Below are 121,896 nucleotides of genomic sequence, written 5' to 3' on the forward strand. Positions count from 1 at the left end.
TAAATTAAACTTATTTATAAGTATTTAAATATAAAATATATATTATAACTTTTAATGCTTAATTAAAGAAGAAATAACATTAACGCTTAAAACCTTAAGTATAAATTAAATACCTATTTAAATATTTCTTTTTAAATATTTATTAAATATAAATCCCTTTTATTAAAAAGATTATTAATATAAGAAATATAATTTTTAATAAGAATAAAGTATTTAATAATAAATAAAAAGACTTTAAAGATAAGTTTTTATATTATAAATATTAAACATTTTATAAAGTAAATAAGAAAGCATGCCCTTTTAGAAAATAATGAAATATTAAACCTAAAAAAAGAAGATTTATTTAAAGATAACTTCCCAAAAGAAATTATAAAAAATGGTTGGTTTGCAGTGAATTATAAAAGTAAGATTAATAAAAAAGAAAAGCTTTTAAAGAGAAATATAAAAAACGCTTAAAAAAGGCAATTTATAATAAATTAATAAATTAATGCCTATATAAACATAATGTTTAAATTACTCCTTATATCTTTGCAAACTCTCTTATTAATGCTTTTAATTTATGCTATTTAAATAAAGTTAAATAAAAAGATTTTATTAAATAATAAATTTATTATAAGCATATTATAGCAAGCTATATTTATAGCTAGTATTAAAGCTATCCTTATAGCAATAGCTAATGGAAAAATATTAAATAAGGTATAAATTAAGAAATACTTATATTAAGAAATAAAATTATATAAAAGTAATCTTTTTAACTTATTAAGATAGCATAAAGATCTTAAGAATTATTTATTTAAATATTTATTTAAATAAATAAAAGCTAATTATTTATAAAGTTATATTAAGATAAGATTATAAACTAAGATTTATAAAAAAGATCTTTAAGTAATAAGAAAGTAAATCTTAAATTATATATAAATATATATATATAAATTTAATAAATATAAAGTTTTTTAATAATATAAAGCTTATTTTATAATTTAAGGAAATTAATAAATAAAAAGGTAAATATAAAAAACTTATATTATTACTTTAATAAGCTAATCTTTTTATATATTAATTATAATTATAATAAAGTTTAACTTAAAACTTATTTAATATAATATTATTAATGCCTTTATATATGCTTTAATTAATTAAAATATCTTTATATAAATATTATAAGGATATTAATAAAAAAATATTATTTTATTGCTTAATAAAGTACTTTATAATTTTTAAATTTTATTATTACTTTAATAATAAAAATTTATTAAAATCTTTGCTTAATATAAATATAGTTAAGTATTACATAAATTATGTTATTATATTAAGAATAATATTTTAATTTTCTTTTATATAAATAATATTATTATTATATATTAAAAGAATTATTAAGAATAAATAAATAAGTTTATATTATAATTTTAAGAAAAGTATAAAATTATAAGTAAAAATCCTATTTAATAATTCCTTAGCATAAAGATTATATAAAATTATATTAATTATTAAATTTAGCTAACTTAAATTATATATATTAAGAAAATTGCTAAACTAGCTAATAAAATAAATATTTCTTATAAGGTTCTTATAATTCTTAAAGAATTATTTTTAAGCATTATTATTATTATAAAAGTTAAAGTTTAATTTTATTAAAAGAAAATTAAATTATTTTTATTTATCGCAGTATTTATTTAATTAAATATTGCCTTTATTACTTTAAGGCTTGCTTAATTTATAATTAATTTAAATTAAAAATATTATAATGCTATTAATAAAGTATTATTATACCTTCTTTATATTAAGTATCTTATTTTATGCTTTTAAAATTTAAAAGGATTTATTATTGCTAGTGATGCTTTATTTATAAATAACTCTTTAAATAAAAAGAGTTTATAAGTATTTATTATAAAGTTATTTAATAAACTTATTAAATAAAAAGCTAATAAGCAAGATATAATTATAATATTTATTATAAAAGTAAAACTTTTAGCTTTTGCTTAAGTAGCGAAAGAAACCCTTTTTATAAGCCATCTTTTTACTAAGCTATTTATAAAATTAAATAATAAGATTATTAAAATTAAGTATAATAATATTTAAATAATTAATTTAATAATATTTAAAATTATTATGCTTAAGATAAAACTTTAATATATAAATATTTATAATTATTAATTAAAATAAAAAGTTTAAAATAATATAATTATAATAAAATATATATTATTAATATAAATAATTATAAATAAATTAATAAAGGCATTGCTAAAAGGAAAATAAAATGGATTTTTTTATTAACTTAAAATTTAAAATCTTAAAAACAATTTATATAAGGAAACTTTAATAAAAAATTTAATAATTTAATGGTAATTAACAATGAAAGATAATTAAAGGTTTAAACTCTTAATATTTACTTGCTTAAGGGGGTATGTTAAATTTAATTAACGATAAATATATTATTATTAAACGGTTTTATAATAAATTTATTATAAATTTACTAAGAAATAGTAATTTACTGGCATTTTATTGTAAATTTATAATAAATGCTTAAGATATTAAGATTTATAAGTTAAAATTAGCCCCTTGCTTTAAGTTAAAATCCCAAAATAAAAAAAAGATATTATTATATTAACTATTAAAGTTAATTATAAGTAAATATACAATATAAGGGTTTTACTATATAATATATAAAGAATTTAATATAATTATTAAAGGGCCCTTTGCAAAGATTTAAAGATTATTAAGAATTAGTTTAGGCTTCTTTATAATATAATGGCTAAGTATTAAATTATTAATAATAACCTTTATAACTTTAATAAGATTAGCTTTATAATAAGCATAATTGCCTTATTAATAATTATTATATGCATTAATAAGCATGAAAAGGCTAAATTAATTTAATTTAATAATTAAGAATGTAATGGGCTTGGGTTATTGCCTAAGCCGTAATGCATGCCCATATTAGGCTTATATTGCACTTAATCCTTTTATATAATAAGGTATATACTTAAAAGATAAATTTAAAGTTAAGCCCTTTTAAAGCCTAACTTACTTTTTAAATATTATAATTTATAATTCTTTTTAAATACCTTTTAATAAATATTTAAAGCTAATTTATAATATTAAATTATAATTTTTAAACTATATTAAAAAGAATATTTATATTATAAAGATAAATAACCTTATATTTAAAATATTAACTTTTTTATAAAATATATAATTAAAGATTCCCTAACTTACTTTAATATTAAGCTATAAAAATACTTAAAAAGCACCTTAGCTTTCTTAGTTATTTATAGCAATACTTATTAATGCTAATAATAATGCTATTATATTTCTTTTTATAGCAATACTTTATTAATTTATAAAGCTTAAAGCATATATAAATTCTTTTAATTTATTCTTAATTTAATATAAGCTGTTTTTAATTAAGCCTTTATTTAATAATAATTAAAATAGTTTTTTAGCTTAAAAGATTATAATATAATATAAGCTATAAATTAATATAAACTTTATTAAAAGTTTTTAAGAATATTAAATTTTTTTATAAAGTTAATTATTTATTAAGGTATATTATATATATAATATTTTATAAGCAAGGTAAGCTTTAAAATAATTTTAATATAAATAAATTCTTTAAATATTTAAAGCATTATTATAAAAACTTATATTAATAAATAGCTACTTTAGCTAAGCTTAAAATATTTTAAATATAAGATTATAATAATTTTGCTTAATTTTATATTTAATTTAAATAATTAATAATATAAATTAAAGGCCTTAAATAATTAAGCAAAGTAAAGCTAAATTACTTTTATAATTAGCTTTTTTTATAGCTTTATAATAAAGCTATTAAAGTATTAATTTTATATATAAATTATAATAAGATAATAAATATATATTATTAAATTACTTATAAGTTAAAAATATAAAACTTTAAATATTAATAATATATAAGCTTAACCTTATATTTCTTAAAGCTCTTAATTTAAAAATAATAAATAATAAGTTAAAATATAATAATAATAAATATAGCTATAATAAGTATAATAAAGAGCTAAGGCATTAAGAATAAAGGATTATAAAGGCATTAAAGCATTTCTTCCTTTTAATTAACTAGCAGCTAAGCTAAAATACTTTAAATCTTTAAATTTAAAAAAAAGGCTTAATAAAGGCATAAAGCATGCTTATATTATAATTAATAAGAATATTTTATAATAAATTATAAATTCCTTTTTATAATTATATTAACTTAAGTTTAAGTTATAAAGCTAATTATATTTTATAAAAAGGATTTTATTAGCCTTAAATAAAAAAATTAATTTTTAAATAAAGTTTTACTTAAAAACATAAGCTTTTTTTATAAGCTTAATTTATATAAAAATAATATTAATAAATATAAAATAAATTAAATAAGCTTTTTTTTTAATTTTTATTATTATAAATTATAAATATATTATTATTACTTAAGTAAATAATAAGTATAGCTATTATATTATTATAAGTAAGTAATAAGTATAAAAAGTAAAATTAAAGTTAATAACTTTACTTATTTTAAAAGATTTAGGGATAATTATTAACTTATTGCAAAATTAATATATTATATATATAATATAGCTTTTTTTAAATATTAATATATAATAAGCTTTTATTTTAGCTTATATAATTTTAAATATAGCTTATCCCTTTTTATTAAGTTTACTTTAATTATATTATTATAATATTTTATTAAACTTAACTTATAGCTATATAATAATTAATATAACTTAAGGGATAATTATAAAGAAAAAGAGTTAATAAAATATAAGTAATTTAATTTAATTAATTTTTAAAGTAATTATAAAAATATAAATAAATTACTTATTTTATAATAAAATAATAAATATTACCTTAATAAAAATAAGCTTAAGTAAGGTTATATAAATTCTTTAAGTTATAACTTCTTAAAAAAAAAATAATAATAATATAAAATAATATAAGGCTAAGTTTTTACTAAAGAAAATATAAAACTTTATTAGCTTTTTTAATAAGAAATAAGCTTTTATCTTTTTATTATATTAAGATTAATTTAATTATTATATTTATTTATTATTAATAAAAGATAAGTTTATATTAATATTATTATAAAGCTTATTATATAATATGCTTTAAAATTAGCTATTTAAATTATAAAAATAAGTTATAAAACTTTATAATAAAAGCTAAATAAGGATTAGCTCTTTATTTATAATAATTTTAATTTTCTTAATATATAAGGTAAATAAAGAATAATGATTTTATATAAATTATTATGCTTTTAATAAGATAACTTAGCAAGATTATTACTTTTTCCCTCTTATTAAAGAAATATTATATTCTTTTTTTAATATTTAATAATTTATAAAGTTAAATATTTATATAGCTTTTTATTAAATATAAATAATAAAGAAATAAAAATACTTAATAGTATTTTAAATTTAATTTAAGTTATTTAAATAGCTAATTTACCCTTTTAATTTATTTAATATATTTACTATATTTTAATAATATATTAACTTAATCTTAGCTAATATCTTAAAATATTATATAATAATATACTTAAATAATATATTAATATTTTTCTTAAATTTAAAGAGAAATTATATAAAGAAAGTATAAAAGGTTTTATATTATTTATAAAATGCTAAATTAAACTTAAATTAAAATAAATATAAGTTTATAATAAAAAAGATAAAGTATTTAAGCTTTATTATTATAGCTAAAATAAATATTTAAATAAATTTAAAAAAGGTTAAGGTAATTTAAAAATAAAAGGTATTATAAATAATTTATAATATTTAAAGCTTTATAAGGTTTATAAACTTTTATTATAACTTTATTAAAAACTTTTTTAAAATTATTAACTTTCTTCTTTATTTTATTATTAAGGGGATTTTTTTTTAATAAAAAAGTAAAGAAAATAAGGCCTTTTATTACTTTAAAATAATATTTATAAAGATATTAATCTTAATTAAATAAAACCTAAACTTAAGTATAATAATAAAGGTAAATTACTTAAAAACAGCCCTTAATATATATTTATTTAATTAAAAAGAAAGAGCTTTTTATTTAATTATTTATTATTTTATAAAGCTTTTTTTAATATAATGAAATTATATTATTTATAATAAAAAGCTATTAATAATAATTAAGGCTTTAAAATATAATTATTTATACTTTAAAATATATTTTATTTATTTATAATATTTATAAATTATAAAAGCTTTAAGTATTTTATTAGCTTTTAATTTTTTTTAAAAAAGATAAGCTTAATAAGCTAAAACTTTATCTTTTTTTTATTATAATCTTTAATATTACTTAAGAATATAAGTATAATATTTTAATGCGTTATTATAATAAAAATAAGATAAAATAATTTTAAAAAAGGATTATATAATTAAAATACTTTAATTAATTTTAATAATAATTTTTAATATTTATATTATTATATTTATAAAATTATAATTATTTAATAAATTAATATTAATTATACTTTAAAATAAAGAAGTTTAATAAAATTTATAATATAAAATTTATTATAAGGTAATTATATTTAATTAATAATAATTTCTTAAAAAGGCTAAAATAATAGTTTAAATTATTAATTATACTTTTAATATATATAATATGCTTTAATTTTAAGATTAATTATAGCTTTTAAATTAAGAATTACTTATTATATTAATATTATAATAAGCTTATAACTTTCTTATAATAAGATATTTAAAATAAAAAGAAACCTTTTAAGTCCTTTTATATAATTTTTATTAAAATAATATATTATAAGTAATTTAGCATTTTATTTAAAATTATAATATATATTACTAAATTTAACTTAATTAATAATTATAGCAAGGCTTGCTTTATTTTATTTTTCTTTTAAATTATTATTAATTTTAAATATTTATTAACTTTATAATAAATTTATTAACTTATAAAAATAACTTGCATTACTTAATAATTATTATAAATTACTTTTTAAAATAAATTTTTTTAAAGATAATATACTTTATAATTATAAAAAATTATATATAATGCTTTATTACTTTATAATAATATTATTATAAGTTTTTTATATTTATTATTAGCAATTAAGGCTTTAATTAAATAAGAGCGTTTTAAGCTTTTTTATATATTTAAATAAATATAAAATGCTTTTTATTTATAATATATTACCTTAAAATAAATAATAACATAAAGTAAATAAATTAAGAAATATAAAAGTATTTATATAATATTATTACTTTCTTATAAAATAATTAAGTTAATTATTTTTTAACTTATTAAATAATATTAAATAATAAAGATTTAATAATAATTAATTAAAACTTAAGTTAATTAATAAATAAGTTTAATATATAAGTAATTTTAAGCCTCTTAAATATAATAATATTTATAATTAATTTTAAGAGTTAAATAATTATATTTTTAAATTATTTTTAAATTAAAATAAATATTACTTAAATTATTATTATTTTTATTTAATAATAATAAAAGTAAATAATTAATAAATATTATTAAATAATAAAAAGGTTTTATATTAATAATTAAGTATAATTATTTTTAAGATACTTTTAAATTACTTAATTAATAAAGAAGCTTAATTAATTATATTAAAAATATATTATAATAAATATTTTTATATTTTAAATAATTATTTTAAATATATTAAGCTAAGTTTATTTTACTTTTAATATTAATTAAATTAAATATATTATAAAGAATTTATTATTTATTTAAATATTTATAAATATTTAGCTAAGTATTATATTAATTTTAAATAAAGTAAATAAAAGTTAAAATAAAGAGTACTTTATAAAGAAAATTTTAATAATTAAGAATGCATTAAGGTATTTATAAAATAATTTCCTTAAGAAATAAGTTTATATTAAATAAAAAAATTAAAATATATTAATATAAAAACTTTTTAAGAATTTATAAGGATTAATAGCTCTTAATTTATTTAAGGTATAATAAGGGAATGCTATTATTTATAAAGAATTGCTTATTTAAGGTAATTATAAGGTAAGCTTGCATTAAGCTTAATAAGCTTATTTAAAAGTATAATATAAAGTAATAAAAATTATAAATAAGGATAAAATAAAAATAAATAAAATCTTATTATATTATTATAAGCTATTTAAATAAAGTTGTAAAGTAAGCTTTAAATATTTATTATATTTAAATAAGGCATAATAATAATAAAATTTAAACTTATAATCTTATTTATATATAAATGCTTTTAATTAATTAAAATTTATTATATATTTACTTAATAAATAAATTAAATCTTTCTTTTATAAAAATTAAGTAATATATTAAGCTAAAAAAAAACTAAGCTATATAATTAATTTCTTATAAAGTAAGATTATATTAAGCATATTACCTTTTTAAAATTCCTTTATTATTATTTATTTAAATAAGTATATTAAAAATGTTTAATTATAAAATTAAAAATTATAAGAATTAATAATAAAGTTATAATAATTTAATAATAATGAAAATTAAATTTATAAACTCTTTATTTAAAAATAAAGCTTTTAATTACTTAAATTTATTATAATTATAATAATAAGCTAAGCTAATTAATATTTATAATAAAGGGCATTATAATTAAAAAAAAGTAAATTCTTAAAATTTTTCTTTTTATCTTTTTACTCTTTTTTTTTAAACTTATTATAAGTATAATAATAATTTAAATTATAATTATATTACTTAATATTAAAAACTTAATTAATAAAGATATTTAAAGCATTAATTATTATATTAAACTTCTTATAATAATAATCCTTAAATATATTAAAGTATATTTAAGGCTAAGTTAATATAAATATAAGAAAAAAATAAAAAAAATATTTATATTAAAAGTATATATATTATTAATATAATAATTAGCTTTAACTTTTTAATTATTATTAAGAATTATAAAGATATTTATTATTTTTTAAATAAAGTAAATTAATTAATAATTATTAATATTAATATTATTAATATAATATATAATTATATTAATATTAATAAGAAATAAAAATATATTAATAAGTTATAATAAGGTTAAGGATATATTTTTAATAAGGTTAGCAAGGGTATTAATTAAGGCTATATTATAAAAATAAGCATAGCTGCTTAAATAAATAATAAGATTAGCAAGGAGTAGCTTTATTAATATAATACTTATAGTTTTATAAAAATTAATAATAATGTAATTAAAGGTTAAAGTAAATATAATTATATTATTATAAATAAAAATAGCAAACTTAACTTACTTAAGGATAAAAATATAGCTATTATTAATAATAATTACTTTCTTTAAATAATACTATATATTTTATATAATAATAATAAATTAATAATATATATATATATATTAAATATACTTATGCTTATAATAATAATATTAATATAAAATATATTATAATCTTTAAGGATATAAATAAATAGCTTATTAATTTTATAAAAAGTTATAATGCATAATTTATAAAAAAAGAGTAATTACTTAATAAGCTATTAATCCTTATTATTAAAATTATTAAATACTTAATATAATTTTATAATATAATATCTTTATACTTAATTAATAATTATAATAAACTTATATTAAAGGAAAAATAAGGTAACTTTAAGAGTTATATTATTAAGGTAATAAGGCAGCTTATTATTATTATTATTATTATTAATAATAATTGCATTAAAGCTGTTATGCTAATTATTAAAACTTGCAATAAAAGCCATTTTTTATTCTTTTTTTTACGTGGTAAGAGGGAAGCGGGTATTAAAGAGGACGTTAAGGGATTATATAGGTGTTAACTATGCTAGGAAAGGCTTTTTAGCTAAGGGTAAGATAAAGCTAAAGGGTAATTAATATAAATAAAGAAATAATTATAAGAGTAATAAAAAGATTATATAAAGATAATAAAATAATGTATATAATAAGTATATTATAATAATAATATAATATTAAAAAGAAGGAATTATAAAAAAAAATATAATTATAAGGAAGTTATCTTAAGTAATAATAATAAATATAATATAAAGATAATAGCTATAATAAGTAATATTAATATATTAATAAGGATATATTATAACTTAAGGTTAATAATATATATAGCTTATATATAATTATAATATATTAATAAAGAATTATATATATAATAATAATATTATTATATTATAATAGCTTATAATATATATAATATACACTTTATATTATATTATATTAAGTATAATATATAAATATAATTAATATAAGAATGAAATAAATAATTATTACTTTTAAGGTAAATAAATATAATTTTAAAATAAGTATATAATAAAGTAAATATATAATTAATATAATATTATAAAAGCTTTAAGTTTAATTTTTATTATATATAATATAAAAGTAAAAAGGGGGCTATATAATAAGTTTAAGTTATTATTTAAGTTATAATATATATTTATGCTAAGCTTATATTATACTTAACCCTTTTATATAATAAAGTATATACTTAAAAGATAAATTTAAAGTTAAGCCTTTTTAAGGCTTAATTTATTTTTTAAATATTGCAATTTATAACTTCTTTTAAGTACCTTTTAGCAAATGCTTAAGGCTAACTTATAATAAAGAATAAGTAATTATTATTAAATGTATTAATGTAAGTAAGTTATAAATTTTATTATTTATAATTATTTAAGGCGCTTATTACTTTATTAATTAAGTAATAAAGTTAGGTTTTTTAAATAATTAAGTTATTAAGCTTACTTTTAATAAATAAATAAATAATAAAATTAATTTAAAATAAATTTAACACTTTAATAAGCATATTAAGCTAAAGAAAAATGCTAATTATTAAATATTAATTATAAATAACCATAAAAGTTATATATTAATTAAGTTTAATTAATATTATTATTATAAGCTAGCCTTAAGTTATTTGCCGTAAGGTATTTAAATAGGGTTTATATTTAAAGTGCAAAGGAAAAGGTTTACTCCTTATTTGCATTTATGCCAAAGCCTATTTTTATAAAACCAAAGCCCATTAATTAATCATAATAAGCAAAGCCTAAATTATAATATATCTTTCTTCTTTAAATCTTCATGGCAAGCCCTAAAGGGTAGCTATATAATAAAAAATAAAGAATACCTTAATTTAATTATAAACTAAATATTACTCTTTGCCTAGCCATTTAATTATACCCTAGCGCCTCTTAACTGCATTAAAGGCCTAGCTTATTATTCATAATTAGCATGCCTTAGCCCTTATAATCCAATATGCTAATTAAAACAAGCTAATAAAAGATAATTATTTAAATACAAGCTAATAATTAAACTAATAACATTTTTATAATCCTTTAATACAAGCCTTTTATATAAGCTTCCTTACTTAAAACCTTAAAATTATAAATTTATTATATAATTTATAATTAATTAATACTTAATTATAAGCAATTTACTTTATTAATAAGGATTTCTTAAATTTTAAGCGTTTTTATAATATTAAATTAGCTAATATATAATTAATTTGCTTTAAGCTTAGGTTAGCGCTAAATTAACATTGCTTTTAAGCCTTATTTTATAAAAAAAATTTTATACCCCCTTAAATAAACTTTTTCTCCTTACTAGCCTTAATTAATAAAAGTTATACTTTTATTTTCTTATAATAATTAAAATAATTATGCTTATAATAATTAAGTTAGCTATATATAAAATACTTAATTTTATTTATTAAAATTATTATAATATTAATATTTATTATTTTATTATTTTAAGATTAAGTATTATCTTTTTTTATTATAACGCTAAAAATATACTTATATTATTATAAAGTAAAGTAAAAAGCCTTAAATATATTTAGCTATTTTTTATAATTAAGCTAAGTTTTTATTATAAAGATTAAGCTATTAATTATTAATAATATTTTATATTTATTTAATTAACTTTAAGCCTTTATTATATAAATTAATTAATTAAATTAAATAAGAAATTTTATTATTTTCTTTTTATAACATTATTATAATATAATTAAGTTAAGCTTAATATACTTTTATTTAAAAGGATTCTTAAGCATAAGGTAAATCTTTTTTAAAAAGCTTTTTAGCTATTTTTTAAATATCTTTATAAAATTAATATAAAATAAAAATTAATTATAAAAAGTTTTTAATTAATTAAATATATAAAAAAATTAAGCCCCTTTAGCATTAATTACTTCCTTATTTATTGCAAACTTAACCTTTATTTTTATTAATTAAGTTATTAAATATTCTTAAAATAAGAGTTCCTTAAGATAAGAAAGGGCTTAATAAGCTATTATTATTCTTTTTAAGTTTTATTATATTAAATTTTATATAATTGCATTATAAATTTATAATATAAGAAGACTTTAAATATATATTATAGGCTAGCCTTAGGTTATTTACTATAAGGTATTTAAATAAGGTTTATATTTAAAGTATAAAGGAAAAGGTTTACTCCTTATTTATATTCGCGCCAAAGCCTATTCTTATAAGGCCAAAGCCTATTAACTAATCATAATGGGCAAAGCTTAAACCGTAATAATTACAAGGATAATAAAATTATTACTATTAATATGCCGCTATATTTATTTTATTTATTTTAGCCATTAAATATTGCGTTATATTTACCTTTAAAGTATATATATAGCAATAAGATTAACTTTTTTATTTAAGCCTTTATTAATTATATTATTAAATTTAAATTCTTTCTTATATTTAAGGTAGCTTATAATAAGAGTTTTATAATAAAAAATATTAAGTTTATATTTAAAAAAGCTAGAATCTTTCTTTAAAACCTTAATTTTATAATTTCTAAGCTTAATATTTACTTATAAACTTTAATATAATCTCTCCTTATTTTTCTTTAAAAATAAGAGTTTTAAATATTATTAAATGCTTAATAAATTATTTAATAATTAAGTTTTATTAAAAGTAAGACTTTTGCTTATTAAAGAAGCTTCCTTATATTAATTATAAAGGTTATTAATTAATTAACAAAGGGTGCATAAATAATAATATACTTATTAATTATAATAAGTAAATTGTGGGAATAATGGGTGTTGTTTATATAGAGGACTATTTAGGACTAGGCAGCTTTAGCCCATTAAGATGCTTAGTAAATAGCAGCCCTGGCGCTGCATATAAAATAGCTAGCATAATTAGGCCTTTTTCCTTCTTTCCTTCTATAGTTAATAATAATTAACTACTATATTAATTAAATATTATATTGCAATATATAACTTAATTAATATTAATTAATAATTGCAAGGGTAATTATAAATTAACAAGGCTTAAAGAAATAATTTTTTAATTATATTAATTAGCATTATTAATATTATAAATTTATATAGCGTAATTTATAATAATGATAATATTTAATGTATAAAAAAGTAGTTATTATGGCAAGAAATTATAGTAAACTCCCCTATCCTTAATATATATATATTTATTATATTTTAAGCAATATTAATAATAACTTTTAAATTTAATAGTTATAATTAAAAGAATTGAATTAATGTTTATTTTTATTAATAATATATTTATTTATATCTCATTATATAAATAAATATAAAGAAAGGAATTAATTTACCTCTTAATAGCTAAGTTATAAAAGTAACCCTTAACTTCTTTATTTTTCTCTTAATACTACTTATTTCCCCTTCTTACTACTTTCTTTTTTAAATTAAATACACCCTTATTATTACTTTATTAAAATAATAAAATAGTAAATACAATAAGCAATATTGCTGGTTAAAATAATTTATTAATATTAACTATAATAAACCGTACTTTTATATTTAAAAGCATTATTAAAATACTTAATCTCTTAATATAAATAAATTCCTTGGGATTTCTTAGTAATAAATAATACTTAAATACCTATGTTTAAGGCTAAATTTAAGCTATAGCATATATATTAAGTAATAAGGTATATAAGGCGTTTATTAAGGACTTTTATAGCTAAATTAAGCTAATATTTATGCAAATTAATAAAGATTTATTATGCATTATTAAGAAAACTTTTTAAGTTAAGAGCATTTATATTTAAGGAGTAAATACTTTAAAGGAACTTATATATATTTTTAAAGCATTAAATTATTTTAAATAGCTAATAAATTAAAAGCAAGAATATTGCATTATATTTAAGATTAATTAAATTTAAGATTATAATTTAAGTATTTATATTATTCTTAACTTTAATTATGTTTTAATAAAAGATAAGAAATTACTTGCTAATAATAATTCTCTTAATTTTAAACTACTTAAATTGCTTAGCCTACTTAATAATAGTGACGAAAGCGGTAATAACTTTTTAAAACTTTTTAATTCATTAAGAGAAAGCAGCAACCTTCCTTTAGCTAATAACTTTTATATAGTATATAATTATTATATCCTTTTGCTTTTAATAAAAATAAAGAACTTTCTACTTAATTTAAATATAATAGCTAACTTAAGTAAATATTATTATAAAGATAAGATATTTATTAAAAAACTATATAATATTCTTAATAATAAGATTCTTTTTTTTTATAAGGCTTATAGCAATTTATAAATTTAGCCTTAATAATTTAGGGTAATTCTTTTATATATGCTTAAGGGATTAGCAAAGATATATTATATTTAAGTTATTAATTAAAAGAACTTATTTACTTAAATATATAAGAAATTTAAGAATTACTTTAATATAAATAATAATTATTATAATTATTTTATAAATTAAAATACTTTAACTTTTTTTACTTTTTAATAAAGAAACTTAAATAAAAGTTATATAAATATTCTTTAAATGCTTATTAATAAGATATAGCTTTATTATAAAGTATTTAAGTATATTATTTATAAGGATGGCCCTTTATAAGATATAATTTTATAAGTAATATAAGGTATTTTTAAATTTTATTATATTATTTTAATAATATTAATAAATATTAAGCAACTTTACTTTATTTTATAATAATATATTAAAGTATTAAAAGCTTAAAACCTTATATTATAATATATAGTTATAAGAAATAATTAATAAGCTTATAAATAAGGCTATATTAATAATTATAATAATTAAAATAATAATAATTTAGCTATTATAAATATTAAAGAGTAATATTATTTTAATAAGCAGTATAATAATAATAATTAATGCTTAAGGTATTCTTAACTTCCTTTTAGGGGTAATGGCTTTTAATTTAATTTCTGCCTAAGCTAGCTTTATTAATTTAAAGGCAATGGCTATAATAAAAAACTTTATAAAGGTAGCTATAATAGTGAATATTAGCTTAATAAAGGCAATAATAATAATATATAATATAAAAAGAAGAAGTATTTTATATATTATAAAGAGGAATATTAATTAATAAATTATTTACTTAAAGATTAATAATATGCTAAAGCTATATATATTTATATATATAAGGATATTAAATAATAAGTTAATAATAATAAGTTTAATATATTCCTTATTAACTTTAAAGATCTTAATTTTAAAGTTATTAATATTATAATAACTTTAGCTATTAATAATGATAAGAAAGGGTATATTTATTATATTTTTTTAATAAATTAAGCTTTCCTTTATAACTTCTTTAATAATATAAGCAGCTTTAATATTTATATTAACTTTAAAAACTACTTAATAGTAAAAATATTTATTATTTAAGATTAATACTTTTATTAATAATATTAAGATATTATATTAAATATAAATATAGCAATATTTTTAATAATTAAATATAAGCAATTTTAAGCTTTATAATGTTAAGTATCTTTTATATACTTAAACATTATATAAGTTAGTAAAATATAAGTATAATTTAACTTAAGCTTATTTATTAAATTACTTAATATAATATAAGTTAATACTTTAGCAAAACTATTAATATTTTATATTATAAATAAGCTTATTCTTTTCCTTTTTTATATTTAAAATATAAATAAAAACTTTCTTTTCTTTTAAAATATTATTAATAAGATAATTTAATAAAAAGATAATTACTTAGAAAAAACTTTCTTAATTACTTAAAAGTAAGGATATTTATGGATTTTCCTTAATATAAAAAGCAATAATATATTAGCAATATTTTTAATAAAAATAAAGCTTTAATAACTTTATTATAGGTTTAAATACCCTTTAATTAACTATTTTTCGCACCTCTTTATTAATATTAATTATAGTAATATTAATCCTTTTATCTTAAAAGTAATTTTTAAGTTTTATTATTATTATTAACTTTATTTTATAATATTATAATATTTTAAGTTTAACCTTTAGAATAATATTAACTTTAATTATAAGATTATTATAAATATTATATATTTGCTTAATTTACTTATTTTATAAGTTATTAATTTAGCAACCTTTTTTTAAGCCAGGCAATTTCTTATCTTTCTTTTTATAAAGAATACATAAAAGGTTATTTAATAATGCTAAATAAATACTTATTTAAAACCTCTTAATTATATTATTTATAATGCTAAAACTAACTTTATTTTAGCAAAAGTTTAAAGCATTATATAAATTATAGGCATTACTTATAAATAAGTGCTAATAAAGGCATATTAATTTATTAATAAGGTTAAGAGGTATTATGCTTTGCTTTAAAAAGCTTTTAATATCCTTTATGCTAAACTTTTAAGAACTTATATTAAGGAAGCTATTTTATAAATAGCTATTAAGATAAATAATATAGTTAGCCTTAATAGCATTATTTTAATATTCCTTATCTTTAGCATATATTTAAGACTTATAAAAGACTTTATATTAACTCCCTTAATTTTTAAAAAAGCAGCGATTATTTAAAAAGCTATAAGAAAGCTATATAAGGCTTATACTAAATAATAAGTTAATATAGCTTTAAATACTTGCAATAACCTAAATATTTATAAAAGTATTAAGTCTTTTATTATAAAGTAATATATAAGTATAGCAAGAAAAGCATAATTAGCAAGAATTATATAAGTTGCTTAGCATTAATAAATACAACCTTATATTAAATCTTTTAAACAGCCTAATAATCTTTTAATTAATATTAATTTAGCTATATTATTAGGATAAAAACGGTAAAAATAATATTTAGTTGGTTTTTAACCTAAATAATACTCTTAATAAGCCCATTTAATTTAAACTAAATTTAGTCCTAATAATACTAAAATTACCATAACCTTAATAATATAAATGGCCTAAGGAATTAAAGAATAAGCCAAAAAAGATATATTTTACTTAGCAAAAAGTTAAGAATTATAATTTCTTTTTAAAACTTTAATATAATAATATAATTAATACCCTAAATAACCTATTTAAGGAGTTTAATTATAAGGAAATTATAAAGTTAATTAATAACGGCGTTTTTTACTTTAAATGCTTTAATCTCAAAATATATAAAGGTATTTAGCTCTTTAAATTATATATTATTTATAAAATTAAGAATAAAATTAAGAAGCTATATAAAAAATTATAGCTTATTATTGCTAAATATAATAATAAGGATAAGTATAATATCCTTATATAATTTTTAATTATTTAAAGAGCTAGCTAAAGGCTTTTAATTATTTTAGCTTTATTTCTTTTAATATAAGGCTTTTAATTAAAGCTTTAAGATATTATTTAAGCATATCCTTAATTAAAGTTTAAGTTTAAGCAACCTATTTTATATTACTTACTCCTTAAAATTTAAAATAAATACCCTTTTAAAATTATTATATAAATTATTAAATTACTTTATAACATTGCTAAATTTAATATATATTAATAAGCAATTTATTATAAGTTTTATTATAATAATTTAAATATAATTATCTTAGCATATAATTTATACCTCTTAATTATAAATTAAAAAAAGGATATTTTTATTATTATTACTATGTAAATTAATAATACTTTATTCCTTAATATTTTAGCATTTTTAAAGCTAAAGAAATAAAAAATTAAAAAGGCAAATATTTAATATAAGTTAAAAGAAATATTTACCCTTAATAAGTTACTTATTTTTAATAATATAACTATAAGCATCTTTAATAAAGGTATTTTATATCTTTATTAAAAAGGCTAAAGTAAAAAGATTATATTTATTAATAATAAGGTTAATAATTATATTTAATAATATATAAAGTAATATATATAAAGAGTATATTTTGCTTTTATTTATTAACTTAAGGTAATATTTAATTTATTAATAATAGCTTAAATTTAAGAGCCTTTTTATAAGAATTATAATAAGCTAAATCATTAGCTATAATAGTAAGCTAATAACTTAAAGCATAAACTTTAATATATGCCCTTAAATCTATCTTAAGCTAAATTAATAATCTTTATTAATAGCTTATTTATTAATAATAAGAACCTTAGCTTATAAATTAGCTTTATTATTATATTTATAAATAAGATATAAACTTAATAAGCTTTTAAGTAAAATATTAAAGGTAATATTATTTATTAATTTTTAATAAAGTGTTAAAAAGTAACTTAAAGCATTTTAGCTTTAAAGATTTATAATATAATTAATGAGTTTAATATAGCTATAATGCTAATAGCTACTTTACGCTAAATTACTATATATTTAAATATTATAATAATTCCTTTTATAGTATATATTAACTTATATTCTTTATATAAGTGCTTAATTAAGCTTAATATAATAAAAAAAAGCGCTTTATAATTAACATTATAGCTCTTTAGTAATTATATAAAAAGCATAAAATCTTTAAAATTTATTAAATTGCTAGGAATTATAACTTAGCTAATGCTTTTATAAAGAGTGCCCTTAATAGCACTCTTTAGCGCTTTATAAGTATAAATAATATTATAATTAAGGTATAGGGCTATATAAATTATAGCTAAGAAAATAAGGTAATTATTTAAATATAATAAAAAGTTAAGAAAACTATAATGCATTAAGACTTAAACTTAAATTATTAAAGTATAGTTTAATAACTTATTAGCAAATTACGCTAATATAACCCTAAATATTACTATTATATTATATATTATAAGGTTATTATATTAATATTAATATAATTAACTTAAGTATATATATTATATAATTATAAAAATAAAAAATTGCTAAAGGTTTTTAATAAGGGATAATAAAATAATTTTTTTAATTAAAGGCAATGCATAGCAAAAATGTAAAAATTTAGTTTATATTTATTAATTACCTGCAAATTACCTTATAATGCAATATAATTAGCTAACTTTAAATTATATCCCTTTTAAAGGCAAACCTTATATTTAAGATTTTTATAATAATGCTTATATATTAAGAATTTAAGTAATAAAGGTTATTATTATTTTATAAGTACTTAAGTTATTAGCTTATATTTAATAAGCATCCTTAGTTAGATTTCGTGATTTAATACCTATATATTAAAATTAAGAGTATTGCTATTTACTAACTTAATTAATATTCTTTATCCTATACCTTACTTTTCCTTTATTTAAATACTTTATTTATTAATCCTTATAACTTATTAACCTTTATTCCAACTTATTCTTTAATTATACTTCTTAATTTCTTTATTTAATAAGCGGCATTAAGTATAGCAAAGCTTAAGCTAAGCTAAAATAAGAAATTTTAATTATTTAAAGATTAAATAATTACATTAATAATTTAAAAATTTAATTTAATCCTTATTTAATTTAAGCGTTATAAGTAATAAAAGCATAAGTTTATAAAATGCATTATAAATAAAATATTTATATAATAATTATAATTTTTTAAGCTTTTTAACTTTATATAATTAAAACGTTTTAATATATATATATATTTAATTAACCTCTTTTTATTAATTATATACTTTAATAAATTAATTAACCTTTAACCCCTTAATAACAACTTAAGCCTTTTTATATGCTTGCCTTTTATAATAATATAATGCAATAAAATAATAGCATACTTATAATTTAACTTATATATATAATTAATTAATTACCTTTTAACCTTAAGTTTAATTTAACTTAATACCTTCCTTTCTTTTATACTTTTTAAAAGTAATATATATTTATAAAATAGAGATTATTAATGTGGGAATAATAAATATTGTTTATATGGAGAACTGTTTAAAACTAGGCAGCTTTAGCCTATTAAAATGCCTAGCAAGCAGCAGCCCTAACGCTGCATATAAAATAGCTAGCATAGTTAGGCCTTCTTCCTTCCTTCCTTTTATAATTAACAATAATCAACCACTACACCAACCAAACATTGTATTGCAATACATGACCCAGCCAACATAAATAAATTTATATGCTTTAAAATGCTAATATAATACTTACTAAATGTTAAAGGGCTAAAAAAACTTAAATATAGCTTAAAGAAGCATTTATTATTAAGAAATCTTAAGCTTTTATTTAAGAGAAATAAAAGGGGAAGCGGCTAGTTAGTAAAATAAGTAGTAGTGCTAAGAAGGCGGTTTGCAATAAATTAATTAAATAATAATATAGTAATTATGATAAGATTAAGTATAATGCAAAAACTTATGAAAAAGATAAAGAAGGGTTTAATTAATTAAATTTTAATTATATTATAATAAATTTAGCTTAATTAGCATTAATTAATATAAATATAGCTATTTTATTAATTTATAATAAACTGCATTTTTAATAATATAATTAGCATTAATTAATGCTAAATATATATTTCTTATTAAAAATTAATTTATTTAAATTAGCATTGCATTTATATTAATGCTTTTAAATTAATAAAATTAATTAAAAATAAGGAATTAAATATAATTAACATTAATTAATACTAACTTTTTATTAATTTATTTACTTTAATATAATATTATAATTAATAAAAGTTAAGTAAAGTTAGAAAAATCCGCTACTTTATAATATCCGTTACTTAATAGTAAACTATGTTATATTAATTTTATAAAAATATTTAAGAAATAGTTAAAAAGCTTTTTAAAAAAGGTTTACCTTATGCTTAAAAACCCTTTTAAATAAAGGTATATTAAGCTTAGCTTAATTATATTATAATAATGTTATAAAAAAGAGATAATAAAATTTCTTATTTCATTTAATTAATTAACTTATATAATAAAGACTTAAAATTAATTAAATAAATATAAAATATTATTAATAATTAATAATTTAATTTTTATAATAAAAGCTTACCTTAATTATAAAAGTAGCTAAATATATTTAAGGCCTTTTACTTTATCTTATAATAATATAAGGGTATTTTTAATATTATAATAAGGAAAAATAATATTTAACTTTAAAATAATAAAGCAATATATGGGAATAATGGGTGTTGTTTATATGGAAGATTGTTTAGGACTAGGTAGCTTTAACTTATTAAGATGTTTGGTAGGCAACAGCCTTAGCGTTATTTATAAAATAGCTAGCATAATTAAGCCTTTTACCTTCCTCCCTTTTATAATTAGCAATAATTAATTATTATATTAATTAAACATTATATTATAATACATAACTTAGCTAATATTAATTAATAATTATAAGGGTAATTATAAATTAACAAGGCTTAAAAAGATAACCTTTTAATTTTATTAATTAATATTATTAATATTACAAACTTATATAACATAGTTTATAATAATAATAATACTTAATATATAAAAAAGTAATTATTATAATAAGAAACTATAATAAACTTCTTTATTTTTAATATATATATATTTATTATGGCTTAAATAACTTTAATAATAATTTTTAAATTTAATAGCTATAATTAAAAAAATTAAATTAATATTTATTTTTATTAATAATATATTTATTTATATCTTATTATATAAATAAATATAAAGAAAGGAATTAATTTATTTCTTAATGGCTAAGTTATAAAAATAACCCTTAATTTCTTTATTTTCCTTTAATACTATTCATTTCCCCTTTTTATTACTTTCTTTTTTAAATTAAACATATCTTTATTATTACTTTATTAAAATAATAAGAAATAATAATAATATAATAAATATAATAAGCAATATTGCTAATTAAAATAGTTTATTAATATTAATTATAATAAATTATATTCTTATATTTAAAAGTATTATTAAAATACTTAATCCTTTAATATAAATAAATTCCTTAAGATCCCTTAATAGTAAATAATACTTAAATACTTATATTTAAGGCTAAATTTAAGCTATAATATATATATTAAATAATAAGGCATATAAAGTATTTATTAAGAACTTTTATAGCTAAATTAAGTTAATATTTATATAAATTAATAAAAACTTGCTGCACATTATTAAGAAAACCCTTTAAATTAAAGGTATTTATACTTAAAAAGCAAATACTTTAAAAGAATTAATATATATTCTTAAAGTATTAAATTGTTTTAAATAATTAATAAATTAAAAGTAAGAATATTACATTATATTTAAGATTAATTAAATTTAAAGCTATAATTTAAATACTTATATTATCCTTAACTTTAAGTATTATAATGGGCTTAAGCTATTACTAAAGCCGTAATGCATACCTATGCCGGGCCTACATTATACCCAACCCTCTTATATAATGGGGTATATATTTAAAAGATAAATTTAAAGTTAAGCCCTTTTAAAGCCTAATTTATTTCTTAAATATTATAATTTATAACTCCTTTTAAATATCTTTTAATAAATACTTAAAGCTAATTTATAATATTAAATTGCAATCTTTAAATTATATTAAGAAAAATACTTATATTATAAAGATAAATAATTTTATACTTAAGATATTAACCTTTTTATAAAATATATAATTAAAAATCCCTTAACTTATTTTAATATTAAATTATAAAAATACTTAAAAAGTACCTTAACTCCCTTAGCTATTTATAATAATGCTTATTAATATTAATAATAATACTATTATATTTCTCCTTATAATAATACTTTATTAATTTATAAAGCTTAAAATATATATAAATCCTTTTAATTTACCCTTAATTTAATATAAATTACTTTTAATTAAGCCTTTATTTAATAATAATTATAATAACTTTTTAATTTAAAAGATTATAATATAATATAAGCTATAAATTAATATAAACTTTATTAAAAATTTTTAAAAATATTAAATCTTTTTATAAAATTAATTATTTATTAAAGTATAATTATGCATTATAATATTTTATAAGCAAAATAAGCCTTAAAATAGCTTTAATATAAATAAATTCTTTAAATATTTAAAGCATTATTATAAAAACTTATATTAATAAATAACTACTTTAATTAAGCTTAAGATATTTTAAATATAAAATTATAATAACTTTGCTTAATTTTATATTTAATTTAAATAGCTAATAATATAAATTAAAAGCCTTAAATAATTAAGTAAAGTAAAGCTAAATTACTTTTATAATTAACTTTCTTTATAGTTTTATAATAAAGTTATTAAAGCATTAATTTTATATATAAATTATAATAAAGTAATAAATATATATTATTAAATTACTTATAAGTTAAAAATATAAAATCTTAAGCATTAATAATATATAAGCTTAATCTTATACTCTTTAAAGCTTTTAATTTAAGAATAATAAGTAATAAATTAAGATATAATAATAATAAATATAGCTATAATAAGTATAATAAGGGGTTGAAGTATTAAAAATAAGGGGTTATAAGGGTATTAAAATACCTTTTTTTTTAATTAATTAATAATTAAGCTAAGGCACTTTAAATTTTTAAATTTAAAAAAAAAGCTTAATAAAAATATAAAATATATTTATATTATAGTTAATAAGAATACTTTATAATAAATTATAAATTCCTTTTTATAATTATATTAATTTAAGTTTAAGTTATAAAGCTAATTATACTTTATAAAAAGGATTTTATTAATTTAAGAAAAAAGATTAGCTTTTAAGCAAAGTTTTATTTAAAAGCATAAGCCTTTTTTATAAGCTTAATTTATATAAAAATAATATTAATAAATATAAAATAAATTAAATAAGCTTTTTTTTTTTAATTCTTATTATTATAAATTATAAGTATATTATTATTACTTAAGTAAATAATAAATATAGTTATTATATTATTATAAATAAGCAATAAGTATAAAAAATAAAATTAAAGTTAATAACTTTATTTATTTTAAGAAACTTAAGAATAATTATTAACTTATTATAAAATTAATATATTATATATATAATATAGCTTTCCTTAAATATTAATATATAATAAGCCTTTATCTTAACTTATATAATTTTAAGCATAACTTATCCCTTTTTATTAAGCTTGCCTTAATTATATTATTATAACGTCTTATTAAACCCAGCTTATAGCTATATAATAATTAATATAGCTTAAAAGATAATTATAAAAAAGAAAAGCTAATAAGATATAAGTAATTTAACTTAATTAATTTCTAAAGCAATTATAAAGATATAAATAAACTGCTTATCTTATAATAAAATAATAAATATTATTTTAATAAAAATAAGCTTAAGTAAGGTTATATAAATTCTTTAAGCTATAGCTCCTTAAAAAAGAAATAATAATAATATAAAATAATATAAAATTAAGCCTTTATTAAAGAAAATATAAAACTTTATTAGCTTTTTTAATAAAAAATAAGCTTTTACCTTTTTATTATATTAAGATTAATTTAATTACTATATTTATTTATTATTAATAAAGAATAAATTTATATTAGCATTATTATAAGGCTTATTATATAATATATCTTAAGATTAACTACTTAAGTTATAAAAATAAGTTATAAAATTTTATAATAAAAGCTAAATAAGGGCTAGCTTTTTATTTATAATAACCTTAATTTTCTTAATATATAAGGTAAATAAAGAATAATAGTTTTATATAAATTATTATATTCTTAATAAAATAACTTAATAAAACTATTACTTTCTTTTTCTTATTAAGAAAATATTATGCTTTCTTTTTAATGCTTAATAATTTATAAAGTTAAATATTTATATAGCCTTTTATTAAATATAAATAATAAAAAAATAAGAGTACTTAATAGTATTTTAAATTTAATTTAAATTATTTAAATAATTAATTTATTTCTTTAATTTATTTAATGCACCCACTATATTTTAATAATATATTAATTTAATCTTAGCTAATATTTTAAAAAACTATATAATAATATATTTAAATAATATATTAATATTTTCTTTAAGCTTAAAAAGAAATTATATAAAGAAAGTATAAAAAGTTTTATATTATTTATAAAATATTAAATTAAATTTAAATTAAGATAAATATAAGTTTATAATAAAGAAAATAAAGTATTTAAGCTTTATTATTATAATTAAAATAAGTATTTAAGTAAACTTAAAAAAAGTTAAGGTAATTTAAAAATAAAAAACGCTATAAATAATTTATAATATTTAAAGCTTTATAAAGTTTATAAACTTTTATTATAACTTTATTAAAAACTTTTTTAAAATTATTAATTCCTTTCTTTATTTTATTATTAAAAGAACTTTTTTTAATAAGAAAGTAAAGAAAATAAAGCTTTTTATTACCTTAAAGCAGCATTTATAAAAGCATTAATTTTAATTAAATAAAATTTAAACTTAAATATAATAATAAAGGTAAATTGCTTAAAAATAGCTTTTAATATATGCTTATTAATTTAAAAAAAGAGGGCTTTTTATTTAATTACTTATTACTTTATAAAGCTTTTTTTAATATAATAAAATTATATTATTTATAATAAAAAGCTATTAATAATAATTAAGGCCTTAAAGGTATAATTATTTATACTTTAAAGTATATTTTGCTTATTTATAATATTTATAAATTATAATGGCTTTAAGTACTTTATTAACTCTTAACTCTTTTTAAAAAGGTAAGCTTAATAAATTAAAACTTTATTTTTTTTTATTATAATCTTTAATACTGCCTAAAAATATAAATATAGCATTTTAATATATTATTATAATAAGAATAAAATAAAATAACCTTAAAGAAAGATTATATAATTAAAATATTTTAATTAATCTTAATAATAATTTTTAATACTTATATTATTATATTTATAAGGCTATAATTATTTAATAAATTAATATTAATTATACTTTAAAATAAAAAAATTTATTATAAAGTAATTATATTTAGCTAATAATAGTTTTTTAAGAAAGTTAAAATAGCAACTTAAATTATTAATTATACCCTTAATATATATAATATGCTTTAATTTTAAGGCTAATTATAACTTTTAAATTAAAAACTACTTATTATATTAATATTATAATAAGCTTATAACTTTCTTATAATAAAGTATTTAAAATAAAAAGGGATTTTTTAAGTCCTTTTATATAACTTTTATTAAAATAATATATTATAAGTAATTTAGCATTTTATTTAAAATTATAATATATATTACTAAATTCAGCTTAATTAATAATTATAATAAAGCTTGCTTTACTTTATTTTTTTTTAAATTATTATTAATCTTAAATATTTATTAACTTTATAATAAATTTATTAACTTATAAAGGCAACTTATATTACTTAATAATTATTATAAATTACCTTTTAAAATAAGTTTTTTTAAAGATAATATACTTTATAATTATAAAAAACTATATATAATATTTTATTACTTTATAATAGCATTATTATAAGTTTCTTATATTTATTATTAATAATTAAGGCTTTAATTAAATAAAGGTATTTTAAGCTTTTTTATATGCTTAAATAAGTATAAAATGCCTTTTATTTATAATATACTACTTTAAAATAAATAATAGCATAAAGTAAATAAATTAAAAAGTATAAAAATACTTATATAATATTATTATTTTTTTATAAAATAATTAAGCTAATTACCTTTTAGCTTATTAAATAATATTAAATAATAAAAATTTAATAATAATTAATTAAAATTTAAATTAGCTAATAAATAAGTTTAATATATAAGTAATTTTAAGCCCCTTAAATATAATAGCATTTATAGCTAATCTTAAAAACTAAGCAGCTATATTCCTAAACTATCTTTAAATTAAAATAAATATTGCTTAAGCCGTTATTATTTTTACTTAGCAATAATAAAAATAAATAATTAATAAATGTTATTAAATAATAAAAAGGTTTTATATTAATAACTAAGTATAGCTATGTTTAAGGTACTTTTAAATTACTTAATTAATAAAAAAGCTTAATTAGCTATATTAAAAATATATTATAATAAATATTTTTATACCTTAAATAATTATTTTAAATATATTAAGCTAAATTTATTTTACTTTTAATATTAATTAAATTAAGTATATTATAAAGGATTTATTATTTATTTAAATATTTATAAATATTTAATTAAGTATTATATTAATTTTAAATAAAGTAAATAAAAGCTAAAATAAAAAGTATTTTATAAAGAAAATCTTAATAATTAAAAATATATTAAGATATTTATAAAATAATTTCCTTAAGAAATAAGTTTATATTAAATAAAAAAGCTAAAATATATTAATATAAAAACCTTTTAAAAACTTATAAAAATTAATAGCTCTTAACTTATTTAAAATATAATAAGGGAATGTTATTATTTATAAAGAATTGCTTATTTAAGATAATTATAAAATAAGCTTATATTAAGCTTAATAAGCTTATTTAAAAATATAATATAAGATAATAAAAATTATAAATAAAAATAAAATAAAAATAAATAAAATCTTATTATATTATTATAAGCTATTTAAATAAGGTTATAAGGCAAGCCTTAAATATTTATTATACTTAAGTAAGATATAATAATAATAAAATTTAAACTTATAACCTTATTTATATATAAATACTTTTAATTAATTAAAACTTATTATATATTTGCTTAATAAATAAATTAAATTCCCCTTTTATAAAAAATTAAATAGCATATTAAGCTAAAAGAAAATTAAGCTATATAGCTAATTTTCCATAAGGTGGAATTATATTAAGCATATTATCTTTTTAAAATTCCTTTATTATTATTTATTTAAATAAGTATATTAAAAATATTTAATTATAAAACTAAAAACTATAAGAATTAATAATAAGGTTATAATAATTTAATAATAATAAAAGTTAAATTTATAAACTTTTTATTTAAAAATAAAGCTTTTAATTATTTAAACTTATTATAATTATAATAATAAGCTAAGTTAATTAATGCTTATAATAAAGAGCATTATAATTAAAGGAGAATAAGTTCTTAAAGTTTTCTTTCTTATTTCTTTACTTCTTTTCCTTAAATTTATTATAAATATAATAATAACTTAAATTATAATTATATTATTTAGCGCTAAAAACTTAGCTAATAAAAATATTTAAAGTATTAATTATTATATTAAATTCCTTATAATAATAATCCTTAAATGCATTAAAGTATATTTAAGGCTAAATTAATATAAATATAAAAAAAAAATAAAAAGAGTATTTATATTAAGGGCATGTATATTATTAATATAATAATTAATCTTAGTTTTTTAATTATTATTAAGGGTTATAAAAATATTTATTATTTTTTAAATAAAGTAAGTTAATTAATAATTATTAGCATTAATATTATTAATATAATATATAATTATATTAATATTAATAGGAAATAAAAATATATTAATAAGTTATAATAAGGTTAAAAATATATTTTTAATAGGGTTAATAAGAGTATTAATTAAGATTATATTATAAAAATAAATATAATTACTTAAATAAATAATAAGAATAACAAGAAGTAATTTTATTAATATAATGCTTATAGCTTTATAAAAATTAATAATAATATAATTAAAAGCTAAAATAAATATAGCTATATTATTATAAGTAAGAATAATAAACTTAATTTACTTAAAAATAAGAATATAGCTATTATTAATAATAATTACTTTTTTTAAATAATGCTATGCATTTTATAATAATAGCAAATTAATAAATATATATATATATTAAATGCACTTATATTTATAATAATAATAATTAATATAAAATGTATTATAACTTTTAGGGATATAAATAAGTAGCTTGCTAATCTTATAAAAAGTTATAATATATAATTTATAAAAAAAGAATAGCTGCTTAATAAGCTATTAATTCTTATTATTAAAATTACTAAGCACTTAATATAATTTTATAATATAATATTCTTATATTTAATTAATTATTATAATAAATTTATATTAAGAAAAAGATAAAGTAATCTTAAAGGTTATATTATTAAGATAATAAAGTAGCTTATTATTATTATTATTATTAATAATAATTATATTAAAGCTGCTGTATTAATTATTAAAACTTATAATAAAAGCCATTTCTTATTCTTCTTTTTATATAGTAAGAAAAAAGTAAGTATTAAAAAGGATATTAAGGAATTAAAAGGGTATTAATAAGCTAAGGGAAAGGTGCTTAATAAATAAAATATAAATAAAAAAGAGTATATTAAAGAATTATTAAGGGATTAAAAGGGTATTAATGCATTAAGGTAATAGCTTCTTAATAAAAAAGGGTAATTATGGGGAGAGCATAATAAGCATAAGGAAGAATGGCTGAAGGATTAAATTATAAGGAAGCTAAGGAATTATATAAGTATTAATTATATTAAAAAAGGCTTTTTAATTAAGGATAAGATAAAGCTAAGGGGTAATTAATATAAATAGAAAGATAATTATAAGAGTAATAAAAAGATTATATAAAGGTAATAAAATAATGTATATAATAAATATGCTATAATAATAATATAATATTAAGAAAAAGAAATTATAAAAAGAAATATAATTATAAAGAAGTTATTTTAAGCAATAATAATAAATATAATGCAAAGATAATAATTATAATAAATAATATTAATATATTAATAAAAATATATTATAATTTAAGGTTAATAATATATATAGCTTATATATAATTATAATATATTAATAAAGAATTATATATATAATAATAATATTATTATATTATAATAACTTATAATATATATAATATATACTTTATATTATATTATATTAAGCATAATATATAAATATAGTTAATATAAAAATAAAATGGATAATTATTACTTTTAAAGTAAATAAATATAGCCTTAAAATAAGTATATAATAAAGTAAATATATAATTAATATAAAACTATAAAAGCCTTAGGTTTAATTCTTATTATGCATAATATAAAAGTAAAAAGGGAGCTATATAATAAGCTTAGGTTATTGCTTAAGTTATAATATATATTTATGCTAAGCTTATATTATACTTAACTTTCTTATATAATAAGGTATATACTTAAAAGATAGATTTAGAATTAGGCCCTTTTAAGGCTTAACTTACTTCTTAAATATTGCAATTCATAATTCTTTTTAAGTACCTTTTAGCAGACGCTCAAGGCCAACCCATAATAAGTATGCTTTAATAAAAGTTATGGAATTACTTAATAATAATAATTATTTTAATTATAAATTACTTAAACCACTTAACTTACTTAATAATAATAGTAAAAATAATGATAACCCTTTAAAACCTTTTAATTTATTAAGAAAAAGCAATAATCTTCCTTTAATTAATAACTTTTATATAATATATAATTATTATACCTTTTTACTTTTAATAAAAATAAAAAACTTTTTATTTAATTTAAATATAATAATTAACTTAAGTAAATATTATTATAAAAATAAAATATTTATTAAAGAATTATATAATATTTTTAATAATAAGATCCTCTTTTTTTATAAAGCTTATAATAACTTATAAATTTAACCTTAATAATTTAAGGTAGCTCTTTTATATATATTTAAGAAATTAATAAAAGTATATTATATTTAAGTTATTAATTAAAAAGACTTATTTACTTAAGCATATAAGAAACTTAAGAATTAATTTAATATAAATAATAATTATTATAATTATTTTATAAATTAAAATATTTTAACTTTCTTTATTCTTTAATAAAAAAACTTAAATAAAAGCTATATAAATATTCTTTAAATGCTTATTAATAAAATATAGCTTTATTATAAAGCACTTAAGTATATTATTTATAAAGATAGCCTTTTATAAGATATAATTTTATAAATAATATAAGGCATTCTTAAATTTTATTATATTATCTTAATAACGTTAATAAATATTAAGTAATTTTACTTTACTTTATAATAATATATTAAGGTATTAAAGGCTTAAAACTTTATATTATAATATATAATTATGGAAAATAATTAATAAGCTTATAAATAAAGTTATATTAATAATTATAATAATTAAAATAATAATAATTTAATTATTATAAATATTAAAGAGTGTTATGAGCTAGCCTTGAATTATTTGCTGTAAAGTATTTAAATAAGGTTTATATTTAAAGTGCAAAGAAAAAGATTTACTTTCCATTTATATTTATATTAAAGCTTATTTTTATAAGGCTAAAGCCTATTAATTAATTATAATAAGCAAAGCTTAAACTATAATATATCCTCCTTTTTTAAGTTTTTATAATAAACCTTAAAGGGCAACTATATAATAAAAAATAAAGGATATTATAATTTAATTATAAATTAAATATTACTCTTTACTTAATTATTTAATTATACCTTAGCGCCTTTTAATTATATTAAAGGCCTAGCTTATTATTTATAATTAATATACTTTAGCCCTTATAATTTAATATATTAATTAAAGTAAGCTAATAAAAAATAATTATTTAAGCATAAGCTAATAATTAAATTAATAGCATTTTTATAATTTTTTAATAAAAGCCTTTTATATAAGCTCCCTTACTTAAAACCTTAAAACTATAAATTTATTATATAATTTATAATTAATTAACGCTTAATTATAAGTAATTTATTTTATTAATAAGGATTTTTTAAATTTTAAGTATTTTTATAATGCTAAATTAATTAGCATATAGCTAATTTACTTTAAGCTTAAGTTAGCGCTAAGCTAGCATTACTTTTAAGCTTTATCTTATAAAAAGATTTTTATACCCCTTTAAATAAATTCTTTCTCCTTATTAATCTTAATTAATAAAAATTGCATCCTTATTTTCTTATAGCAATTAAAATAGTTATATTTATAATAATTAAATTAATTATATACAAAATACTTAACTTTGCTTATTAAGATCGCTATAATATTAATATTTATTGCTTTGCTATTTTAAGGTTAAATATTATTTTCCCTTATTGCAGCGATAAAAACGCTCTTATATTATCATAAGGTAAAGCAAAAAATCTTAAATATATTTAATTACTCCTTATAATTAAGCTAAGCTTTTATTATAAAGGTTAAGTTATTAGCTATTAATAATATTTTATATTTATTTAATTAATTTTAAGTCTTTGCTATATAAGCTAATTAATTAAATTAAGCAAGAAATTCTGCTATTTTCTTTTTATAGCATTATTATAATATAATTAAGTTAAGCTTAGCATATCTTTATTTAAAAAGGTTTTTAAGCGCAAAGCAAATCTTTTTTAAGAAGCTCTTTAATTACTTTTTAAATATCTTTATAAAATTAATATAAAGTAAAAATTAATTATAAAAAGTTTTTAGCTAATTAAATATATAAAAAAATTAAGCCTTTTTAATATTAATTATTTCTTTATTTATTATAAACTTAGCCCTTATTTTTATTAATTAAATTATTAAGTATTCCTAAGATAAAAGTTTTTTTAAATAAGAAAGAGCTTAATAGGCTATTATTATTTTTTTTAAGTTTTATTATATTGGGTTTTATATAATTATATTATAAGTTTATAATATAAAAGGACTTTAAATATATATCATAAGCTAGCCTTAGGTTATTTACCATAAGGTATTTAAATAGGGTTTATATTTAAAGTGCAAAGGAAAAGGTTTGCTTTTTGTTTATATTTATGCTAAAGCCTATTTTTATAGGGCTAAAGCTTATTAATTAATTATAATAAGCAAAGCTTAAACTATAATAAAGAGTAATATTATCTTAATAAATAGTATAATAATAATAATTAATGCTTAAGATACTTTTAACCTTTTTTTAAAAGTAATAGCTTTTAATTAAACTTTTATTTAAGCTAATCTTATTAGTTTAAAGGCAGTAATTATAATAAAGGACCTTATAAAAATAGCTATAATAATAAATACTAGCTTAATAAAGGTAATAATAGCAATATATAATATAAAAAAAAGAAATATTTTATATATTATAAAGAAGGATATTAATTAATAAATTATTTACTTAAAGATTAATAATATACTAAAGTTATATATATTTATATATATAAGAATATTAAATAATAAGTTAATAATAATAAATTTAATATATTTTTTATTAGCTTTAAAGATTTTAACTTTAAAGTTATTAACATTATAATAACTTTAATTATTAATAATAATAATAAAAATATATTTATTATACCTTTCTTATAAATTAAGCTTTCCTTTATAACTTTTTTAATAATATAAATAGCTTTAATATTTACTTTAATTTTAAAGATTATTTAATAATAAAAATATTTATTATTTAAGATTAATATTTTTATTAATAATATTAAAGCATTATGTTAAATATAATTATAGCAATATTTTTAATAATTAAATATAAGTAATTTTAAGCTTTATAATATTAAATATCTTTTATATATTTAAATATTATATAAGCTAATAAAATATAAATATAATTTAACTTAAGCTTATTTATTAAGTTATTTAATATAGCATAAGTTAATACTTTAATAAGGCTATTAATATTTTATATTATAAATAAGCTTATTTCTTTCTTTCTTTATATTTAAAATATAAATAAAAACTTTTTCTTTCTTTAAAATATTATTAATAAGGTAATTTAATAAAAAGATAAATATTTAAAGAAAACCTTTTTAATTACCTAAAAGTAGGAATACTTATATATTTTCCTTAATATAAGAAGTAATAATATATTAAAAATAATTTTTAAATTTTATTATTAACATTAAGCATTAATAAACAATGCATATTAGCAAGCAATGCATTTTTTAGCATCAAAAGCATAACAACTTAAATTGCAACACCATAATTAAAAAGAATTAATTAAATTCAATCAAAATCGAAATCTATAAACTATTTTATATTTTTCTTATAGGTTTGCACATTATACTTAATTTCGCCATAATTATTATATTATCTTTTTATTAATTTACTACGGATTAACTCTTTAGCGTTACCATTTATTTCATTAGCTAACCGCTTTCCCTTTTCCTTTTTATTAATTAACTTTCTAGCCTTTTATATAATAAGTGCTCCTTTATCCTGCATATATATTTTTTTAGCCCTTTAATACTTAAAAAGTATTGCATTTATAGCTTAAAAATTATTAATTTCTTAAATTAAAAATATAACTATATAAGCTAATAACTATATATTCTTTGCCAATCTATTAATAGCAGCCAAAATTAATATTAAGGAGCTTTCTTAGTAATAAGAAATTTAATTTTTAATTAAAGTTAATTAAAAAACTACTTATATTAAGTTATATAATATTTAAGAAACCTAAGGTATAAGTAATGCTAAAGAGCTTAATATAGCTATTAATATTTAAATCTTAATATTTAGCTTAAAAAGCATAGCTTCTTAATTAAATAAGATAAGGCTTACTTCTTTAAAACCTTTCTTAATGATTTTTAACTTAAAAACCCTCTTATATACAGCATAAAAGGCAAGAAAGAACTTCGTTTTATTAATATAAATAATTTAAGCCTTGCTAAATTAGCTGATTTCTATATTATATGCCTTTTTTAATAAATTAAAACACTTAATATTTAATAGCTAAAATAAATAAAATAAATAAAAAGGCATATAAAAAGTAATAATATTCTTAAATTTATAATATTATTTAAAATTTATAAAATGGTAGCTTTTATGTTTATTAAGGATTAATAGCTAATAAATACCCTTTATATATAATATAATATATTTTTTAAAGTATTAAATTTATTTTATAGCAATTTTATTACTTATTTATTTATTTAAGCTTATTTTAATTACTTAATTATTTAAAAGGCCGCCTTTAATATATTAACTTACAAAGTATATCTTAGCCTTAATAATTAAGAATAGCGATTTATATTATTCATCCCTATTAATTAATTTAATAATTATTGCTTATTATTAATTCTTAAGCTATATTTATTTTATTCATTCTTATTAATTAAAATATATAATCATTATTTTAAGTAATTTAACGCTTATTATAAAGCCTAACTTATTAAAATTATAAGTATTATAATTAAAAATATTATATTTATTATATATATTAAATATAAGGTTAAATCATGTATTTATTACATTAAGATCTTTATATAAAGCCCTTTAATAATTATATATATAATTAATATATATTTTAAGACATAATTTTAATAAAATAAGTCTTTCTACTTAATTAATCTTAATAACATTGCTGCCATAATCGCAAAGCAAAGAATTCATTATATCTTTAATATTCTTAAAAATAAGCAAATATTTTCACAAATCCCAGTTAAATACATATTAAATAAACACTTTTTCTTTTATTTTTATTAATCTCTTATTATTAAGATAGGTATTGCATTATACAGTTTAGCTAGCTATTTTATAGCAAAGGGTAAACTTAAAAACTTAATAAATATTAGCTGCATATTATTTACTTAATTTTAAATTATTTTAAAAAGCTTAAATAATAAGTTTAATCTTATCTTCTTTTATTTTATTTATTTTAAAATATAACGCGAGAAAACGCAATTATAAAATGCATTATAATAATTTCAAGAAAAGTGCATTGCTTGCTAATATATGTTATTCGTTAGTGCTTAACGTTATTATTAACTTTATTTTATAATATTATAATATTTTAAGTTTAATCTTTAAAATAATATTAATTTTAATTATAAGATTTTTATAATTATTATATATTTACTTGCTTTATTTATTTTATAAATTATTAATTTAATAACCTTTTTTTAAGGTAAATGTTTTTTTATCTTTTTTTATAAAGAATATATAAAAGGCTATTTAATAATGCTAAATAAATACTTATTTAAGATTTTTAAATTATATTATTTATAATGTTAAAATTAACTTTATTTTAATAAAATTTTAAAGTATTGCATAAATTATAAGCATTACTTATAAGTAAGTATTAATAAAGATATATTAATTTATTAATAAGGTTAAAAGGTATTATGCTTTACTTTAATAAGCTTTTAATATTCTTTATATTAAACTCTTAAGAATTTATATTAAAAAAGCTATTTTATAAATAGTTATTAAAGTAATAAATAATATAATTAGCCTTAATAATATTATTTTAATATTTCTTATTTTTAATATATATTTAAAACTTATAAAAGACTTTATATTAACTCTCTTAACTCTTAAGAAAATAATAGCTATTTAAAAAGTTATAAAAAAGCTATATAAAATTTATGCTAAATAATAAATTAATATAACTTTAAATATTTATAATAACTTAAATATTATAAAAATATTAAGTTTTTTATTATAAAGTAATATATAAGTATAGCGAGAAAAGTATAATTAATAAGGATTATATAAATTACTTAGCATTAATAAATATAACCTTATATTAAATCTTTTAAATAGCTTAATAATCTTTTAATTAATATTAATTTAATTATATTATTAAAGTAAGAATAATAAAGATAATATTTAATTAATTTTTAACTTAAATAATGCTTTTAATAAATTTATTTAATTTAAATTAAATTTAATTTTAAAGATATTAAAATCGCTATAACCTTAATAATATAAATAGCTTAAGGAATTAAAAAATAAGCTAAAAAAGATATATCTTACTTAATAAAAAGTTAAAAATTTTAATCTTTTTTTAAAGCCTTAATATAATAATATAATTAATACCTTAAGTAACTTATTTAAGGAATTTAATTATAAGAAAATTATAAAATTAATTAATAATAATATTTTTTACTTTAAATGCTTTAATTTTAAGATATATAAAGATATTTAGCTTTTTAAGTTATATATTATTTATAAGATTAAGGGCAAGATTAAAAAGCTATATAAAAAATCATAATTTATTATTATTAAATATAGTAATAAGGATAAGCATAATATCTTTATATAATTTTTAATTATTTAAAAAATTAATTAAAGGCTTTTAATTACTTTAACTTTATTTCTTTTAATATAAAGCTTTTAATTAAAGCTTTAAAATATTATTTAAATATATTCTTAATTAAAGTTTAAGCTTAAGCAACTTATTTTATATTATTTACCCCTTAAAATTTAAAATAAATATTCTTTTAAGATTATTATATAAATTATTAAATTATTATATAATATTATTAAATTTAATATATATTAATAAACAACTTATTATAAGTTTTATTATAATGATTTAAGTATAATTATTTTAATATATAACTTATGCTTTTAATTGCAAATTAAGGAAAGGATATTTTTATTATTATTATTATATAAATTAATAATATATTATCCCTTAATACTTTAATATTCTTAAAGCGAAAAAAATAAAAAATTAAAAAGGTAAATATTTAATATAAGTTAAAAGAAATACTTACCTTTAATAAGTTATTTATCTTTAATAATATAATTATAAGCATTTTTAATAAAAGTATTTTATATCTTTATTAAAAGGGTTAAGGTAAGAAAATTATGCTTATTAATAATAAAGCTAATAATTATGCTTAATAATATATAAAGCAATATATATAAAGAGTATATTTTGCTTTTATTTATTAATTTAAGATAGCATTTAACTTATTAATAATAACTTAAATTTAAAAGCCTTTTTATAAGAATTATAATAAGCTAAATTATTAATTATAATAATAAGCTAATAACTTAAAATATAAACTTTAATATATACCCTTAAATTTATTTTAAGCTAAATTAATAGTTTTTATTAATAACTTATTTATTAATAATAAAAACCTTAGCTTATAAATTAATTTTATTATTATACTTATAAATAAAATATAAACTTTATAAGCTTTTAAATAAAATATTAAAGGTAATATTATTTATTAATTCTTAATAAAGTATTAAAGAGTAACTTAAAGCGTTTTGGTTTTAAAGATTTATAACATAATTAACGGCTTTAATATAGTTATAATATTAACGGTTATTTTACGCTAAATTATTATATATTTAAATATTATAATAATTCTTTTTATAATATATATTAATTTATACTCCTTATATAAGTACTTAATTAAGCTTAGCATAATAAAAAAAAAGCGCCTTATAATTAATATTATAGCTCTTTAATAATTATATAAAAAGCATAAAATTTTTAAAATTTATTAAATTATTAAAGATTGCAATTTAATTAATGCCTTTATAAAAAGTATTTTTAATAGCACTTTTTAATACTTTATAAATATAAATAATATTATAATTAAGATATAAAGCTATATAAATTATAGCTAAAAAGATAAGGTAATTATTTAAATATAATAAAAAGGTAGGAAAATTATAATATATTAAGGCTTAAACTTAAATTACTAAAATATAATTTAATAACTTATTAATAAATTATATTAATATAATCTTAAATATTATTATTATACTATATATTATAAAGTTATTATATTAATATTAATATAATTAATTTAAATATATATATTATATAATTATAAAGATAATTAATTGCTAAAGACTTTTAATAAAGGATAATAAAATAATTTTTTTAATAAAAGATAATATATAATAAAAGTATAAAAGTTTAATTTATATTTATTAGTTACTTATAAATTACTTTATAATATAATGTAATTAATTAACTTTAAATTATATTCTTTTTAAAAGTAAACCTTATATTTAAGATTTTTATAATAATGCTTATGCATTAAGGGTTTAAATAATAAGAATTATTATTATTTTATAAATACTTAAGTTATTAACTTATATTTAATAAGTATCTTTAATTAAATTTTATAATTTAATATTTATATATTAAAATTAAGAATATTGCTATTTATTAATTTAATTAATAATTTTCATCTTATACCTTACTTTTCCCTTTATTTAAATACCTTATTTACTAATCCTTATAATTTATTAACTTTATTTACTTAACCTTTATTTTAATAACTTATTTTTTAATTATATTTTTTAATTTCTTTATTTAATAAGCGGTATTAAGCATAGCAAAGCTTAAGTTAAGTTAAATTAAGAAATGTTAGTTATTTAAAAATTAAATGATTATATTAATAATTTAGGGGTTTAATTTAATTCTTATTTAACTTAAGCGTTATAAGTAATAAAAGTATAAATTTATAAAATATATTATAAATAAAATATTTATATAATAATTATAACTTTTTAAGCTTTTTAAATTTATATAATTAAGATGTTTTAATATATATATATACTTAATTAACTTTTGCTTATTAATTATATACTTTAAGAAATTAATTAATCTTTAACCTTTTAATAATAATTTAAGCCTTTTTATATATTTGCCTTTTATAATAATATAGCATAGCGGAATGATAGCGCATTTATAATTTAATTTATATATATAATTAATTAATTGCTTTTTAACTTTAAATTTAATTTAACTTAATACTTTCCTTTTTTTTATACTTTTTAAAAGTAATATACATTTATAAAATAAAGATTGCTAGTATAGGAATAATAAGTATTATTTATATGAAAAATTGTTTAGGATTAAGCAGCTTTAATTTATTAAGATATTTAATAAGCAGTAGCCTTGGCGCTGCCTATGAAATAGCTAGTATAGTTAGGCTTTTTGCTTTCCTCCCTTCCATAGTTAGCAATAATTAACTATTATACTAACTAAACGTTGTATTATAATATGTAACCTAGCTAATACAATAAATATTAATATTATAATAATTTTAATAAGCAAAGTTAAGTATTTTATATATAGTTAATTTAATTATTATAAGCATAATTACTTTAATTATTATAAAAGAATAAAAATATAGCTTTTATTAATTAAAGCTAATAAGGGAAAGGAGTTTATTTAAGGGGGTATAAAATTTTTTTATAAGATAAAGCTTAAAAATATTATTAGCTTAATATTAACTTAAGCTTAAAGTAAGTTAATTATATATTAATTAATTTAGCATTATAAAAATACTTAAAATTTAAGAAATTCCCGCTAATAAAGTAAATTACTTGCAATTAAACGCTAATTAATTACAAATTATATAATAAATCCGCGGTTTTAAGGTTTTAAGTAAAAAAGCTTATATAAAAGACTTATATTAAAGGATTATAAAAATGCTATTAATTTAACCACTAACTTATACTTAAATAATTATCTTTTATTAGCTTATTTTAGCTAATATATTAAATTATAAAAGCTAAGGTATATTAATTATAAATTATAAGTTAGGCCTTTAATGTAATTAAGAGGTATTAAGGTGTAATTAAATGGCTAAGTAAAAAGTAATATTTAATTTATAATTAAATTATGGCGTTCTTTATTTTTTATTATATAGCTGCTCTTTAGGGCTTATTATAAGGACTTGGAAAAGGAGGATATATTATGGTTTAAGCTTTGCCCATTGTAATTAATTAGTAGGCTTTAACCCTATAAGAATAGGCTTTGGCGCAGGTATAAACAAGAAGCGAACCTTTTTTTCTGCACTTTAAATATAAACCTTATTTAGGCACTTTACAGCAAACAACCTAAGGCAAGCTCATAATACTTAATATTTATAATTATAATTTTAATACCTTCCCTTTAACCTTAAAAACTTATTATATTTAATAAGTAATTATTATTATAATTATTTACTTTATAAGCTTTTTTATTAATTATTAACTTTAATAAATAATATTTTATTAAGCATTATTACTTTAATTTATTTTATTTAAAAAAGTAAAAGTTTAATTATTTTACTTAAATATTAAGTTAATGCATTATATAAAAGTTATTATTACTTTTATTATATTACTTGCTTTATTATTTAAATTTATAATATTTAATATTATTTTTATATTTATCATAACCTTTTTATAAACTTTTAAAATACCGTTTTTATTACCCTTAAATATAAAAATATTATAAGGTTTACCTTTTATAATAATAACTTTTTTAAGTAAAAATATAATATGCATATAGGTAATAGCCATGGTAATGTTCTCGGCATTACAACGTCCCTCTTTTGGGTGTCTAGCGCAATAGGCTTTCTTATGCCGTAACATAGATGGGACTGGCACCAATAAGTCCCTGGCCGACAAAGTCCTCAGCGCCTCTTCCAAGGTTAACTGGAATGCTTAAGATATTGAGTTGCAGAGGCCAGCAAGGCATTTGTATGATTAATTAAGCATCTTTGCAGATTTTTAAAATTCAATGCACAGTTCACGATTTCAGTTTGTGATGACGGTGTAGTGGCCCATGAATACTTCCGCGGTACGCCCCTGAGCACCGGGCGGCCGCAGTATGAGCGGAACTAATGTATAGAACGGAAGGGCGCCGCCGTGCTAGTCATGAACTCTGCTCTCTCGCGTGCGAAAGGTGGCAGAGAGTCATCCTGCCAACATGGCCACTCTTATCAAATATTGGCTCGTCAATATTGCCGTGTATGCTTTGAGGTGTCATATGTGGCGTATGCTGCCCATAAGCGGACGAAGACGCGAATGCGTGTCGTGAATCATTGCTGGCCTGTTGTGTGGATCATTCCATGACTGCCCGTTGCAACCCTGAACACAATTCGCGTTGCTTTTGCTGCCAGAAACTGCATGTAATTCTCCTTGTGAGTGGTTTTGAAGTCTGATAGGCAGCCTGTCCCATTGGAATATAGCACCCCCAAGGGCAAATCTTGGCCATCAGCTTATCTGTCTCGGGTTCCATATGATCGGATCGTGGTTCCATGGTCCGGACCGAACCTCTTCGATGCTGTCCTCTTTCCCGTATCCTGAGGATCAAGGGCCATCCGACTCAATGGCGTCGTCAAGTCGTTTCAAAAGCCGATCGACGCACTCCGTCTCGCTGTCCTGGACGGCCTTGCCAGCGAGAGCGACGACTTTGTCTCTGGACTTGGCACCTCGGGTGATTTGCAGATCTGACTTTGGGACGCCGAGTGCCTGAGTCCGGTGTCAGCTTCCATGCTGCGGGTGACGAGTTCAACCGATGAGGCTCGTGCAGAAACCACAGGGTGGGCGTGGCCCCGAAGGTGTACAAGACGACGAAGAGGCGGGTTGAGTGTGAAGGACTCGCTCACCTCGCTCAGGACGGCCAGTACAGCCCTGTTTGACTCGCCACCCCTGGGTACGGCAGATACGCAGAGCTCGATGGTGCTGTCAGTTAACGCGGTGATGCCCTCCCGTACTTTGCTTGCGCCTGGCTTGACGTGACACCGCAGGTACACCGTCGGGGGCTTTTTCTTTGCTCCAGCAACATACTGTAGGACCCGTTGAGAAGCCATGTGGTTATTAAATTCAAACAAAGAGAGACTGGCAACAGATAGCGTTGAATTCACTGAACAGATCCACCACCTAGTTCAGGCTGACATTGACGCGCGGGCGATGGGAATGAGAAGGCTGATGAGAGTACCTGTCCGTTCTGCCGTTGAAGGAACGCGGAGAGTGGGTCTCGTTCGGCGACCCGGCGCGGACGCTGGGAACGTGCTCCGGGATGGAGTCGACCGGCCACATCGCGTGACCAAGGCGAGTTGGGCACATAGAACTCAGAAACAAGGACATATACAGCGCGTTTATAAATTCTCATCAACGGCTATGCTTCTTAATCGTCTAGGACTGCCAATGCTGATGAATTGGACGTCTTTGGTCCCAAAGAAACACATTTGTTGATCCTTCTGATCAGCGTCTAAGTGAATCCCAGCCCTCATACTCGGCGCTGCACGCAGTTGCCGCATGCGGACGGAATACGCCATGGGCGAGGCTGCTAGCCTCCGTAAATGCTTCTCCGGTGAAAGAGGCTTCATCAACAATTGCCTGTGCCTCTTTGGTGCTATCACCAGGGCCCATAGAATCATTACAGATCACACTGCGGTGAGTCGCTCGCGGTTTGCCATCGCACATTGCTCTCCGATGCTGGCGAGTCCCTCATCTAATGCCTCTGGCCCTCGGTGCCGCAAGCCTACTAGGCCGCGTGCCACGCGTGCCACCACGGCCTCCTCGGGTCTGGCTGCCGCCACGGGTAGACGGCGCAGGCACCCGCGACGTCCTCGTCTTTGGGGCTGGGGTTTGGAACTTGGGGACAGCCGTCCTCGTTGAAGACGGGTTGTCAACGAAGGACGTGTCTGTGGTCCTAGAAGCACGATCATTCAGCCTACTGTGCGGTCAAGTCATGCGCGGGTCGGGCCAATTACATAAATGTGGTCTCGCCCTCGGGGTCCCCTGCAGGCTTTGTGTCAGGTACCTGTGCTGTCGCCTGTTCCTCTTGTTGCTTTGCCCTGCGGAACGACTCTGATATGGGCCCCTGCCTGTCATGTTAACGAGCTGCGTCCATAGGACAGTAAGACTGCCGACCGAGGTCGAGGTAGATGGTCAGATGGGCCGCACCTCAGGGTAATCGACACAGAAGGCATTCATGTTGAGACCATACATGAAGCTGGCGAAGCTCTCGCTGAAACGGGCGAGGCTCTCATGCATGAGCTGGAAATGCATCATGTTGGCCTCGAGGTCGGACATGGCGTCAGACAGCTCAGCGAAGGCGGGCTCGAAGGCGTTGAGAGGGAATGAGGGCCCGCCGCTGGTGCTTGCCTTGGCTGATTCGCGAAAGGAGGAGCGAGATGAGGGCCGCAGCGGCGTTGTTGGGCGCGAGACCCTTGTCCGCGACGTTGACCGCTTTCGCTCCTGTGACATTGTTTTTTGCGTTTGTGGTTGTGGGATGCTGAAGAGGTCGTGTAGCATTCCCCAGGGTCGTTATGAATGAGCTGAGTGCGGTGTCCCTGGCCAGCTCTGACGCGTTGTTGTCACGACTCACGATTGACCTGCTGAAGCTGTTTTGGGGCCGTTGGAGGGGCAGCTATCGACAACCACCACAAGGCCCCAATTTGGAGCCTTGGCACGTGCTCCCCGGTGCTGGAGGGGTCCCTGCTCCAGGGGCCAGCCTGCCAGCCCCAGCTGCCGAAGAGTCCCGGGCTGCAAGACGGGCTGCGGGAACCCAGTCCCTGGAGTGCTGCATTGTCCAGTTAGTCCCGCAGTCGGCCTACCTGCGCGAGGCATGGAACGCACATCTCATTCTGGATTTCGATGATCATTCCAAGGCCGAATGCGATGTGGGCTTGCGGGTTCCAGTCTTGGCCGACCCCGCCAGCCCTGGAGACTCAGGCCCAGGCACGGGACCAATTTCTCTCGCTCCCTCCTACTCCAGATGTCCCTCATCAAGTACCCCAGGTCCCAGCTCCATCACTCCCAACGGGCCGCGCTGTTCTCTCTCTCCCTGCTCCCGCCCTTCACCTCGTCACGGAGCGCTCGGGGGCTAGTTCCACTGCCCCGTCCCGCCCCTCGTGCCTCGTCCTTCGTCCCTCCTCTGCCATTGTCGCTCTGTATACGAAAACTATACGAGTACGGACGGGCATATGCCTAAGTAGACAGCTCTTGGATTCTTCGGACCGAGACCTGGGGCTCGGCCTTGATCGCTTGCCCACCTAGCCTATTCGTTACCCACGACGTGGTGCAATCGCAATTTCCGGATCCTCTGAAGCTGGCCCCGAGCTAGCTGTCTTGTCCATCATCTTGGCCGGACTGTACATCTATCTACTGTATGTCTACGCATAAGCATACGCCTGCGCCTACATCTGCATCTCCGGCCCCATCCCATCATCCCCGTCCCCATTACCGTTCCCGGCTTCCTCTTCACTCCCGTCTGCTGGGACGTCTCAGCTCGTGCCTCTGCGATTGCCATCTGAGCTCCTCGTTGGCCCTGCAGACTGCTGACGGCCGTCTGACATAGGTAGCTTCTTTGATCCTCCGAACTGCGCCTCCTACGCCGTCTCGGACAGTATATCTTACTCTGCATCGCAGTTGTTCCCATGCGAGCACCTTTCCCCCGAGTAGACAGATTTCCGCAGTCACCCTGTCGCGCAGCGCGCCTCTTTGCGCCGCCTCTCCACAGACAGTATCCCATCGTTATACCTTCGCCTTACAAGCGTCCGGGAACTTCGCACACGAACTCGTCCTGCACACCACTGTTCTATCGCAACAGCAGTCCTGCGCACTTCCCCAACACCGTTCCAGATCCTTTCGGAGGGCCTCTTCGATCAGGCGTCTCCCCTACGTTCCTGTCATTAGCAGCACTTGTTGCTGTCGCCCTGCTCTACGTCGGTGTTCGACCTGTACCCCAGACGTCCCAGGAGACCGAGCCGCAAGATTTTAGCGAAATGGCGCAAGAGATCACAACCGAGCTGCTACCTGGGCGCGTTGGAAACCTGACCCCTGAGCAAGAGGAGAAGGTGCGAAAGCTCTGGGCTGCCATCTTCCAGGTGTGCGCAGTCGGCGAACAGGACGATGCCGCCTCAGTAGAGTCGCCAGCGACCCTGTCAGACAAGACGAACTCCAAAGACAAGGGAGACAAAGGAAAGAAGAAGAAGATTACGTTGTTCTCCAGGAAAAGCAAGGACAAGACCGACGCGGACTCGAACTCAACCGCGAGTGGTGTGAGCGCCTCGATCAAAGCCGACGATGCCGACGACAAGTACGGGCAAAACAAGCAGTTCCTGGATACACTGGCGACCACGTCGCCCGAGGTCATCCGCGCCACGCTCTGGGCCATGATCAAGCACGACCACCCCGATGCCCTGGTGCTGCGTTTCCTTCGAGCAAGAAAATGGGACGTCGACAACGCGCTTGTCATGCTGGTGTCTACCATGAACTGGCGCTCCACTGAGGTCCACGTCGACGATGACATTATGAAAAATGGCGAGGCTGCGATGGTCGAGAAGTCGCAGTCAAGCGACCCAAAGGCCAAGCAGCTAGGAGAGGACTTCATGGCGCAAATCCGCATGGGCAAGAGCTTCCTCCATGGTGTCGACGACAAGGGACGCCCGATATGTGTTGTAAGGGTACGGCTGCATCACCAAGGGGAACAGTGTGAGGAGTCTCTTGAGAGGTACACCGTGTACCTAATCGAAACGGCGCGCATGGTTTTATGCCCACCTGTTGATACCGCCACCATCTTGTTCGATATGACTGGTTTCTCAATGGCTAATATGGTAAGCCAGGGTTTTGACTCAGAAATTGGAGACCATTACTGACGGTTGCATAGGACTACACGCCGGTGAAGTTCATGATTAAGTGTTTTGAGGCTAATTATCCCGAGTCGCTGGGCTCAGTGCTCGTACACAAGTCACCATGGATCTTCCAAGGTATGAAGTGTACTACCACTGATGTGTTCCCCACTGATGATAAGTGACTTGGGCTGACACAAACAATAGGAATATGGAAGATCATAAAGGGCTGGCTGGATCCAGTGGTGGCTAGCAAAGTGCATTTCACCAACAACATCAAGGACGTCGAGCAGTTTATCCACTCCAGCCGGGTGCTGAAGGAACTCGACGGGCAGGAGGATTGGACCTACACATACGTGGAGCCCACACCTGGTGAAAATGACAAGATGAAGGATGAGACTACGAGAGATGGCCTGTTGGCCGCCCGTGAGCAACTGTACAAGGACTACGAGGCCGCGACTCTGAAATGGATTCAGTACCCCGACGACGCTTCAGTCAAGGTACAGCGAGGCAGCATCGCGGCGAAGCTCAGGGATGACTATTGGAAATTGGACCCATACGTGAGGGCGAGGTCGCTCTATGACCGGACGGGATGGTTGCAAGGAGAAAAGGTCGACCCGTACCCCAAGAAGGCGAATGCCGAGTCGGCAACGACGGCGGACGACGTGGATTAATGATCACGCTCATAGACGTATATATCACGCAGTATCAAAAATAGAGGCTCCGGCGGCTGCGACACTGCTGAAAGAAAGACAACAAGGTCTCTGGCTGCTCCGGTGCTTGTTTTGAGAATGTGGAGATTTCAAGCGCAGTGAGTAGTCTATGGACAGTGAAGCAGTGGGTGGTTTTCGCAGCTGCGTTCCGCAGGCCAACTTCTTACACCTTGCTCTTGATCTGCTCGGCGAGAGCCTTCAGCTCATCCATCTCTAGCTTCTGCGTCGGCCAGCCGATGCCTAGGCCTTCAGTCTCGTTTGGCTTGGGGATCTGAGTCGCACCGGCACATGTTAGCAATCATCGCGATGTCGACCAACCTTCCCAACCCCATGGGGCACTGTCGACTACTTTGCCCCCAGGGAGGAGAGCGGCGTGGGCTTATACAATTCCAGGAACTCACAATGTGAACATGAACCTAATAGCATCAACGTTAGCCATCCTGGTAGCTCGTGGCTTCTCTTGAGAGGGACTTACGTGTCCAACCTCCTGGTGGGCGATCTTGCCGTTGTTCTGCAGGATGTTGTAGTCGACCGCGCCGGACGCTATAGCAATCTTCTTCGCAACGGGCTGTGTACGCGTTGTAAGTCTACCGAGACGGTAAAACCGAGAGCAAAGACTACGGATGGGCGAGACGTACCAGGAGCTCGGTCAGGTGCTCATCCGGGATGTCGGCCAGCTTCTCGCCGTGATATTTGGGGATGATGAGCTGTTGCGAGTGAGTGAGTAGGTGAGAAGATACGTGATGTATGACTGATCGGGCGGGGACAGTCCAGGGCGGACTGGCTAGACATACAGCATGACCCTTGCTCAGGGGCTGGATATCCATGAAGGCCAGCGTCTTCTCGCTCTCGAAGAGCTTGAAGGAGGGGATCTCGCCTGCATTAAGCGGTCGTGTGAGCCATCAAGGTTCTTGGGGGCAGTTTAAGAGCCGTGCCCATGCGATGTCATGTCACCTTGGGCCGCGAGGACGTCACACACCCTTGATGATCTTGCAGAAGATACAGGCTGCCATTCTGCTGGACATGAGCGGGTACTTGCGAGTGAATTGGTGGATGAGAGACAATTGGGTTTATGAGAGGTAGGTTAGAGTTGTGAAAGAACGGAATGTAGTACAGATCCTAACGGAGATGTGTCGGCGAGGTTGCGGTTTGGATGTGAGGGGTCTGACATCAAGACGAACAGCGGCGTGATTATCTGTGGGTATATAAGGCCCCAGAATGTGGCCCAAGTCGGAATGGGATCTCCCCAGCGAACTCACCTCTTGCCTTTTACCAGATGTGACCGTGGGATGACCCAACAAATTCCATTCTACCAATCTTTGGCACTTTCTCATCTGGAGACTCCGGATTCGATCACCGTTTTGCCATTGTTTTCACAGTGTGTTTCCTTTTTGCTAGGTTTCCCCATTTGAAAACTGCAACTTTGAGGTATGTACGGCAGGTTTTTGCTATTTTAATTACCCTGCTCCTTGGGTGTCTAATGGTAGGTTGCAATGTGTCAACCTGAGCCAAGGCCGGACCACGGCACCTGGGCTTCTTACATCATCGCCAGCCCCGCTGTCTTGGAGGCTGAGTTGCCCTGCCTTGCCTTGAAACGTCTTTGCGCCTGCCTTACATTTCTTGCCCAACACTCCATGAGACTCTGTCGCATTGCACATAACGGATGACAAGGCCACCTGCATCTAGACATATTTCTCAGTAGCCCCAAACCCACGAAACTGCTCGCCCAGCACGCCGACATCCACCAAGTAAACATGGCCGAGACTGTCTACAAGCGCACCAAGCTGTTTGGCGGGGCTCTGGAATGCGACCTACCCGAGCAGTTCGCAGATGTCAGGTACGCGCGAGTCCGTCGCTGACTGCGACTCAGGCGGGGCAGCACCGCGCTCGCTCTCATATCCAACACGGCTCTGCACCCAAATGCGTTGATAGTGCTGACTGGCTGTCAACAACAACAACAGTACGCTTCGCCAGGTCCCCGACGCCCAAGAGGTCTTCATCGACAAGGATGGGTTTACGAGCATCATCTTCGACATAACTGAGCGCGTTGGAGGGGCCGGCAGCTCCCCGGAGATTGATGGCAAGGCCCTGACCACACATCTGGAGGAGTTGGTCGGTACCGACGTCGACACCGTCAAGGTGTGGAACTCGACAGAGACGGTCTTCTCCAAGCTTGAGTACGCCTGCCTGAACGCACGCACGACTGGAGCTCCCCAGCCCCAGCCCATGCGACCGTTGACTAACGCTCTTCTCTTTGATTTTGCACAGCGCACAGATCCCCGCCTACACGCTTATCGCGACACAGACCCCGCCGCCCGACCCGTCCAGCAGATCCGCCGCCCCGGACTTCACGGCCATCATCCTGACGCTCTTGCGCCTCGAGAAGGAGCTGACCGACATACTCATCACGGTCAACGTGCCGCACATCAAGGGCGAGTACGACGACGAGGAGGTCGACCTGCAGCTTGGAAAGCAGGGCAAGCTGATCGGCGCCGCGGTCGAGGATGCGGCCAGGATCTGGGAGACGTTCAGGGTGAACGACTGGAACCTGTTCAATGAGATCTAAGAGAGCCAGGAGGCCAGGGAAGGAGACAGCAGACATTTGGAATGAGAGTGAGAGTGATACCCCCTAATGCATGAGCTGGGATATGCGCGTGGAAACTGTTATGCAACGAATATCATGAAATCACGAATGAACTTTGTCCCCTGAATACATGTCACCTGGCGCATTCTTGCACCGTTACTACGACAGTGCGGATTGATGGCTCAGATATCAATAGAAAACGGATATCATTGAATGCTGTTGCACGCTGGAACTATGAACAGGGCACTCGAGAAGATGCTCGGCCATGCTGATCAACAAATAAACAACTTCAGACGCTTTCTGTGCGGCCAGGCTAGATTTTTATGTCAGATCTATCAGTGCCAGCTGGTCCAGAGCCTGTGCAACCCCTTCGACCTTGTGAGGTTTGCTGCTGCTGCCGTCATTGCTACATTGCGAGGATGAGGTCGACTTCTTGTGCCCCGACCCCGTGTTCTTCTCCTTCTGAGACCACCGCGTCGCAACCATCTTCATGATGTCCTTCTGGGGGCTCGCCGGGTTCTCCTGCTTGATCAGCCTCATCTGCTCCTTCATAAATTTCTGGTACTCGGACTCCTTGCCGGGCTTCCCCCTGGGCACGGGCTTGATCTGCCGCAGCTCGCTCTTGCAGGCGCCGCAGCGGTGCCGGTCGGTGTGGATGCTCTTGGAGTGGCGCTTGAACTCGAGCCCGCACGCGGTGCACTCCCACACGTACTTGAAGTCGATGTCGTAGCTGTGCTTGGTGGTGACCTCGATGCCGCGGTCGCCGAACCGGCGGGTGACCTTGGCCGCCCAGGCCTTGAACTCCTTGCCGTGCGGGTTCGTGGTGACGCCGCTGACCATGAAGTTGGCCAGGTGGCAAAACTCGTGGGCGATGACGTTGAGCAGCCGGCCCTCGTCGTCGATGACCTTCTCCGCCAGCTCGATCGACGCGTGGTGCTTGTAGCGCACCGACGTGACGGCGCCCGTGTCGCCGTCCTTACGCTTGATCGTCTCGCGCTTCCAGTTGGCCCGGCCGGCCGTCGTGTTCAGCTTGTTGGTCCAGTCGATGCGGATCCCGCCCGTCGCGGCCGAGAGCTCCGAGATCTTGCCATCGGTGATGTGTGTGTCGAGCTCGTGCAGGAACTTATCGGCGAGCTCGTGCTTGGATTGCTCGAACGCCTTCTTCGCGGCCTTGGCTATCGCCGCCGCACTGGGCTCGCCCTTCTTGCTGGGACTGCTCTGCTTCTTGGACGGGCTGCCACCGACGGACGGGAGGAACAGCTGCTTCTTGGGCGAGTGCTCGTCGTTCCAGTCATCAATGAACTCTTGGTCCCAAAAGGTTTCCACATTCGGGTGATGGGGCGTTGCTGGTATGCGCGGTATCTTCTTGCTTGGAGATACCAGGCCTGATGTCTTGGGCTGTGGAGGCGGAGATGTCGGTGTCTTTGGTCGCTCGATACTTGATGAGGACTCCTGAGAGCTGGGTGGTTTTAAGTCATGTCTACAGGGCCTCATCAGTAACCCAACATGCCAATGAAAAAAGTGACAAACTCACATGGTCAGTTTCGAGAGCGGTCTTGCGAGGTCTGATGGCGTGATGTCTCTTGACTTGCTTGCCTTCTTGGAAGTCGTTTTGCTGTTGGCTCTATCGCCCTCACTGCCAGACTGCCGCAAACCGTTCCGCTCCTGTGCCTCAATCGCTTCCGATAATAATTGTGCACTCGGACTGGGGCTTCGCTTCGATTGCCCAAGCCTGTTCCTCTCTTTCGTTTCGGTGCCTGGTCTTTTCGACTTTGATGGAGACCTTTGTAGGAATTCCTCGCCTGAGAAGTCGCTCTCATCCGACCCTGAGATCCTACTGGCCTCAAAGTCGGACCCGTCATCGTCACAGAAGTCTTCGATGATCGTCTCCTCATGCATCGAGTCGGTATCTGAACAGCGATCAATCTCAACACTTTTGACCACCGGTCTCGGCTTGGTGGTCCGGAGCTCAGTCCGCCGAGGTCTGGTGAAGTCATCTCCATCGTCGTCAAAGATCGTCCGCGACGAGCCTCTGTCCATCTTGGGTCGGAGCAACGTCTTGTCGGACAGTGCCCCGAGCTTGCGCCGCCTGACCGTGCCTTTGCCGGTAGCATCCTCTGCCTGTGATTCTGATAGGCCGCCGAGATTTCTGCTTTCCTGGTTTCTGTTCCTGCCCAAATCCTGCAGTTCGGGGAAGTCGTCGTCGTCGTCGTCCGAGTCGACCACAATGCGCCTGCCTCTAGCCATTGCTGCGAATCCTTCCAAGCCCGAAGACGTCAACGAAGACAAATGTTTTAAGAGTGAGATATCAGATGCAGTTTGCCCATGTGAGCGCAAAATGTGTATGCATTCTCATGTCAGATAGTTCTTGCTGGACAAAATAATGGGGTCTGTCCGTGAGTGCAGTAAACATGTTTCCAGGGCAACGGCCTGCCGTAACCGGGTGCCGCCGAAATTGTACCCGCGAAGGCCGTTCCCTGTCTGCCACTGATTGTGAATCTTATTGTGTATTGTTGAGAGGCGATATGTGTGCTTAGTCTCTTGGTGGCTGGCTCATTGCCCCGACTGGCTCCTAACGAACTCCTCCTGTTGGACTGCCACCTTCAGGTCTACCTAGAACTACGCACACATGATCCCCGCGCACACGTAGGCACACATTAGTTCTGGCTTGACGATACTACAGTATGTACGTGACCTCAGAATCTTGGAAGCTCCGCACCTGATTCGGCCTGTTCCACGACCGTTACTTCTGGCCACGAAACTGTGTTACTTGAGCTATGTTGCGTCTCCTTGAGGCGCAGGCTCTGTCTGAGACGACAGCGCAAGACACGAAGCGTCGTCGGGCATGCGTCAGGTTTGGCGCCAAATCGTGTGTTACAGCACCTCTAACTGGGATTGATGCTGTACAGCCGTACCACACCTATCTTGCATTGCCATGTGAATGGCCAACTGGACTATACTATCATACATAGCAGCCTCTGCGCCCACGCAGAAGATTGTTGAGAAGGCAGTGCGTACGAGACATGAAGCTTAGTGATGATATGACCAGTAGGAACGCCTAAGCCTGATCAGAGGATCACCGCCTGTCGTACTGCTAAGCGGGGAGGCCTCAATGTCGGATCCGTATGTTTGTCAGTTGCGTGTCAATCTCGTGGTCTGGCACGGATGGTGACTTTGAGAGGCGTCGAACCGTGATGCGTCCAGCAGTTGGTGGCGCCGCGGCGCTGCCCGGTCGGACTGCCGCAAGACCCCGCGGGATAGGCACTTGGCCATCTATGTCTGTCCCTCCTTGCTTGGCCGTGGTGACGACGACAGACAACATGTGCACTTAATCGGCAAAGAAAAGCGCTGGGCTACAGGACACAAGCACAGCATATGAGAGCGTGGCGCCCCGCGCAACACTGTGGCTGCTGGCGACACGCAGAGCGCATCGACTACTCATATCGACGACGGGCGAGGCTGCCACACGTCTGAACGTGTGCCCGGGTCTCCAAACCACTGATTTCAGTGGGTGCTTCAGCGCGTCGGGCGAGTCGTCAGTTGCCTGGGAGGCCGTTGGGGAGGCGTCAGCACCCGCGCCAGCGCCATTGAGCCGTGCAGGAGGGACGGAAGTGCCGGGAATTACATGGACAGGGAACACAGTGCCAGCGGGAGGGGCAACGACGCCGCGCGGTATCCCTGCATCCCTGGCCGATCTAAAATAGGCCCATGGGACGGTCGCTCCTTAACATGGAGACCCACCGCGTCCGGGTGGCGGGCCACCAGCGCATCCAAATTTCTGGGAGACGTGCCCGGTGCAATGGGAAGGCGGGACTTGGGACTGATAAGCCGATACCGACGCGGTCTGCGGGCCTTCGTATTGGAAAATGCACGTCTGCAGAGCACAGCACTATCTGTACCGTACCCGGTCTGCCAGTCTGCCCTCCTGCATGAACTTTATCAGTGGTGTGGTGGCAGTCGACGAATACGACAGCACTGTGGAATGGAGTCTACTGTGTGTTTTGGAGGATCATGAGTAGGATCCCAAGGCTTGTTGTTGACGTGCGAGCAGCCGAGTCCTGCCAGTCTCCCACCAGCGTCCGAATCTTTTGTCCTTGGGCCAACAGCACGGACGGGCCAGTTAATTAGCCTCGAGGAGATGATTTGCGGTCTTTTGTGGTGTTTATGCGGCCACCTGGCCACCGCAATTTGTTAATCACAAGCTCGATATGCCGTGCATGCTTCTCATGATGACGTCTAGGGTGGCAGACAGGTGATAGAGATCCCCGACTGTTTTTTTCCTAAATTTTTCTTTTATAAATTTTTATTTGGGACTTGCAGGCCCAGAGCAAAGCAGCCCCGACGGTGCGATCCACGGCCCACTATTGCGCGTTGAGCTGTTGCAGGCTGCAGCACGGCTGCACGGCTGCACGGTCGGTTGTGGCTGCGTGTCCCTCGGATTCCCATTACGAGCTCTCCTGCATTGGGGGGTCGCTTAGCCTAGTCGGGCTAGCCTGGCTCGGTCAATTGGAGATGGGTGCCCCGACGTGCAGGCGTCAGGGGTAAATGGGCAGCTCCTTTGTGGCGAAACACGATCAACAGGACGCGATTCGAGCAGCCAATTCTGGCCAATCTGCCAGGTCTGCCAGCCATTGGTATCAACCGGAGGGACTCGCCAGCAACGCCTGGGAGGGATTCATGTCCTGATCAGCACTCACGGTCATCTACTGAATGCGTCCATTTACACAGCACAGTACAGAGACTAGTCTAACACACGCATCCTGACATGCGGCATTGACGGGTGGCAGCCGGCCAACTGAGGCTCATTAACCCATCGATCTGCGAGTTTGCTACACAGTAGCGTGCACGCAGAGAAAGAAGCATTGGGTGGCAAATTGAGAGCGCCGACTGGCGCAATCGCCGCCTGTACACAATAGTCTAGCACGTCTAGTCTACCGTTACAGCCCGAGCAGCACCCATCGATGGAATGAGGAACGCCCACACGGTCTGAAGTCCAGGCCGAACGCAGCATTCGATGATGGCGGCTGGGAGCCAAGTGATGGTTGACGGGCCGCTCGCACGTGTACATGGTGGTCCCAGCGGTCATTCTCTGCTGTTCCATGTAGCGTTGGTCGCCATTCCGTCGTCGGATCGGAGTCCGTGGCCCGGGCGGGTTGGCCAGCCGGGATGGATCGTCTGCTTCTCGGCTGTGTCTGTCGATCGTGAGCCTGGCAGGGCAGCAAGGATACGATACAGTCCTTTACATAGACTACCATCAAGGGGTGGATGAAATGATTGCTTCAATGCTTCTTGCCGGGGGTCCCAGACGGCAGACCGCAGGCGAGCGTGTTTCATCGTCGCGAGGGCATGTTCGCTCGTGACAAACCACTCCCCATCATTCTCCATCATCAGAGTTAACACACAGCCAGCCAGCACTTTCAGTTCATCCGGTCCAACATCGCATGTGCTGCCTGTCCCATGAACGGCACATCACTGCGCAGCCAAGCGCAGGACAAGGCTGGCCTACTGTACAGTACATCGTAGATATCCATCGGTTGGATGTGTGATAAATGACAGCCGGGTCCTCATCAAACCTTGCCAGGAGTAGAGGATGTAGCACGCAGTCATGGAAGCAGAGAACAGGACATGGAACGAATGGAGCCCGAGTTTGAACTCCATGCTGCCGTTGCGAGCCCACCCGGCCGCAAGAGTAGAGCACAGTACGCCGAGGAAGATGAATGAGCTACGCACAGCCACTCCCCACCAGCTACGGACTCGATGTTCCAGGTTGGTATGCAGTTGTCGGCCAATCCTCCTCTGCTCATCTCCCAGCCGGAGGCTTTCAATCAAGGCCGCTCAGGAGGACAGGCAGGGCACGCAGGGCAGTCCCTAGAAGCAGCCAGGACAGCCAGCACCGCGAAGGCAGAGAGATAAGGTTCTGTACCTAGGTGTAGTGCCCGGGTGCGGACGAGCCAGCGATCGGAGGGGGAGGAGGGGTGTGGGTGTGCTTGCATTTCCTTTCACAAGAGGACGACAGTGGCCTACTTCCTCCACCGTGTTAACTAACACTGGAGGGCACTGTAGGTGTGGGTGCGGCCCTGATTGGAAGTGATGGGAGGAAGAGCAAGGTGTGGCCCCTGCCGCCCTGGCCACCCCCCTGCCACCGAAGTCACTCCTGGCACCTGCAGCCTCCTTTTCCCCCTTTCCAAGTTCCCGCTGCCCACCACAGGACAGGCCTCACACCAACCACGCACCCTCCTTCTAGCCTGGCAGCACTCCGTCTCTCTCCCCAGCTCGGTTTTTTCTCCATGACCAAGAAAACCGGTCTGCCAGCTTTCTTGGACCATACTTTTCCTGAAATCTCGACTTTCTCACCTTCCCTTCCTCACCACCCTTCTCCTTCTACACTCGCTCTTTCCCGACCTCCCCCCTTCTTCCTCCTTTCAGCCTCTGCTGTGCTTTCTCCCTTGCCGGCACCGCCTACCTAGCGCGTCGCCGACTTGCCGTTCGCTGATTCACTTAGCGCCGATCAATCAACCCAATCGCTCTGGGTGCCTTCGACCTGGGAGAACCTCAATCCAACCGAGCACCTCGGCCATCCCAGGCTCCTACAGTGGTTGTGGGATCGTACAACAGGAACAGCTGCGGATAAGGATAGAACCCGTGGAAGAGAAGGAGACCAGAGAAGGACAAAGCGATCCCGTACAAGGATTCTTGCCAACACGCCTCTCTTCAACCTCTCTATTCCATCGCTCGGCACCTCCTGTTTTGGAATTTGGATTGCTCAGCCTCCGCAACGGAACGTTCACACTCACGTCACGACCGCGCAAGGTTAATTATACCGACTGCTCTTCAGCACCTGCGTACTATTCACTTTCGCCGAGCACCCTCATCGAGTCTCTGGCCAGCCACTTTTGATTTTAATCATCCCGAGGCTTACTGCACAGCACGGACTATACTTAATAAATCGACTCTCAAGTCGGTCTCTTTCGGTTGTTCCCTCCATTCCAGGCCACATGAGTCTGATTGGTGAGTTTCACTTCCTTTTGTTCCCCAGCAACTTCAAACGCGGGCGAGCCAAGGAACCACGTCACGCCCCCCTGCTGGTCCTGTCCTGCTCTTGCACCCCTGACTGCTGCGCCAACAACAATCGACGCAACGGTCCCACCCTGCCGACATCACAAGCCGCGTCCTGTTTCCAGATGGTTGATCAACTCGCTGACATTGACTTGCCCCGGCCCAGACATCTAATCCAATATGTCGGGCTATCCGGCCAACCGCGACTATGATGATGGCTACGGCCATCATCAGCAAGGAAATACTGATTCCTATTACGACAATGACCAGGGTCAATACTACGACAACGGCTATGATGCCCACGGCGGCCATGGCGGGCAGGAGGGCTACTACGACGAGTCGTAAGTTTGTCGCGTCTGACCATCCATCCCAGTCCCAAATGAATCTGACAGGCTCTGCCAGGGGTTACTACAATTCCGACCCGAACAACCCCTACCACCAAGATGGCGGCTACTACGAGGGCCACGACCAGTACAACGACGGTTACGACAACGGCTACTACGACCAAGGCTACGACCAAGGTGGCTACGGCGGCCATGGCCAGCGCCGTGGAGGCTCCGAGGAAGACTCTGAGACTTTCAGTGACTTCACGATGAGGTCCGACATGGCCCGAGCCGCCGACATGGACTACTATGGTCGAGGCGACGAGAACTACGGCGGCTATCAAGATGGACAGGGCCGTGGCTACCGCCCGCCGTCTTCACAGATATCGTATGGCGGCAACCGTTCGTCGGGCGCCTCCACGCCCAACTATGCTATGGACTATGGCAATGTTCTCCCGGCTGGCCAACGCTCCCGAGAGCCGTATCCCGCATGGACATCAGAAGCCCAGATCCCTCTTTCCAAAGAGGAGATTGAGGACATCTTCATCGATCTTGCAAACAAGTTCGGTTTCCAGAGAGACAGCATGCGCAACATGTACGATCACCTGATGACACTGCTGGACTCGCGGGCCTCGCGTATGACTCCCAATCAAGCGCTTCTCTCCCTCCACGCCGACTACATTGGCGGAGACAACGCGAACTTCCGCAAGTGGTACTTCGCTGCACATCTTGATCTCGACGATGCCGTCGGCTTTTCCAACGTGAAGGGTTCCAAGTCAAAGAAGAAGCAAAAGAAGAAGAAGAGCAAGAACGAGGCCGAGGAGCAGACCCTTGAAGATCTCGAAGGCGACAACTCGCTCGAGGCTGCCGAGTTCCGTTGGAAGACTCGCATGAACCGCATGTCCCAGCACGATCGTGTGCGGCAGCTCGGCCTTTACCTGCTCTGCTGGGGCGAAGCCAACCAAGTTCGTTTCATGCCCGAGTGTCTATGCTTTGTCTTCAAGTGCGCCGACGACTACTTGAACTCGCCAGCGTGCCAAAACTCCGTCGAGCCCGTGCCAGAGTTCACGTTCCTGAACAACGTCATCACACCTCTGTACCAGTACTGCAGAGACCAGGGTTACGAGATCACGAACGGTGTTTATGTTCGACGTGAGCGTGACCACAACAAGATTATTGGCTATGATGACTGCAACCAGCTGTTTTGGTACCCCGAGGGCATCGAGCGTATCGTCCTCGAGGACAAGTCGAAGTTGGTCGACGTGCCTCCTGCAGAGCGGTACCTGAAGCTGAACCAGGTGAACTGGAAGAAATGCTTCTTCAAGACGTACAAGGAGACTCGGTCTTGGATGCACCTGATTGTCAATTTCAACCGCATCTGGGTCATCCACCTGACGGTTTTCTGGATGTTCACGGCCAACAACGCTCCGTCTCTGCTTGTTCCTAATTACGAGCAGCAGGTGAACCAGCAACCCGCCCGCTCTGCCTCATGGTCTATTGTCGGTTTTGGTGGAGGCATAGCATCTCTCATCCAGATCCTGGCGACGCTTGCAGAATGGGCCTACGTTCCCAGGAGATGGGCCGGTGCCCAACATCTTACCAAGCGGCTGCTATTCCTCATCCTGGTCTTTGTCATCAACGTTGCTCCTGGCGTGTACGTGTTCTTGCCCCAGGCTACGATTGCGGAGTACAATGCACACCAAAACTCCACCATTGCCCTGGCTCTTGGCGTTGCACAGTTCTTCATTGCTCTCATCACCTTGCTCTTCTTTGCCATCATGCCTCTTGGTGGGCTTTTTGGCAGCTATCTGGTGAGCAAGAAGTCTCGACGCTATGTGGCCAGCCAGACCTTTACCGCAAGTTGGCCTCGGCTGAAGGGCAATGACATGGCTATGTCTTATGGCATGTGGTGTGTTATTTTTGGTTGCAAGTTCGGTGAATCTTACGGCTTCCTGACCTTGTCATTCCGAGACACCATTCGCTATCTGGCCATAATGGACACCAGTAGCTGTTTGGGTGACACTATCATCGGGAACAATCTCTGCAAGTACCAGCCGACGATTCTTCTTATCTTGATGACATTCACGGACCTGGTCTTCTTCTTCCTCGATACTTACTTGTTCTACGTCATATTGAACGCCGTGGTCTCTATCGCCAGATCGTTCTATCTCGGTTCCTCCATCATGACACCCTGGAGGAACGTTTTCTCGCGTCTACCCAAGAGGATTTACTCCAAGGTCTTGGCCACGACCGACATGGAGATCAAGTACAAGCCGAAGGTGCTCATTTCTCAGATCTGGAACGCCATCGTCATCTCCATGTACCGAGAGCATCTACTCGCCATCGACCATGTGCAGAAGCTTCTCTACCATCAGGTGCCGTCCGAACAGGAGGGGAAGCGTACACTGCGTGCTCCAACCTTTTTCGTCTCGCAGGAAGATCACTCCTTCAAGACGGAATTTTTCCCGAGCCACAGCGAAGCAGAGCGTCGCATCTCTTTCTTCGCGCAGTCCTTGTCCACCCCAATCCCTGAGCCGCTTCCTGTGGACAACATGCCGACGTTCACGGTCCTCATCCCACACTACAGCGAAAAGATCCTGCTGTCTCTCCGGGAAATTATCCGTGAGGATGAGCCGTACTCGCGCGTCACCCTGCTGGAGTACTTGAAGCAACTGCACCCCCACGAGTGGGACTGCTTTGTCAAGGATACCAAGATTCTGTCGGATGAAACTGCGCAGTACAACGGTGACGAGGAGAAGCCTGAGAAGGACACGGCAAAGAGCAAGATTGATGACCTCCCCTTCTACTGCATCGGTTTCAAGTCCTCCGCACCGGAGTATACGCTTCGCACCCGGATCTGGGCCTCGCTTCGCTTCCAAACTCTCTACCGTACCATCTCTGGTTTCATGAACTACAGTCGCGCTATCAAGCTGCTCTATCGCGTTGAGAACCCCGAGGTCGTGCAGATGTTCGGCGGCAACTCTGACAAGCTCGAACGTGAGCTCGAGCGCATGGCTCGCCGCAAGTTCAAGATCTGTGTCTCCATGCAACGGTATGCCAAGTTCAAGAAGGAGGAAATGGAGAACGCCGAGTTCCTCCTCCGTGCGTATCCCGACTTGCAGATCGCTTACCTGGATGAGGAGCCGCCAGCAAACGAGGGCGAGGAGCCACGTTTGTACTCGGCTCTTATCGACGGCCACTGTGAGCTCATGGAGAACGGCATGCGAAAGCCCAAGTTCCGAATCCAACTCTCTGGTAACCCCATTCTGGGAGACGGCAAATCCGACAACCAGAACCACTCGATCATTTTCTACCGCGGCGAATACATCCAGCTCATCGACGCCAACCAGGACAACTATCTCGAGGAGTGCTTGAAGATCCGGAGCGTACTCGCCGAGTTCGAGGAGATGAAGACCGAAAACGTCTCTCCTTACACTCCCGGGGTCAAGAACAACTCTCCCGCTCCTGTTGCTATCCTTGGTGCACGTGAATACATTTTCTCTGAGAACATCGGTATTCTTGGTGACGTCGCCGCAGGAAAGGAGCAAACGTTCGGTACTCTCTTCGCTCGTACGCTGGCCCAGATCGGCGGCAAGCTCCATTACGGTCATCCTGATTTCCTCAACGGTATTTACATGACCACGAGAGGAGGTGTCTCCAAGGCGCAGAAGGGTCTTCATCTGAACGAGGATATTTATGCTGGTATGAACGCCGTCCTACGTGGTGGTCGCATCAAGCACTGTGAATACTTCCAGTGCGGTAAAGGTCGTGATCTGGGTTTTGGCTCGATTCTCAACTTCACGACCAAGATCGGAACGGGTATGGGTGAACAGATGCTGTCTCGAGAGTACTACTACCTTGGTACCCAGCTGCCTCTGGACCGATTCCTCTCGTTCTACTACGCGCATCCCGGATTCCACGTCAACAACATGTTCATCATGCTCTCAGTCCACATGTTCATGCTCTGTCTGATCAACCTTGGTGCCCTCCGACATGAGACCATCGCCTGCAGCTACAACCGGGACGTCCCTATTACGGACCCTATGTACCCGACGGGTTGCAACAACACGGCTGCGCTGATGGACTGGGTCTATCGCAGTGTCATCTCCATTATCTTCGTCATCTTCCTCGCCTTCGTGCCTCTGGTTGTGCAGGAGCTGACTGAGCGTGGAGTCCTGCGTGCCTCGACCCGTCTGGCCAAGCAGATCTGCTCTCTATCACCCTTCTTTGAGGTGTTCGTCTGTCAGATCTACGCCAATGCAGTGCAACAGAACTTGTCATTCGGAGGTGCCAGATATATCGGTACGGGCCGTGGCTTCGCCACCGCTCGTATACCCTTCGGAATCTTGTTCTCGCGTTTTGCTGGGCCGTCTATCTACTTTGGAGCTCGCATGCTGTTGATGTTGCTGTTTGCAACGTTGACTGTCTGGCAGGCCGCCCTGATCTACTTCTGGATGTCTCTGCTCGCCCTCTGCATCTCGCCGTTCCTCTACAACCCCCATCAGTTCGCATGGAACGACTTCTTCATCGACTACCGCGAGTTCCTCCGCTGGCTCTCCCGTGGTAACTCGGTGTCTCACGCGTCGTCCTGGATCGCCTACTGCCGTCTTTCTCGTACCCGACTCACTGGATACAAGCGCAAGGTCGTGGGCGAGCCTTCGGGCAAGCTGTCGGCTGATGTGAACCGTGCTCACGTGACTAACGTTCTTTGCCGAGATCATCGCCCCGCTGCTCCTCGCCGTCGTTACCTTGATTCCTTACCTGTTCATTAACGCGCAGACTGGAGTCCACGACACCGGTGGTGTCCTGAAGGACAACGATTCGGACGCCAAGCCCACCGCCGCCCTCATGCGTGTTGGTATCGTTGCCCTCGGTCCCGTTGCCGTCAACGCTGGCGTGTGTGCGATCTTCTTCGCCATGGCTTGCTGCATGGGGCCGTTGTTCAGCATGTGCTGCAAGAAGTTCGGCAGCGTACTGGCGGCTATCGCGCACGCTATTGCTGTCATCATGCTCCTCGTGTTCTTCGAGGTGATGTACGTCCTCGAGGGTTTTAACTTCACCCGGACGATTAGCGGCATGATCGCAGTCATCGCCGTACAGCGCTGGGTGATGAAGTTGATCATCACCTTCGCCCTGACGAGAGAAATGAAGACTGACCAGGCCAACATCGCTTTCTGGACCGGTAAATGGTACTCGATGGGTTGGCACTCGGTCTCGCAACCTGCACGAGAGTTCCTCTGCAAGATCACCGAGCTGAGCTTCTTTGCTGGGGACTTCATCTTGGGACACGCACTGCTGTTCATAATGTGCCCGGTGATCCTGATCCCTCAGGTGGACAAGCTGCATTCCATCATGCTCTTCTGGCTCCGTCCTAGGTACGTCTCAAATGCTCTTTGATGAAGAGAGAAACGCTAACATGACATCTCAGCCGGCAAATTCGGCCACCAATCTACTCGCTCAAGCAGTCCAAGCTCAGGAGGAAGCGTGTTTTCCGCTATGCGCTGCTCTACTTTCTGCTGCTGATCCTGTTCCTGGTGCTGATGGTGGGCCCAAGCCTCGCGGGCAAGTACGTGCCGTCGTCGGTATTCTCTATGCTTGACAGCACGAACCTGGTTCAACCCACGGACCAGGACAAGAACAACACCGTCGGTGAGACGGAGACAGGCACAGGTGCAGCATCCTACACGGGAGCGCTGCTGACGATGACTGCGTCTGCTTCGGCGTCAAGCACGGGAGACGCGGCCAAGATCCGTCTCTTCTAAAGTGCCGGGATCTGTCTCATAAAAGGAAAGAGGGGAGAGATTTCTTTTTGGAGGGGAGAGCGGGAAGGCCTTTGCACATGGCACGGTGTTTTTATTGCTCTTTGCTTTACCTTTGGGGGCTATAGGGAGTACATTGTATTGATTTTGTGCGTCCTTTCGACAAGTACACGAAAGGATCATGGGCATGGTAAATGGTTGTCTAGACTCGCCTTCTCGGCACGCACGCACGCACGCAAACTCACACGGCATGCATTCTATACTTCTCTGGATGCGTTTTCTTGATGACCCGAGGCGGCATCATGAATGGCATAATTAATTCAAGTCTGGAAGCTATACTCAAGGATCTGCTTTGTGGCATGGGTTTGTCAGCCACTCGACAGTTGATTTCGTTGGGCATGGTCGGTGCCGCAGAGAGAGGGCCTCCTTTGTAATCTCATGCTGCGCGTGGGATGGCATCGCAGGCTCAAGGCATATTGTAATGTGTGGAGCCGGCGTGAGTTTAGATGAATATACATGGGTTGCAATGCTATGAATCTGAAGCTGCGCATCGCCCGCTACTCTACGAGACTGGAATCAATCCCTGCGTCCATGTACAAAGACTGAATGCGGCCGGCCTGTTATGTAAGCCCACGGTGGAAGGGTGGTTGACTCGGTACTCGCTCGGTGCGTAGCTACGCTGACATTGTGGGTGGGTTTCATCGGCCCACGCCAATGCAGTGAGTGGGTTGCCGCTTGTTAGTGCAGATTGCCCCCTGATCCTCTGATCCTGCCCCCGTCACGGCAGCGACGACGCGCTTCTATTGATCACCGTCATCCTGCCTTGGAGACGGTTTTTTTTTTGTCCTTCTTCCCCGTTATCACCAACATTCCGTTTCCGGCTCCGGTCACCCTTAACCCCAGGGGCTTTCGATATTTCCCGCGTGCGACCGTCAGTGTCTTCTTCATCGCGGCAAGCAGCATCAGCGAGAATACCATCATGGATCTGCACGAGATCCAGGCGCAGGTGGCCGTCCTGCTGCGCGAGGCTTCGCAGACCTTCCAGAAGGTCCCCGGGTCCGCCGTGCTCATCCGTTACGTCCAGGCCAGCTACCAGAACGACCCCATCCGCTCCATATTCGAACTGTTCCTGCTCATCTTCTTCATTCGCTACCTGTTAAGCCCGTCCTACGCGACAAACGACTCCAACTACGTCAAGCTCAGCGAGGATGAGATCGAGGAGCTCGTCGAAGAGTGGCAGCCCGAGCCTCTGGTCGGCAAGCAGAATACTACCGAAGAGTTGGAGATGGAGAGGCTTCCTGTCATAGTCGGGTATGTCTGTCTCTCTGCGTGTCGGGGACGCTTGTCAACGAAAGCAAAGCTAACAAGAGGGCGGCCTCGTGCAGGGCAACCGGTCCCAAGGTCAGACTGGCAAATGGCCGAACTGTCACGAACCTGGCCTCATACAACGTGTACAACTTCAATGCCAACGAGCAGATCAAGGAGAAAGCCATCAATACCCTTCGCACCTACGGTGTCGGCCCCTGCGGACCCCCGCAGTTTTACGGAACACAGGACGTGCACATGAAGACCGAATCCGACGTTGCCGCCTACCTAGGAACCGAGGCATGCATCTTGTATGCTCAAGGCTTTTCGACCAGCTCCAGTGTCATCCCTGCGTTCTGCAAGAGGGGCGACGTCATTGTTACCGACCGCGCAACCAACTATCCCGTCCGCAAGGGCATCGAGCTGTCGAGGTGTACGATCAAGTGGTATAACCCGGGCGATTGGGACGACCTGGAAACCGTCATGAGACAGGTCGCCCAGGACCAGAAGAAGCAGAAGAAGCTAACGAGACGTTTCCTTGTGGCCGAGGGTCTTTCCGAGACCACGGGCGGCTCGATTAACCTGCCACGCATGGTAAGGACAGGAACTCGCGCCAAGATGGCCCTCACTGGACGCTGACGCTTGCCCTCACCGCACAGATTGAACTGAAAGAGAAGTACAAGTTCCGCATTATTCTCGATGAGACCTGGTCTTTCGGTGTCCTGGGTCGAACAGGCCGCGGCGTCACCGAGGCGCAAAACGTCGACCCTGCTCAGGTCGACATGATTATCGGTTCGCTGGCTGGCCCCTTGTGCGCTGGCGGTGGCTTCTGTGCAGGCGACAAGAACGTCGTGGCCCACCAGAGGATCGCCTCGATGGCGTATACCTTCTCTGCGGCTTTGCCCGCCATGCTCGCCGTCACAGCGAGCGAGACCCTCAACATGCTGCAGACTAATCCCGAAATCCTTGCCTCTTCGCGGGAGAATATACGTGCGGCGCGGGCGCAACTGGACCCACGGAGCGACTGGGTCATGTGCACGAGTGCTCCGGAAAACCCAATTCTCATGCTCGTCATCAAGCCGAATGTTGTCCAGTCGAGGCGATTGTCCCTTGAGGACCAGGACCGAGTGCTGCAGGAATGCGTTGATGAGGTGAGCCCTGTTCCTGCGAGCGCAAATCCCCTCCCATGTCTCGCGAGTGGCTAAGTAAAGATGTGCCAGGCCCTCGCAAACGGTGTCATGATCACGCGGCTGAAGACCGCCCTAATCAACAAGAGCGTTGGCGGCGGCCACACTCAGCCTGCTCTGAAAGTGTGCGTTACGAATGGCCTCTCCAAGAAGGAGATCGAGAAGGCAGCAATAACCATCAGGCATGCAATCACAAAGGTTATGACGAGAAAGACCAGCAGCAAGCTGTCGTTGCCTGGCTCATGACCACTGGGTATTCAAATTCTTAAACCGCAACCGTTTATGTAATGACGCTATGCATCCTGATATATCGCAGCTTTGGCAGCCCGGAATAGACGAGACGAGCCGAGCATCCCCGGTGGTCGCTGCAAGCGAGGTCTCTGAACCCAAGCATGGCGGTGCGACAACAATTCATGAGGAATTAGACTAATTTAATTATTGAGAAATACAGCTTCAAGTGCCATGCGCCCTTGCTTGGTCATCCGGCCAGCTTGTGTCTGTCTTGTCTCACTTGGTGCGTCACTTGCGTGCTCGGGCGAGACAAGTGGTGAAATTGGAAATAGCACACCCCATTTCCTCCCGTTCCTATCGAAATGCCCAGGCAACCAGCCAGGCCAGCCCGGTGTGATCTGCGAGGCCAAGCTGACCCGGAATGAGGCATTCGAATAGTCAGCCGAAATCAAAGCATGGTGACAACAAGGAGGACGATCAAGGCAATGCAATTGTGCTTGAACCAAAGGCCAAACGACGGGGTGGCTGGTCTGCCGTCGTACTGCGAAGAAGGCACAAAACAGTCGTCAGGAGGTGCGATGGAGCCAAGAAGGTCGCTCGTTCCCGTGTTTTGTGGACGGGCTGTGGACGCCCAGAGTGAGGCGCGACCGCCTTGTCGTCTCCTGGAATGCATAATATCAACAGTCGGCAAGCACCATGGACAGAGGAGCACCGTCCATCCCTATACTTGACCATGATCACGTTCCCGACGAACACTCTTCACCAGCTGACCATTCCCATCCTGCACCACCTAAAGAAGCCCAACGATACTTCCTGGTGTCTCGACGACTCGATCAGTCACACGCTCGTTTAACCCCGACAACCTCGTAGCCTCCCTTGACACAACCAGACTGGTCCCAAGATGCGGCTCAACACCACAGCAGTTGCCGGCCTTGCTGCGCTCTCCCTAGCCGCTGCAGAGCACCAGCATCATCACCACCACCACCACCGCAGGGTCCATGACCATGGCCACGCCAACAACCTCGCCGCCAGGTCGCTTAACCTAGCGGGCCAGACGGTCACAATCGTAGACCACACACGCACCAAAGCCACCTCGCTTCCCGAGATTGTCGTCTTTGTCGACAAGCATGGCACGCCCGTGACCACCGCGGAGGCCACGGTCGTCCTCGTCCCGCCCACCAGCAGTGCGTCGGCGGCGGGCCTGGCAGCGCATCAGGCCTCCGGAACCCGTACGGTGACTGGAGTGCCGGCAGCTCCCACAGGTGGCGCGCCGCCCCAAGGTCCCGGCTCGCCCGTCAATAATGCCACGGGCTCTGGTCTCTTCGGAGTCGCGTACGCGCCCTACAACGCAGACGGGGGTTGCAAGTCGGCCACGCAGATCATGCAGGACTTTGGCGTCATCGGCAAGACTTACGGGTTCGTGCGTGTGTATGGTATGGACTGCAACCAGATCCCCAACGTCTACGCCGCCGCCAAGGCCAACAACCTCAAGGTGTTCTTCGGCATCTTCAGCCTCGACAACCTGGGCGACCAGGTGGCCACGCTGGTGCAGGGCATCCAGAAGGACTGGTCGATCGTCGACACGGTCAGCATCGGCAACGAGCTGGTCAACAACGGGCAGGCGTCCCCGCAGCAGATCCTGGACGCGCTCAAGAGCGGCAGGGCGCTGCTGCAGCAGTCGGGCTGGACGGGCCCCGTGGTGACGGTGGACACGTTCGTGGCCGTGCTCGCGCACCCGGAGCTGTGCAAGGCGAGCGACTACTGCGCGTGCAACATCCACCCCTTCTTCGACCCCAACACGGCTCCGGGCCAGGCGGGCGTGTTCGTGGCCAACCAGGTGCAGAACATCCGCAACAAGCTCGGCGACCCGTCGGCGCGGGTGCGCGTGACCGAGTCGGGCTGGCCGTGGCAGGGGTCGGCCAACGGGCAGGCGGTCCCCGGCGTCGACCAGCAGGCGGCGGCTATCAGCAGCATCCGGGCGGCCTTCGCCAGCAACCCGCAGGACATGGTGCTCTTCTCGGCCTTCAACGACCTGTGGAAGAAGGCGGACCCGCCGACGTTCTATGCGGAGCAGTACTGGGGGATAGGAACTGCCAATGCTCCGTCTGCGTGAGCTGGGATCGTGATGGAGGATGGTGGCTCTCATTCGCCCGATTACTTTATGATGAGGACTGTACGATGGCCCCACGAGTTTGCTTTTGTCCGGTGTTCAGGACGGGGTGCTACTTTTCTTCGTTGGCCCTCCCTTGCTCCTCTACGATTCTGTGCCATCGACATTTAGTGTTCATATTGGGTTAGCTGGGCGGGGAGCTTCATTTCTTTCAGGTCTTTCAACCTTTTTATTTCTTTTCTTTTCTTTTATTTCCTTTTTTTTTTGGGGGGGGGGGGGGGGGGTGGATGCATGCATGTATTCAAGTGTTGGGCCTGGCTCAGGGGTTCGAACTTGGAGGTGTGTGATGCTTGATGCCTGCCTGTTATTCGCCTGATATATGGCTACCTTGGTAGCTTGAGGCAATGTTACGACATTTTAATCCTGAAGGCGTCTTCTCGCAGGCACGATGTCTTCCCGGTTCCCGGTTCGGTCTACTGGTAAAGCAACATTCAGGCCGACGGCCTGAAAGACAACAATGGATTCTTAGCAGTCTCGCAGCACTGAAGGCGAGCGGGATGCAACAGTCTGGGGCCAAGCAACGGTCAAGCAACGATCAAGCAACGATCAAGCAACGGCCAAGATGTCTTGCTGCGAAGCTTGACCGGGAAAGGGCTGCAGGACCAAGACCTTAGTTACCCAACAAGGTTACAAGATGTGCTGTGGCCAAACGACCTGCCCTCTTTGTATGTTCTTGAACTCTGCATGCCACGCCTCTATGAACAACGGCAGATAATAAGATGGCATTCTCATCAACCCCTTCGCGTGGGCTTGGTAGTGGCAATTCAATTCATCGAGCGTGATTTGTGCTGCGGCGCGGCGGCAATCTCGCCCGGTGCGGATAGCTGGTCCGGCAGTTTCCTCCCCTGCCACCTCGGTCTGCTATCGGTGGTTACTGCCTGGCAACAGGGGCTTTTGTCTCTCAAGGCCTAGCTAACTTCAGGCAGGATTCATCTCTTTTCGTCGAGCTTGTTACTACCACTCTGTCGGTCGGTCGGTCCGTCCGTCGGTCCGTCGGTCGGTCCGTCTGTCTGTCTGTCCGTCCGTCTGTCTGTCTGTCTGTCTGTCTGTCTGTCTGTCTGTCTGTCTGTCTGTCTGTCTGTCTGTCTGTCGGATGGATGGATGGATGGATGGCTCGTCCTTATCTCTGGGTCCCAAGGGTCCCATGGAGCTTGCGTTGCAATCATCCACCCTTCTCATTGGTCACGAGTGGTGCCAGATACGACCTCACTCTCGAGAGTCGAATGGAACAGACGAGGATCGGTGTCTCGATTGCCGCGTGGGCTTGGTATGGCAATGGTCACGGGAACATCGTCGCTTCCAGCTCGTCTTCAGACGGCCTGAGCGTGCGTGTCGTGCATTGCGCAATGCCGCCGTCGCGTGGGGACAGGCATGGCTTCACCGTCCGCTAAACACATTGTCAGAATGGTCGACGAAGTTTCTCTCAAGACGGACAACGACAGGTGTGAAGGCATTGGCCTCCCTCTACCCATGCTGCCCTTGCAGTCGACCCCACCAGGCCCCAATCTCGGACCGTCGTCCTCGTTTGGATTGCTTCCAGAAGCTTTGCGTCTCGCCCTTCTGTGCGTCGCCATGGCTCACCCACGCTTCGTTGAATCCTGTTGCTGTCGTCTCTGCCGGAAGACTTGAGGACCCGCTGTCGTGGCCTTGGTTGCTGATAACGAGGTAGAGACCTTGGGATGTGGTTCCACCAACCACTGCTGAAAGAGGAAGCTACCGAAGGCACCGGGGGGGGGGGGGGTTCTAGAGCCATGTGGCGGGAGATAACGAGCATGTCGCATCACCGCCTCGACTCCCAGGTCCAGATCTATGGGTCACCCGCTCTCTGCAGGACGTGTGTCGGGAAGTCGATACCTCTGCCGAATTCGACGGCGAGGTGTGGATACTACATGCCAGTGCGTTATCGCCCATGTGCAGCATGTCGTTACTTTTCCCTCGCATCTTGGCCGCCGGGTATAAAGGCTATGCCAAGCCCATCCTCTGCTACAACGCAGTCCTCTCTGAGAAGCAGTAACATGCTTGTGACCAGGGGGAGTCTCTATCTTTCCGACTGAATCCAAATCTCTATCCGTCGTGGCCGTCGTTCCTGGAAGGTGGGCCGGAAGGCACTGTAACCTCCGAGATCACACCGCACCACGAACCATCTAGGGACAGAACCACTCCATCGCCCCGGCCTTACGATGAGAAGAACCCGGATATCGAGGTCGTGTCCACCGGTCCCGATTCTGACTACGATGATGCTGCTAAGATATACGTGCCGGAGGACAATGAAGAGTTTGTCGACCCTCGTCTGAAGGACTGTACGTTATGATATTAGTCCTCTTGTGGATCACACAACCCTCCTGCTCAAAGCCTTTGTCGGGAAGACGAATGGGACCACAGTCGATAGCAGTGTATTGACTTGTGTTAGATCCGGTCCCTCTGGTGGCGAAGACGGTTGACTTGCACAATGACTTCAAGTGAGTGGGCCCTTTTGGACCCTACCTCGGGAGACGCCTGTCTGACAGGACCGCAGCCAGCCTATTCTCACGTTCCGTTTCTGGTTCCTGTCCACCTTCTGGGTGGTCATTGGTTGCGCCATCTCGGCTATGTACTACTTCAAACCATACTATCAGACTCTTAGCTCCTATGCGGTCCAGTTGCTGTCGTGGGGCATGGGAGATGCAAGTAAGTGAAATTGATACGAAGTCTTGGAAGTTCTGTTCTGTTCCCACATGGACACAGAGAAGCCACTAACGACGGTACAGTGGCCAGATACCTCCCCAAAAGCACATTTACCATTTTTGGAAAATCATTCAGTCTGAATCCAGGGCCATGGAACGCAAAGGAGCATGCCTTGATTGTTGTTGCGTGCTGCGGTTCTTGTTATGCTGCCTATGGTGGGTGACCGCGATCCCTGGATGCCATGCTCAAGAGGATCGACTGACCCTCGATCAGGTCTTGGACCGCTGTCAGCACTGGAATTGTACTATGGCCGCAAGATCAACCCTGGCTGGGGCATTCGCTTCTTATTGACATCCCAGATGATTGGATACGCATTCACTGGAATATACCGTGATATCTTGGTCCGCCCACCCAAGATCTATTACCCCGGGGGTAAGAAACGCTCTTCACCTAGCCCTAATCTTGACACTTCGAGTTTGGAGCTGACACCGATGCAGTTCTTCCTAATGTGGCCTTGTTTAATGCTATGCATAAGAATCCGTCGGTCACCAAGAAATCCCTGGGGTTCTTCGCCATAGTCGCTTGTGCTACCTTTTGCTACCAATGGATTCCTGGCTTCATATTTCCCCTCCTTTCGTCTCTTCCCTTGCTATGTTACTTTGGACATGGGCAGTGGAAGGCTTATTTGATGGGCTCGGGTAATTGTAAGTTTGGTCTAGAAACTGGCCCCAGTGCCCGTCGGGCATCTTGCTTTGAATCACCTTATTTTATTACACAGGCAGCTGGCATTTAGAAGATGGCTTCGGAATGCTCGACGTGACACTGGATTGGAACTACGCGAGCTTCCTCTCCCCTCTGTACACGCCGCTATGGGCCAATGCGCACCAGATCGCTGGGGCGATCTTCTGCTGCTGGCTCCTCTACCCGATCATGTACTTCACCACGATCAACTCGCAGAATTAGCCACCCGCCCCCCCCCCAAATGTCGTCTGGCACGTTCGATCTCACAGGGCAGACTTACAACATCACTCGCATCCTCACGCCTGATTACACGCTCCCTGAACCAGACGGCTATGGACGCTTACTCCCCTCCTCGCTGGTCCACATCATACGCCATGTATTTCTTCTTTGGCTTCGCCGCATCTACCGGCGCCTTGGCTTACTCGATCCTCTGGTACGGAAAGGACTCGTACAAGGCCCTCCGCGACGCGCTGAAGAATGTCCGAGACGACTACAACGATCCATACCTGAAGCTCATGAGCCGTACCGAGCGGGTGCCTCACTGATGGTACATTGCGCTCTTGGTCCCCTGCCTGGCCTTGTCCCTAGGTTGTATCTACGGTGCGGATATGGGTCTGCCATGGTGGGGATTCGTCGTCATCACGCTCGTCTCGGTCATTTGCACTTTTCCGAACGGTATTCTCTGGGGTGTTGCCAATGTTCAGGTCGGCATGGCCTTTCTCTCAGAGCTCATGGCTGGCGCCATGTTCCCGGGGAACCCGACGGCTGTCCTCACGTGCATGACGCATGGACGCCAGATCCTGGAGCAGAATTTGAATCTAACTTCCGACTACAAGTTTGGGTTTTACATGAAGATCCCAGAGAAGGAGATGTTCTGGGGCCAAGTCTATGGAACTCTTCTTGGACCATTCGTCAACTACGGTATCATGCGTCTTGTGACAGATCGTAGTAAGCAATCCTTTGAAGATGTAATGCTTTTGGAGGCTGAAGTAGGAAGGAGTCGCTGACAAAACCCCAGTTGGCAAGGAGACCCTCACTGGGAAGATGGACTCGAACGCATGGCTCGCCCTGAAGACGAAGAGCTGCTACCCTCTCTCAGTGCTCTGGGGTGTCCTGGGCCCCAAGGTGCTCTTCGATAAAGGCTCCCCTTACAGTTGGATCTACTACTCCTTCCTCATCGGCCCTGCTCTGGTGACCATCACCTATGTCGTTCACAAGTACAAGCCCGGCTGGAGTATCGAGACACGCTGCAACATGGCAATGATTCTCTACGGCGGCACCATCTTCCCTGTCTATGAGACCACGAACCTCATGACATCTGCTCTGCTTTCTCTGGTGTTTATGGGCTACATCCTTCGGGTGCACCCTGTGTGGTTCCGGAAGTACAACTACCTGCTGGGGACTGGTCTCGACCGCGGAACGCAGGTCTGCGCCACCATCATCATGTTCGCTATCGATTTGCCAGGTGTGACGATGCCAGCTTGGTGGGGCAATAACGTGAGTTCCCGAATCTCGGAGGGAAAACAACGTGTGGGCTTCGGCTGACTTGATTATTTTGACAGGCCGATTACACTGACCGCCGTCGAGCCTACCGCCAAATGCAATGAACTAGCTGCAGCATTATGAGCCATTGTCTACTGTATGAGCGGCGTTTCGCGGGATCCGGCCTCTAGCATTGGTGACTGTGGAAACAACGACTGAGTACAAAAGCACAGTGTGCGTGTTGTGATGACCAAGTCAAGGGGGTGTGTTCAGAACGCGTGCCGCAGCTTCTGAGTCAATAGATTAATGACCTGTGCACCAGGGGTCAGAGTGTCTTCTCTGCCGCTCTGAATTATGTTGCCCTGCCTCGCTCAAAATTTGGGCTGTAAACCAGTGTACAATGATCAGTACTGCCTGAGGCTCTCTGAGCATCCTCGCTCCTGTTCCTATAGGTCGTAGCATGCTTGGGCATCTTAATGAGAACGAGTGATACAGTCTCGGAGAAATGCTGCAGCTCGTACCTGCAATTGGACGATATGTTATGTCTAGGTTTCATGGACTAGTAAATGTGACGAAGGGGAACATTACAGGGAATGTGTCAGCATGTAATTGTCTAGTTTCGACCCCGCCCCATAGCTCTCGGTCTCGGTAGTTGTCCTGCTTATCCAACCTCGACTCATCTTGTGCTTTGTTGTTGCAAACGTGTCGGAACAGATTCAGACTGACTGAATCAAGATGGCAGCTGAGAGCACAGAACGCTTCGACCCTGACAAGGAGTTCCCGATCATCACTCATGGGCTGCCTTATCCGGAAGCCTGCGCAAAGCACCTGGCCACGACTCTCAACAGCCTCAAGCCGTTCCTGGTGATATCTGAGTCGCTCAGCAAGACGACAGACGTCGTCGAGAGGCTTAATTCGTCTCTGAACAGCGGTAATGTCAGGGTCGTCGGGACTCATATCGGCATGCGACCGCACACGTACTACTCCGAAGTCCTGCATGTATTGCACGAGGTGAAAGACTCGGGGGCAGACGCCATCGTCACCGTTGGAGGCGGAAGTCTCATCGATGGGGCCAAGGCCGTCTCTTTTGTAAGTCGCCCGTGACCACAGTGAGTCCTGGTCTCACCAGCCCCAGGCTCTGGCGAACGGCGTCAACAACATTGATGAAATGGACCTCCTCTTCCGGACCAGCCTTGCACTCAGGTACAACAAACCCATGCCTGAAAATGCTCCGAAGACAGTCCATAATTCTGTCGTTCCTGTCGTGTCCGTCACTACGACCCTCAGCGCCGGCGAGTTCAACCCACCGGGTGGCGCAACCAACGATGCCACGCATCACAAGCAGATTTTCCAGAACCCGGGAAGGGTAGGCATATCTGTCATTGTTATGTGGGTATTCTCGGACCAATTGAGATATACTCGAGACCACAGCAACACTCGCTAACATGGTTTCAGGGACGCTGCCCTCACACGGACAACTCCGCAGAAAGTGTGGCTTTCCACCGGTCTGAGGGCCGTGGACCACTGCGTAGAGACAATTTGCAGCTCGAATCCCAACCCTGATGGTACAAGGCATTCGCTCAGGGGACTCAAGCTGCTACTCCCAGGCCTGCTGAGGACAAAGCAGGAGCCGAACGACCTTGACGCTCGGTTGAGATGCCAGCTGGGTGCGGCAGAGAGTATGCGCGCGGCGAACCTCTATGGAGTCAAAGTCGGTACGTCAGACTACTTCCAGGCTCACAGACCTGGCAGAAAAGTCCTGCTCTCGTACAAGATCCCCGTCGCCATCCCGGACGAGTGAGCTGATGGAAGACAAAAGGCGGCTCGCACGGGATCGGGCACCAGCTCGGCCCCATGGGCGTCCCCCACGCCGAAACGACGTGCATATGTCTCCCCGCCGTGCAGAAGTTCAACGCAAAGATCAACGCGCAGCAGCAGACCCTCGTGGTAGACGCCTTCTGGCACGACCCAGACGTCGCAGCCGCGCTCACCAAGCACTCGCTTGTGAGGGGGCAGGCTGACCTGGGCGACGCCCTGGACGCGGTGATCCGTGAGCTGGGCTTCCCAAGAACCCTGCGGGAGTACGGCATAGGGAGGGACAAACTCGAGGCCGTCGCCGAGAGCAGCCTTAAGGACCCCTGCTGCCAGTTCAACGCGATCCCTCTGGAGAGGAAGGAGCAGGTGCTGGAGATCCTGGAGATGTGTTTGGGTGACCAGTGAAATGTTGCCTAGCCCAGCCCCCCTGTTTCAAGATCGAGGGTTGGTGGTTAAATGTGATATCGTTCTATTCCCAAGTCATCGGATAAGCAAAAGCTCACACGAGAGCATCGTGGATTTTCTTCCGGGTTCGAATTCGGCGTCGCCCGCGCGGCCCCTGACCCGGCTTACTGGCCAGTTCACCCCGGGACAGGTTGTGTGGAATACAGCTTATTCTGCCCAGGCTTTCTTGATGCCTTGATAGGACCTCATCGGCCTTCGGCACCATCCCTATGTCTGGACGGCCCGGTCCGCGAGGCTTTTTTCCTTGGAGGATCGGCAATATGGAGAGGTAGTGAGAAGTCATGTAGTGCTGATCGCAGACATAGGAGAAGCTGGCTTCTGAGATGTGAATTATCTCTTCTCCTTTTGCTGTCATGGGCCGCGAACCGCACCATATCGACTCTGCTGATGTCGGCGGGATTTTATCGGGTCCAGGGGGTCCGATGCTTCTGTGGTGTCGTGTTCCTCTTGCTAAGTGGGCGGCAGGCATGCCACCGTGGGATGGGACCCAAGTCACGCCGTTGCCTGTCAACCTTTTCAGGTCTAGGACAAGATTGGCCGTAATCCGACACATGGACACCCCCTTGGGCGACGACCTCCACGTAGATGCTGTGCAACGTAATACCCGGAAGCAGAGGCCAGGAGTGCTGGCGCGGGCAACACTTGGTTGTGGCGCCAACTCGCAGCATGATTTTGAAGCCCGAACGAATCAGGGACTTGTCTCGCACAGCTTCTCGGCTATCAAGACATGCTGCACATGCACGCCACCCGATGACAGGCTTGTAGGGCTGAAACTGGGCGGGAGGCCATCAAAGCAGGCTATGAGGCCCCCTGTGTGCCAATGTATCGTCCAGCGCGTGGCAAATCTTGCGGACCGCCTTCTTGATCCATGGCTGTCGTGGGGGCCAGTCGTGATCCCATCACCACAAGAAAGGGGTCGATCCCGCAGATCAGCACCTGTGGGCGGCAATTATGGTGTGTGGGGGCATCTTTTCTCTTGGTTCCCAATAATTCCTCCAGATCTCGAGCTCGTGATTCCTCGGCGACCATATGACAACCAAATTGCTCAAGATTGAGATTCAACAAGGCATGTGCGACATGTTCGAAGGTATCACAGAACAATAGGCATGGGCCGCGAAGTCTCCACATGGGGAGGACAACCGCGACATCTACCTACCACGAACAAGATAATCACGTAAGGAAGACAAGCGAGTCATGAATGAGAAGCCCGGCCAGGTCCGGGAGAGGTGATTTTCTATGTCAGTGAAGTTTGTGTCTCCCATGTCCACCTCGGGGGTGTGGGATGGGTGCCAGCGGGAACTCAGGGGCCGAACTCGGTGGCAGCTGAAGTTCGATGCAGCGCGTAAGCTGTGTACCATTCCACAACATCTCAAGCCAAATGAGTCCAACCCTTGTTGCCCAATATCCCATCGGCATTCGCCGCCATAGAACGGCAGCTCCGGGCGAGAAATTATTCGGCCAAACATGATGGAGTGGCTGACCTCGTTGAAGGATTCCCGGGCAGGATTGTGGGGGAAACGGCATAGATATGCGATGACTAAGGCATGTGCGACACGAACAGTGATCTGAACCAAGTCTGCGAGATATACTCATGTGGGAGTACAACAAGGTTCATTGATACAGGGGTGGACAGAGCGTTAGGTAGGATGTGACCAGCCGTTGTTCGAGTATCGTCAGCCACCGTATCACCAAACCCGAGGTCCAACGCGCTATCCTCTGTCTCATGCATTTGGACGAGAACTTCTCTGTTCATTGCCACCCTGAGCAGGAGCATGAGCTCGACCCTGGCCATTCGCTCGATTCCAGAGGCGCTCTATGAGACTACTGCTGCTGTCGGCTGTGTGCATCCTCAAACGTTCATCTTGAAGCTGCTGTAGCTCTTCCGACGTCAAATCTGTTCGGCGTTGGGAGCTGAAATGATATTAGAACCATTTGACTCCCATAATACACTTAGAGCGGCATACCCGTCACACGCACTGAGGTTGACGTCGAGTGAGGAGGAACGAGTCTCGGACATGATGACCTGCTGTTGGCTCAGGCGTAGAATTCTCTACTGAAAAAAGGGCTGTGCTTGGTTTCTCATCTGATTGCCCCGGACACAAGCTGGACTTTGCAAGGCGTCCCATCCTTTATAAAAGAAGGCTCGGCTCGACCATCCCACTGGGCAATCAAGGCCTACATGAAGGCACTGGGCTTGGCACGTTGGAGGTGTGCTTCAATGGCGTCACGATGCTGGCGCGTTCATGACACTGTCAGATATACGCATTCTAAACTTGGCTGACAGCCTAAGAGTTGCCTGTGTGCGGTGGTCTTTAGGAAACACAATCTCCGCCAAAGCTGAGGACTCACGCTTGGGGGCGGGGGCGCCTACCGGTGTACACACTGCGATTCGCAGAAAATGCTCATGGCCGGGGCCGGTTCAAATTGGTGCATCTATTCGCGTGTCCGATGGAGCAGGGCGAATTCAAAGGACGAAGACCTGAACGGAAGCACCAGCTGTGCCCTTCGACAGAGGCTATGAGGTTGCCCAGTTTCTGACGAGGCACCGGAGCTCACCGATGAGGTGGCTTGAGCGAGAGTTGCGGGTTTTGAGGAGCTGCAGGGGAGATGGGGATGGCTGGCCGCCCGGCATGCGGCCGCGCTTCGTTGGGAGACTTCACCGGTGCCACAATCTAACCTGCAGAAAGCGCCGCTTCTCAAGACTCAGCTATTCCGCTTATGCGACCTCGCAGGTGTCCACACCATCCAAGCCCCCCCCCCCCTGTCATAGCAATATCGAATTGGCCGCATACTTGAGCTTGAACTTCCGAGACAGCCACATGGGAGTACTGGCATGCGGATTCCTCTGACTTGGGCCCAGCACTCGGCTAAAAATGCTGCAGTGGGATTTGTTGCCTCGCTGGCAGGCGACAGGAGACGTCGATAGATTTCGACGTTGCGAGCAAAGTAAATGAAGACGTCCATGACTGCATGTCGCCACAAAACTGCTCTGACTTTCAAATCCGTATCCGCAGGACCCAATGCAGACCTCGTACATTGACATGCATATATCTCAAGTGAGATGACTGATTGGTCGTGCCTGTGCACGATTGAGAAGGTGGTTTCAAGCCTCAAGGGGGCAAAAGTGCGTGTCGACAACAACTTGACGGATTTGGCCAATCGTATAACATGGTTTTTGCCCCACTCTGGCTTGGGACGGCCCATGCCAAGCTGTCTGCTGGCACCCTCTATTCCGAGGATACGCATTCACCCCGTAACCATTGTGCTCGCAGCTGATGATCACTTCTATCACGGCTCCCCATTCACATCTACACAACAGGTCTATTTGTGGCGGCGAGGACCTACAAAGCTGCACATTCTGGGCCGAGGATCGGCACCTGCCGTCTTTGTTCACAGCGCAACGTGGCTCATCGCTCTTTGTTGCGCTCAGGGGCATCACAACAAGGCTATTGTCCTACCGTTGCATTGTTGAGGAGTTCTATTTTCAAGATGGTGATCTGCATAAAAGCCGTTATTACATCTGAGGCTCTAGATCAGCCGTGCCCGTCCAAGAAGCAGACCCGAAACAGATCCAGCATTGCGGTTATAATTCCGCCCTAGACGCTTTCTGGAAAAGAGTCAGGCCCATCTCTCCAGAATATTCAACACTACAATGCTCTCTTCCATATGGGAGTCAATGACAACCGTCTTGGCCTCCCTCTTGAGGTTCCTCAACCGCTGGATTTCCAACCGTCTCGTGAGCCAGGCACCGCCCAATCCATACCCATTCGGGACGAGAGAGTGGAGGGAGTACGCAGCCGCCCAGGCCTCTGACCATGAGTTGATGGTCCTGAAAATTTCAGATTTAGAAGCGCAGGTGCAGCAGACAAGTGAGCTTGTGGAATCGCTTGAAGCGTTATCTTCTCACCAAGACACAATGATTCGAGACCTGAGGCTTCAAAACAAAACTCTACGTGAGGGTCCGGACCCTGAGGTTTTCGAGAGGATATGGGAAGACCTCCACAGGCCCCTCAAGAAGCCCGCACATCCTGGCGGACCCGCGCCAGAGAGCTCGGGGAGTAGCAGCGCTCCGGTGGTTTCGGCCGCCGAGTCTGCCCGGACCCGCAGTGGTGGGCCGGAGCTCCCTCCGGGGACGGCGACTGGAACGGTGACTAGTCAAAGGATGGGAACTCGTTCGGGCCCTTTGACACTTGCTGAGGAGCTAGAAGGAAAGTTGGACGCGGCCTCTGAAGAGGAGTCAGAAGAGTGATTTATGGTATGCTGTTGATGTAATTCTTTTGAACGGAGTCGTCTGGAATTCGAGTCGCCACAGCAACCACGAGGATGTATAATGTCTATAAAAGCACAGTGTAATTCAACTGTTGCGATCCAATCGCTCGATTGATCCTGTCATTTCTCTCATTAGCGTGGATTAGTGTGCTCAATCTCGTACCAAGCCACTACTCAAAGCATGCGCGTCAGGACCATCGAGTTTCAGTCACAATTAGCCACGTGATTAATGGTTCATGTGCACTTCCCTCGAAATAGGCAGCAGAGGGCAAGGCCGGTGAGCCCTAATCCCGCGCCGGCTAGGAAGCAGTGACGCTGCACAGAATACTGAATCACAGCACATGGAACGACTCTCGTCCAAGTCTCGTGACTCGCAATGTGTGGCAAATAGCTGGAAATGAGCGGTCACCCACGGCTGGAGAACACATAAAAGCAGAAGTTCAACCCATTATTCCTGGGCCCTTGATTGAGACTGCTTCACGCCCCGTACTCAAATAAACACAACACATCTCAGATGCCCAATATTCAAAGGATTATCAGCTCAAGAGTCAACGGAAAGGAAGTGACAGCGTAAACGAGAGACAATGGCAAAGTCAATGTCCGACGGGGATATCCTATACTGGCTCAGCGTTTGGGTAGGGGTCCAAGCAATCTGCTTGGCCAGCCTGGTCTGGGCCGTCGAGCACATGAAGTACCACAACATCAGCCCGAGCAGTCCAACGGCGGACCCGGTGATAATGGCACTTTGTTGTACCACATGTGTTTGAATAGCAATCATGTTGAGCCCGGTTGTGTGGTATTATTCATCACGCAAGGCTGAGAGTTTCTACAGGACCGAAACACAGGATGATTCGTGAACAAGGGATCGCTTCTTCATGGCGCAAGCGTCAAATAGCCAAATGGTAGAATAGAAATTAGACCTGGATATCTCTAAGCCGTGCCGTCAAATAAATAAGCCTGAGCGCCGGGATCAGAAAAATTTGGACTTCAGGCCTCCCATGACCACGTTCCTCTTCTGCTTTCCAATGAATTTGTTCACATCATCAGCCCAGCCCTGGCTCTGATCGTTGAGGCTCTCCATGTTGTCGCCCATCATATTCAGTTTCTCCGTTCTTTCGTTGAGCTGTCGCTGCAGGTACTCCCCCCATCCTTCTTGACTCGCTGCTCCAGCCCCAGATGAGCTAGCACCGGGGCCTCCCCTGGCCAGCCTCGCCTCCTCCTCCGCCGCCGCGATCATCCGTTTCGAGGCCGGCCTGTCGGGCCCACCAATCAGCAGGTCGAGGTCTGTGGGTGATACGTATTGCGTCCCGGACAACCACTGCACGTTGGAAATCGTTGGCCGCGGCGGTATCATGGCCTCAGGGTTGATGAGCTTGTCGTCATTGTTCAGAGCGCCCTTGCCCTTGCCAGTGCCCCATACGGGAATGATGACAAGCTCGGAAGGCCCAGCCCACCCGATAATGTCTCCGGTCGAGGCGACGATATTGCTAGTGCTCCTGGTGGGGTCGAGCGTGGGGAGCGGGGCCTTGGCGAACTCTTTCAAGCCTGGGAGAGAGAACGCGCGAGCGCTCCCGTCGCCGAAGGTCGCTACCAATGCGAAACCGTGTAGCTCGAACTCGGTGACAGCGGCTGCGTCGCAGAGAACATCGTCAAAGGACTTCGAGGCACCTTTGGAACTAGCAGGCTTGAAAATGCGGGCCTCATTTTGAGTCGCTGGGGCGTGTTAGCCAGTGTTCAGTTCGGAGGGAAGTGGGAGGGGAAGGCAGAAGACTTACCGACGACCAGGACGCCATTAACATGCTGGCCGTTCCTAAGGCCACCCATGACCTCTGGAGTAGCTGCGGCGGGCCGGCCAGTGTCCGCCTGAATCGGGCAGATAGCGATGACCTTGTCGCCCAGATTTGCAACACCGGCCAGTTTGGCTGAGTAACTGTTGCCAGAGGGCAGCAGCTTGAACGTGGCCACTTTACCCTGAGCGGTACCCACAAAACATGCGATGCTGGAGTAGTTGTCATCGTCGAGCGTCATGATTCCGAACTCAATGACGACCGGGTAGTCCTTTGTCGCAGTGGCGCTCGAGTGTCCTCTGAGGAATGACGACCTCTTCTCCTTCTGCGCCAACTCTCCCATGGACCCCTTGAAAATCACGGTGGGACCACGCAGGTCGATGATGCTAACACCGCCACCCTCAGACCCTACAGCTACGAAACCAACGTCAGAAACGCAAAGAGCAGTGATAGGCCCTTGCGCAGTCTCATACAAGACGAAAGGCTGAAGACCTTCCTTCAACGAAGGCTCGGTTCTTGAGCTGATGTCAACCAGGCCACCGGGGTTGCTTTCGAGCTGCTTGTTATCTTCCTGGCCGTAGCTATGATTTCCGCCCCAACGGTAGATGACAACGTCGCCGCTGGTAGTACCGGCAGCGAAATCACCACTGTTTGCTGCCAGGTGCATGGCAGACACGTCGACGTTTTCAAATCGATCGAGAGCCCTGGAGAGATCGACCTGCAACTGTGTGGGGTTTTCCATCTCATCAGCATGCCCGAGGTCCCAGAGGCGAATGGTGCTGTCGGCATGGGCCACCTGGATGATGTTTCTGCCCTCATATCGCCTTCGTGGCTTGGGGGCCTCCGCCCCCCCCTTGAGCAGATCCTCTCCTTTACTGCGCTTCTCCATCATCCCCAGCCATCGACCGCGGTCTAGAGTCGAGACTACAACCTTGGTAACGAAGGGATGCACGAATGACAGCGAAGGGTGAAGTTGGTTGGTGGGGCTGATTGGGTACCCGGAGGGGAAGCTCATGGTGATCAGCTCGCCCGAGGACAGCGTGGCCAGGATCGCGATCGGGTCCTGAGCCCCGGAGAAGTGAGGTGTTGACCGTGGGAGCAAGCAGTAGTTGGTCACGTCGGTGCCTGGTGGAATGGGTAGGAGTTGTTGGCGCTTGGCCTTGAAGTGATCCCCCAGTGCCTGCCAGGACGAGGTTGCGTAGACCGGGGTCTGACCCAGCTCCAAGAAAGTCAGACCTTTTTGTGGCTCATCTGCCGCCTGTCCCCCGGCGATGAGGAGAGCAGTATCGTCTGGATTCTCTTTGCAGCACCATGAGATCTTGGTGAATGGCTGGATGAGTCTCGGAGGCGGAGGACTCGAAGTCACCTGGTCGACACTAGTCTCGTACAGGGACCTCGCCATGACGACCCGGCCATCCTTGGGGTCCCAGAACACAAGACTCCCGTCATCGTGAGCTGTCAGGATGAAAGTGCCGGTAGGGTGCCAGGCAGCATGTAGCAACCTCGGCCTGCGCAAGGAGTCGACGTTCTCCGAGTTGCCGCCTGGAGCCCCTGGTGGCAAGACGTACTCGAAGAACTTGGTGGCCTGGTTCTGTTTGAACGAGTAGATGACAGCGCCGTGTGTGTAGGCTACCAGCAACTTGCCAATGTCGCGAGGGTGTAGCTGGATGGAGACGAGGTGGGCCATGGTGGACTTGGGGTCCTTCTCTCGCCAGAAGTTGGGAGTGCGGAAGGGGGACAGCCTCTCGCGGTCCAGGTCGTAGGCGGACACTTCGCCGCTGGACTGGCCGATGAGGGCCCAGTCCAGCATGGGATCTGTGACGACGCTGACAACGCCGCTGCCACATGGCCCACCAGCGATTCTTCTGGCCGTGTCCAGGTCCCATATCGTCAGCTCGCCCCTGGTGTTGAGGCTGATGAGCCTGTTGGCGGAGAAGTGGAGGCTCCGGATGGAGCCGGGCTTGTTGTGCTGGAAGTACTTTTGTATTCTGCTCTGTCCAAAGACGTATATCTGGCCGTTGCCGAACTTGGACTCGTTGGTGCCGACGGCTAGGAGGGACTGGACGGGGTCGTATGCGAGGCAGCTGTGCGCACGAGTTAGCCTAGCCGTCTGATACCACCACCACCACCCGCCCGTTAAACCTGAACAGCCTACCTGATCTGCGAGTTGATGCCGAAGCGGGCCTGCTCGTCCGGGATGAAGAGGTGCGGGAGGATGGCGGCGGACAGGTCCTTCTGCATGCCCGCCTGCTTTCCACGGAGAAATGAGGCCATCGTGCCTGGGTCGGTCGGTCTGTCGGCGATGCGCTTCCCGTTGAAGGGGGAGGGGGGTTGCAGTTGCGAGATGCAACTTGGGAGTTCACGACATCAGATCAGAAGATTGGGAGTTTGGACGATGGACGGATTGCGGTTTACCATCCTGTGTCTGGTGGGGAGGGTGCGCTCTGGATCTACACACAACAGAGGGGTTCTCTGGAGCTCAGCCTCAGCCCCTGACCACCGCTACGTCAGTCCTGTCAGATGGAGCTAGCTGTGCGGGAGCAGGGATCCCCCAGACTGAGTGGGACCGCGCCCTGGACAGACATTGGCTGGGTGCTGTTTCTCCTCCACATTCATCTTGCGAATTGCTAATCTACTACTAGTAATAGATAGATACCAGAACTTTCTACTGTACAACATACTCATGGTCTATTTTCTCTGCACAGCAGAAGAGGTTCAAAATAGGTAGCCTGGAGTGTTGCACACTGGTGACATGAGAGGGACACTAGCTGCCATTCGAGGCGCGGCTTGCTCTGCCTTGACCGAAGCCCTTGTCGCCCGCTGAGACGGTGTCGACTACACTGACAACGCTCCCGTCCTCTCCTGCAAGCTCCTCGAGCGTCTTCCTCGCCGGCTCGGGCACCAGCCAGGACGTGCAGAAGCCCAATGCCATGAAGGCGGCGAATATCTGCATGATGTGGGCAATGAAAGGCGCAGCCCAGCGTGGGTCTGTCTTGGCCTTGGCGGCATCCGCACCGATGCTCCTCAGAGGCCCAAAGACAACCTGTGCGATGATTGCGCCCAGCTTTCCAGACGCTGCCGAGATGCCGTGGGACGTCGACCGGTACCGCGTCGGGAACACCTCGCCGGGGATGATGAAGGTCGTCGAGTTGGGCCCCGCGTTGAAGAAGAACTGGCTCAGCGTGAACAGCGCCATGAAGGCGCCGCCCGACAGCGTCCAGAACCCGAAGCCGATGACGCAGAACAGCACCGTCAGCATGAAGAAGCCGAACAGCTGGATAGGCTTGCGCCCGACCGTGTCGATCAACACAGCAGACACCCAGTAGCCCGGCACCGCACCGGCCAGAACAAGAATCAGGTTGCCGATGGCTGTCCGGTAGTAGATCTGGTACACATTGCTGCCTCCGGTGAAGCCGATGGTGCTCAGGATGATGGTGTTGTTGAGACCAAGACCATAAAAGGCAATGTCCTGCAGTACATGTCAGTATTCGTTTCGGAATGTGCCTGTCTCCACGAGACATCTCCCTCGGCAGCAACCAACAGAGTGCTACTTACCAGGAAGAACCACGACAGGGCGCATCCGAGCAACACCTTCAGATGCCGCCACTCCCGATAATGCGAAATAAAGTCGGACCACGACGCCCTGGGCACATCAAGGTCCACCTTCGCCGACTGCTTGGCTTGGGCCCGCGCAAGCTCGTCCACCTCACCTTCGCCCCACTTGCCCTGGCGGTACGTGGTGACATCTTCCACAGCCTTTTGGACGTCCCGCTCGACATCGAAGGTATAGCGAGGCGTCTCTGGAATCGTCAGGCGGAAGTAAAGCGCGAAGCACCCCGGTACCGCTCCAAATCTGCTCCAGTCTTTATGTCAGTGATTTGCACATACTCGTATTCTGCAGCGTCCCTGGGGCTTGGGCTTTCTTTTGCGTGAGCCGTGCTGGGAGTCATCCATCCAAGGAAAGTCATACCCGACGATTATCCGCCACATCTTATCGACAGCACTGACGCAGGCTCCCTTCTTGGAGCAGTCGGTGACGGTCTCAGACAGCTCGAGAGAGTTCTTGAACCCTTGAGTAACAGTGAGAAGAACTATGCCAGCACCCAGCTGGCCAAAGCCCTGCATTGCAAACACAGCATTCATCATGAATCCGCGCCATCTGGTGGTCGCGAACTCAGACGTGATTATGGCCGACAGCGGGTAGTCCCCACCGATTCCGACACCCATCAGCACCCTCCAGAACACAATCAGCCCGACAATTGACATGGCGGGCGAGCCGGACGACAGGCTCTGGGCGAGCGTGGAGAAGATGATGATCATGAGCTCCAGGCCGTACATCTTCTTCCTCCCCACGACATCAGCAAGTATGCCAAAGCCCACCTGGCCAGCAACGGTCCCGGCAGAGGTGGCAACCTTGATAGCTGTGTCGTCGGCATCTGGAATCTTGCCCCCGAAAAAGACTATTCCGAGAAGAGAGGTGACCAGGCCTATAGCGAAGATGTCGTAGCTGTCGGTGAAGAACCCAATCTGTGTGTCGCTACTGGTCAGCTATTCGCTCCTCGTCTCCAGAATTGTCATGATCACCACCACCACTTACTCCTGCTACAGCAATGGCCCGGACATGGTACCAGCCAAAGGGGGCTTTATCAATCTCCGCCAGGGCCAGCCTGCGTCGCTCGTTGGCATTGGAGATGTGGGCGAAATCGTTGTTAAAGTTGTGAAATGCAAGATTGCCACCAGAAGTCATGTTCTGCTTGATGGCTGTGGTGTTGGCGTACAGGCCAGTCTTCTCTTCGGCGGGTGAGGCCATCTCGGCGACAGTAGAGCAAACAGTAAAGGACAGACGACTGGCGAGATCTGTGGCCTCGGCAGGTACCAAGAGAGGAAGAGTGTGAGTTGTTGTGTCTGATCAGCACACATGCCAGATCTTCGGCTGAAGCTTTGACTTATACTCTAGCCCGTCAGATACCCCTGCGGGCCTCAGTAGCTCTCACATCAACCCCGGGCACCAGGAACCCGGTTGTGAGGGTGAACCCATCGCTTAACACGTTCTTCGCGAGGCTACCGCCCCTGCCTGTTCGTTGTGAGGTATCAGGGTGGAATCCATGCGACCCCTGGGGCATCATCGTACGGAGTTTTAGGTTTGCTCGAATCGCAAGCCTGTGAGCGGAAGGTAGGCGAAAGCATAACGTTCTGGATCAGGACGATCACAGCTCTGATACTTCCGATGTGATTGGAGACCGTTGAGGGCTTAACAGACGATAAGAGCTTATATTCCATATTTCCAAATCAAAGGCGTAAGCCAGGGGCAGGGTCGCCGTCGAATCGGCGTGGAAGGTCAGGATGTGGCATGGATTGGAGGCTCTCTCTGGTCTCCCTTGCTGGCGCTTCCGCCGGTGCTTCACGGTTTCAACTCCGAGTCTAATTGCTCACATACTGCATGACATAAATCCGTTGCCTCCGGACTTACCGCTGTCAGTTTCAGGCCGCTTCGGCGAGTCAAAATTCGCATCACAGTTTCCGAGGTCCGAGTCACTCGGATTGGTCGAATTGAGCAAGCAGTCCGATATCAGTAGAACATGTTGGCAACACCCTCAGAGGCACGCTTCTTCGCAGTCCGAATCCTTCTCAGAACGATTATTGCACCTGTTTGAAGGGGTTCCTCACTCGAAGCTGGAGCACTAGCCTGCTTCTTTGAGGCAAGCACGGAGGAGATATCCTCGGATCCTGGTCCTGTTCTTCGAGCGAGGCCAATGCTTGCTGAACAATGACAGATAGGCACAGCGACGAGAGCAGAGAGACTGAGGCAGCCGTGTGGAAATGTCTCTGTCTTTATGGATAGGACGCCTGACAGATGCATCGGAGCTAGCTCGACGGCACTCGAGATCACGACAAACAAACCTGCGATGTCATGGCAGGGTTGCGATGATGAGATTGTGGGAGACAAACCTGGGCTTCTCCATCTCGGTCGCCCGTTCTGGAACGTGTGTCGCCCTCTCTTTTCAAGTCCTCACCTCAGTCAAGGTACGGGCCGATGCAGGGTTCCAGGGGCAAGTGCTAGTGCCACTCAGCGACCAGCGTCAATGAGGGTGGCTCTAACTAGCGCAGGGGCTCAGCTGGCTTCAACGCCCTTCATCTGCTCATCAACTTTCCGCCTCCGGGTCTGTATCTACGGGTTGAATTGGACGACAACATGCCAGAGAATTGATTCACCATGAGCAGGTGCCAACGATCGCAAGCTCAGGCCGACGAGCCAGGCGCACGAACCAGGCCAACAACCAACATGCATAAAATACTGGGGTTCTGCAAAACACTAACACGGGCGAGGCTGGTGAAGAATACCGGGTTCTTCTGAGGGTCACATTGATCCTTCGTATATCTCGGCCGAGTCAAGTACACTGAAGGCCCAGTCAGCTGAGGAATCGCTGTGCTGCGCTGACATTGGACTAGCTGTGGCTCTCGGTGGGATACTCCTCGCATGAAGAGTTGTGAGACCAACATACGGCTGGCGTCATTATTAGTTGTTGTGGTTTTAGAGCACCAGACTTACCAGCTGTTGCTGCTGAGTGAGAGCGCATGGTGTTCTACGTGCAGTCTCCAGACCGGTGGGGAGAGGACGGTGCGGTTTCCGAACACGGCTGATGACCGACTTCCTCCAAGCTGACTACATGCTAGTCTAATACTGCCGACATCCGCCGGTCGTTGTCGGAGATCTTCAGAGGCATGCCGTCAGCCGCCGCCGCTCCAACGCAAGCACATGCACCAGCGGACGCAGAACGGCATCATCTGAATCGCAGACAGGGTGGCAAGTTCTATTGTCTGACACCCCCAAGTGGCGGGTCCTGAACACCGTGTATCCACTCCTGTGGTTCCGTCCGCTGTTTAGAGTAAGACAAGATGCCGTTGGCTCGAGATGAGTCCAACTGACTGGGTCCTGAACACGATACATCCACTCCTTTGCTTCCTTCAGCCGGCTCTTTTGAGTAATACAAGGCACTGTTGGTTCGAATTCTCAGCTCTGAGTCCCCAGTATTCTCGGAGTCCCGGTGCCGCCATTCTTGTTCGAGTATCAACTATCATCGACAAGACGATCGTGTCACTCTTCGCCTTCGCTGCGGCATTCTCTGCTGCCATTGCCGCACCCACTTCTCCTGAGGAGACGCACCCTAGCCGGATTTTCAAGCGGAAGAACTGTCCTTCTGATTTCAGCTCCACTGGAGTGAGTCGCTCCTGGTTTTACACCTGGCTTTTTCATTGCTAACTCGAAAATGAAGTCGTGCAATGGATCTTCTTGCCGATGGGGCTTGATCAACTACCCTTGCGATATTGGTTCGGTGAGTCACATGGTTTCCTCTCCACTAGCAATTCAAACTACTGACATGGGTCATTACAGTGTGTTGGTCCCGGTGGAGGTGACGGCTCATGCTGCGGTTGGGCTCCTAATGGTGCTTCTAAGTGCCCCAACGGAGGCTGGTAAAGAGTTGACGAAGGACTGAGACATGTGGCACGTGAAACGAATCTCTTGGTCGTGGGAGCTGATATTATGGAAAATTGGTATTCACATTGAAAAGAAACCAAAAAAAAAAAAAAACGGAGACCGAGGTCGGGAGAACAGATTGATATCCACAAAATTGCAATCACGGCATCTTTGTTCGTTTTTTTTTTTTTTTTTTTTTTAATTCTGTCGCGTTACATTTCCATCTGACCGTAAGCAACGTAATGCCTGTTGAACACGCAGCCACAATGGATGCCTCTGCATACGCACATATTTGTCGTGCATGGAACTCCCTAGTCCAGGAAATGAACGAGCCCTTAGTTTTATGAAGTTATTCAGAGGCAAATTTAGTCCCCTGGCCCCTGGACTCTACGGCCCTGGGTTTGGTTGTGTCTTGTGCTGGCGGTGGGCAAAGCATCCTGGCAGGTCGATGCTTGGGGACCATAACTCGGCCGTGGAGTGTTGAAAACTGGGTTAGGAATGTTATGTACCCAGGTAATCTATCCCTGGACCGAATGGTCGTGGAGTCTTAAATCCCCACGAGACCATGCACGTAGGCGGCTATTAGAGGTATAACTATCAGAGTGACGAAGAAAGTTCCGAATAAACTCAAAGCAAGTGAGCCAAGGGCAGTAACTCGTATACCCCAATCTAGAAGCATTACCGTAGCAATGGCAGATGAGTTCACTCCCAAACGTATCAGAAAGAGAGCGGAAATTCGCAGGGCTCAAATCGGGGGGTATACTGGGGGTACATGTTGCCCCCGGTGCACCAATAACGCCCACCACCCAAATTAGTGTGTAGAGCATTGATTCAACTGCTCAACTGTCGTATCCAATTTGCACACCCAATTCGCACGCCTAATTTACACACCTAATTCACACACCTAGAGGCCCTAGGCATGTGAATTAGGCGTATAAATTAGCAGTGGGAGATGCGCTCTGATTGGCTGCAACCACTGGACGGCTGCTGACTAAGCATTTCCCCTATATCCTCCGATTTGAGCGCTGTGAATATCCGTTCTCATCAGAAAATGCACCTAAAACTCGCTCACGGCTCTTAATATTGTAAGCACCCGATGGAATAGAGCGAGGCCTTGGAAGGTGCACTAATGCTTTGCCGGATATACTGCGTTCTGCCACCCCTGGCGCAATGGCAACCACGTCCACGCCTGGCGCGACGAGGTCGCTGGGTGAGGGAAGCAGTGGCCCTAGCATCAATGATTGGAGCCGGCATAGGCCGACCATCAAACGTCTCTATATCAACGAGAGAAAGACGCTCAAAGAGGTCATGGATATAATGGCCAGGGACTACAATTTCGTAGCGTCGTAAGTGCTGCTTAGATACCACATGACCGCCTCAGTTATCTGACTTGCCCAGGTCCAAGATGTATAAGGTTCGGATCAAGCAGTGGGGATATTCTAAGAATATCAGAACTACGACCGAGGACGTCGGGTCGCTCATGAGCACCGTGAGCGAGACAAGACGCCCTGTCGTGCTGGCAACAGGACGCGTAGTGGACTCTCAACGGCTGGCGCTACATCTACGACGTAAGAAAGAGACCGTCGTGCAGACTACCCAGCCGACAGCGCAGGCAAGGTGGCCCTCTTCGCCACGGCCGCCGTCCATTAGGCCTCCGGATGTCTTCTACATATCCGAAGCCGTGCTGACCCACACGCGCGGTTACATGTACGCCCAGATGATAGATGCGGATTTCGTTTTGGGCCGCACCGCCCACCCGGATTCGAAACAGGTAACCGACTCCATGCATCTCCTGAGGGATCTTGTCCGGGACGAGAAGATGGACGAGGCCGTTGTTCTCCTGAGACAAGTTCCAGGTCAGATAAATGCCCTGCTTCGCTACGAGCCTCCTCAGATTCTCAACAGAATATTCCTCATGGCTGTCCACCTCTTGAGCGTCCCCGGGCAAAAAGAGCGTGTTGGGAGGATCATCAAGGCGCTGGTGAACTACGCCGCAGCCGCAGCCGCTGAGCCAAATTTGGTATGCGACCATCCCTCCCCATTCATTGGTGTGACCGAGGGATAAACCCAGCCACTGATCCAAAGTCTCTCAAGGGTTGGTCTGAGCATCATCCTCTCCGCAAAGTCCTTCAAGGTCTGGCTGCTTTAAACGACCAAGATGCTCTCACCCTACACAACCTCGCTTTACGGGCCTGGACATGTCTGTTAGAGACGACAGACACCGCGCTAGGCGCGCCAGAATGCGCCGTGAACTTCCCTAGGTGGCTGGACCTGGGCGAGTCGGCGGGCTATGATGCCCTGCCGGGTGCGTACCTCGCCGAGAGGCAGCGGGATATATGCCGGCAAAAAGCAGCAGACTTCGGCGAGGGCTCGCCTGAAGCCGTCGCCGAGCTGTTCTTCCTCACCGAGTTGGAGCGGCAGAGGGTCGAGGCCCGCGGCGGATCCAAGTATTACCTGAAATCCCTCCTCGTGTTGACTTTACAGCGGATGCCGGAGGGAGAGTGCCAGATCGCGAAGCTGAACTGCGAACTGTACATGGCTGACATTGCCAAGGAGGAGGGTGACAAGGAGCTCGCCGAGGCTTATCTACGTTCTGCTATTGATACAAGGGTCGAGCGTGGCGGTGCAAAACCGCTCCTCTTCCAGCAACTCATCAAGCTTGAGGGTTGGCTTATTGAATGGGGAGAGGAAGCAAAGGTTGCGGAGTTGCAGCCATGGTATGTCAGTGTCTCCCATCGTTTCCACGTAGCTGTCCCATCTCAATAACTCACTGAGATGTTGTGGTAAAACCTTTGGGGCCCTTTTTTTTTTCATATATTTTTTATATTATCTTTTTCTTTTGTGAAAAAAGAACAATCCTGACTCTTCGTCTTCTAGGAAAGAAAGTGTCCGCGCAAGCATGAACGACGGCAGCACTGCGTGATAATGGCCAGAGCTGTGGCTTTCCGGGAAATACTGCTTATACTGATGTTGAGCTTCATGCCTCAACTCTGATCCGGTCAGACCCTTAGACAAGATTGTACTGCTACCCTCGCTCCCGTTCCGGAAGAAATGACCTCTAGGACTCCAAGATTCTCTTGGTACCATTTACTCCCAAGGTAACACCAGCCAGGATCTAGAGAACGGCAACCTACTCATCTATCGAATGGATGAAATCAGCACCCCAACAATGAGGCTGCAGCATGATAATCACTACGAAGACCGAGTATCAATGGCTGGCCTCAAAGGAGCATGATTAGCTAGGAGATACACTGTACGGGCACACAAAGTCGCACCCTGAGCGCTATTCAAGTTCCGATGTGATGAACCGCTGCGAGATAGCTCGACTCCTTGGCCTGGATTTATGGCAAGTAAATTGATGAAGCGGCAAACCGAAGACGATACACGCACGACTGCAACAGCTGAGGTACATAGAGGCGTGTCGGGATGAAAACGAGATCATCCTCAAAGATGGACTCACGTTCTTTTTTCTGCACCGGAGAGATGCCCCTCGCTGGCAGAGAAGACAGGCACGATATCTGAATTACCAAACTCAAGTGTGAGGTTCCTGGATGAGATTTCGACATTAGCAACCACCGGTTCTACCTTTCCAACCTCGAAATTTATCCAGTGAAACTGGACTCATCTGTGCTGTTGACAATGAATCATTATTCCGCGATAATGTCTACGGTATCAATTTCGTTATTTGTGACAGAGTTTGTATAGGCTGGCCAACTATTTCGTCGAAGCTGACTCCAGACACTTCAAGTTTGAGCTGCGTTATAAATCTCAGAGCATGTTATTATGACACCCGTGCTGCACCAAAGAGGCTATCGGCCGCATTGACTCTATGGGAGTCAACCCGTAGACTGCCCCGAGAACATTCTGGGAGGGTGGTTTGTTTTTTTCAAGTCCAACCTCTCGAATACCGTGATCCCAGATCTCATACTCTGTTTTCGAATGGTCCAAACCCACGTCAGACTGGGGATTCAAGCACTCAGGAAACTATGATCTCAGTTCGGACTGGAATTCAGATTTACAAGCCGTGCTCTCCTTAATTAGTGATTGGCGACATAATTTTCATTGTGGGAAAGGCTCAACTGATTCTCAGCCTTGCATCAGATGATTGATGCACTCAGGTATGTATCTGGGACAAATAGTTCGAGTGCGCCTTTCGAGACAGCCACTAGGGTCATGTTTCCTGACTTGAGCACTAGTTATGCTGGTATTAGCTGCTGCATAGCATCCTGACTGTGCACATGGAGGTGACTGCCCTGCACATCCTGACCACGAGGCAGAGACTGACCTCCCTTCCACGGGCCACCTTCTCGTGTTGACTACAAATCGAGGGGAAGAAGTGAAGTGACACAGTATCAAGAATACACTAGAACAGCCAAGTGCTAGTTAAAACTCTGGTGCTTGGTGCTTTAGTCGTGCTCACAGGGGGGTTAGCAATCTCCGGTGGCATATACTTTCGCCTAACGGGACCAAAAGCATCCTTCCCAAGCACTATCCGGCCAACTCCAATATTTTAAAGTCTTGGACAAAGGCAGTACGATTTGGCCCTTCTGTCCGAACATAGCGGATACCGTGGATGTGGACGCCGCGTCCACATCACCGCCAGTTCCGAGCGTTCCGAGTTGTGTAGACGTCTGTACCCACTCACACCCCCAACTTAGAAGAGCTGCACCGTGACGCAAATACGGGAAACGACACACGATAACGTACACTACACGAAAGACAATCTCAGCCGCCAAGTCGGAGCACAACTGCCTCTTGTCACACACCCTCCGGCTTGGCAGAAAAGCCCGGTGCCCCATCTTGAAATTCACATCAAGTGCACTGAATCGGTAATCGGTACAAGGCATTCGTAATTCATGTTTCATAATGGATCTTCTTCTTCTAGCGAGATGAGCCTCAAGATTGTAAAGTGACATGCTGCTCGTACAAACTTCCCACCGAGAGCAATTTACAGTAAAAACTATTCGCTCGCGCGTGACCCAAATCAAGTCTACCACGTGTACCGGAACCCAGGCTGGAAGTCCTCGTCGTTGGACTCGAGCTCCTTCTCGCCCCTGTCTGCGCGGCGGTTCTCGATCTTGAAGTAGACGGTGAGGATCCCGACCAGGATGAAGTTGAGCAGGGTGCAGGCGATGCAGGCATACAGGCCCGGGTGATAGGACGGCTTGTCCTGGTTTCTGCGGGCATCTCAGTTAGCATTAGATAGCCGTTGGTCGCGTGGAGTCGTATTTGCTGAGGGGTAGGGTAGACTGAAGAGAAAAACTTACCGGAAGACCAAGGAACCAGCGATACCGCCGAGTCCGCCGAACCCGACCAGCGTGGCAGAGCAGAACGCCCGCTTCCACTGGCCGCGGATGTTGGTGGCCTGGTACGACATGGTTGCGGGCACGTTGGAGTTGGCACCAGCGGTGACGAGGAAGACGCCAAAATATCTGACGGAGGGGTTCGGGTGGAATCCCATGATGGGCAGGCCAATGATGCAGAATGCCATGTTGATGAGGATGGGGATGCCCCGGACCTTGTACTTGTCGCCGAGCCAGCCGGTCCCGAACATGACGAAGCCAGCGAAGGCGTAGGGAGGGGCGACGAGGCACTGGGCGGCGCCGACCTCGAACCCGAGGGACTCGTTCAGGATGACGGGCAGGAAGTAGGCGAGGGCGTAGGTGATGGTGGTGGTGTTGAAGAAGATGAGCGCGTACGCCCAGATCTTCCAGTCCATGCCGCCGCGCAAGAAGCTGGCCATGGAGAAGGCGTGGACCTTTGCGTCGCCGCGGTCGGCGTTGACCCGCGCCACGACCCAAGCGCGCTCGCGCTCCGGCAGGAAGCGCCACGACTTCCTCTTGGAGTCCGGGAAGTCGACGAGGAGCCAGTAGCCGGCGATGCCGATCACGCAGGTGAGGGTTCCCTCGATGATGAAGATCCAGCGCCATCCCGTCAGATCTGCGAGCCCGTTCATCTGCATGAGCCCGTAGGCCAGGATGCCTGCGAAGGCGGACGCGACACATCCCAGCAGGTAGAAGACTGCATAGCGCTTGCCCATCTCATCTGGTCGAGCTGTGAGTTTGCGCTCATCCTGAAGGTGATGAGAGACAGGCAGGATTTGGCCGGCCACTTACATCGTGTGTACCATGTGCTGAGAAGGTAGACGCAGCTGGGGAAGAAGCCAGCTTCGAGCAGCCCCAGGATAATTCTGAGCCCGGCAAGCTGATCCCATTTAGAGACGAAGCCCATGCCAATCATGCAAGCGCCCCAGAGAAGGGTGACTCCCGCAAGATGGAATCTCGGACCGATGGAACGACAGATGACGGTCGAAGGCGGCTGGAATATGATGTAGGTCACGAAGAATAGAAGAGTGACGATCGACTGGCCAGACAGCGTTAGCCAGAGGTATCAAGGTCTGGAATGGCCGCTTCACTCACGTATCGGTCCCCAATGAGCATCAGCTCCGTCCCCATGCCAGCAATGACGGCAGCGCCCAAGTTAGTGCGGTCCATGAGGGACACACAGTACATGAAGCCGACGGTGGTGACGAGGCGGCGGTCGATGCGCTGGATGATGCGCTTCTGCTCGGCGGGCGTGAACTCATGGTCGAGGATGTTCGAGTCGGTCTGGTACGCCGTGTTGTCGTCGATCTGGTCGACGCCCAGCTTCTCGCTGTTGCGGTCCATGTTGCCGCCTTTGGGTGGGTATCTTGTGTCGCGCTGGGCAAGTGGATGGAGCGCGGGGGGGAGAGAGGAAAAGTCCCGAGTCTCCGTCGTGGAGAAGGGGAAGAGGATGTGGAATGCCCTTTATCTGCCGGCTGAATTAGCTTTGGGGACAAAATGTGGAACCTCGAGCACAGTCTTTTGACCGCCGGGGACAAGATTGACTTGGGTAGCATCGCCGTGATCCCTGGGCAGGCGCACGGAGATATGATGCAGTCTAGTAGGTGATGGTTGAGTTCTTACTTACAGACGACTACAGCCAGGCGGTCAGCATTGGACGGGTGTGACACTGATGCGTGGGTGCCCGAATGAGCGACAGGAAGGGGGCAGCATGGCGTTCATGTACATTTGCAAGTACTGAGCACCTCGTCCGAGGCAGACCCTCCAGACGTGTCTCGCCCGCCCCAGAGTGTCCTCGTATCGTCGCCGGTCTCTCAGAGCTGCCAGGTCCCTCCTCGCTGTGTCCTTGCCCAGATGCCCGATGTAATGGAGCCGATGTCGTGTGGTCCAATCCGGGGCGAGTCTGGCCAGAAAGCCAAGACACAGCGCGGTGGTGGTGCGCGGGGTAGAGAACCCCCCCCCCCTGAGGAGACGGGTAGCGCATCATGGCCCATCAAGAAAGTGAGTGCGCTGGCTGTCAGGTCCTGCCTCGTCCCCGGTTGGCATCGTCAACGAAACGGGGGGCCCACTGTGTTTGCGGGGGTTGGGGTAGGGCAGGCCGGGGCACAATCTGGGGCCGTCCCCTCTGGGCGCAATGCAATTGAGCCGCTGCCCAGACCGGTCCAGGCTGCAAGCGGTTACCATGCCCGAGGAGGGCCCAGTCCCCACGCAAGTGAGGCAAGCCCCCGGAATCTGGGGAAGCTGATGGAGTGGCTCGTCCCCTGCCTCGGTACACCGTCCCTAGCCTCTCTGCCATCCCTTCTCAGAGAGAGATAGATGGTGGGTAGTAAGTTGTGGTGTACGGCAGTAGACACGCGTCTCGATCCCTCGCGGCCATTTCCTATTTCGTCGTGCGGCTGTCAAAACTTAGACGGCCACCACACGGGATCTTGGCTCCAGGCCAGGTGCCAGTGCCGGTCAGTCGGTGGATGGATGGACGGATGGATCGATCAATCAGCAGGTGACGATTGACGGAGGAGCCGTCTGAAGTTGTGGGCCCCCCCCCCTCCCCCGTTGACGATCCAGGTGGCAGCTGGACAGACGGATGTCGGTCCATCGCGGCACTCAGATGCTCGTCCGAGTTTCTCCACTGCATCTTGATATCGTCTACCATCTCAGATGCAAATCTGGTCCCTGGGAGACATAGATGGAAGAGTCAGTCAAACAGCCAGACGTTCGAGAAGGTCTTGGCCCTGCCCTGCAATCCAACCACCCGCACTGCAGCGCTGATCGAGTCCAATCGCATCTGTCGCCTGGGCTTGGCTCCTGGAAAAGCTCCGATTGTTCCATCCAGGCAGCACACCATGAATATGAACACACGCGAGGCTCCCATCCTCCTCGATAGTGTCGGGCTTGCACGCCTTGGTGCGACCTGGGACGCGGAGGCATTTCTTGGGCAAACATGTCTCGAACCGAGGCAACTTTCCTGCGCTTCACTTTCAGCTTCGAACTTGCCCAGATGCCCAGCCTCTGGTCGCTGACGGTTGCCATCGCAACATGGGGCCGCTACTTGGATCCTTGTAAGTCTGATCACCATCGAATTACAGCCGTGAAACATCACCTAGAGTCCCGGCTTCTTCCGCCGGTCACAGAGACGCCAAGCTCGACAGCACCAGCTTCCGCCACTGACCGCCGTCTGGAATAATCCAGTCTCAGCAGCGCTATGCCAATTCCTAGGGACCGTATCCATCCCTCAAACACCCGATAATCAAAGCTATACATGTCAACCCCGAGGCTCCAGGTCGTCCAACGTCCCCCTCCCCGTGTTCAAGCTTGGTCTCAGGAGGGCAAGATATCGACTCCTCGGCGTTCTCATGCTGAATTCTGTGCCCCCACCAGACTGTTCCGTGGCTCTCGCTCCCGCCCGAGTGCCCGTCCAACTCGTCCTGATAGGAGAGGAGTGGGACATTGCTGCCTTCACAAATACAGCCTCCCGCCTTGACCCTACTAGCGAACCACGGGAGCCTCGCTGCTTTTCATACGAGGCCCCGCTGTTTCGCTGAGCAAAGCGCGAACCTCTGCATGTACACAGTAGCAAGGCCCAAGTCGACAGAGGATTCCTCTCTGCCGACTTCCTCTTTCGGCCGTTGCGGCGCGAATGGTTGGCAGAAGGCACAATGAGCACGGTGGGTCGATGTCAAGCAGCTCAAAACTACCCATGCATCACATCAACGACATGACAACCAACTGAGGACTAGGGGAGGTGAGGGAGCTAGGCGATCCGGTGATCTTTTGGAAAGGTGTCGAGTCCTTGGTGTCATGACTACTGGTTACTCTTGGCTGAAGAAAAGGAATTGGGGGAGACGAATGGACATGAGTGATCTTGGAGATTGGCAAGGGCAACATAAGGTCACAAGCGAGGCCTCTACCTAGGTACTCAAATAACCGGCGTGCTAAACTCACTGAGCACGCGAAAATCATGTTCACCGCCCAGATCCAAAGTTCGCTAAATTCTGTACGTATGCGGTGACGGCTGCCTTGTATGGAAATGCATGTTCGTTTGGTTCAGACACCGCTGTACTGCCCCTGAGTAGGGCCATCAAGCACGTAACACAAGCTGTATGTTTTCCTCTAGGATGCTGCTGTCGCATGAGCATGCACAAAGTTGGTTGCGGCAGCAAAGTCGATATATGAGAGTAGTAAGCTCGACTTTGGTAGATTGTAGATGAACGGGCCCGTAGATGATGGCATATTTCCGGTCTCAGTCCAGATCGGACCCACACCTTTGAACTATATAAAGCCACCAACACCAGCTCGCCCATGCCATTTGCAACTCTCTGCACTTACCGATTCCTGTGGTTTTCTCCCCTCTGAAAAGAGTCTCGGCAGGTGATGCGCAAGGCTACGACTCTCTTCTCCTCATCACAACCCTTACCAACATGGCCACCGCAGCTACCTCGTTCCACCTATTCCGTAAGTTCCCACCCGAGCTCCGAGACGCCATCTGGCGGGAGTGTCTCCCACGCCGCGTTATCGAACTCGACCTCCCTGAGGACGACTTTGTCCTAGACCTGCCGTATGAATCGCCCCCCCCCCCCCCCCCCGAAGACGGCAGCCCGATCCTCGAGGATCGCTTCAGCTGCATCATGAGAAAAACCAGCCAGATCAATGCCAAACCCCCAATCATCTCCCGGGTCTGTCGCGAGTCGCGAGCCGTGCACGACCGGACCGTGGGTGGTCGAAATAGGCGGGGTAGGGAGGACGAGGTATGTACGGCATGAGAAAAAGGCGAAAAATGTGCCGGGGTTGGTCAAAGACGAGGTCTGGGAAAAGGCCCCAACTAAAGACAGCCGCCTTCTCTTGCAAAAGGGGCAATGGGTTCCTAACCAACAAGATCCGCGGGCAAAGGCAGCCTGTTCGAACATGCCCGAGTTCATTCCCACCACCAGGGTTGAAATTAGTTTAGTTTAGTTTAGTTAATGGGTCTGACTAAAAACTAAAAACTAAAAAAAAATTAGTTTAGTTAATAGGTTTAACTAAAAACTAAAAACTAAAAAATTTTAGTTTTTAGTTTTTAGTTTTTTAGTTAATTAAGTTTAACTAAAATAATTTTTAAATTAAATAAATTAAATAAATAAGTAAATAAATAAGTAAATGAATAAATAAATGAATAAATAAATGAATAAATAAATAAATAATAAATAAATAAATAAATAAAAATAAATAAATAAATAAATAAATAAATAAATAAATAAATAAATAAATAAATAAATAAATAAATAAATAAATAAATAAATAAATAAATAAATAAATAAATAAATAAATAAATAAATAAAGCTTTTTAATAAAATTAAATTTATGTTTATTATTTAATTTATAATATTATAATATTAACTTTTAATTTTATATTTAACTTACTTATTATAATTATTATTTAATTAATATAAATATCTTTTTTTAAATATATGTATTAAATTTCTTTTAAAAAGAACTAACAACCTAAACTCTCGCTATGGCCTAATGATATATAACGTTAGTTTATTTCTGAAAAATAAGACGTAATATGCGTAAAATAAATTATTATTAAGGGGTGTAATATTTATTACTAGCTTATTGTATCTTATATAATAAGGAAATAAACTTCTTTTTTTAAAGATTTTTAAATTCTTTTTTATTTATTATTTTATTTATAAACTATATATTATTTTTATTAAATTTTATAAAATTTTATATTTTATATAATATAATTTTTCTTTATATAATTAATTCTTTAAAATACTTATGGCTTTTTAAAAATAAAGGTTTTAATATATTTATATTAAATTTGCTAAATGGCAATTGCTTATTTAGGACATAACCACCCCCCCCATGCCCCCTACCCTTAACGTCACTACTTAAATATAATTATTAATATCTCTTTACATAAAAAACTTAAAATTATATAGAAAATACTTTTTAATAGATTTTATTTATAACTTAATAAATAAAATATTATTTAAAATTATTCGCTCTTTAGAAAAACAAATATAAAAGAATATATTAATTTCACCTTAAATATAAAAATTAAATAATACTTTATATAATTATATAATAATATTAAAACTTTTCTTAGTATAATAATATTATTTTTATATATAAAAAGAAATCTTTAAAAATGTTATATATAATTTTATTATTCTTGTTTATTAAAACCTATTTACCCTTATAAATACTTTATTTTAAAATTAAATATAAAGCTTATTAAGGCTTATTTACCCCTATAAATACTTTATTTTAAAACTAAATATAGAGCTTATTAAGGCTTATTTGCCCTTATAAATGCTTTATTTTAAAACTAAATATAAAGCTTATTAAGGCTTATTTATTTTTATAAATATATTATTTTTAAAATTACTTTTAAAACTTAAATATAATAAATATACTTAAAATTAAACTTACAAAGTTTAAAATAAGTAGGTTTAATTAATAAGCTTATATAACTCATATAATAATAATAATAACAAAACTTTATAACCTTGCATTCTTATATATAATAATATTTAATATTTATTAAAAGTTTTATTAAATATAATAAAATTTAAAGATTATTAATATATAAAGTATTTTTAATAAATAAATTTTTCCTTAATAATATAAAATATATTCTTTTTTTTAAATATTAAACTTAGTTTATAAGTTTTTTTTTTTTTACTAATAGGTATTACCGTAGTTTAGCGGTAAAGCATGTAACTATAGTAATTACCTAGGTTATTATTAAGAAAAGATTAATTTATTTTCTTTAAAAGGCTATAGCTAATATTATATTAATTTATAGTTATTAAAGGCCTTAAGGGATATTTTAAAACTTAATAATCTAGGTTTTATTATATTATTTAAACTTTAAGAAGCAGGGTTATTTATTAATTTATTAATATAATGCTTTAATTATAAGCTATTTTAAAAGTAAATTATATATTTCGCTATATATTTATTTTATTTATTCTTTTAATAACTATATAATTTTAAAACAGTTGTTAATACTTATATATTTTTATTTTTTATAAATTAAATTATAAAGTTTATTTAATTTATATTATATATATATATATTATATAGTTTTAAAGTAATTATTAATACTTATATATTTTAATTTTTTATAAATTAAATTATAAGGTTTATTTAAAATAAGTAATATATATATAATATAAATTAAATAAACTTTATAAAATATATTATAAAATTTATTAATTTATTATTTCCTTTAAATCTTTAATTTCCTTTTTCAACTCTTAAATACTATTAAATTTCTAATTCTTTAATAATATTAATTCCCTTATTATCTTTATATTAAGATTAACCCTTAACTTAATAATAATATTATTAGTAATAGAAAATATTCTTTTTATAGCAATAAATATAGCTGAAATAGCAAGATATTTTTAGGCTAATATACTTAATATAAGGTATTAAAATTTATTATTTTTCCAATACTTTAATAAATGCAACTATTTAAATATTAAAATTTATTTTTAAAAAAGTTTAAATCTTTTTTAAAAAATATATACCTTGGAATTATAAGTAGGTTCTTATAAATAAATTATATACTTTTCTTTATTATTATTAAAAAAAGAATTAATATATAATTCATTATTAAAATTATAGTTTCATTAAGGGGAATTAATAAGTAAAGAATTAAATATAATTTTATTTAAATCAGAAATTTCTAATTTAACCTTAATAAATATTAATATAAATATAAAAGTAATAAAGAATAATTAATAAAAAAACTTACTTATTAAACTTAATCCTTAAAAGAGCTTTAATATCTTCTTTTATATTTAAATAAAAGTATAAATACCTATTTACTTGAAAATGGGATATTTTAAAGCTAGGGTTTAAAATTAAAGCTAAAATAAAAGATTTATAATCTTTTAAATTATTTTTAATTAATTTTTAAGGAAACTATTTTTTTAATTTATTTAAGCTAATTTTAATAGCTTTAATAAATATAGATAAATATTCTTTTTATTTATATAATTAGTATTATATTTCTTTTAAAATAAAATAAAAAGTAACTTATAAAGTTTAGCTTTTACTTATACTTTCTTTTATACTTTCTTATTAAGTTCTTTAGTTTATTATATATTTAATAAATATATAATAGCCCTTAAGAAAGAGTTATATATAACTCTCCTTATAATTTAATAAAAGGTTTTAAAAAGACTTTAAAAGTTTTTTTAATTTGCGCAAGAATAAATAATTAAATGTGCTAAAGAATATATCTTTATATTTTTAATTTAAGGTATTCTTACTTATATAATTTAAAGGTTCCTTTAATTTTAAGAAAACCTTTAACATTATATAAGTAGAATTTTAATATATAAAGGTATTTAATATTAAATTAATATTTAATTTCTTTTATTATTTATAAAAAGAAATATTAAATAAATATTTAAAGGGATATGAGATTTTTTATAATCCTTTAGTAAGGATTTACTTTATATAGCCTTTTTAATATTATTAAATAATAAACTATTAATCTTAATATTATATTAAGTTAATATAATTATTTATTATATATAAATCATTATATTTAAAAAAAATATTAATATATAATAATATAAAGAAATTAAGAAATACTTACTATTTTTAATAATATTATTTAATATTATAATTTCCTTAAGATTTTAGGAATATTTATTTAAATAATCTTTAACTTTTAAATTTAAAGTAAAATTCTTTAAAATATCCTGCGTTATTAAATTAATAATATACGCTATACATTAAGTATTATTTTCAAAATCTTTATTTAAAAAGGAATTAAATTCCTTTTTAAATAAAATAAGAAAAGAATTATTATTTAATATTGAAAACGAGCCACCCAAATAAATAGGGGATAGGTTCTGCTAAACCTTCTTAAGAACAACTCAAGGAGGAGCTCTAACGCAATAGAAAAGGAAGATAAGAATAAAAGGGAGCTAAAGAAGGGAAAAGGCAAGTATTTTAAAAATTCTTAAAAATAAGAAAAGCTTAATTAAAGCACTAAATATATAAAAAAAAAGAAGAGTTTTTTTTTTAAGAATATTTAAAATAAGCGTAAAAGCTAGCTTTTTATAGCCAGCTAGAATTTAATATAATATTATTTCTTACATATTTCTTTATACCTATTAATATACTCTTTTTTAAGCACTTTATAATAATTATTGCAAAAATTATTAAAATAAAGCCTTATTACCTTTAATTAAGCCTTTAAGTTTTAAAATTTACTTTGTTATAATTTTAATTATTATTATTATCTTTAATTTTTTACTTACTTATTTTATTATAGCTTTTGCTTTTTTATAAAAGCTTTAAATATTTTTAAAACTTACTTAGCAATATATTTATTAATTATATTCTTTTAATTATTAAAGTTTAATTTAATAATTAATATTAGCATAGCTATTAAAAATTTAAATATTTTTATAAAATAAAAAGTAAATTTATTCTTTTTTTTAATTGTTATATTAAGCATAATATATTAACTTTATTAATTTTTACTTTTACTTTTTATAAAGCTTTTGCTTTTAAATTTTATATCTTATATTTAATTACTTAATTAACTTATTTATAAGCTTTTTAAATTATTTTTAAGCAAACTTAATTATTGCTTTAATTACTTAAGGTTAGCTAGCATGCTTTAAGTTTTATTTATATTTATTATTAAAATAAGTAAATAAAAAAAATCCTTATATATGCTAAGGTAAGCATTCCTTGCTAGCTTTAAAATATTTTATAATATAATGCTTAGGTTAAAGGCTTATTTAATTAAAGTTTTACTTAATTAATTTTAAGCTATATAAAAATTTATACCTTATTATATATTAAATATTTAAAATTAAGTTATTAAATTAATTTATATTAAAAATATTATTTCCCTTATACCTTTTTTTTAATTAATAATAATCTTAATATATTATAATTTAAATAGCTATTATTAAATAATTTCTCTTTATAATAAAAGCTTATTTTTTACTTTAATTACTTTTATGCTATTAATCCTAATAAGGAGAATTAATATAGGCATTTAAATAACTTTATTAATTTCATTAAGCTTTAATTAAATAGTAAATATTTAAATAGCAATGCTAGCAATAGCTTTAAGCATTTTAAGGTATATAGTTTTAATTAAAGTAGCCTTAGCTTAATTTTATACCTTTTAATTATTCTTTCCTTAGTTTTCCTTAAAGTAATTTTTAATAAACTTAATAATATATTACTTATAAAATACTTTATTAATTTATTTTAATTTTAATATAAACTTTTTATTAAAATTTTATATTTTATTTTTTAAGGTAATTATTAAAATTTTATATTTTATTTTTTAAGGTAATTATTAAATATTTATAAATAAGCGCTTTAATATTTTTATTTATCTTACTATTTTTATTTCTTAATATAAGATTATTTTATAATAAGTAATAATTCTTTATTTTATTAAAAATTGCTATTATTTAATAATTAAGTATATAAATAAATATAATAATAAATTCATAATTCTTTATTAATTTATATTATTAATATTTTATAAGTAAGGTATAATTATAATGCAAAGATTTTTTAAATAAAAATATAATGTCTTAAAAATTAAAAAGTTACTAAGTTATAAGGGTTATAATATGCTAAGTTTTTAATTTTTTATATTTATAAAGCATCCTTTTTATATTAAAGAAATTAAGGGTAAAAAAGGCTTAATATTATTTTATTAAGTTTATTAATTTAATTAATTTTCTTAGCTTAAAATAAAGATTAATACTTAAAAAGTATTTTTATATTATCTTTATAAGCTTATTATTAAATGCTATTTATTTTATATTAAAGAATAATAAATAATTAAGGGTTTAAGTTTATTAAATATTATTTAAATAAACTTTATTTATAATAATTTTTATTTTAAAAAATCTTTAAAAAAGTTAATATTTACTTTTTAAGTAAAGTTTTATTAATTTTATATATTAATAATATTTAGAAATTATAATACTTTATTAAGTAAGTTTTTAAAGTTATTAAAGTAAGGAAGTTTTATAATTATTAATATAAGATTATTTTTTTTAAAATAATAAGTTTAATTATTAAAATTAAGGCATTAAGGTTTTAAAGTACCTTATAATATAAGGATAATTAAAATTACTTTTTTATTTTATCTTTTTAATTAAAAAATATTTTAATTTTTAATTATAAAAAAAGAAAGTAAAGGAAATAAGTAATAAAATAAAAAGTAAATAATAAAAATTAAGTAATAAAAAGGGAAGGTATAATAATAAAAAGAGCCTTATACTTTTAAGAATTGCTATATAAGTAATTAAGATAAAGAAAGTTAAAAATAAAGAAGAAATATAATTAATATTTAATTATAACTTAAAGCAACTTTTATAAATAATTATTATTTATTCCTAAATAAGAATTAAATAAGGGAAAAGCTTAATATATTAAAAGTGTATTTTTATTAAAATAGCTAAATAATAATTAACTTTTAATATTAAATTAATAATTATATAAAGGTAAGAAGAAAAAAAAGAAAGAAAGATAGGAAGAGGGCTTAATTATAAATAAATAAATATAGCAATATATATAAGCTTAAAGTAATAAAAGCTAGTAACTTATTGCCCTTAAGTTAAATAATTGCATTAATTAAAAGAAAAGAATAATAAGAAAGTTTATAAGTTATTATTAAAAGCTATTAGTTTATTATTTTATTAATAATTAAAGTAAAAAAGGTATATAATCTTTTATTTCTTTTAAATAATAATTAATTATAAAGTACTTTCTTTTTAATTTATAAGTTTATTAAGCATAAGTTAAAATAAGTTATTTAGTTAAAATTCCTTTATAATAAAAAAATAAATAACTTTTTTATAAATAGGGAATTAAAAGTAAATAACTCTTTTTAAGTAATAAACTAACCTTAATTAAAAGCAAGGTAATAAATTACTTCTTTTAATAATAAGATAGCTTATTATTAGCATTATTTACCTTCTCTTATTATAGCAACTTTATATATATAAATTTCCTTTCCTTCCTTAAGTTCCTTTTTCTTTCTTTCTTTTTTTAATATTTTTTTAACTTTAATTAACCTTTAAGTTAAGTTAAAATTAAAATAAAATATTATAATTCTTTTATTTTTAAATATATTTTTATAATAATATCTTTATTATTAAACCCTTTTTAATTAAGATTAGGAAGTTTAATATAAAAGGATTTTCCTTCTTTTTTTTAAGCTATTTATTATAACTTATAAGCTAAGTAAGTTTTAATTAAGGGCATTTATACCTTTTTTAAGCTAAAAAGCATTTTTAATAAAAGTTAATTTATTAAAATTATTCTTTATAATGCTTTTATAAAAAGTATTTATATATATAAAATTATTAATATTAAATAAAATTAATACTTTATTTAGCAATTTATTAATTTTACCTTTTAAAAGGTAGTTAAGGAATTATTTAATAAGTTTCTTAATAAGCTATAAAATAAATAATTTTTAAATAATATTAAGAATTTAATTAAAAGCTATATAAATATTATTATTATTAAAAAAAGTAATAAAGCTTTTTATAAAAAGTATATAATAATAATATTTAATTACTTTAATTATTATTATTAAGCAGCTTTACTTATAACCTTTTATAATTATTAAAATACTTTTCTTTATAAATACTACTTAAAATATATAAATTACAACTTTTTCTTAATTATAAATAAGAATGTTTTTATTATAATCCCCTTTTTTAATTATTACTCTTTATATAATTTTTATAATAATGCTTATATTAATTATATTTATTATATTAAAGGATTTAATTATACCTTTAATAAATATAATAATATAAAAAGATATAAAAGGTAATAATAACTAAATAAATAAAGTTTAAAAGTATGCTTAGCTTTATAATTATTATTAATAAAATAGCATAATTAAAAGAAATAATTAATTTTAATATTATTTAAAATAAAAAGGCTAATATTATTTAAAGTTAATAATTATAACCTTATAATATAAAATTCTTATTATATTAATTATAAAAATAAGCTTTTAATAAGGTATAAATAATAATTAAGATAAAAGGAAAAAGGGAAAAAAGTAAATTAAGTTATTAAAAAGAAAAAGAAAGTTTTTAGTTTTAATAAGAAAATAATAAATAAGTATGCAATAAATTTTATAATATATTTTTTAAAAATATAATATTTTATATTTAAACTTAAGGCTAAATTTAATTAAGTAAATAAATGCATATAAAAGAAATTTTATATTATAATAAATATATATATATATATATAAGAAAAAATAACCCCTTCTTCCTTAAATAAATACTTAAGTTAAGATTTAAAAATATTGCTAAGCTAATTATATTAAGAATATTAAGGGTTATTTAATTAAAGTAAAGAAATATTAATAAATTATAAAAACTTATTTTTTAAGTTTCTTTACTTTATGCATAAATATATTATAAGTTTAATATTTTAAATATTAAAGTTTAAAGAATTTAATAAATTTAAGCTTATAAATAATTAATATATTTAAATAATAAATAAAGATATATTTAATTAATCTTAATAATAATTAAAGTTAAAGTTATTTAAGATAAGGTTAAATAAATTAAATTTTATTAAAATATTTAAAAAGAGGTTATTATTTATAATACTTATAAGCTTAATTTTCTAAAGTAAATAAGGTTTAAGTTCTTATATTTTAAAATAATTAATAAATCTTTTTAATTATTTTAATAAAAATATACTTAAAAGGTAAATATTATTAAATATTTAAAGTTTATAAATATTATTATAATAAATCTTATAAATAATAAAGAATTAAATTAATAATAAATTAATTTCTTAAATAAGGAATAATTAACTTCTTTTTACTTATTAATAAGTAAAATTAAGTTATCCTTTTTTTAAGGGAATAAGTTAAGGGAAATTATAATATATATTTTATTATGTAGCTTTTTTCTTATAATTTAAAATTAATTTAATTACTATCTTTATATCTTATAAGAAATTAAAAAATAATTAAAGCTAAGAATTAAAAGCATTTTAAGTAAATATATTTAAAGTTTAAGCTTAAATATATTATATAGAAATAATAATCTTAATTAAAATAATTAATTTAAAGCTATAAAAAAGATAAAAAAAACTTTTTTATAAAATTTCTTAAGTAAAGTTTAATTAGCAAAAAAAGCATAAAATAAGATTTACATTTAGCCTTTAATCTCTTTATTAAGTATTTTTTTAATAATAATTATAATAATAAAATGTTTATATTTAATAATATTATTAGCATAAGGATTATATGCTAAGGTTATAATCTTTTTAATTTTAATTATTAAGAAATATTAAATAAATTAATTTATATTTTTTTATTTTTTATTTTTTATTATCTTTATTAAAAGCCCTTATTTAAAAAGGAATTTTTAAATAAAGAACTTTTTAATGCTTTTTAAGTTAACTATCTTAAAAGGTATAGCTTTAACTTATCTTATTAAATTATATTATTTTTTAATTAGCTTATTATATTCTTAATTAAAAGGTAAATATTAAATATTAATATAAATTTTAATAAATAATTAATTTAGCATAATTAAAATAACTTTATTATTATAAATTTAAGTATTTTATTTATTATAATAAGAATAAATAATAATAACCTTTTTAATATTAATATATATTCTTTTTTAATAATATATAGCTTAAATTTAAAAATAAGTAATATCCCTTTTATAATATTTAAAAGAAGCATAATAATTTTTAATAATTTCTTGTTTTTAATTAAGGTTATTTATAACTTATTATTATAATAAATTCTTTTTAAGTTATTTTTAAAGAGTTTTTTTATAAATAAAGAAATAATAAACCTTTTTATAAAAAAATAATTATTATTATAATATTAAGTTTTTAAGATAAGTTTTATAATAAAGATATTAAATAATTTTAAGTAATATTTTTAATTAAAAATAATTATTAAGTAATAATAATTTTTAATTAAATAATTAAGATTAAAATAATTAATTAAGAAAAGCATTATATTAATTTTTAATGTTTTCTTTAAATTTATAATTTACTTTATTTAATAGCTTTAATAGCTTTTTAAAAAATACATTTATAATAATATTTTTAAAGCCTTTAATATAATAAATAGTGAAATTATATATTTTAATTTTTATTAACTACCTTATAATATAAGCGCTTAATATATTTAAGGTAAATGTTTTAAGTTATTAAATTAAGATATTTAAATTTATTTTTAAGGTAAAGTAAATACTATAAATATAAAAGCATAAATACTTAATTATATATAAAATAGCTTTATATTTTTACTTTATTATATTATATAGCTTTTTAACCTTTATTTAAGCATAAGTTTTATATTAAATTAAATATTATATTTTATCTTTAATTTATATAAGGCATATACTTTATTTTTTAAAACTTATATTTATTATAAAAATAATCTTATTATTAAAATAATTAATATTAATTAAATATAGCTTTAAAGTAATTATAACTTTAAAAATATTTATAGCTTTTTAACATTTTAAGATTTATTAATAAAATATATTTTTTTTTAAAAGGTTAAATAATAATTTAATAATAATTTTATAAAAAGGCATTTATACTTTATAAAAGTTTAATAAGCTTAAAAAGAATTTAAGTTTAATTATATTTTTATAAGTATTTTATTTATTAATTTTAATAATTTTTATATTTAATAAAAATTAACTAAATATTTTATAAATATAGTTAATAATATTAGCTTGCTATTTATATTATTTTAATTTAATAATATTAATTACCTTATTAATTAACTTAAAATTATAAAGAATATTATTAAAATTCTTAATATACTTAATTATATATTTTTAAACCCTTAATAAGGTAAGTATTTTTTTATTTTTATAGCTTATTTTTAAACCCTTAATTATAATATTATTAAAAAAGAGTTTATATATTATAAGAATTAAATTATAAAAAATTTAAATTATATATTATATAAATTAAGTAATAAAATTTATAGCTTTTATAAATAAGCTATATTATTAAAATAATTTAATTAAAATAAAAAAGGTTATAATATTTTAGCTTTTTTTATTTAGCTTAATTTAATTATATCTTAAAAAAAAGTTAAAAAAGAATAATATTTTATATATTATAAATTTTTTAATAAACTTATTTATTAATAATAAAATAAAGATATTTTTAATTATAATTTTATTAGCTTTTAAGATATTATTAATAAATTAATAATTAAAATTCTTTTCTTTTATAAGAAATTATTAATTTTTATAAGTAATATAAAATTTCTTAATAACTTTATTAGCTTATTAATTTTTAAATATTTTAATAATTATTTTCCTTAAGGCTTTTAAAAGTTAAATTATCTTTGCTTAATATGCTTTATAAGAAATTATTTAAATAAATTATAATAACGTTATATTAATATTAATTTAAGTAATATAAAATTAATTTTACGCTAAAGATTTCTTTTAATTAAAAAGTAAATAAATAAATATTTCTTTTTCTTACTTTAAAAAAAAGTTATAGTTTTTTTATAAAAAAGTATTTAATTAATTAAGCATTAATTTTAATTTTTTATTAATTAAAAAGAATTTAAATTAAATTTAAGCATTATATTTATTTTTATAATTTTTATTTATAACTAATTTTACTTCCTTTTTATAAGTAAGTTTTTAATTAATTATACCCTTAAAAATAATATTATTAAAAGAATAGTTATTTATAAAATAAACTTTAATATTTATTTACTTATAAAAAGTTTTAATTAAAGGTTAAATAGTTTTATTAATTAATTTAGCAGTAATTAAAGTAAAAGAAATCTTATTAACTTATTTTTTAATATATATTGCTTTTTTTATAAATAAATATTATAAATATAAGTTAATATTTATTAACCTTTCCTTTTAGCTTAAAAGTTTTTTATAAATATAAGAATTAAACTTCTTATATTTTTATTTAAAAGGATACTTAAAACCTTTTTATCTTTTTTTATAATTATATTAAGATATATTAATATAATTAATATATTAATTAATATATTAATTAATATTAAGCTTTAATTAAGGTTTAAAGAAAGTAAAAAAATGCTTTTAAAAGCTAATAAGTATTTTTAAGGAATTTAAGCTTTTTTAAGTAAAACTACTTTAAAGGGCTTTTAATTTTTTTATCTTAAATTATGTATTATTTTAATATTATTAAAAGTAAAATGGGTATAAAAATATTTCTTAAATTATTTAAATATTAAGTTTATATTTAAGAAAAAGGGTATTTTTAAAAGAATATAATATAAGGTATTAAAAACCTTATTATTAATAATAAAAAATATTACTTTAATTTTATTTAAATTAATATAAATTTATTCTTTTATAACTTTAATTAAAGATAAGGAATTCTTATTATATATTATTAAGTTTATATTATTAAGCAAAGTATATAAAAGTTTATTATATTTATAATATAATAAAGATAAGAAATTTATTTTAGCTTTAATATTTAAAAAAGTAAGTTATAAAAATAATTATTTATTTTTATATAAATTATTAAGTAAGCTAAATTAAAATATTCTTAATTAATTATATTTATAATAAATATAGTAATAATATTAATTTAATATTAAATAATTTATAATAAATTAATTAAAGTATTAATCTTAATATTATTTTTTAAAAGCATAATTATATTAACTTTAAGAAATAAGTTTTTAATATAATCCTTAAAATGCATTAACTTAAAAGATATCTTTAATAAAGTATATATTTTAAATTATATTGCTAATAAATGCTTAATTAAGGTTAAATTAATATTATTAAATATTAAAATATTTATAATACTTATTTTAATAATTATAATTAAAATTACTTAAGCTGCTTTTTTCTTAAATAATAAGGGTTATTAAGCATATTTTTTTAATTTTAAGTTTATTATATTTATTAAGCTTGCTTTTATTATAAAAGACTTAGCATTTTCCTTTTAAGTTTAATTTTAATTAATAAATAAGTTTTTTCTTTTTTTTATCTTTTTTTTATTTTTTAGCTATAACTTATTATTAATAATTTAAGATTAATTATTTTATACCTTTTTAAAATCTTTAAATTAAGCTTAATTAGCTTTTATAATTTTTATAACTTTATTTTAATCTTTAATATTCTTAGTTATATGCTTTTTTTTAATTATAATAATATTTATTTAAGGGAGCTTATTATTACTTATAATTATAAACTTTTCCTTAATATAAATTATATAATTTATAGAATTTATAAATATTAAAATTAAATTAACTTTTTTTTAATTATTAAGCCTTTAAATTACTTTTAAGGCTTTTAATAAAGCCTTTCCTTTAAATAAAGAATTTATTTTAATAAGCTTATAATATTTAATTATATAAAGTAAATTAAATTTTTTCTTCTTAAATAAGAATTTTAATTAATTATAAATATATTTTTTTTAAATTATAATTATTTTAATTATAATATAATTAAATATAAATAAAATTTAAATATTTTAAAAAGTTAGCTTAAGCATTTTTAAATAAGCTAAGGAATATAAATAATTTTTTTAGCTTTAAAGCTATTAATAAGCTATTTAAAAAAAGCTGCTTAAGCTTATTACATTAATATATATTATAATTTTAAAAAGTATAGCTATAATAAACTTTAAATAACTTATTCTTTTTAAAGAAAAGTATTAAAATTATAACTTATGCCTTATTATTATTAAGGTTATTTTAATTAAGTCTTATTAAAGGCTATTAAATAAAATTTATAGCCCTTAGCTTAATTATTTTAAAATTACTTTATTATTTATTATAAAAAAAAGCTTTAATATTTTATTAAAATACCTTAAATTTATTTTTAAACTTAATTAAATTAAGCTTTAATTTTATAAACCTTTTAATAAATTTATTTATATTTTATAAATCTTAATTATATTTTTTAATAATATTAATATAATTAAATTTAAATAAAAATTATTAAGTTTATAAGTTTTTATTTTAAAGATAATTTAAAAAATTAAAATTAATTTAGCTTTTTTAAAGAAAATTTAACCTTTTTATATTAAGTAAATTTTAATTAAAATTATTTTATATAAATAAATACTTATTTTACTTAAAATATTTAAGCTTTTAATTAATAACTTTTAATAAGGTATATTTAAAGTTTAGCTAAAAAATATTTCTTATTAATTTATAAGTAATTCCTTTCCTTATTAGCTATTTTTTTAAATATAATAAAAGTACCTTATAAAAGGATTAAATTATAAAGAAAAATATATTATTTATATTATTAAATTCTTAATTATATTTTATAATTTTCCCTTTTTATACTTTTAATTTATTATAAAAGTTATTATAAATAATATCTTTAATAATTATAATTAAGTTTATATAATAAATTTAATTATTAAATTTATAAAAAATGAAAAGCTTTTTTTTTAATTTTTTTAAATAAATTGCTTAATAATAATACTTTTAATTACTTTTATTAAGTTTAAAATAATATAATATTACTTAAATAATTTTAAGATTTAATTATTTAAATAGGAAAATTAGTAAATAATAATTTTAAGGCTATTTAAAATTTTAATAATATTAATTTTATTAAACTTTAAGGTATTTAAATTATAAATTATAAATAAAGCTAACGTTAAGCACCAACAAACAACGCACATTAACGAGCAACGCACTTTTCCCGGAATTATTATAATGCATCTTATAACCGCGTTTTCTCACATTATATTTTAAAATAAATAAAATAAAAAAAGATAAGATTAAACTTGCTATTTAAGCTCTTTAAAATAACTTAAAATTAAGTAAATAATATATAGCTAATATTTACTAAATCCTTAAGTTTACCTTTTATTATAAAATGGTTAGCTAAACTATATAATATAATATCCACCTTAATAATAAGAAATTAATAAAAATAAAAGAAAAGGTGCTTATTTAATATATATTTAATTAAGATTTATAAGAATACTTACTTATTTTTAAAAATATTAAAGATATAGTAAATTCTTTGCTTTATGATTATAACGGCAACGTTATTAGGATTAACTAAATAAAAAGACTTATTTTATTAAAACTATGTTTTAAAATATATATTAATTATATATATAATTATTAAAGGGCTTTATGCAAAAATCCTAATGTAATAAATATATAATTTAATTTTATATTTAATATATATAATAAATATAATATTTTTAATTATAATACCTATAATTTTAATAAGTTAAGCTTTATAATAAGCATTAAATTACTTAAAATAATAATTATATATTTTAATTAATAAAGATAAGTAAAATAAATATAACTTGGGAATTAATAATAAGTAATAGCTATTAAATTAATTAATAGGAATAAATAATATAAATCGCTATTCTTAATTATTAAAGCTAAGATATACTTTATAAGTTAATATATTAAAGGCGGCCTCTTAAACGATTAAGTAATTAAAATAAGCTTAAATAAATAAATAAATAATAAAATTGCTATAAAATAAATTTAATACTTTAAAAAATATATTACATTATATATAAAGGGTATTTATTAGCTATTAATCCTTAATAAATATAAAAGCTACCATTTTATAAATTTTAAATAATATTATAAATTTAAGAATATTATTACTTTTTATATGCCTTTTTATTTATTTTATTTATTTTAGCTATTAAATATTAAGTATTTTAATTTATTAAAAAAGGTATATAATATAAAAATTAGCTAATTTAGCAAGGCTTAAATTACTTATATTAATAAGATAAAGTTTTTCCTTATCTTTTATGCTATATATAAAAGGGTTTTTAAGCTAAAAACTATTAAGGGAGGTTTTAAAAAAGCAGGCCTTATCTTATTTAACTAAGAAGCTATGCTTTTTAAGCTAAATATTAAGATTTAAACATTAATAGCTATATTAAGCTTCTTAGCATTACTTACATTTTAAATTTTTTAAATATTATATAACTTAATATAAGTAGTTTCTTAATTAATTTTAATTAAAAACTAAATTTCTTATTATTAGGGAAGCTCTTTAATATTAATTTTAACTGTTATTAATAAATTAATAAAGAATATATAATTATTAACTTATATAATTATATTTTTAATCTAAGAAATTAATAATCTTTAAGTTATAAGTATAGTACTTTTTAAGCATTAAAGGGTTAAAAAAATATATATATAAAATAAAGAAGTACTTATTATATAAAAGGCTAAAGAGTTAATTAATGAAAAGGAAAAGGGAAAGTAGCTAGCTAATGAAATGAGTAGTGGCGTTAAGGAGTTAGTTTGCGGCGAACTAATAAAAAGATAATATAGCAACTACGGCGAAACTAAGCACAATATATAAACCTATAAGAAAAATGTAAAATAGTTTATAGATTTTAATTTTAATTAAATTTAATTAATTTTTTCTAATTATAGTGCTATAATTTAAGTTATTATGCTTTTAGTGCTGAAAAGTGCATTGCTTGCTAGTATGCATTGTTTATTGGTGCTTAACATTATTTATAATAAAATTATTATATTAATAAAAAGTAAGATTTTTAAAATATTAATTTAAGTTCTTAATTTATTACTAATAATAAATTATAAAGTTTAATTAAAGTAAGGTTAATGCTTTAGCTAATAATAAGTAAAATTAAGTTTTTTTTTTAATAATTTTTTTAAAATTCCTTTTTTAACTTTAAGTAAAAAAGGATAATTAGTTTTTAAGGTTTAAAGGTACTTTTAAAATAAAAGTAAATTTAAAAGGGCTTTAAGCTTAAAAATATAATATATATATTATAGTAATTTTTATTAAAATAATAATAAAATAAAGAAATTTAAAAGCAAAGGTATTTTTAATTAAAGTAATTGCTTTTAAGGAATTTATCTTTAATATTATTATAAAATATTTAAATTAAAACTTAAAAAATAAAGGTATTAATAAATATAATAAATAAAATAAACTTAATAAAAAAATATTTTATTAAAAGATAAGTATTATAAAATTATAATAATAAAGAAAGTTTCTTAAATTTATATTTAATACCTTATTTATTAATATTATATTAAACCCTTAATAATTTAAATTTAAGTTTAATTAAAGTTTAAGTAGGGTTATACTTTAAATTTAAGCCTTTTATATAATTTAATTAATATAAAATATATAATATAATGCTATTTATTAAATTTATAAATAAGCAAAATAAACGCCTTAATTTTACATTATAATTCCTTTTACTTTAAATTTAAAGTTATAATAATAATAATAAATATTAATTAAGAGTTTAAAGTACTTTTAATTAATATTAAGTAATATTTATAAAGTTTAAATTTATTATTTTAATTTTAAGTTTATATTATTATTATATTTAAGCATAATCTTTAGCAAGAAACTTAAAATAAGTTTAAAGCTTAATAATATATAAATATAAAATTAAGGTAATATTTTATTTAAATATTAAAAGCATAAAAGGTATTTTAAAATTAAAAAGTAATTTTAAAATACTTATAATATTATTATAAGTTTAATTATACTTAATTCTTTTTTATAATAAGTTAAAGATAAATGCAAGCTTTAATTAAAGCTTTAAGCTAATATATAAAATAATTTAATAATATTTAATATAAAAATAAAAAGAAATTAAATTAATAAATAATTAGCTTATAGTTAACTTTTTATTCCTTTTATTATTAATTAAAAATATATAAAATTAAAATTATATTTAAGCTAAATTATTAATAAAAATAAGCTACTTAAATAAATAAGGGATAGGTTTTGCTAAACCCTCTTAAGAATAACTTAAGAAGGAGCTTTAATGCAATAAAGAGGGAAGATAGGAATAAAAGGAAGCTAAAGAAGGAAAAAGGCAAGTATTTTAAAAATTCTTAAAAATAAGAAAAGCTTAATTAAAGCACTAAATATATAAGAAAAGAAAAGAGTTTTTTTTTAAAAAAATATTTAAAATAAGCATAAAAGCTAACTTTTTATAGCCAGCCAGAATTCAGCGCAATACCATTTCTTATGTATTTCCCTGCACCCGCTAATAATATATTATTCTAAGTAAAATTAATAAAAATAATGTTAATATATAATATATTATTAAATAATAAAAGAATTAAATACTTAAAAATGCTATTAAATGTTATATTAAGATAACTTTTAATAAACTTTTAAAATTCTTTAAAAAGAATAAGGCTAATATATCTTTCTTTTAACTTAAAAAATTCAATTAATTTATATATTAATTAAAATTCTAAATTAATATAAGAAATTATTACCCCTAAATAAGCCATACCAGCTTTAAAAGTTTAATAATTAAAAATAAAACAAAATTTACTATTAAAGGTAATATTTTCTTTTAATTTTAAGTTAAGCCTTACTAAATTTATTTTAAAAGTATTATTTAAAATACTTTTAATTTTTAAATAATTTATTATAAGGATAGATTTAAAATTTTATTAATTTTTTTTAAAATAATAATACAAGGGGAAAATTACTTATGAGTTAAAGTAAGATAATAAGTCTTAAAAAAACTTTAAATTTAATATATTAAAAAATAAATTATTTTTAATAATAAAATTTAAAATCTTTTTAAAGGTATTATTATTTATAAAATCTTCTTTTAATTTCTTTATTAAAATAGCAAAGAAATTAAAAGAAAAAACCCCTAAATATAATATTAATATTTATATTAATATTTAAAATAAAAAAAATACTTACTTTTAATTAAGTCTTTTCACTTTCCTTATTATAAGGAATAATAGGGTGTTTTGCTTTATAATAATATTAATAATTTAAAGCTTAAAAAAGCTTTAAATTATCTTTATATTTATAAGAACATTTAAATAAATATTAATTTAAAAACTAAGTAAGATATTAATTTAATTAAAAAAACTTTAAATAATATCTTTCTTAAATTATTTTATATATTAATTATATAATTAAATGCTTTTAAAGAATATTATTAAATATATTCTTATCATTAATGCTTTTTAAGATAATACCTTTATGCTATATCCAGCTAACTATAATTTAATATAAATATAATTAAATATAAATAAAACGTATTTAAAAAAATAAATTTTATTTATATTAAGTTATATACTTTTAAGATTAAAGAAATAACTTATTAAGTACAAGATATTAATATTTCTTAATTTTTTCCCTCTTTAATAAGGAAAAGTATGCAAATAAATAAATTATTTTAAAAAATATAAATATTTATTTTCTTAAGAGGAAGGAGTTTATAAGTTGGGGAATTAAATTTATCTTTTATAATAAAAGGTATTTAAGAATTTTCTTTTAAAAAAGAAATATCATAATTCTTAATAGAAATTACTAAAGAATTAATAAGAGATAAGGGAGCAAAAGAAGATATTTTATTTATATATAATAAATAAAATAATAAGAGTATATAAATAGTTAAAAAGATAATAAATAAGTAAAGTAGGTTTAAGGAGTAATAAAGAAAGAAAAAAAAGAAAGAGAGAAAGAAAGAGAAAGAAAGAAAGGTTTATATATAAAAAAAAACGAATAGTTTATTCCTCCAAATTAAATAATTTATTCCTCCAAATTAGCTAAATATTTACCTAAAGAAATATATAATATTTTAATTTTTAAAATATTAATAAGCTTTTAAAATAATATAAAAATATATATAAATAAAAGATAATTTAAGAAAAATTATTATATATATTTTATATAATTATTTAAATATGTTTAATTTAAATTTAAATAATAAATATTTTTATTATAACGAAATCTCGGGTTTTAAAACTATCCAATTCAAATAGTTAATTACCCCAAACTTTTTTTAAGCTAAAATAAGCCCTATAGCTACTTATAAACTTAGAGTATTTATAGGGGCAAATAAGCCTTAACAAGCGCTATAGCTACTTTTTAAGTTACAATATTTACAGGGGCAAATAAGCCCTAATAAGCCTTATAGCTACTTTTAAAGTTAAAGTATTTATAAGGGTAAATAAGCGCTAATAAGCCTTATAGCTACTTTTAAAGTTAAAGTATTTATAAGGATATATAAGTTTTAATAAATATATTTAAATAAATTTATTTATTATTTATAGAAATTTTTAAATATATATAAAAATATAATATTTATATTTAAAAAAAATTTAATATTATTATATAATTTTATTAAAAAGTATTTTAAGTTTTTATTTAAAATAAAACTTAATTAAATTTAAATATTTATTTTTTTAAAGAGTAAATATATTTTTAAAGTTTTTTATTTATATTTATAGCTTTATAAACCATTAAGATATTAAAGGTTATATATAAGTGGTTACGCTAAGGGTAGGGGGAAGGGGAGGGGTGTAGGGTATATATATTATATGTAATATTTATATATTATATGTATTTATAAGGAAGCTAAATTATATATATTTCGTAATTCCATAGTATATATAGTATAGTTATATATAGCGTTAATAAAATTTATAATAATTGCTCATGATAATTATAATAATACTTATTAATCTATTAATATATAAATATAATGTAAATTCCTTGCTTATAATTATATGCTATATAATATATTAATAGCTAAGGGTTTAAATTACCCTTGAAATGGATTTTATTTTATTTTTAATTCTTTTAATTCTTTTAATTCTTTTAATTCTTTTAATTCTTTTAATTCTTTTAATTCTTTTAATTCTTTTAATTCTTTTAATTCTTTTAATTCTTTTAATTCTTTTAATTCTTTTAATTCTTTTAATTCTTTTAATTCTTTTAATTCTTTTAATTCTTTTAATTCTTTTAATTCTTTTAATTCTTTTAATTCTTTTAATTCTTTTAATTCTTTTAATTTTTAATTCTTTTAATTCTTTTAATTCTTTTAATTCTTTTAATTCTTTTAATTCTTTTAATTCTTTTAATTCTTTTAATTCTTTTAATTCTTTTAATTCTTTTAATTCTTTTTTTAATTCTTTTAATTCTTTTAATTCTTTTAATTCTTTTAATTCTTTTAATTCTTTTAATTCTTTTAATTCTTTTAATTCTTTTAATTCTTTTAATTCTTTTAATTCTTTTAATTCTTTTAATTCTTTTAATTTAACTTTTTTAGTTTTTTAGTTAAACTCAATTTAGTTTATAGTTTTTTAGTTTTAGTTAATAGGCTTGATTAAAAACTAAAAACTACATTAAGTTTTTAAAAAAGTACTAACTTAAAACTAAAATTAAAAACTACATTTAGTTTAACTAAAACTCAAAACTAATTTTACAACCCTGCCCACCACCATGTTTCGACTTTGCACAAATAACTACCACGGACGGAACTACTAGTGCTATTAAAAAGACCCACAGAATGAACTAACTGGAAATTCCTCCTCTCATGGGTGAGGAATTGCGGGCCATGTATTCGGAGAAACCACTTGTTTAGGAGAAATGGGGACTGGTAATTATGACTACTGGCCGAGAACAGGTGACCTGAGATATTTAATCGAAAGAGATGCAGAGGCCTCTTTCGCATAGAAGATAATATACGCAGAAGGACAAAAATCATGTACGCAGCCTGACTCGCAGGTTTTGGCTGGATCCCCAAGCTGCCGTGATAGAGATCAAGCCACCGTTGTTTCCGGGTAGTTTGGGATACGTCGCGAAATCGAACGGTGCATGCTACTTTGAGGGCCTAACTCTCTGGCCGGAAGCATGGAACCTGACGGTGAAAAAAGTTCCCCTTCCAACTGGTTGGCTGCCAGGGGAGTCAGATCCACGGTGGGAGTCGCATGAGTATGTCTACATGGATTCCGGTTACTTCGTTAGACTCATCGACGCAGCTCTGAGAGATCTGGCACACGCGGTATGAGATCCACTGCTGAAGGCGGCATGTGTTTCCAATGGATTCCATTATGATGTTCAAGAGCGAAAGGAAGACGATAAAGATTTAGTCCAGGTCTCTGATCATGGTAGATGCTATGTAGGTGGCTGACTAGTTTGAAGTTCGGTGCTCGCCGATTTGGTTCGCTTATTTTGAAGTAGCTTGCCAGGGCTCAAGCAGCTCGGCATACCCCTCAGTGCCCTCGTCCGACCTGTTGACGTTGATAGTCTCAGACAGCAGCTGGAAACCTTCGATGGCTCTCACATTGAGCGGCTGAAGGCTCATGTTTTTGTGGTACACTTCCAGGGCATATGCCTTTCTCTCAGGGGGTAGTTTATCAAAGACGGTGATGGGTGGGCCGTAGAGATTGGTGAAAACCTGCGCGCCGCACGTCTTACAGTGCACTACACTGCCCATATTCAGCGCTCCAAGTTCGGCCTTCAGACCGCCATGCTCCCATCCGCGTTCTTGGCCGTGGATTCGAACCTGGTCCCGGGTTGGGTAGACTCCGATGTAAGCATGCTGCTCCAACAGATGTTAGTATTTGCAACGGAGGATGGACCGCTTGACTAAAGAGCACGGCAGTGCTGATTTACCCTGATATAGCCGCTGCAGTTGTCTTCCTTGATCTCTTGGTCGTGTATGGGGACAAGAAGCTCAGCTTGGACGTCCCCACATTGGCAGGAGAACAGATGATGTGCCGCTGGCTCAGTGGTTGCAGGCCGTTGGATCTCGGACCTCTCGTCTTCCGTCTCGACGGTCGTGATGCTAAAAGGTCAAGGTTCAGTCACTTTGATAACCAGTACCAGAATAAGGTCAGTTATTCACCGGAGGACCTACCTGATTTGAAACGGATTGACCCCTTGAATGGTGCGTACATTTACAGTGAAGTGGCCGCTCGATGGTCCCGCGATATGCTGGCCGACTACTCCTATGCCGCATTGGTCACAGAACTGCCAGCCAAGGACGTTAGCATCAAGACGAAAACTCGAGATTGTTGGCCGCACCTTATGAGAGATTGACTTTGACGCGTGTTACCGCAGGCAGCCATCGTCCCTAATCACCTTGAAACTGCCTTCGGGCGGGGCAAGCCACAGGTAGCCCTCTTTTAGACAGACACTGCATGTGCAAGAGGAAGCCGTCTGTATCACGCCAGGCAAGCATATCTCATAGCGGTACCGACCACAAACACAATTTCCGCGGTAGACGAGGTCTTGTGGGTGAGCCATCTTGGGCTTTCAGCCAACTTTCTGCTTGAGTCGAGAAGAGAGACGTAGTGGATCCCTTTAATCACGGCGTTTGAAACTAGTTACTAGGTGTGTATTCTTGTCGCTGTCTTGCTTTGGCCCTACTGTTCTTTGACAAAGAGCTATCCACGATGCGTATGGTGATATCCTGTCCTGAAGTTGTTGATTTCATTGGGATGGCTCAAGAGATGACATTCACGTGCCCTCCAGCCAATACTTTATCAAGCGACCCCCGCAGAGCTGACCTGTTGGTTTCGTGTGGCCGGATTTGAAGAAACATGTATCTGCGTGGAGAAAGCCCGCTACTGCACGTTTGACAATGGAATCTTGATTTGGAAGGTCTGTCAGAGCTCTTATCATACATCCTGGATTCAGTTCAACTTCTTTACCTACCCGATTTGTGCGTGTGCAGGCCGAGGACGCGGGATTGATAGCGT

General features: G+C 34.1%; 19 protein-coding genes across 19 annotated transcripts; 11 read left to right on the forward strand and 8 right to left on the reverse strand.

Moving 5' to 3' along the window:
- Window positions 1-41,763: 41,763 nt before the first annotated feature.
- On the reverse strand, window positions 41,764-42,266 carry INS49_013835 (uncharacterized protein; the record flags this gene model as incomplete). Its single annotated transcript, XM_043174528.1, has 2 exons — window positions 41,764-41,925; window positions 42,063-42,266. 2 exons carry the CDS (start codon window positions 42,264-42,266, stop codon window positions 41,764-41,766), a joined length of 366 nt encoding a protein of 121 aa, XP_043021473.1.
- Window positions 42,267-42,906: 640 nt separating this feature from the next.
- INS49_013836 (uncharacterized protein) lies at window positions 42,907-43,668 on the reverse strand (the record flags this gene model as incomplete). Its single annotated transcript, XM_043174529.1, has 3 exons — window positions 42,907-43,111; window positions 43,173-43,282; window positions 43,366-43,668. 3 exons carry the CDS (start codon window positions 43,666-43,668, stop codon window positions 42,907-42,909), a joined length of 618 nt encoding a protein of 205 aa, XP_043021474.1.
- A 1,520-nt stretch (window positions 43,669-45,188) lies between these two features.
- Window positions 45,189-46,708, forward strand: INS49_013837 (uncharacterized protein; the record flags this gene model as incomplete). The annotated part of the gene is made up of 3 exons (XM_043174530.1): window positions 45,189-46,019; window positions 46,073-46,172; window positions 46,242-46,708. 3 exons carry the CDS (start codon window positions 45,189-45,191, stop codon window positions 46,706-46,708), a joined length of 1,398 nt encoding a protein of 465 aa, XP_043021475.1.
- Window positions 46,709-46,910: 202 nt separating this feature from the next.
- Window positions 46,911-47,760, reverse strand: INS49_013838 (uncharacterized protein; the record flags this gene model as incomplete). Its single annotated transcript, XM_043174531.1, has 6 exons — window positions 46,911-47,018; window positions 47,149-47,163; window positions 47,223-47,315; window positions 47,386-47,454; window positions 47,542-47,624; window positions 47,727-47,760. The coding sequence occupies 6 exons, from the start codon at window positions 47,758-47,760 to the stop codon at window positions 46,911-46,913; spliced, it is 402 nt and encodes a 133-aa protein (XP_043021476.1).
- Window positions 47,761-48,501: 741 nt separating this feature from the next.
- Window positions 48,502-49,313, forward strand: INS49_013839 (uncharacterized protein; the record flags this gene model as incomplete). The annotated part of the gene is made up of 3 exons (XM_043174532.1): window positions 48,502-48,584; window positions 48,709-48,924; window positions 49,016-49,313. 3 exons carry the CDS (start codon window positions 48,502-48,504, stop codon window positions 49,311-49,313), a joined length of 597 nt encoding a protein of 198 aa, XP_043021477.1.
- Window positions 49,314-49,652: 339 nt separating this feature from the next.
- INS49_013840 (uncharacterized protein) lies at window positions 49,653-51,578 on the reverse strand (the record flags this gene model as incomplete). Its single annotated transcript, XM_043174533.1, has 2 exons — window positions 49,653-50,811; window positions 50,866-51,578. 2 exons carry the CDS (start codon window positions 51,576-51,578, stop codon window positions 49,653-49,655), a joined length of 1,872 nt encoding a protein of 623 aa, XP_043021478.1.
- Window positions 51,579-56,567: 4,989 nt separating this feature from the next.
- INS49_013841 (uncharacterized protein) lies at window positions 56,568-62,472 on the forward strand (the record flags this gene model as incomplete). Its single annotated transcript, XM_043174534.1, has 4 exons — window positions 56,568-56,728; window positions 56,790-61,356; window positions 61,427-62,085; window positions 62,139-62,472. 4 exons carry the CDS (start codon window positions 56,568-56,570, stop codon window positions 62,470-62,472), a joined length of 5,721 nt encoding a protein of 1,906 aa, XP_043021479.1.
- Window positions 62,473-63,448: 976 nt separating this feature from the next.
- INS49_013842 (uncharacterized protein) lies at window positions 63,449-65,207 on the forward strand (the record flags this gene model as incomplete). Its single annotated transcript, XM_043174535.1, has 4 exons — window positions 63,449-63,780; window positions 63,855-64,368; window positions 64,434-64,925; window positions 64,995-65,207. 4 exons carry the CDS (start codon window positions 63,449-63,451, stop codon window positions 65,205-65,207), a joined length of 1,551 nt encoding a protein of 516 aa, XP_043021480.1.
- An 886-nt stretch (window positions 65,208-66,093) lies between these two features.
- INS49_013843 (uncharacterized protein) lies at window positions 66,094-67,305 on the forward strand (the record flags this gene model as incomplete). The annotated part of the gene is made up of 1 exon (XM_043174536.1): window positions 66,094-67,305. One exon carries the CDS (start codon window positions 66,094-66,096, stop codon window positions 67,303-67,305), a length of 1,212 nt encoding a protein of 403 aa, XP_043021481.1.
- A 1,461-nt stretch (window positions 67,306-68,766) lies between these two features.
- On the forward strand, window positions 68,767-70,989 carry INS49_013844 (uncharacterized protein; the record flags this gene model as incomplete). Its single annotated transcript, XM_043174537.1, has 7 exons — window positions 68,767-68,804; window positions 69,511-69,662; window positions 69,773-69,821; window positions 69,878-70,029; window positions 70,110-70,241; window positions 70,300-70,458; window positions 70,820-70,989. The coding sequence occupies 7 exons, from the start codon at window positions 68,767-68,769 to the stop codon at window positions 70,987-70,989; spliced, it is 852 nt and encodes a 283-aa protein (XP_043021482.1).
- A 110-nt stretch (window positions 70,990-71,099) lies between these two features.
- Window positions 71,100-74,469, forward strand: INS49_013845 (uncharacterized protein; the record flags this gene model as incomplete). The annotated part of the gene is made up of 7 exons (XM_043174538.1): window positions 71,100-71,289; window positions 71,356-71,715; window positions 71,786-72,232; window positions 72,992-73,338; window positions 73,385-73,638; window positions 73,705-73,964; window positions 74,069-74,469. 7 exons carry the CDS (start codon window positions 71,100-71,102, stop codon window positions 74,467-74,469), a joined length of 2,259 nt encoding a protein of 752 aa, XP_043021483.1.
- Window positions 74,470-78,445: 3,976 nt separating this feature from the next.
- On the forward strand, window positions 78,446-78,778 carry INS49_013846 (uncharacterized protein; the record flags this gene model as incomplete). The annotated part of the gene is made up of 1 exon (XM_043174539.1): window positions 78,446-78,778. The coding sequence occupies one exon, from the start codon at window positions 78,446-78,448 to the stop codon at window positions 78,776-78,778; it is 333 nt and encodes a 110-aa protein (XP_043021484.1).
- A 990-nt stretch (window positions 78,779-79,768) lies between these two features.
- On the reverse strand, window positions 79,769-82,859 carry INS49_013847 (uncharacterized protein; the record flags this gene model as incomplete). Its single annotated transcript, XM_043174540.1, has 3 exons — window positions 79,769-80,511; window positions 80,574-82,669; window positions 82,741-82,859. The coding sequence occupies 3 exons, from the start codon at window positions 82,857-82,859 to the stop codon at window positions 79,769-79,771; spliced, it is 2,958 nt and encodes a 985-aa protein (XP_043021485.1).
- Window positions 82,860-83,349: 490 nt separating this feature from the next.
- On the reverse strand, window positions 83,350-85,395 carry INS49_013848 (uncharacterized protein; the record flags this gene model as incomplete). Its single annotated transcript, XM_043174541.1, has 4 exons — window positions 83,350-84,054; window positions 84,141-84,438; window positions 84,556-85,112; window positions 85,183-85,395. 4 exons carry the CDS (start codon window positions 85,393-85,395, stop codon window positions 83,350-83,352), a joined length of 1,773 nt encoding a protein of 590 aa, XP_043021486.1.
- A 2,103-nt stretch (window positions 85,396-87,498) lies between these two features.
- INS49_013849 (uncharacterized protein) lies at window positions 87,499-88,062 on the forward strand (the record flags this gene model as incomplete). The annotated part of the gene is made up of 3 exons (XM_043174542.1): window positions 87,499-87,804; window positions 87,860-87,919; window positions 87,979-88,062. The coding sequence occupies 3 exons, from the start codon at window positions 87,499-87,501 to the stop codon at window positions 88,060-88,062; spliced, it is 450 nt and encodes a 149-aa protein (XP_043021487.1).
- Window positions 88,063-89,232: 1,170 nt separating this feature from the next.
- INS49_013850 (uncharacterized protein) lies at window positions 89,233-90,985 on the forward strand (the record flags this gene model as incomplete). Its single annotated transcript, XM_043174543.1, has 5 exons — window positions 89,233-89,408; window positions 89,461-90,082; window positions 90,148-90,157; window positions 90,293-90,779; window positions 90,940-90,985. 5 exons carry the CDS (start codon window positions 89,233-89,235, stop codon window positions 90,983-90,985), a joined length of 1,341 nt encoding a protein of 446 aa, XP_043021488.1.
- Window positions 90,986-93,052: 2,067 nt separating this feature from the next.
- On the reverse strand, window positions 93,053-94,730 carry INS49_013851 (uncharacterized protein; the record flags this gene model as incomplete). The annotated part of the gene is made up of 4 exons (XM_043174544.1): window positions 93,053-93,239; window positions 93,330-94,107; window positions 94,179-94,425; window positions 94,482-94,730. 4 exons carry the CDS (start codon window positions 94,728-94,730, stop codon window positions 93,053-93,055), a joined length of 1,461 nt encoding a protein of 486 aa, XP_043021489.1.
- A 1,597-nt stretch (window positions 94,731-96,327) lies between these two features.
- Window positions 96,328-100,079, forward strand: INS49_013852 (uncharacterized protein; the record flags this gene model as incomplete). The annotated part of the gene is made up of 3 exons (XM_043174545.1): window positions 96,328-96,445; window positions 97,755-97,838; window positions 100,075-100,079. The coding sequence occupies 3 exons, from the start codon at window positions 96,328-96,330 to the stop codon at window positions 100,077-100,079; spliced, it is 207 nt and encodes a 68-aa protein (XP_043021490.1).
- Window positions 100,080-120,359: 20,280 nt separating this feature from the next.
- On the reverse strand, window positions 120,360-121,441 carry INS49_013853 (uncharacterized protein; the record flags this gene model as incomplete). The annotated part of the gene is made up of 4 exons (XM_043174546.1): window positions 120,360-120,734; window positions 120,809-120,980; window positions 121,053-121,165; window positions 121,403-121,441. The coding sequence occupies 4 exons, from the start codon at window positions 121,439-121,441 to the stop codon at window positions 120,360-120,362; spliced, it is 699 nt and encodes a 232-aa protein (XP_043021491.1).
- Window positions 121,442-121,896: the final 455 nt, after the last annotated feature.

Source organism: Diaporthe citri (genome assembly GCF_014595645.1).
Source record: "Diaporthe citri strain NFHF-8-4 chromosome Unknown scaffold_7, whole genome shotgun sequence".
In the NCBI taxonomy this organism is placed as follows: Eukaryota; Fungi; Ascomycota; class Sordariomycetes; order Diaporthales; family Diaporthaceae; genus Diaporthe; species Diaporthe citri.